Below are 114,480 nucleotides of genomic sequence, written 5' to 3'. Positions count from 1 at the left end.
TTATTTCACATTAATATTAAAATATTATATGTAGTAATGAGGAGGAAACATTCACTCACTCACCCACCCACCCACTCACTTGCTCATTCATTCATCTACTGTGGTCACACTCGACTCCCCGGCACTGACAATAATTTAGTAATCAGTCTAAGTATGTTAAATGCCACTCGCAAATGAAACAGCTGTTGCTGAAGGACTATGAAAAGGTGTTAAAATTTCAGACTCTCCAAATCTTAAGACATATAAAAGTATATGCAATGTAAGCACTTAAAAACCAAAAATACAAAGTGACTTGAAACAGGAAGTGCCAAGCACTTACTTGCCCACTCGATTTAGAAACAAAAGTAACAGACTGCTTAGGAAGTCAAAGATACAAACAATTATGATTTTATTTGTTAAATCCCATAGCCAAAAGAGTGCTTTACAGAAGGCGAAATAAACCACACATCCATTTTAGAAAAGTCCTTTTTGTTTCTTTAAATCTAAGGCCCCCTCTAGTGTTTAAAAGTAGTCACACGCAGCACACGATGCAATTGAAGGCACAGTCACCATCGTTTACCCCAGACCTTCTGAAACGAAAAGAATACTTCTGTTTCATTCATGTGGCACGAAAATCAATGCGAGAAAATGTCTAACCATAATTAATATTTCAAATTCCTGCTATGATTCACATATTCATTATTCTCTCATTCAGTAATTTGTTATTTATTGCTTGGTTGTCTTTAGAAGATTAATACTTTGTTAATAAGGAAAGAAAATCATATAATGTGTGAAGGGACTTTAATTTCCCAAACAAAGAAATAGACCTCTTTGGAAAACAACAGAAAATTAATGTTACCAATAGCCTATTCTGCTTTTATGGAAGTTATCAGTAAATAGTACACACTTCCTAAAGTAGATACCTAAATTTATTATATTTGGGAATCAGAAGTTTTAAACTACATATATTTTAAGACTCACCTAATCTGTGAATTTGCTAATAAACCTTTTCAGGGCGCAGTAAAAGGCGATGGAAGGGCAAACGTTGGCTCTGAAGAATACGATGTAAAGGAATTCTTCAAAGTTTATACAGACATGGCACTACATAAATCCAACGACTTAATCTCATATTAAAATTAGGGGAGTAAAAACTAGCTTTTCCAGCTGAAGACTTTGTGTGTCTGTTTCCATGTTATATTACAGAGAGTTTGAGTTAACAACTAGTATTACCATTACTGGAAAATGAAAAGAAATCTCTATTTTGAGCAAAAGAAAACAATGTAATTTTGAGCAAGAGGCTGACAAAGACGACCTTATTAAGTTATTACTTCATATTCTTAAAAGTTAAGGGTATACTAAAAATTCAAAACTTCAATAGCTCTTGAAAAAAGTTTAATCTTGTATTAACTTTAAATAAATGACTAGTTTGTCATTCAATGTATCATATGGCTTCTCTGCATTGATCCGCTTTCTGTTTTCAAACTTGCCACTTGCAAGTATTACAAGTTAAAGACAGGTCATCTAAGATAAGTTAAATAAAACTGGTTACATTTACAATAGGTCTCAAATTTTAAGATATGTATATTCAAATTAAGAGGGCACAGCATTTTTAAAGTGCAACATATACTCTTTTGGCTCAACATGAAAGGTTCTACAACGGGAAATTACTGTAGTCACTGCTCCTAGAACAAACTGAGGGAAAAGCTGTTTTGAAACGTAGCCCTGAAATTATGAGAACCACTGAAAAGTCATTTAAAATGAGTATATAAAATGCAATTACAAATAAAACCAGCATGGGAGAGGTAGCATAAAGTAAAATCAAATAAATACTATACAATAACATACAAAATACTGCTCATAAAAAATTGAAAATTGCATTTTAAAACATCCATTTTCCCTTCTTTTGAGGGTTTTACAACGAAATTAAAATTTAGACCTGGAGTCTCTGTAAAGATTTTCCAAATGTTATTAATTGCTGGCACTGTTCTTTGCCAAAACCTCTCTGATCTGTCGGTCGAGTTCACTTATTATTCGATCCTCGTGATTATACACACCCGTCCTCATCAAAGTGTCCCTTTCTTCTATTAGTCGAGTCAAATAGTCATCCAAACCTTCTTCCAGCGCATTGCCATGTGGGCTGTCCATTTTTCCACTTGCAATCTCTCTGGAATCCTGGTACTGTTTTTGTTCTTGTTGCCTTAACCTGAGAAATCAAGAACAAAACCACTCTAGCAGGCAACAAATACTGTTTTGGTTTTCCTAACACCACCATTTAAAAACAAAATGATTTAATAGTGAAATATGTTTTAGTAATATTTTCAGGAAGGAACAAAAACCAGTCCTCCACTTGGCTAGTCAGAGTTAGCAAACTTATAAAAGACAGTTTTAAAAATAATATTTGTTTTTCTAATTATAAAATACATGAAAACTAGAAATTTTGGAAATGTGTAAAAAAACAAAAGCATTGTAAACTTATTCAGAGACAATAAATCAGAGTAACACTTTTCTGTATTTCTTTTCAATGGAAAATATGCATATATATTTTAAGAACCTATTTTTCTAAAAAATTAATGATACCATATGCAATATACTATTTTTTTCACATTCATATCATGAAAGTTTTCCTACATCATTAAATAAATAGCTTCATGCCTCCCACTATTTGGCTGTGTCATTATTTGATCGTCCTTTATTGTTGATCTTTAGGTTGTTATTAAATTTTTGTTGTTATTGTTGTTTTGAACATAAAAATTCTTTCTAAGTTCATTCAACAAATATTTAGTTGTACCACACAGTGCTGGGCTGTGGGGATACTGCAGTGAAATCAGGGAGAAAAGTCCCTACTATTATGGAGTTTATATGACTAACTAATCACAGAAAGTGAAATTCTATACACGTGAATGCCTGGTTAGAAGGGCACGTACATTTTAAGACTGTATGGATATCTTCAAGTAATGTTGGTGCCGATCTCATCTAGGAGATGAAGAAAGGAGAGCAGGTGCTAGCCTGGGATTTGGGCGTTTCCAATAGAATATCATTAATCTCACTGCCTTGAAAATGGAGAGTATACTTTACTAAGTGATAGCAGCGCTAAGACTGAACAAGAAGGATGTTTTAATTTACAGTCATGCATCACATAATGATGGGGATATGTTCTGAGAAATGTGTCATTAGGTTATTTTGTCGTTGTGCAAACATCATAGAGTGTACTGAAGGGGAACAAAACTTGACACCCCAAAATGCTGTCTCTTTAACATGAGGATTACTTTAGGCTGATTATTTTTAAAAAATAAAAGACTCAGTTTTTCTTGTCATCTCCCCCTTAACTGCCTAAAAGAATTCAGACTAAAATACCTGTCTCAGGAAGCAAGCTACCAACTTAGCATAACATGAACTAGGTGGTAGACGGGGAGGAACCTAGAAAAGCCTTCTTGTTAGGCTCCTTTCTGTGTTCTTCTGTTTCTGTGTGGCCAAACACTTGTTTTTTAAACTTTTGCTCCTTTTCACTACCTGTGAATTGCCTAACTTTCCCTCAGAGTCCCTGATTCTCCCCACCCCAACATCTTCTTTTGTCTTTAACTGAGGATGGTATTTAAGGTAAAGGCCTGGGCCACTGTGTCAAGTTACTCAATTTTCCTGGGGTTTTCCCATGTATAGACGTTATTGAACTTTTGTTTGTTTTTCTCCTGTTAATTTGTCTCATGTCAATTTAATTCTTACCAGCCGGAAGAATCCGGAAGGTAGAGGAAAATTTCTCGCTCCCCTACAGTACTTACACCAACCTAAATGCTATAGCCTACTACACATTCAGGCTGTATGGTACTAATCTTATGTGACCATCATCATATACGTGGTCCTTCATTATGTGGCACATGCCTGTAATTTAATTTACAATTTAAACTAAGAGAGAACTTTATACTCCTCTATGTAACTGGGTACAAAAATGCTTAAATTTGCAACTACTCCTAAATTTGGTCTTTATAAATAAGATAAGGCAGTTGAGTCTAAGCCCCTGCTTCTAGATGGTCTTTAGAGTAAGGAAGCCAATGAGAATCAAATCCACTTCTGAATTTACATATGGAGTGAGGGAGAGGGAAGAAAAGCCAGTAAGGAGATAGTCCTGCTCTGACAGACAAGGAGGACCCCATAAAGGAGCAGGACTGTTCGTAGGATACAGTTTTGTTTGTACAGACAACCCTCTGAAACTCAAATTGACTCCTAAGATTCCCCACAAAAGAACAGGAAACTAAAGTATACAGTCCAAAAAGGACACCAAATATCTCCATCTGTTCTAACAAAACAAGCCTAAATAGTGAGGGCACTGTGCTTTGAGACCGGAGTGGAAATCAAGTGGTTAATGGGATACTGGTACCAATTTGATCAATTCATGTGGATGGGTAAAGAAAGACTTCCAAACAGTTGTTTCCCCAACCCTAATTCTTATAGCTCTCTTGGAGGAAGAGGTCCTCTAGGCAAATTAATGACACACAACACCAAAGTATGTACCAGAGAGTTCAACCATTTTCCTTATTCTTCTATTTATACATGAAAGACAAACAGAATTTTTACACAACTGATAGATGATTCCTACCAAATCTTTACTAAAATGCAAATCATCAACTATAATCACAAGAGGATTTTAGAATCTTGTAGCTGACGAAGCCTAAAAAGTTATCAAAGGAAACTTTACTTCCCTGACAACCACTATATCTGGACTCCACTAACACACTTCCTGTCACCAGGAACCTACTGCTTTGTAGAACTGCTTTGTTAGAAAGTTCCTTCTTATATTGAACTCAGTATGCATCCTTATACTTTCCAGTAAATTTCTGATTCTGTTCAAGAGGATAACCTACATGCTTCTGTTTAATATGGCAGCCCTCCGGATATTTGAAGATAGCTATCTAATAGTTTGCCTGCAGGTTCTCTTCGCGTTCAATATCCCTCACTCTCCAAACCACTTTTGGTCACATTCCATTGGAAACTCTCTAGGGTAGCTGATTTCCCTTCAAGTGTTTTGCACATTGGTAAGAACACCCCAGAAGTGATTTTACCAGTGCTGAGTACTGACCACTACTTCTATGACGATCCCTAACTGCACTGGCTCTTTGACAGCCAAGGCACACTGTTATTACTGGCCACTTAAATCCTCCTAGGTTTCCTCACATGAACTATTTTATTATGTCTTGCCCATCACTTCACAGATTTTTCTTATAATTTATACAGAGGACTCAGCTTTGTCTCGAATATATTTAATCTTGTTGGTTTCAGTTCCATCTGATTCCTAATTTATTAAGATATTAATGATAAGATTCAATTTTGTATGATCTACAAATTTGATAGGCAAATGGTTATCTTTATTTAAGCCACCAAAACAGTGCTTAGCAAACAGTAGAGGCTAAATATATATTTGCTACACCGAAACCAAAAAAGTGCTACATATTGACAGCAAAATTTGGGAAGGCAAGGATCATATTATAATTAATTAATTTGTAATATCTTCCAAGTCTACAACATAGTAGACATCAAATAAATATTTGCTGAATAAAAAGAGAATAGCATGAATTGAGCTCTGTAGCATAGAACTATAGACCTTGACCTTTTCTAACTGATATTTATCCATTAATATTCTAAATGCAGTGATTTAATTCAGCTCTGAACCCACCTAATATAGTAACTGAATTTTCCCAGCTCATACATGGAGATGTCATGGGATATACTGTCAAATGTATGTGCTATGGACTAAATTGTGTCCCCCCCCAAATTCATATGCTGCAGCCCTAACCCCCATTGTGATGGTATTTGGAGACAGGGCTTTTGGGAGGTGACTGGGTTTCCATGAGATCTTAAGGGTGGGGACCTCATGATGAGATTGGTGCCCTTACTAGAAGAGCTCTCTGAGAGCTCGCTCTCTGCCTGCCACGTGAAGACACAGTGGGAAACAAGCTGTCTACAAGCCAAGAGAGTCCTCACCAGAAACCAACCACGCTGGCACACTGATCTAGAATTTCCAGCCTCCATAACTGTGAGAAAATACACTTCTGTTGCTTAAGTCACCCAATCTATGGTATTTAGTTATGGCAGCCCAAGCTAAGACAGTATGCTTTGTTAAAACAAAAGTACTAGTTCCTTGATAAACTAAGTTAAAACGTCTTCCTTCAAACTCCCCGCCAAAAGGACTATACTTTGTTCTTATGCTGCTTCCTAATGATGAATTTTCTAACATGAAATACTGTTGAAATTGTAACTAAGATGAATGTGACACTACAGAGACGTCCAGTGTAGCACAGTAGTTAAAAATATGGGCTCTGGAATCAGATTTGAACTCTGGCTCCATGATTTACTAGCTGTGTGACCTTGAAACGGGTACTTAAATTTTCTTTAATTCTTGGTTTCTTCATTTCTAAAATGGGGATAATATCTTCCTTAAAAAGTTGCTTGAAGATTAAAAAAAAAATGAGATAGGCATGTGAGGCATTTAAAATAGCTCCTGACATAGTAAGGGCTCAGTAAATTAAAATAAAACTAAACTTGAAATTTCTTACATTTTATGTAATTAAATATTCAGTATAACCAATTACCTTGAAATACTAGCAATAATCCTGAAATAGTCACACAAAAATAAAATTTCAAGTATGCTATCAACGGAAGCAAAAAAGCTACATAGATTTGCTACAGCTGCATTCAAAGCAAAAAATCTGACTGTAATGGCCTTTGGCATAGACTTTCTACTTTATAAGTCAGCTACACTTTATTTATTTATTCTAGTTTAATCTAGTTTATTCTTGAAAGACCTGACATTGTCCTTTTCCCAGACCAATGACCAACTAAAAGGTTGTCCTGTTAGAACTTTTGTTTTTGTATGAATAAAGAAATGTAATTTTCTGGTTATTATACCTGTTCAATTCATTTCTTATATCCAACAATTCTTGTCGCTCTGTTTTTACTGTATCTTTTTCCTCAGCAGCCAGGTAACGTAGTCTCATCTGTTCCAATTCTTCTTGCTGTTTTTTAAGACGAGCCATTTGACTTTCTTGCTCTCGCTTGAAAGAAAGAAATAAGCCAGATCACTAATATTAGGAATAAATATATTTCATATGACTTTGGCTTGTGATTATAATCCTTTTTGACAGTACCCATGATAAAGCCATGCACTGCCAATTCTATGAGTCACATATTATCCAGAAACGCCCAGGTTCTCTTTAAAATTCTTTCCATTACTTCTCTTCTTGCTATAAGCCATAATCATTTATGGTCCAATCAGTGGCTGCAGTTAGATGAATATCATAATATAACAGAAATTGAAGGCAAGAAAGAGTCTACTGTCAACACGATGAGTTGCCACAAGGACCAGCGGAAAGAGCAGCATCTAAGAAATGGTTAACAAAGGTGTATCAAGAAAAACTCAGTAACTGGCTGCACTGGCTACTAATTCTACTCCCAGCTCAGGTAATAATATGCCTTTCCACTCTTTTCTCCAGGCTCATACAAAAACTTATGTACATATAAAATTTCTTTAAAATAAATGTGTAACATTACACAGAATGGATACTCCGTGATTTATTCAACAACACTCAATAATGTACACTTTTGGTACTACACACAATGCTGCGATAAAACACCCTACCATCTAACATATCATAGTTCACAAATCTTTTTACATATTTCTTTAGGGAGAGGTGCTTTTCTTCCTACAGGACAGAATCCAAAAATGGGAGAGCTGGATCAATAGGCTATGTATTATCTGCTTTTTAAAAAAATAAACCTTTATTGAATAATAACAGAAAACTGCCAAATCATAAGTGTACATTTTGACAAAATTTCACAAAGTGAACCATTCACACAACCACCATCCAGATCAAGAAACAGAAGATTATCAGAACTCAAGAAGTCCCTCTGTGTTTCTTCCCAGTCACTACCCACTCATCCTTTCCCAAAGATAACTACTACCCTAATTTCTAACACCACAAGTAGGTTGACTGTTTTAAATTTTATATAAATGGAATTGTACAGTATATATTACTTTACGTTGGCTTCTTTCACTCAACATTGTTTTTCAGAGTCATTCTTATTGTGTGTACTTGATGCACATTACTATTTAACATTCCATAAGATGAGTATACAACTTAGTCATTCCACTGCTAAGGAACATTTGGGTTAGTTTTCAGCTTTGTATTATAAAGCTGATGTGAACATTATTGTACATGCCTTTTGGCACATATTTGTATGCATTTCTCTTGGTTATATTCCTAGGGTTCAAACTGCTGGGTCATAAGATATAAGAGTTTCAGTATTAGTAAATATTGTCAAGCAGTCTTCAAAGTAGTACTAATTTTTACTTTTATGTGCACATTCCGGTGTTCCTGAGGAAGATTGGCCCTGAGCTAACATCTGTGCCCTATCTTCCTCTATTTTATATGTGGGATGCTTGCCTCAGTATGGCTTGATAAGTGGTGCATAGGTCTGCATCCAGAATCTGAACTGGCAAACCCCGGCCTGTGAAAGTGGAGCACACAAACTTAACTGCCACTGGGCCAGCCCCCTACTGTTCTATATTCTTGTCAACATTTGGTAATGCCATTTTTTTTTCATTTAAACTATTCTGATAGATTATGTAGTGATGTCTCATTCTGATCTTATTTTGCATTTTTTTCAAAGACTGAAGTTGAACATGTTTTAATATTTTTAATGGCATTTGGATATCTTCTTTTGTAAAGTTCTTGTACGACCGTTTGGCACTTTGTGTTACTTGGCTATCTCTCTTTCCTTATTGATATGTTTGTTCTTTATACATAGTGGATAAGTCTTTTTTCAGTTATTTAAATTGCAAATATCTTCCACTAGTCTTTGTCTTCCCTTTTCACTGCTTTAATGGTGTTTTTGACTTAATTTTAATATAACCCAAATTTATCTTTCTATTCCTTTTTGGCTAGTGCTCTCTACGTTCAGTTTAAGAAGATTTTTGCCTGCCTCAGTCTTGAAGAGTCTCTTTTACGTTACCCTCTTGGAGCGTCATTTAGATCAATAATTCGCATGCAGTTGGTTTTTTGGATGGTGTAAGATCAAGTTTCTTCTTCTCCCCATATAGAGCTCCCACTGTCCCAGCAACATTTCCTGGAAAACATCATTTTCCCCCACTGCTTGGTAACATACATCACCTCTGTTCATACATGTATGGGTTCGTTTCTGGATTCCCTACTCTGATCTAGTTCTCTATCCTTGCATTAAACTATACTGTCTTAATTACTGTAACTCTTTGATAATATTTCTTGATATCTGATAGTATAAGTCTTCTACTTTGGCTGTTCTTCAAAATTCTCTTAAGCTAGTCTTGACTCCTGCATTTTCACATAAATCTCAATTTCTAGGGCTAAAAAGAAAAAAGGCCTGCTGGGATTGGGATTTGATGATGATTATGTTGAATCTACAGATCAATCAAAACCCCTATCTTTACAATATTGGCTCTTTAATCAGTGGACATGGTTTATCTTTAGGTCTTCTTTAATTTTAGGTCTTCTTTAATTTTAATGTTTTATACTTCTCTAAATACTAACATCTTTCTTTGAATGTGCTCCTAGGTATTCAATGTTTTTAGATGCTATTGTAAACGGCAGTTTTAAATTTTTCATTTTCTAATTATTTCTAGGATAGAGAACTGAAACTGATATTTATATACTGACTTTGTTTCCAGCAAACCTGGTAAACTCACTTATTAATTCTAGTAGGTCAATGTCATCTGCAAATAATGGCAGTTTCATTTTTTCCTTTGCAGCTGATATACCCTTTCTGTCTCTTGGCCTATTACACTGGTTAGAACCTCTAGGACAATGTTGATAAGAAATGGTGATAGAAGGCATCTTTCTCTCATTCCTGATCTCAGGGAAAAACTTTCATTATTTTAAGAAAGACTTTTTTGTAGGTTTTATGTAAATATCCTTTATTAGATTAAAAAATTTCCCTTACATTCTTAGTTCGCTAAGAATTGTTATTACGAACGAGTATTGACTTTTTCCTGCATTTTTGATATAATCACGATTTTTTTCTCCTTTTTTATTTTTTTAAACTGTTATTTTTTTTTCTTATTTTAAACGCTGGCACTTGAGTTAACAAGAGTTGCTAATTTTCTTCTTTTTTTTCTTCTTTTTTCTCCCCAAAGCCCCCAACTCCACAGTTGTATATTCTAGTTGTGAGTGTCTCTGGTTGTGGGATGTGGGACATCACCTCAGCATGGCCCGATGAGCGGTGCCAGGTCCATGCCTGGGATCCGAACTTGCAAAACCCTGAGCCGCTGAAGCAGAGCACTCGAACTTAACCACTCAGCCACAGGGCCGGCCCCTCTCCTTTATTTTTTTAAGGTGGGAAATAGCCAGCTTTGCCATTGTTTAATAAACTTAATTGTGATGCTTATAAGCTTAATGTCTATGTTCATGAGATTGATTGGCCAAATTAACTTTGTTCTTATAATGTCCTTGTCAGACTTTAAGATCAAGGTTATGCTGATCTCACTGAAAAAAAAGTGAGAAGTGTTCTCTCTTCCTAGTTTCTGAAACAGTTTCTGTATTATTAGTATTATTTCTTTCTAAATGTTTACTAAAATTCAAATGTGAAGCCATCTAGGTCTGGAGCCTTCTTTGCATGAAGATTTTTCATTACAGATTCAATTTATCCAATAGCTATACAATTGCTTACATTTTCTTTTCTTCTTGTGTCAGTTTTGTAGGTTTTGTTTCTCAAATTCACATAAAATTTTTCAAAAAATATTTCTTGAAATGTCCATGGGATCTGGAGACCTTTTTTTTTTTTACCTCCCAGCATTGGGAAGTCGTGCCTATTCTTTTTGTCTTTGAACATTCTTTGCCAAGGGGGAGGTTCCTTTCAAAGAACTTTTGCCTTTGTTGATTTTGTTGTACACTTTCCCTCTATTTCATTAGTTGTTACTTATCTTGATTATTTCCTTCCTTCTAACTTCAATTTCTTGTTCTTTTACTAACTGTTTAGAAGGGATATTTAGAGAACAGATTTTACGCTTTTCTTATTTTTAAGTGCACTTGAGGTTATAAATTTGCCCTAAGCACAGCTTTCATTAAATCTCATGTCTTAATACATTATATTTTCATTATTTTTCAGTTAAAAACATTTTCTAATTTCACGTATTCTCTAGTTTAGCCATGGGTCATTAGAGGTATACTATTTAATTTTCAATCTTTGGAGACATTTATCTTTTTATTAATTTCCAGTTTAATCTCGCTGTGGTCAGAGAACATATTCTGAATTACAATCTTCTGAAATTTGTTGAGAATTATATGACCCTGGATATGAGCAATTTGGCTAAATGTTCCATGTACACTAGAAAATAATTCGTATCCTAGACTTGTTTCATGAAGTGTTCTATATATACCAATGGTTGCGTTGTTTACATCTTCTAAACCTTTACTGATTTTCTGTTGCTTGCTCTATCAGTTCTGGAGAATTATGGTAAAATCTACCATTATTATCAATTTGTCTATTTCTCCTTTCAGTTCTATTGATTTTTTGCTTTATATAAATTTGTGGCTGTTACCAGGTATACCCAAATTTAAAGTTCTTATCATCTTCCAGGTGAATTGACCTTTTTATGATTATGAAAACTCTGTTTATCTAAAGTAGTGCCTCTTACTCTAAAGTCTACATTGCCTGGTATGAGTATTGCTAGACCAGCTTTCTTTTGGTTAGAATTAATGTAGTATATTTTTTTCTGTTTTTAAATTATTATATTGAAGGTGTACCCCTTATCAGTAGCATACATTGTTTTTTTTTTTTTCTAAATTCTGGTTTAATTTAATACTTGTCTTTAATGGAAGTATTTAGTCCATTTATATTTAAAGCAATTTGTGATATATACGGGTTTAAATCTTTACATATTACTATTTTCTACTTGTTCCATATTTTCTGTTCTGTCTTCTCTCTGCTTGTGTTTTTTTTAGGTCTAATATTTTACATCATTCAATTCTCCCCCTCCCCAATTGTTATTCATTTTCACTCTCCTTTTGGAAATAATATAAAGTAGAACTTTTATAATTCCACAGATAATGGAACTACTTTAAACTTTTTAACTCTATTTACCCCTTTTTATCTTTTATAATATTTTTGTCACAAATTTTAATTCTATGTATATTTTAACCCAACAAATACTGATTGTTGTTTTTCTACAATCAATATCCATTTATACTTTAATCAGATATTTATTTCCATTGCTCTTTATTTTCCTGCTTTCATTTGGGATCATTTTCCTTCTGCCTGAAGAACATCTTTTAGTATTTCTTTTACTTCAGGTTTGCCATGACAAATTCTCCCAATTTTTGTTAGACTGAGAAGTTTTAAGTCACTTTCATTCATGAAGGACATTTTCACTGAGTAGAGTTAAGGTGGCAATTATTTTCTTTCAGTACTTTAAGGATGTTATTCCATTGTCTTATGAATTCCTTCACTTTGGTTGAAAAGTCACCTGTCAGTCTTATTGTTGCTCCTATGAAAGCAATGTCTCCCTTTACCCCCAATAGCTTTTAAGATTTTCTTTGGTTTTTGGCAATTTTACTATGATGCTTCTAAGTTATAGGCTGAATGCTCTTTGTGTCTCCCCAAAATTCATATGTTGAAATCTAATCCCCAATGTGATGGTGCTAGGGAATGGGGCCTTTCGGAGGTGATTACATCATGAGGGTGGAGCCCTCATGAATGAGATTAGTGACCTTACAAAAGAGGGCTGACAAAGTTCTCTAACCCCTTTCTGCCATGTGAAGACTGCCATGTATGAACTGGGAAGCAGGATTTCACCAGACACAGAACCTGTCTATGCATTGCACGCTTATCTTGGACTTCCAGGCTCCAGAACTGTGAGAAACAAATTTTTTGTTTATAAGCCACTGAGTCTGTGGTATTTTGTTATTGCAGCCCAAACGGACTAAGACGGGGTCTGTGGTTACACAGAAGGTAAGTCATCTCACACACTCTATCCCAGATGTCGCTTATGTTCTTTGCTGTATTTTCCATCTTTTTTCCCCTCTGTTTCAGTTTGGATATTTTTTATTGACTTATCTTCAGTTCATACATCCTTGCTTCTGCTATGTCTAATCTGCTGTTAACTCATCTACTGAATTCTTATTTTACTTGCAATACTTTGCAGTTCCAGAATTTATGATTTAAAAGGTTCCACTTCTCCAATACACTTCTCTGTCCTATCGCCTATTTTCTAGAACACAGTGATAGTAATTTCAAACTTTGTGTCTAGCAACTCGAAAACCTGGATTTACTTCCGTTGAGCAAAATATACAAAAAGGCATTCCACAGTGAAGAAATGCAAGGGGCTAATAAACATATGTAAAGATACTCAAAGTCACTAATCAGGGAAATTAAATTTTAAGCCACAAAGTGACACTATTTCAGACTCACCAAATTGGAAAAAATTAATACATCTGATAACAGCCAAGTGTTGGACATGGTATGAAGAATAACAACTATACACCATTCTTGGGAACTACAGATTTGTATAACCACTTTAGAAAGTAATTTGGCAATATTTAGTGAAGCATAAGAAATGAGTGAATGCTATTACTAAAAATTCCACTTTTAGATGTAAACACTAGAGAAACTCTCACACGTCTCTTACACATACAAAAATTTTCAGTGTTGTCTTATTGTAAGAAAACTTGGAAAAAATATGTCCACTGAAAGAAGCTTGGATAAATAAATTCTGGTATATTCATACGTTTAAGTTTTATAAAGCAATAAAAATGAACTACAGCTACTTGCATCAATATAGCTCAATCTCAAACAATTTTTAAGTACAAAGGGTGTTCACAGAAGAATGATTCAAAAGTGAGCAGTGTTATTTACCAATATTTTAAACATAATAAAATCATAAAGAAAAGTAAAGGAATAATAAATATCAAATTCAGCAGAGTAGTTACCTCTGGAGAGGGTGCAGTTAACAAAAGGCACAAGGGCTTCCAAATCATTGATAATGCTCTGTTTCTTCAACTAGAAGGCAGGGGTTGGGGTATATAAAAGTATTTTTTTTCTCTTTGGAATGTATGATGTATACATTTAAAAGGTAATTATTAAAAAAAGAAAGAAAGGAAAAGAAATTTGGACAAAAATACATCAAACTGCTATCTCTGGCTGGGGAGGGGATATGGTTACTGATGATTTTTATTTTCTATGTTATATGGTGCTGCAAAAGTTGCATTTTTTTTTACACTGAGCAAATACAATTGCAAGCAGAAAAAATAATAAAAAGTTGATTAATTTTAAGTAACTTTGCAACATTGTAACTTTATAAAACTTGAACATTTTAATTCTAAAACATCTAAGAAAAGCCTGTAAATGCCTTGAATTTTTAATCAAGTATACAGCATTAATAACAATCACATATGCATACACAAAAATTAGAGGTTAGTGAAAGAAATCCTCTCTGCTGCCAGGTGCTCTAGGTTAAAGGCTCCTCAATCAAGTGAGTATAATCTTTATTTTGCCTTGGCTGCCTATAAATCCCGAGAGGAGATGTAAACATACATACACCAGACTAAACAGCGGCTAAAAAGTGGCCACTACTTACTCTCCCACTCACACATACCATGTAAGTCTGTGGGAAAAACTTACAACTAAACTAAGGAACTCAAGTAAAGTTTTCTGAAAATAACCCAGAGCTGACAAGTCAGTAGGAGGGCCTGGATGGTTTCAAGACACAGTTTTTAACCAAGACTTGGACCTCCAACTGTTTTCTTAAACAAAGATTTACATCCCATCCTTGGCTAAATTACTTATAAATTAATCAAATTAATTACTCTGAGTGGATAAGCAGGAGGCTGGACAAGATAGTACTGATGTCAGCCAATGAAGTCTGTGTTGTTTTAACTAAATATATCAGCTTAGTTTTAAACAGATCTACTGTGCACAAATATGGTAAGGGACCCAGATCCTACCCAAAATCTTAGTTCTGTTTCCTGTTCTGGGAACAAACATACCTAGTTTTAATACATCTACATAAAATTGTTAAATTTTCTACAACAACAAATTCATCTCTCTTAACAATGATACATTATTTTTAAAAAGTAGTGGCTTTCATTCTTCCTACATAACTATATTCTACAGCGTCAAGAAATGTTTTTAAGCAAATATGTTACTTAGAACGCAAGGTATTAAGTGACAATCTTGACCCGGGTATTTGTAGAACAATTTGATTCAAGTATTTGTTTCAGTTTAAAAATATTTCTATAGTATATCTTCATGGAGATGGGAAAAAAGTAAACTAAATTATCCCTAAAATGTCTGACAACTAGAGCTTTTTAAAGTCAGTATTACACATTGTCCCACAGATAGCAAATCCAGAATGTATGGGTATCATTTCCTTGTTTTCTAACATAGGACACATTTTATACTTATTTATATTTTACAGCTGTCGCCTACCCACTTAACAAAGAACAAAAAAGTGTACAACTTGGAAACACAGACTTTTATGGTTGTGAATCAGAAGAAAAGATTTTTTTCTAAGTAATTAGAAGATTACGATTTTCTAATTCACAAATTGACTATACTAGGTCACCTTTGAGTAATGGAAATCTCTGTTTAAACATTCTTTTGGCAATAGGCACCAAGCATTAGATCTTATTTCCAAACTTTACCAGCTGGGTTTTGTCATTAACATTTATTAACAATCTAAGATACAGCTTTCCACGTCTAATCTGTACTACACAAATGTTTTGTATGGCCCTCCAGAGGATTTTGCTGTGACAAATTACTGGCAGAGATTATAGCCCCGTGGCTATTCACCAGAGGCAATGTAAAATTAACATGGTACTAATCCAATTTAAACAAAAAGTTGCACAAACAATCCTCTGAACAAAAGCAGACAGAGGATTCCAATTTCATATTCAAACACAATAAACGTGTTTTTAATAAAAAGTTTTAGAAAAAAATTGAAGTAACTTTCACACATATGAATTGTGCCTATTTGATGAAGTTGTTAATTTTAATCTTCTGAAAATAGTTAGTGGCAGAGTGCAATTCACTATGGTAATCTCAAGGTCTATTACATTTCTCCTTAAAGAGTTGAATCTCAAATGTGGTCTGCAGAACATCACTGATTCCTAGTGACCTTGAAACCTGTTTACAGTGTTGTTTCTAAAGCAGAAAGTTTGTGGAATAAGGAGTAGAATTGCTCTGCAATGAAGATCACTGCACTCAAAGAATGAGACTATTGTCTTTCAAGAAGTACAAGTTTAGAGTTGAGCCAGTAATTTAACACTGTTTTCTCTTCTTCTTAATACACTTATAGTAACTCAAGAGAAAGCAGGCATCTGAACTTTTGTGATACCCTCTCTGTTATTAGGAAAAGCTAAAATTACTTTGCCAATGGTTTTGGGGCAAAAGGGTAGAAAATACACAGGAAGAAAGAGTAAACAGAAAATAGTGGGTTAAATGGAAAGATTCAGAAGATAGCAAAAGTGTATGAGGATGCATGTATTATGATGGAGGGGGCCTTGGTGGGAGCTTTTTACACTGAATCTCCTTTTAAAGGAGACTACCTCAATATTTCAGTGTTAACACTAACAGAGAGCCATGAACTTAGAGGATTCTCTTCAGAACATCATTTGTTTACTTTCTTGTATTTTACAAGGCACTTCAGTGAAAACAATGTCCTCTGTCAATATACACATGTGAACATAATTTACTCAAAGTAAAAAGTTCTTGCAGGGATATTTCTTAATAAGAAACACAATTATAATTAAATTATATTTTAATAATTAATAATTACTTATTTCTTCAAAGGAAATACCCTAGTCAACAGCTAACACTTTCCCATCTTTTCCTTACTGATTTTGGTAGTGCCTTATAATGAATTACCATTGCACTAGTCTCTTATCCTTCACTCTGCAACTTCTTCAATGGCAGGTACTATCTTCCACGTCTTCCCCATCTACTATCTATTTTAAAATGTGAAATGATTTCAAATCTAACAGTGATATTTGAAACACTGTCTTCGAAATATTACTCCCTTAGCTTTGAGTGACAAAATAACCCCGCTGTCCTCTTGTTTTTCTAGTACTTACTTTCTATTATTTTTGTCGACTTCATTTGCATTGCTCACCACCCTGCTCTATTCCTGTTCAGCAGTCCTCCCAGCTGAACTTTAAGTTCCATGGAAGAGCACTGCTGTATCTAGAGCACCTACCACCGTGCAAGGTGCAGAGCAAGGTCTCAGTCAGCACTTGCTGACACATGAAAGAAGGAAGAAAGGAAATAGCCATAGATGTTTCCTCAGACTCAATGCTCTTCATCACTTTATACCCAAACTTTAGGAAGTTCACCTACTGATACTCTTGCGTATCTGCACATGTAGCCCTTACGTCTGTTTTTTTCCTTCCATCGTTTTCTACAGAACATCTATTAAAACTACCATCCAAAGAACTGTTGTTACTCAAACTATATCCTACCCGACTTCCCTATTGCTGTTACTATATAACAACATCCTCCTGTTCTCTAGACTTAAAAATTTTAAATTATTGTTGGTGCCTATCAGTTCTCTGAACAGCGAGCCAGTCACAGATCCCTCCAATATTTGTTCTGTTCACTGACATCCAAAGCTACCATCTAACTAGGTCTCCGTTGACTGAAACCAAGAACACTATACAATAGCTTTATGGCTCATCTCCTTTTAACAACAGTTACCATTTATCGAGCACATACTGTGTACCAAACACTGTACTAAATGCTTTACAGACAGCTCATTTAATTCTTCGAACCACCTGTGAGGAAAAATTTCGCTATACAAATGAGAAGACTAATCAGAAAAATTAAATTACCCAAGTCGCAGAGATAGTTAAGAGGCAGAGCCAGGATACAACCCAGCTCTTTTGACTCCAAGGCCATGTTCTAAACTACTACATATGCTGCCTTTGATAGAATTTGTATCCTGTTATTTTTAACAGCTACTTTTATCACATTATTTCCTCGCTTCTAATTACACAGGGACTCCTCCCTATTGTACTGTATGTAACCTAAATATCTTGGCATCATGACTTTACATTAGCCTCTTCTCTATCAAGTCACTTTAACCCTCATTATCAGAGCTAGTCTATTTAACAGTCAATGATGCTATTTTCCGTGCTAGGATATGTCAAATCATGACTTCCTCTGCCTCAATACTGTCAGAAATCCCTAAAGTCTTCCATGGCTTGCTTTCTTCTCCTTGAAATTCGTTCATTATCTGGCTTCTATGGAATGAAACCATAACATTATAAAGGGGAAAGAGCCTGGGCCTAGACTCTGGTCAAATGGTTTCAATCCTGGTTCTATCAATGAGTACCTGTGTGATCATGCGCAACTTACTTCACTTGTCTAAGTCTCAGTTTCTTTATCTATAAAATGAGAATGATATTACCTGCTATATAGCGATCTTGGTTAGGACTAAATGGAAAGATACGTCATATCTTAATCTTTTATTTATTTATTTTTTCCCCCTTTTTCTCCCCAAAGCCCCCCGGTACACAGTTGTATATTCTAGTTGTGGGTCCTTCTAGTTGTGACATGTGGGACGTCACCTCAGCATGGCCTGTCGAGCGGTGCCATGTCCACGCCCAGGATCCGAAACAGTGAAACCCTGGGCCGCCGAAGTGAGGGCGCAAACCTAACCACAATGGGGCCGCCCCCGATCTTAATCTTAAAAGAAAAGATATGAAGCACAACACCTGGTATATAGCAAGCCTTTGATTCATGCTAACTGCTCTATCACTATCATTATAATAATCTTCCTTTCTTTCTAGTAGCTGTTTCCATTATCAGTTTTCCTTTCTCCTCCTTAAACACAAAAATTCTAAATTCTATCTGTCACAGCTTCAATTATCACCTCTGAAAAGGATTCCTTCATCTGTTTTTAAGCCCAATCATTCTCCCAACATCAGATCCATACTTCTAACCGCTTGCTGAATTTCTTTCTGTAAAATTAAAATACCCAAATTTGCAAATCTTATGCCCTTCCTGCACACCAATGAGCTTCTCGTCTTAATAACCAAATTTCTGATACTGGAAAACTCGCTTTCCAGACACTAAGACTTAAGCTCTTGGCATCATCTTTGACTTTCTACTCTGTCTTCCAATCAGGTAAATTGTGCTAGAATCTACCAAATATAGAATCTACCAAAACTACGTCTTTTAAAAGAATCTTCTTGTCATGTGTTCACGGCTACCACTTAAGTTCCGGTCCTTATCACTTGAAATTACCTCTAAAATGAGCCCTCCTCTGTTCTTCAACTAAAGTCAACACTTTCTGACTTCATGCCTCTTTGCTATAATCATTCTATATTCATTATATTTACAACATCCTCTGTGCCCTACTTTCCTAAATCACAACCAATTCCTCAGAGGTCCATCTCAAATACCTCCTCTTCTATGACACCTTTCCGAAGTCCTATTAAATAAATGTCCTTTCCCCTCCTGAGTACTCTGTATGGTTCTCTTCAGCACTCCTACTATTAGGAAGTAAATGTTATGTTTATAGTTTTTCTTCCCTATTACTAAATCGCAAGCTCTCTGAGGGAAAGACCTATGTTTTATTTATATCTATAAATCTCTTGAATACAGGAGGTCCCGAGCACTATATATGATTATTCACTCATCTATACTTAGTCCTGTGAGCATATATAAAATATTTACTTTGTGTAATATTATTTTATACTTATTTTTATCATCTCAACTCATCTACAAGCTATGTTAGCACTGTTTGCCTCATCTATTCTCATGCAGTCTAGTACCAACTCCTCTATGAAGGTGGTACACATTTAGTACAATACCACGAAGATATTTAATAACATTTGATGGTTATGGAGACATATTAAGAAAAACACAAATCTGAAAGACCCTATGTATCAAATTTCATTCAGAATAAAACTGACACATTAAAGAAAGCAAAACTTAGAATAAAGTAACCATTACTGATCCTTAAAACTTTTAGGTCAAGTATATTAGAGTCAAAATAAAAATCTTGCTCATATTTTATTTGATCTTAAGATAGATTTCTCATGAAGCTAACATCATTTGTTTAGTATCACAAAGAAAAAAAAAAGTAACATAAGAAGCTGGAAAATGACTATCACTTTTAAACACCTAGAAAGTTATGCAAAAATTTCCTGTGATTTCTTTTCTTAACTGAATAAATTACTGGGTCTTCCTGGGAATAACATTTCAAATGTGTTCTTACATTCGAGGGCATGTTAAATTTTTTAAGTTATCCTTAAAGTTCTCCCCCAAAAGTCACTCCCAATGGAAAGAAATTAATACTAAAAGGAGGAAAAGAACGGTAGTTTTATAAGGAAAAGTAAAAGAAATTATTCCCAATTTCTTCTGAGGAAGAGAATTGTTGGCAATTAACAAAAAAGGACCTAAAAGTTTTAGTTTTTAATTAAGAAAAAGAAGAATCTTATATATAACATATTAAAAAAAGAGATGCTCTAATCTCAAAAATTGCACTGGAGATTCAAATGCATACATCTGAACATAACAGTTATTGCCAAATACGCAAACTTGTAAAGAATCAAGGGAAAAAAGACATAAAAAGAATAATCCATCATCAGCTATAAACTACATACCTGTTTAAGTCTGGCAAGTTCCTTCAAAGCTCGTCCCCACTGCTGCTTGTAATGCAGTTTAGACTTAGTTGCAGACTCCAACTTTCTTTCAAGTTCAACCTAACAGTGATTAAAATCATATCAAGTGAAACACTATACCACTGTGTACAATCACTGAAAGATAATATATACAAAGAGTCTGGCTTAAGAAAAGAGTTTATATAGTGTAACATACGACATCATTTAAAACTGTTATATAATTTACTATAAATATTATGGCACATGAACATTTTCTTGTTTAAAATATAGTCGTATTTTTACTGCCTAACAGCCTATGCTAAAAGAAACTGAATTAGTCTTAACCTCCAGACAGTTACTATAAATGTATTTAAAACATGTATATTACATAAAGATCATAGAATGAAAAATACATTCATTTTTTTACAAAAAGCAGTTCTAACTGTTAGCATTCCAATTTAGCTGGCACTCTAAATCTTGGAAACAAAATTATTCCTTTTGGAGGCCTATCATTATGTGGAATTTTGTCTTAAAAAGAAGAGAACTAGTAGAGATACTTTCAAAACTCTATTTTGGCAAAAATCATAGAATGTTGAAAAGAGTGAAATGTTTTATCAGAAAGCAGTTTACTAGGAAAGAGTACAAAGTAAAAAATATTTTAAGAATGTTAAAATAAACCCAAGAATAAGAAAAATAATGCTCCTAATAACACTCATCTAACTTTTATTTTCTATTTTTCCTCAAATATATGAAGAAAAACATGAAAGTGATTCAATTAAAAAAATACGGTTATTTATACTTGCAGCAGGCAATCTGTTTGCATGAACTGAGGCCAACTTGGCTATGTTTTGGAATGTACTCTTTCAACGTTTCAAACTAAGTACCAAACAAATTCATGCAGCCAACAGAAAGTTTTACTATTTAAGTGATAATGTAATAATGTGCCTGAATTATAGTAAAATACTGTTATTCTAAACTGGTCTAATTTTTTTATATCAAGTCTACTTGATACAACTCCCAATGTTTTGCAGGAAAATAAAAACAAAGACATTATCCAAAAATTCAAACTTCAGAAAACTCATATGAAAATAAATGAAAAGAAAAGCAGATTGCCAAATTCCTTTCACAGAAGACCAGAACATTCTCTGCAGTAATATATGACTTCATGGAGTCAAGGTCTTTTCTGCTTTACAAATCCCTAGTGCTTGGATTTAAATGTGTTGACATTTCACAACTAGACTCATACGTCTTAAATTGAATAATACTCTGAGATTATCAAAGATGATCTCTTCCACTTACACCCCAAGGATTTATACACATTACTTGGTAATTTAACAATAGGACATATGTCAGAGGAATAGGAAAAATCTTTTTCTAGCTGTGAGGTAAAAGAGTAGTATTCAGTTACAAAAGTGATCATGTCCATGGGTCTTGAAGAAAGTCTATTATTCTGGACGAGCCCAAGGATGAGGGTTAGGACAGGGACGAACCTAGAGAGGTTGCTTATACCCAAAGAACTCACTCCATCAGAAAAAGCTATCTGGCAGTTACATCAGTTTTGCCATGATTATCAAAATAATTCACAACTGTACAGTTATTCACACTAATTTAAAACATACGTATAGGCAATACATATAGTTTCTTTATTCTTAATAAATAAAAAACTGTAGCTATCAAATCTGAGAGACAAACCTCATTTTTCTAATTGATTCCTATTACCAAATCAATGAGTTCTAATTTTCTTATTTTTTTAAGGATATAGATGTTTCCATATCACTTCCTATAGTGAGTCCAAAGAAATATATGAACCCAATTCCCAGAAAAATGCACACAACCAAAGTTTTGATGTAATTTCAGGGCACTCAAAGACTCTGAGTTATGAGCACTTATTGTAAACAGATTTGAGACATGGGGAAGCCTTGGCACTTATATCATAAGCCAATTTATAGATGAAACAAAAACTCGGCTCAGGACCTAGAGTCGATTTAGAGGCTAGTGAAGACTGAAAGCACAGACTAGCGTTCACTGGTTCTCAATTTCCCTGTTTCTCCCCTCGATACACCTACAACTCTAATTCTCTACTAAAGGTTTGGCATTGTCTTCATCTCTAATCCCCTATTCCCCAGTGCTAATCTTCGCAAGGAACTATTGATTTCTCTGTTGAAATACTTTCTAGTTTTATTCCTTTACACATCTACTGCCATTTCCTTAGCTCAGGCTCTCCTCATCTTCTCTTGTCTCCTGGGCCTCAAACCTATTCTATCTACAAATTCTACAAACCACTATTAGATCAATTCACTCTCTACTAAAAAAATCTACAATAGCTACTTCTTGCCTATAGTACTGAGCCTAAACTCCTCTGCCTAGGTGTCAGAGCACTCCAAATAGAACTTTCATCCGACTTACTCAACCTACTTTCTCGGTATTCCTCAACAGGAAACCCTCTACTCCAACCACCAGGATGGTGTACCCAACACCCTCCTCATTGCCCAAACTACTTCCTAAGCCTGTCATGTTTCAATTTCTTCTCTTCTTACTTGAAACTTCAGGCTCAGCTCAAATTTCACCTCTACATGGAGCTGTCTTAAAACTACCATATTCTGAACAATGATTTCTCTTTTCTGAGTTACAAAAAGTTTCTATCATATTTCCTGGTATTTGATTATGCACAGTCATTTCAAGCTCTCTGAGTCATCTCTCCAATTATATTATGAACTCTTTAAAAGTGAGGTCTCAAAAGGATAATGTACTTTTGCTTTTACTCTCTTTTCTTTCTCCTCATCTTTCCCTGTATCTTAATGTTAACTTATTTCTGGACCATTTCAGTATAAATGGGAGTATCTGTGTTATACTGAAGAGAATGGGTAATTAGAAAAGAAAAAAAAAGCTCTCAATCAGACAAACCGGAAATTACAGACTAAATCAGATACTTTTTCACTTACATCTTCCTTTTGTGCTTTTATGTCTTTGTTACAACTTAAGAAATAAGCTTCTGCCCTCTTCTGGCTCCAAAAAAATTTACAAAGAATTTTCAGAAGAGCTGAGAAGCCCTTGTTTCCTAGGCACTTAAACATGCTGAATGAATTCATTCGGTCAGACACACAGGTACTTCAGTTGTGTGGTTTTTTTCTCTCTCTCTCGACAAGCTCCTGGTACTATTTATACTTTTAAAATATGTTTAGTGATTTTTATCCTTTGGTAGAAGTGTAGTTAAAAGAAGGAATTTTAAAAGTCACTTTATTTCTATGGTGGATATTATCTAGCCTCTATTCAGAAAAAGATGAATAAGATAATGCTTCTGTTCCAATTTTGAGATATTTTTTCTCTGAATTCCCTCAAGGTAAAAGGGAAATACTCTTTGACTCCTACTGAATGGAGCTGTGAGAATCAATGAGTTAGCCACTGTCTGAGTGCTTCAACTATCTCTGGTAGGTACCACAGAATTCATATTTATAAACACAGAAATACTTTAATACCTGGTTTTGTAAAAAAAAAAAAAAAAAAGCGGTGGGAAATGTCCAACTAGATTAAAGTTTGCTGGCAGAGAAATGCGGAGAAGGCCAAAAATGGCGAAATGAAGAGATTGTCCACATATGTACGAAGCAGAATCAACATGATTTTGCAAATAAATAGATGTGGTGGTAAGAAGAGGAACCAAAGATATCAAGGCAACTGACAGGCAACAGAAACATTTAAATAGCTCAGAAACACTAGAAGAAACCAGTTAATTAATATCCTTCTCAACTCAAAAGACTTTTTTTACCACGCTCTTATTCTTGCCTCCAAATGTTTTATATATTCACCCGTTTTGCCTCTTAAACAGTGTTCCTTCTTTCAAAGACTAACTCTTCTAGGCTTCAATCATCCCCTCCTCTCTTAAAGCTCTAGTTTCTCCTTGGTATTTTTTTTTTTTAAAGATTGGCACCTGAGCTAACATCTGTGGCCAATCTTTTTGTTTTTTCCCTTCATCTCCCCCTCAAAGTCTCCCAGTACATAGTTGTATATTCTAGCTGTAGGTCCCTATGGTTGTGCTATGTAGGACACCGCCTCAGCATGGCTTGATGAGCAGTGCCATATCCGAACCTAGGATCCAAACCGGTGAAACCCTGGGCCATCGAAGCGGAGCACGCGAACTTAACCACTTGGCCCCGGGGCCGGCCCCCTAGTTTCTCATTCTTGAAACTCCTCCTTTTCCCTTGGGCACCACACTAGACTGTTTCTATTACTTCTCTAAAACTTTTTAGCCTCCTTCCTTGACTCTTGCTTTTTGTCCATGAAGGTGAACTTTCCCATTAAGTTGTTATTTTCAGTTGTCCTTCCTAAATACTCCTTAAGCAATTTCATCTACTTCTAAGGCTGTTACTTTATTCAAATGACTCCTAAATTTGTAAGTATAGCCCTTTTCTCTCTTCCTACTACGTTTTCTCATTTTTCACCACATAGCGAACTTTTCCACTTAGATTATTCTGCTAGCATCTCAAAAGTAATAGATCTAATAATCTTATAAACTTGAGAGTAATCTGACTTTTCTTACTGGATGAAATACGAATTCTGTAACTTAGCATCTAAGGTCTTCCCTCATATGGCCGAAAATTACCTTTATTTCCAGCATTCTCTTATCAGGCCCATTTTTATTTTGAAACTACTATACTGATTAAACTCTAGGTTCTAGTCAAGATGTTATCCAAATATACAATAGACTTTTTAACCTCTGTACTTCTGTCCAATACTTCTTCTTGGAATAACCTCAGTCACATATTTACCTAGTTAAAATTTCATCTGTCCTTTAGGTTTCATATCCAATCTCACTTCTTCATTATACTTAATGTGTTGATTTCAGTAAAAGTGACTTTCCTTTCCTTTTGCATTCACAGTGTTTAGTAAGAGAAAGTTAGATTAGACCTGCTATCATTTGCCTTTCACTATAATTATTTAAGTTCCTTGTCTCCTTTTGTAACTTGTTATTTACTTGACTCTATCCTGAACATTTTTGAATCATTCATAATAGCATTTAGCACAGTGTTATAAATAGTACGTATCTTTGCTGGATAATGAAAAACCAACTGTATCAATCAGCATCATGACAGGAAAACAGAAATCACTCTAGGTCTTTCCAACAGAGGTATTTTAATACAAGCGACTGGTTATATAAATAATGGAAGAGCAGAAATGCCAAAGAAGATATGGTGAGGCAACCCAGTGATTAGCAGCAGCAGGAATCCCTACCTCTCCTGGGTAGGAGGGATTACAAAAGGAAATACCAGGAAGTAGCAGTTCCTGACCAGGAACCCAGAAACTGGGGTTATCCAGTAAGCTAGAACCACAGTGAGGATTGCCCAAAGGAAGATAGAGACAGGGGCTGTCTGGTGGGAGACAGAAACATAAAAAGATGGTATTTTGTACTACCAGAGAACATAAGGGAAGCAGAGAGAGAAAGAGACAGAGAGAGAGAAGAAAGAACTACCCTGGCATCTTTCCAACTCTCACCCACCTCACTTCTGTTAGTGCCCCCTAGTGGCTGAATCTACAGAAGAGAAAGGGCAAGGAAGCCTTCATACAAAGCTAAGTGGGAAAAGACAGGCAAGGGCTGACACAACAATTAAATCCTTAAACTTCTCAAGGTTATTTTCCTGTTTATTATCTATGTTATTTTGCAGTGTATGCTATATCTTTTTAATAATGCCTAAACATTAACAAACTACAAAATGCAAGAGCACATATTGTCAAACTTTGTCTGTTGGACATTACACATTTTTTAATGCCTAGAACCTGAACATTCTGTTTGTGGGAACTGCCAACATAAATGAGAAGCAGGACCTGGCTTCCAATGATAATTAAAATAGGATGGAGATCTCTTCTTCCAAGCTAAGAGTAGGGTACAGGCCTACGATTAAAATGCTCCTATCTGGGATGCTGAATCTAAAGAGTAAGTAAAATGCAAAGAGAATATGCACAATAGCTATTGCAAAACTGAGAGTTCAACAGTATGACACTAGAATCAGGGGACATTGAATCCACTGGCATAGCAGTGATGGCACCAACAGTAGCACACTGACTGTTTTGTGACAGGATAGGCAATGTCTTGCTTCCCTGGTTCCTGCCCATATTTTGAAACTGGTTCTTCAGCCTTCCTGACAGTTTTGTGAGCCCCTTTATTCCCAGTTAATCAGTTCTGTTGTTTGCAAACAAGGACCCTAATTAGTATAAGCTATTACTGATAAAAGCCAAGAAATTCAAGTACTGACAATGTCATGTGCCTTGAATTCTCTGATGTGTTCTTACTTGGTATCAGAATAGTACAGTGAAATATTATTATATTGTATATGCAAGTATCATTTATTGATTTTATAAATTGATCATTAAGACTAGCTAAGTTCATGGGGCTGGCCCCGTGGCCAAGTAGTTAAGTTCGCGTGCTTCGCTGCGGAGGCCCAAGGTTTCACTGGTTTGGATCTTGGCCGCGGACATGGCACCGCTCGTCGGGCCACGGTGAGGCGGCATCCCACATGCCACAAATTGAGGCACTCACAACTAGAATATACAACTATATACTGGGAAGATTTGGGGGAGATAAAGCAGAAAAAAAAAACACTCGTGGTAAATCCTTAAAAAAAAGACTAGTTAAGTTGCCACAAATTGACATGGGTCAACTGACAAGGGTCTTACCTTTTCCAAGGTGAGAAGATTTATTTCAGATTGTAGACGGATTTCTGGTTTGTTGCTTTGCTGATCCTTGAACTGATGGAACTCTTTTTCTAAAATTTTATACTTATTTTCAGCATCATTAAGCTGTGTTAAAAAAAAATTATAGCCATTTTAAAACAATAGTATGCAAAATTTAATATTACAGAATTCAAGAGTCAATTTTTTCTTATTCTAAAGCATGCTCATAGCAGAAAAATTAGAAAATACATAAAGTAAATGAGGAAATCCTAAAAGTTTAGCAAACGAACTGATAATATACAAAAAATTTTAATTTAAGAGTATGAAATTTCTTATAAAATCAGTATCATGAGAACATTTCTGTTAAATTTTAGATGGTAAATGAAAAAGTCACCTCGCAATATAATACTTTATACTTTTCTTAAGATGTCATATACAAGAAAGGATAGAGCATTATAGATATACCAGATTATTAGCAATAAAAACGTTTCATTTTAATGCAGTATTTATTCTTATAATTTGATACTGTATGAGTTTCATAATTCAAATACTATTACAACTTAAGACAATTTAAAGATGATTTGGCCCAATCTCTTCATATTTATAGGTAAGAAAATTGAGGGTCAAAGAGGTAAATAACTGAGGCACTGCCAAATAGCTAGTGAGTTAGTCAGCAGCAGAGGCACGAAGAGAATTTAGATCTTTTCATCCCCTAGAATAACGCTCTAATGAAAGCAGGCAACACTTGCTCAAATTAAAAACAAAAAAATAGAGACAGACTGCTATGACTACACACTCTATAATTTCCATTAAAATAGTTTCAAAGTACCAAAAAAAGGGGAAAATATAAAGATGTTCTTTTCAAATCTGGAATGTTTTTTTATCAAATACAAACAAGTACTGTTAAAAGATGCTCTCCAAAAACATACCAATATGACTATGCATCACTTACATAAACCAATTACCTCTTTACTAAGACAGAAGACTTAACTAAATTTGAAATACTGAGAAAATTTGTGGCAAAAATGGAACTTAAATTATCAATAATAATAAATTCTTGTTTTATGCCAATAAATACAAATAATTCTAATCAGGATTTATCTAACATCTTTAGGCAATGAGGTATTCCATATCTCAAACATAAAAACATTCCATACAACTAAACTTTACCTCTTTGAACATCCAAACTTTTATTTTTAAAGTTGAGTAGAAACCTGTCTAAACAATCTCTCTCTCTTTTCTGTTTTAAACAAAAGCTGATAAACTTAACATTTGGTATTTTTTCCACCATTCAGGGAAATTATTATGAACAAGTATTATAGTTACAATCAGGCTGTAAAGTTATTAGGCATACTGGGCTCTTTCTCTTTTGCTAAGTGGCCATCAGCTATGCTTATTTTTTGAGTTCTGGTAACTGCTTTAACATATTTGAATACAGATACTTTCTCTTTATCAGTTTTCCCTGATGGTATGTCTATCTGTCCCTTCTACCTGTCTACTTAGACATGTGTGTACAGTACCTGTAACCTGGTTCAGAGCAAGGACCTTAAAAGTTTTCTTACACAGAAAATGTGAAATGTTTATAGTCACAGGCTTAGCAATTTGGGTATCCCAGAAACTTCCACTGTCCCCACACCACCACAGTTTTTGTTCCAGGTCTTAGATTATGTTTTAGCAGCGCCCTGGGTAATTTTTCCAAAATATCAGTTCTTCCTACAAAGGTTCTTCCCACAAAGATGTAAGCTGAGGCTGGGGACAGAGAGAGGGGATTTTTCTAAGAGCTGCCCTGGTGATGTTGGAAGTCTTTGTTCTAGACGGCTGAATCTTTCTAAGTGGAAGAAGAAAAGCCATTACTGGTGATTTCCATCACAACTGCCACTTCTACAACTTTATTTTCCATATTTTAAGTGAGACCTCTATAATAACAATCAAATTCATACTGCCAACCACCTAAATAATGTGCCTTAACTGACCCTGAACTGCTGTGGAAACTATTATTCATGCTAGAATTTACTGAAGACTTTGGAGGCATTCACCATACATATCTAACCTACACTGAAATTTTTCAAGAAAGACAGGCTTAATTTTTAATAGCTTGATCCTTCTTTTTTTCAACAAATATTTATTAAAACCCTATTATATGTTGAAGACTGGCTAGGGTCCAGGCACACAGATATAAATGAAAACAGTTTTATGGAGCTAACAATCTGACACTGATCAAATTATCACTCAAAGAAATAAAAACAAACTGCTATGACATATCATAAAGAAAAAGAATAGGAGAATACTATCCCATGAAAACATATAAAAAAAACTTGACCTAGACTTGGGGAGGAGTCAGGGAATATTTCTTGGGGTAAGTGATGCTTCAGCCGAAAACTCAAGGATAAGTATAGTTCACTAGGCCCAGAAAAAGTAGCACACACAAAGATCCTATGGGTGAAGCAAGCACGGTATGCTTGCGGATCTGAAGGAAAACCAGCATGGGTGGAGAGTATACAGCAGAGGTGAAAGACTGGGAGATGAAGTGTGAGACGTATGCTGGGTCCAAACTATGCAGAGGCTTGTAGGGCAAGGTAATGATTCGATCTTTAGCCTATGAGCACTAAGGCGACATTGAAAGGTTTTAGAGGAGGGAGTCATGATTCCCAAATTTCAAAAACATCACTCTGGCTGCAGCAGGACAAACAGATTAGAGGGGTCCATTACTGAAATAAAAAACACTTACAGGAAGGTCAGGTATGAATAGGAGGATCATGTTAGGTTGTAAATGCCTTTAAGACATCCAAGCAGAGACGTCAAAAAGGCAATTAGATACAGGGGTCTAGAGTGCAAAGGAAAGGTCTGGGATATAAATGTGAAGTCATGGGAATGAATGAGACTGTTTAGTACAGAGTAAGTCTGGAGCTTGGAGGAAGTCTAACATTTAATGGCTAAAGGAAAATAAGCCTGCAAAAGAGCCTCAGGGACGGCCAGAAAAGCAGAGGAAAACAAGGAGAGTGGTGTTACAGAAGTTGAGAGAAGAGAATATAGAAAAACAAGTACAATAAGTTTGAGTAAGATGAGAAATGAAAAACACCCAGTGAACTCGGTGACTTAGCCATTGGCAGCTTCTCCAACAACTGGGGCAGGCGGGAGTAATGGGGACAAAAGCAGAGTGGGAATGGTTGTGAGGTGAGTGTAAGGTGAGGAAATGGAGGGAAGCATAGACAATTCTCTCATGAAATTTGGTTCTTAAAGGAATTTAGTCCAGTGATACAAGAAATATATCTATGTTTACTAAAAGATTTATCAGAAAAGGATTTTAAGTTGAGAGTTATCTGAAATACAGTACAATCTCACGTAAACAATTATAAGGGAAGGAAAATTATTCCAATATAGTGTTAGCTTTGATTAGGAAAAGATCCAACTTAAAGTATATTTGAATCTCAGTGCAATAAATATGATTAATAGTCCAAATTACTGAGAATTTTTAGAACTTTTTAGTGAACTATCACTATTATTTCCAGAATGCAAATAAACCCTAAGTGTAAAGAGATGACAGGTATTTTTTCTAACCTGCTGGTGAAGTCGGTGTTTTTCCTCTTCTAGCTGCTTGATCTTTAACCTTTCTAGTTCTACTTGGTGAACACAATCTTCTTTGGCCCTGCGAATAGAGTCCTGAAGTTCTTGTAGGTTCCGCTCACGTTCTGATTTTAGCTCCTTTCTTTCTCTTTGAAGCTTAAAACAAGTGCATTTTTAAGATGTTGGCCTATTACTATTTGTATTATACTGTTCAGTATTCTATTATTCTCATACACAGTCAAATGTTCAGAATATTTACAAGTTTATCTCTTTCAGTTACTAAACATTTAAGTACACTGAATTATAAATTTTAATCCATCATCATTTAATTCTAAATACAAAGAATATACAAAAATCCATATACAACTTCTATAAATTCATTTGAAAAGGCCCTAATCACTTAAAATTCCGGTTTGAATAAAACCAATTTTATTACATAAGCAAATTTTAGAAACTTCTTATGTTCTGCCAATCACATAGAAGATGACAGTCTTACTATTAGGAACAAATATCCATTATATTTAAGTTTAAACATCTAAATCAATTTAGAAATGCCAGAAAATGCATAAAGAAAAGGGTAGGGCGATACGCTGAGAAAATTTTTTTAGAAATGCATTTGAGTAGGGAAGGGATATATAAATTTAATGTGGCAGAAATTCTGATTATTTTGAAATGGAAGGGACATACAAATTTAATGTGGAAGAAATCCTAACTATTTTGAAATGAACTTTATAGTAATTTTAAAAAGTATTCAGGGTAAAATTTCAAAAGACTTAACAAAAAATGCTAACTAGGCATATTACTAACATAAGTTTTCATCTGTTTTTGGAATCTAATCTTTAATGGGCAAGAAAAAGAAATATGTCCTTCTTACTGAAAACAAAATCAGGATTCTAGGCCCCTGAGCCTGTGCTACTTTTTCTCTTTTCTCTAAGTAGTGCAACTATCCATTCCTTTCACATAATGGGAAAGTTAAGCAATAATCTTCACTATCACAGAAGTCAGCCAAAGCTGGTTGCATAATAGCCATTTCAAATAACAAACACTATCCTACCTCTTTCTCACATTCTAACATAGAAAATACACTTTTTTCAGCTGAACAGCAGTTTTCTCCATAATGTCTGAAAGAATTTCCATGAAATATATTTAATATAAGAATAAAGGAAAAAGAAATGAATGGTATGAACTTAAATTATGGATTCTGTGAAATGAAGATACATGATAGATGAATACAGTACCTCTGATTCTGCAATGACAAGCTGCTGCTCTCGCTTCTCTAAGTCAATTAGGGTCTTTTGAAGTTTTCCTTCTAGAATAGTATATTCAGCTACCTAAAAAATAACAAAAGAAAAGTTACCTTATCTTTTCCTCAAATTCAAAACACACAAATTCAAAAATGCATATATTATAATTTCACTGAAACAGAGGATCTGAGAATAAGAATTACACCCACCAATTCAAAGCAGAAGTTCTTTCTACTGTACTCTCAGGAAGGAAGACTGTCCAGCTTCTGCTTGGCTATCTCTAGTAATATTCAGTCTCCTGAAAGCCCATTGTCCCACTGGGTGGTTAGACCACTAGGAAAATCTTGTGTTGAGTCAAAACCTAGCTCCTTAAAATCTGCTTTGCTCAATACTCCAGTACTCCTCTCAATCCCTTTTCGTCACTTATGCTCTTTCCCTGGAACTAATCTTGTTGCTAGATCAGCTAGTCAGTTTCAAGTCAGTCCTCATATTGGCTCAGATCTGACCCTTTATTACAGTTCCAATAACTGAGTCCTTCATTGCTTCTGAAGCCAGAGTCCCTGCTTGGGCCCTTAGCCCAGTACCCCAATTTCTATCAGCAGTCCTGCTCTGATCTGTCTGTAAGGATGTCTCATTCAGGATAAGAGGTCTACCTGCTCAGCCTGTACAGGATGTAGGACTTCCATAGTTTTCTATCTTTCAGTTTAGACTGATCACTCTTACCAGGACTTTCTGAACCAATTTTTCCGTCCTCTTCACCAACTAGCCTCCAGGTCCCAGGCCCCATCCTGACTGTCTCTTCCCTACTGCTGAGAAAGCCCTGGTTTGATGCTCCTTAGAAGCCCACCCTTTAATACTATTGCTACTCCTTGGACAAAGAAAAAAAAATGTATCTTCACATATTTGAGTCTGGTGATAGCCATTATATCTTCTCCTAGTCTTTTTTCTTCTCCAAGATAAATGTAAGTTTCAACTATTATTCACACATTAAGATTTCTATATCTTATCTCAGATTTAATCTAGAGTCTAGATTCTAGACTAACTTCTTCCAAAAATATGGTACCCAGATGTGACTTCATCAGTACAGGGACCAAAGAATATGTACTGCCAAAGACTAGGGCACCACATATCTTTTAAATTAGTCTAAAATTACATTTGCTACTTCAGAATCCTAGTCACACTGTTATGTCAAAGAAAATCTCTAAGGTTTTTGTTTTTAAACCTGGGATAACCATACCCATTGCCCAAGTGACTGTTTTAACCTGACAACAGAATTTGACATTTGACCTTGTTAAACTTCACTTTCATGATTTAAGCCCAGCATAGCAACCAATCAAAATTATTTATAAATTGTTAATGCTACCATCTAGTTTTGGTTCATCTAAAGATATGTTAAGCATGCCTTCCTTCCTTTACCAAATCACTAATATAAATGTGTCAAATTCTGAGGGCCACATATAAAAAAGTCTTACAGAAAGAGACAGGCAAACAGGATGGTGAGGGATATTCAAACTGTGTGTTCTTCCTCCTCTGCCAACCCAAACACCTGTGTTCCAAGAGCTCTGTCTAAGGATGTCTTTTCTTGTCATACTATATGAGCTCCTTGGGTGATCTCATCTACCTACTATCACATATACTAAGAACTCCCAAATTTATATTGCAAGGTCAAACCTCCCTCCAGAGTTTCAGACCTATAAACCCAAATACCTGCTGAATATGCCAATATTCCCCACATATCTCGAACTCAAAAATGTATAAAAACCTGAAATCACAATCCTTCTGGTTTTCACAAATATTTATTGTATACTTAGCTGACCCTGGGCAAAACAAAGTCCTGTGGAACCTATATTCTGAGGGACGATAGACTATAAACAAAGAATTGGGTATTTAATGCAATAACAGGTAAATGCTATGAAGAAAATAAAGCAGAATGAGGGGACAGTTAGTGCCTGGGGGTGGGGGAAGAGGGCACTACTTTGGATACAGTGATCAGAGAAGGCCTCACTCAGATTATTCTGAGCAGAGATCAGAGATCAGAAACTATCTCTGAAAGAAGAGCCTTCTATATATCCTGAGGAGGGAAGTGGCCTAGTACGTTTGAGGAACTACAAGGAGGCCAGTGTGGTTTAGAACAGGCTGTGTAAACAGAAGTCTGACAGAAAATGAGGTCATAGAGGAAGGTAGGGGACAGATCATTTTAAGGCCTTGTAGGTCCAGTAAGAACTTCAAGTTTTATTCTAAATGTGATGAGCAGTATGATGGGTTTTGAGCAGAGGAGTACATAATCTGACTTATATTTTAAAAGCCTCACTCTTGGCTGATATGGATATAATAAGCTACAGGGGCCAGGAATGAAGGAAGGGATACCAAGTTAAGAAGTAACAGCAGTAATCTAGGAGAGAGATCATGATTGCTTAAACTAGTGAAGTAGCAATGGAAGTGGTTGAAAGTGGTTAGTTTCCAGGATACATTCTGAATGTGGAGCCCAGAGGATTTACTAATGAACTAGAATGTGGAATGAAACAGTAAAGGACGACTTAGCTTACAGCCTGAACAACTGAGTAAAAGGTATTGCTATTTATTAAGATGGGGAATCAATAGGAGCAAATGTATGTAGGATGGAGACAGTTTCTTTTTATACAAATTACATTTGAGAAGCACATTAGACAGCCAATTGGCAGTGTAGTATAGGCAGGTGAATAGCCAAGTGAAGAGTCCAGGGAAGAGGAAGTAGACAGACATTTTATATATGTGTGTGTGTGTGTGTTTACAATCTATATATCACTTGTATATAATGGCAAGAGAACAGATGAGATCACCCGAAGAGCAAATGTGAAAAGATATTCAAATTCTGGCCCTTGGGGAAAGCCAATAAAGCCAGTAGAAGTTGGGATAAAGAGAAGAATCTAGTATGAAAACTGGGAAGGAGAGACCAGCAAAGATAGTAGAAGACCAGGATAGTATAGTAAAGAAAGTCAAGCAGAGGAAATGTTTTAGAAAGGGAGAAAGCAAATTGAGTGAGGATGAGGGAGAATCATTTGATAAGAGAAAAGCAGTGTGAATGAATTATTCTGGAGAGTATGAGAATTAATTGATTAGGGAAAGCAGTAGGGTCATAGGGTAGCACTGAAGGTCCCTTAAGGCTTGAGATCTTAAACCTCCTTAACATCATTTCTTTAGCACCCATTCCCCTTTTCTCCATGATCTTATCACTACTGTTAGTTTTCAGCCATCGTTTTCTTTATACATATTATTGCTTTCCTGGTCTCCCTGACTTTAGTTTCACATTCCTCTACTCCACCCACTATACTTCCATCAGAATAATTATTCTAAAATGAAAATCTGATTTCCTTATTCCCTTATATAAAAATCTTCATTAAAAAAATAGTTTCTCAAGTTTCTATCGTTCTCCAAGCAGGGTTTATCATCTGAACCACAGAAAATGTAAAATAATATGAGTGATTATTTTCTCTATCTTCTCCTAAAATGGTACATAACTCTACTACTGTTGATGCATAGAAGGGAGTTCATCTACTACCAACAACGGATGCCTTTGGGCAGTAAGGCTTAATTCTCTCAGGAAACCCTAGCTGAGAAAGTCTACAGGATCAAGTCTAAACTCCTCAAAATAGAATACAAAAGCAGTCACATTCTGTTGACCCCTCCTATCTTATTTCGTGAGGCACACCCTCACCTCCCCTCTTCTCACACCAAGCTACATACAATTTTCTTCATGTCTAGCCTATTTCCAACTTTGTTTGGGTCCACCTGGCAATACCTTCTAATCTTTACCAAAGTGAAAGCATGGTCTTATCTATGAAACACTTCCTCATGCTCCCTTATATAGAACTGATGTCTTCATTCTTTGTGGGTACATGACAGCTATGTTCAGCTTTCTGAAGGGAAGTCATAAGGAAGATAGAATAAACTTTATCTCAGCTATTCAGAAGGCAGAACAGGATCAGAATGTTGTAATCATAAATCAGTTTAAGATAAATTCATTAGCTAACAATCATTGGGTTTAGCAGGATCATCCATACAACCAGGTCATTATAAAAAGCAAACCGTAAAAGGAGAAAAAAATTACCAATACACTGGTTTCTGGAAATAAAGGTTTGGTATAGTTGTAAATATTTCACTCCACCCCAGAGGCCCCAAATGAATGTTATAATAATATCCACTTCAAAGTTAACCAAGGCTTCATTTATTTGGGAAAAAATTTATGTATAACTCAAGAGGATGCATGATTTTATCAAACAGAAAAATTTACACAAAAACAATCTGCTCTTTTTCAGGACACAGAATAATCCCTCCAAAATGGTCTCAAAAGGGGACCCAAAAAGCCTGATAGATTAAAAAACCAAATCAGTCACAATGAGATACATATATAACTTTCGGTGCAGATCATATGCATGAAGTATTCATTTACTATTACGAAATTCACTTCAGTTCTAACTTGACATAATTTATCTACTCTATAGACTAGTTCACCATTTCACCTTGAAGTGATAGGCTATTAACTAGTTAATATCTTTTTTGAAGGTAGGACAAAGCTCCTCATAATAAATAGAAAGCTTTAATTTACGATTAGCTCATTATTTTGTGCAGAATAGCAGAAATAAAAATAAAATGATTGCATAATGTTCCACCAGTATTACACAGACTCCTTCAGGTAACTTTCAAAGTATTGAAGAAATCACACATTATTTTAAAAAAGCTTTAGATGAATAAAACAAGAATAAATTAGCAGAAAAGCCTCATACATTATACACATAAAAAACACTGTGAGATTCTCACAGCACTCAGCTCTAAAAGATTTCATCATATTGAGGAAAAACTGCTTTTTTTCTTCCCAATGACTCAATTTTACAGTGGCTTATAAAATTTTTAAAACCCGATCACACATTAGCACATCTTAGTTCACAATATTCTTTCAAGATAGGATACATTAAGATGAATGAGTTGTTACTCTCAAAATGTACTTAGGTTGAAAGAAAATGGCAAACTCAAATCTACCTTTTTGACATGACTAATTCAAATAAATAGTTCAGCCAAGTAGATAAGCATCATATTCCATTTTCTGACTGGAGTTATTTTCAACTACTCAGGATCTTGTCAATTTGAGCTGAAATGGTGGAAGAAGTTGTAAACATGGAAACCAACTAAAAATTTTCAACTGGAGAGATGATTACTACCAAAATGACAACCAACAAAAATTTATTTGATGAGGTTTGTTTTTCAACTCATTACACTTAAACTGATTTTTTTCTTTTTTTTGGGCAATAAAAAGTTCAATTATGGCATAAGTTATATTTGTCACAATTCTAGTAATTTTATTAACTTTTCATGATTTGAATTTTGCAAACCTCAACAAAAACTCTTCAATGGCATGAAAAAATGGTTCAAGGATAAACTAATCTTATTTTAAAAGCTAAATAAAAGATTAAAATATTTTCTAGCTCACTCAGATTCAATTAATATATGATACTTGAGAACTGTAAATATAACTTTTATATTAGTCACTTTTAAGTAAAACTAGTATAACGTTTAAATACATGTGAAGGCTTCTAGTTATTATAATTTTGGTTATTTGAACACTTAAGAATAGAGGCTTTGGAGTAGTCATGTTATATTTTTCTTCTTTTAGCTTTTTTAAAGCACACTGGTCTTTCAAGTTTTTAATGCTTGAGAATTAAGTTGGACAAAGTTGAAACAGCTATTTTAAAGTCAAAGGCCCAGGGGACTTCTGCTTCCACCTATAACAAGACTAACTGCTCTCCTCTATAAACACATAGTGAATAACATAAATGAAACAACTGTTTTCAGACACTGGACAACAACAGCACAGAACTGTGATCCCTGACAGAGAAAACAAATGAGCCAAGTCCTACAACAACTTTAGCTTACTGCCTGGGTGCAGTTTCCAGACTGTAGCTCAGGGAAGGGGAACCAAAACAGAGCCTAGCGATCTTGCTGAGTTGAAGAAACAGACTGGAGAGGCTGAGGCAAATAAAATTTGTGAGGAGAGGAGGGAGATGCATAGAGAGTGAGCAGTGGAGATCTGCATAATAGTCTCCTCAAATCTGTGGCTGAATACTGATCTATGGATGCCTGAGGTGAAACTCTATGAGGCTGGAGAAATTACGAATAGAAAGAAAAAGGCTGAACAACTCCCAGAACTCAGACAGGTCTGAGAATAGTACAGATTCCTACCAGCCAGAGTGGAGGGATCTTCTGATGAACTAGGAAGCAGGTAGAGTCGTCAGGAGAATATTGCTAAATAGCCCAACACTAAAGGATGCTCTAGACTCAGTCTAACATAGCTTAAAAGGATCAAACTCATCCCAAGTAACTTAACTATATACCAGAACAAAATCCAACACTCTTTAAAGAAATATAACAAAATCTAGCAATCAAGAAGGTAAAATTCACAATTTCTGGCATCTAATAAAAAATCAGGAATGCAAAGCAGTAGAATGATGTAACCTATAACCAGGAGAAAAAAAAACAACAAAAACTGACCTCAAAATAATATTCATGTTGGAACTAGCATAAATATATTCAAGATATTCAAGAACATAATGGAAAACACAAATATGATGAAAAGTAGAATATGTTTTTTTAAAAAAAGACCCAAATGAACCTTCCAGGGATGAAAAATACAGTGTATGAAATATTATGCTGGGTGGGATTAATGGCTAATTAGACCCTTCAGAAGAAAAGATCAGTGAAGCTGAAGTCACAGCAATAGAAAATATCCAAAATGAAGCATTGAGAGGAAAAAAAAAGACAAATAATACAGTTACCTATGGGACAATATCAAACAGTCTAACATACATATAAATTGGAATCTAAGAATGAGAAAAGAGAGGAAAAATGTTTGAGAAACAAAAGCCCAAAATGTTCCAAGCTTGATGAAGACTAAAAGAAAAACAAACAAAAAAACTACAATCAAAGAAGCTCAAAGAATTCAAGTATGACGAACACACACACACACACACACACAGAACAAGGTCCATGATACAGCTGAAAACCAGTGATAAAAAAATCTTAAAAGCAGTGAGAGGGGAAAAAAAAGACACATTATTACACATAGAGGACCAAAGACACCAATGACAGCAGATTTTCCGTCAGGAATACAAGTCAAAATACAAATGGATTTGAAAGAAAAAACAGTCAATCAAGAATTCTATACCTGGTAAAAATATCTTTTTAAATAATGAAGGCAAGATAAAGACTTTCTCAAACAAAAGCTGACAGCATTTACAGCAGGCCCATACTACAAGAAATGTATATATATAGTTAATATAAAAAACATTATTGCCTCAAAGTTTAATTTCTTTTAAAAGTAAATGTTTAAAGCAAAAATAACAATGTTATGGGGTTTGTAACATATGTAGGAAGCAAAATATATGACAATAACACCACAAGGGATGGAAGGGAAGAAATGGATGTACACTGTTGTAAAGTTCTTATACTATACATGAAATAGAATAAGGTCATTTGAAGGTATACTGTATAAGTTGAGGATGTATATTGTAAACCCTAGAGCAAACAGTTAAACAATCAAACAGAGGCATAGCTAATAAGGCAATAGTAGAAACAAAATGGAATCATAAAGTCAATGAATCCAAAAGAAAGAAGAAAAAGAGAGAAAAAAGGAACAAAGAATACATGGGATAAATAGAAAACCAAGAGCAAGATAACGGATTTAAACCCAAGCACATCAATAATTACATTAAATGTAAATGGTCTAAAGTCAGAGACCTGAAAATAACTTTAAAGAGTTTTCTAGTCCATACCCTACTTCTATCTCTTGGCCCAGTGGAGCAAACTACCCTGCCATGGGTTATCTTTTCCCTTTTACAGACACTTCATTAACCACTAATACCAGAGTATTTTAAAGACTTACATTTGGAATATTTGAAATAAGCCTAATTGTCACAGCTATTTTATTCAATAACTTGAGTGTAACTAGATAGATATTAGATTTTTGCTTTCCAGAATAAGATTAAGATCAGATGGTCTCATGCTATCATTTTTAAAGATGTGATTTATTTCATGATTCATTTCTTAAAAACAGCTTAAAAGTTTTTGATGCTTTTTATTAACTTACAGATTGTCATTTTTATATATACTTAAATGTGCTATTTTCTTTTTCTCTAGAGTATTCATTTTTCATAGTTATACAATTTTTGAACAGGTAACACATTTGCAGGGTTCCAAATCCAAAAAGCACAAAACACCTTACAATGAAAATCCCTTCTTCTACCCCTGACCCATCCCTTCACTTTATCCAGGCCAACAGACAACCACTATAATGAGTTATTCCTTCAAGAGACTTTCTTTAATGCATATAAAAGAAACTATCATTAATATTCTTCCTTTCTTCCTTCAAATTCTATGCAAGTAATTACCTTTTTCTTTACTAGTGATTCTCTCTCTCGATCCCTTTTTTTCCATTCTTCTGCAAGAGCTTGCATATGAGCCAGTTCTTTCTGCTTTAGCTGCAAAAGTCATGAAAAAATCCTAAATATTTTAAATAAACAAATCAGTTGTTTTCAGCTAAAAAAATTAATACTGATCACTGATATGTTTCTTTCAGGCATTCTATTTCATTCTTGAAAAAAAACAGAGGTTGCCTGAAGCAATAAATACCCATATAAGTATAATTCAGGAGAATATAAAGCTGATGGTAACTTCTGTTTTCTAACTCTCTGGTTTAGAGACTGATGATTCCAGATTCCAGAGGGAATGCTAAATGAGGACCTGAAATTAAAAGAAATCTTCAAGTTCTTAACCTCTGAACTCTAACCTTCATTCCTAATTTTGCCCAAGAGTCATGGACAAAGTTTAGGGGAATCCTTCTGAGTGGTTCCTGCAAATCTATCACATTGAGTATTTTTTTATTCTCAGTTTTTCTTGAAGCGTAAGGCATTCTTGATATTCAAAAGGACTAGATGGGGTACTCATGGAACATAGAAAAGCCTACTACGGAGAAGGAAAAATATACTAAGTAGACAAAAACAGAGATTTTAAGTAACATTTTAAAAGTAACCTGATTTTCAAAAATGTCTTCTTGCATCTCTTTCCACATTTCTAGCTCAAGTGCTGCTTTGTATTCTAAGGTTTCACGAGGCTCTGTCTGGATTTCTGAAGGACAAGGTGCTGGAGGAAGAGAAGATGGCTTCTGTTCTATAGCAGATACACCCTGAGATATGAATTCAAAAAAGCATATTGAAACAAACATACACATGCACACAACAGATCCATTTTAAAGAACTGTTTAATAATATTCAATGATATTTACCTGAGATGAGTCAGAGACAAAAATCTCACGCATTTTAACTAGTCCATAGTCTTCCAGAGTCACTGTGTAAGAAAGATCTATTATCCTGTTATTTGACCTATAAATGAAATCATAAATATCTTAAAATTCATGACAACACTTTTATATTATTTTTCCTTTTATTTCCCCAACGCTATAGCATTGAGTAGGCAACATTCCTTGCACCTGACACTTGCTGGTGAAACTGCAGCAGCCTCTATAGGCTTCAATACCTTCCAACACATGATTTTATTTCATCACAAACACTCTATTAAGTACACACCTACATTTAATATAAAATGCCAACAGCTGTAGATCATTTATAAAAATTGAAAAGTATAAAGGAGAAATTTTAAATCTCACAGCCCACAGGAAATTACTACTAAAGTTTAGATTATTTCCTTCATCTCTGTTTTATGTATATGTTGATAGACAGGCACTCATGCATGTTACGATTACACAGTTTTGTCCTTTTTTTCCTATGTACATCAGGAGCATTTTCTCACATCATAAACATTAATTCAAAATGTAATTTTTAATGCCTGTAAAACATACTAAAGAATTTATGTGGTAAAATAAAAAATTTAATCTCCCTATTCTTGAATGTAGATAGGTTATTCTAAATACTTTTTCTACTTTTTCTGGGATGAACACACTCTTACATAAATCTTTTACTGGATATGAGCATTGCCTAAGGGTAATTTCTAAAGTAGAATAATTGTTATTTTTATCATAATGAGTACCTCTCTGTATCATAGAACTGCATGTAGCATTTATCATTAAATAAATAATAACAAAATGTTAGAGAAAAATAAAATCTTAGCAACAAAAAAACCATGGCTTTGTCTAAATCAAATATATTCCATAAACTCTTGGTCAAACAAAACTTTAATGAATGGGTCCCACACAATTAGAACTCAATTCACCAAGTTCTACATTTTCTTCTTCTAATCTCATGGATTTTAGAAGAAATTAATATAGTAAAGTGAAACACTACTATTTCCGAAGTTTTCACTTAGGTAAATCTCCTAAAACTTCTCTGTCTACAGAGCAGGGCAATAAAAGTTAGTATTTGTAACATACAAAAAGCATTAAAATAACTTCAACTAGCAATGATTATTTTCATTATGTTCTACTTATGATGACAGAAACAAATGCTAATTTTTAAGAGAGATTTTCAATAACAGGAGCTGCAAAAAAAATTTTTTTCAGTTAACTAGAATATCTGATTCTCTAAAACACCTCGTCCCAACTCTTCTAAGTGAGTAAGTTGTTACTAAACCCTTGACTCTCTGGAAGTGGCCACGGATGGGAAAGAGTAAGGCAAGAAATTTCAAAAATACTTTTAGATCTCAGCATTTTACCAAGCCTGATTTCCTTCTACATTCTTACTACATTTTAAAAATAAAGGCATGTGATATATAGTCAAATTGAATTTAAATTTCTAAAGGCATGTGATATATAGTCAAATTGAATTTAAATTTCTATTGTTAAAGTTAAAAAGATCATTCAATATCTACATTATTTTGTCTAAAATACGCGAACTCAATTTTAGGGCAAAAAAAATCATTTTTTAAAGTGCCAAACATTTGTAACATTCTCAGAGTTTAGATCTGAGGCAAAAGTTGAGATATTTTTTAAGTAGAAAAACAGATACGGTCATTCCCAATGCAAAATAATGTAAAAATACATTATAAATTTGACATTAAGTTACTAAATAAAAAAAGAGATCCTGAATTTAAAATTGTCAGGCTAAAGAGAGGGGAGGGAAATATTTACTCAACAGTCTGTGAGTATTACAGTATTATAGTGGCATACATTCCTCACTTTACGAGTATAGTGGTTATCAAAAAGCTAAAGAACAAACTAGGATATAGCCCCTATAGGTCAAAGAAAGATCAGAAAGAGATGATACGAAAGGATAAGGTTGTAGCTAGCTAATCAGAACAAAAAGCAAAGCTCAGACCCATTATGAGAAATGCATTACCCTTGTGCTGCGATAACAGGCACACTTTCACTGTAAGTCTGACGCCAACACTGTTCACCATTAGAACCTAAAAAGCGAGTTTTTTCTGAAGACAAGATGTTAGAAAGCTGGATTCTGGCAATTCCCAGAAGTAAATCTTTACTCATTTTATCCTTGTGCCATAATTCAACCAGCAATGGAATCCTATGGAAGAGAAAAATATGCATTCATATCTATCAGTTCTGATCTAAGTCTTTTCTAGACTATAATCTTTGAATTCCCTTCTGTAGTGAACAATGTTTTTGTTACCTGGAATGTGAAGGCTCAATTCCACAGGTAACAAATAGGAAATACTATTACATTTTCTACACCTCTTTCCATGCAATAAAGAAAACACTTTAAACACTATTATTCCCACAGATGGTCAATTTGTAGTTACTCTTCATTCTTCCTTTTAAAATAATATACAAATTTGAACTGTGATACTCTGAGAAAGCAAAAAGATTTTCACAAATTTCATTTTTTCTTCACAAATTCATTTCAGATAGCTGGATTAACAATGTCCATTTTATACAGATGAAAAAATAGAAAAAGAAAATAAAACACTGCAGTCATTCAAAGAATCAATAACAAAAACTAAATATTTAGCATTTATCCTCACATATTGTATTAGGAAAAGGCAAGACTACTTTTCAAAGCTTCTTCATTACTCACAGATTGTTTTAACAAAGTTCTAATAACCAAACTCAAGCAAGTAAGATATGAAAATCTGAAAAGAGCCTTTATAACCACAAAAAACTTTGTGGTGGACGCACAAATGTCACAGACATTATTAGTATATTTGTTTCTAGACTCTCAAATGTATAAACTGCTGTGGATTTAAACCTATAGGAATTCCTTGTTTACACGACACAAATTCTCAAGAGTTGTGTATACATTACCTTAAGAAGGTATCTTGCAGCTGATGAGGCATAGTTGCAAAATCAAATGCACAGTAAGATTGGGGAAGAAAAACTTCCATGTTTTTCCGAACTTCTACAGGAGGATTAGTCATAATAGGAGCTGCACTTCCAAAGAATGGATATGAGTACCTAAAATTTAAGAAAAACAAAATCTTATAATACGATTTACAGATAAGATTTATAGTCTATTAAAAAAAGTATAATATGAATATCATGAGCAAATCGAATTTTTAAATAAATAAAGGATACAAATACACTATGGTTTTATTCTTATCATTAACTTTAAAAATTACACAAATATTTTCAATGTTGATATAAAAATTACAGAAATTATACAGAAAATGCATTCTTTGCATAGTACTTGTTCTCGAAGTTGCTTCATAGGTAAACTTTCAATGACTCTGGGGAAGGAGGAGAATTCTGGTATTTTGAAGCCATGAAACCAAATAAGGAAGAGATGGTCATTCTGATAGACTCCGAATCAGACAAGATTTAAGAACGAAAATGACTCCACTAAACAAAGACCAAGCTGCCATCTGTTTAAGAGTTCCACAAGGGCACAAGTCCTGTCTTTTTCATCTTTGCACTCCGAGGAATAAACAAGCAATTTCCTCCATATAGTAAACACTCAAGAAATGCTTGCTGAATTTAATTTCTAAACCTATTTTCCTTTATACAATAATGTCCTGATCTTTTATGAGCTAAAAAGCCCTTAGTCAACTCCAAAAGGATGCATGTATGGTATCCATGTCTTTGAACAGAGAATCAAGGACAAAGCCATCTCAAATATACTACAGATGAATCAGAGTGACATAATATTACTGTATTTCTTCCTTTCATCACAAAAACCACACCAGATTAAAAAGGAAGAATGCCTGACTACTGCTGGACTTATTTTGTACTTAAAGTTAAATATAAAGATTTTTATAATGCTCACTTAAATTTTATTTTATATCTTGTTATTCACTACAAAAATTAGAATTTAAACCCTACTAGTAAAAATTGCTTTCCCTACAAGAAGAATCCTGTGCATTCACTCAATTCCTATTTAATTACACATCCATTGAAATCAGGTCATCTCAGAGAGTTCATGCCCTAGAAATTCAACCCCCTACCGCCCCACTATAGGATGTAGTGATTAAAAAACAAACCAAATACAAACTTTTTCCAATACCAGTGTTACCTCACAAATTCCATTACATAGTCGCAAACTACAATTTCCTACCAATGCAAAGAGTGATAACATAAAGTTTATCAAATAAAAAAATAGCTTGCATTTTTAATAATGACTTAAAATGAATCAAAGACAAAATCAGTAGTCCTTATCATCAAGTGAGTTCTATGTAGAGTGTTAAGTGGATCATAACTATTTCCTCAGTTTAGAATATTGTTCCCTTTTCTTTGCCAAGTGAATTACTAGCCTCCCTCATATACTGACTTATTTCTGAATCTGTCTTCTTCACTAGTTTGAACTCTTTGTTTATAAAGCCCACATACCCCTAATAGCAGGCACACTGCTGGCATACTGTAGGCACTTAAACAAATGGCCCTTATGGCAGGAAGGGAATGCAAGAACTAGCATTAGTGCTTTCTAAGTGGGCTTGTACAAGGCTTCCCCCTCACAGCAACTAATTTTAGATCGTCCCTTGTTTCTATGCTTCTGGCCAACATCCTCTCTAGGTATCCGAAGATCAGATTCTGCAGTAGCAGCTACAGAGAGATCGCAGCTGAGAGATCTCAGCTAAAGGAGTAGGTAGAGGAAGAAAAAGACAAAAACCTAAAGCAGAGAATAGGTAATAATTCTATATCTAAAAACAATTTTAAGAGATGTTATACAAATCCTTTGAGGAAAGCTATGTCTGCCAGAGAAAACCTTTTTTTGACCTTTTATTTTCAAATTAAAAAACACTTTAGTAATAATTCTCAACCTCTAACATGAGGCAAAATGCAGAACTTAAGCTGCAATGGAGTATTCTATGAATTCACGATCACACTCAGTGTTGTGTCCCTTTGATTTTCTCCATTATTCACACCAGAGCTCAGAGGATTTTGGAGACAACTTGATAAGGAATCAAAGAATTGAAAAATTAGATGCAAGTATGAATTGATTTCTGTATATGAAAGGTAGGTATGTCTCAAATAACAGTAGGAAGCAATGTGCGGTTGCTGACGTTCCTGGAAATGGCAATCTAAGCCGACAGAAGGATTTTCTCACTTTAATCACATCAAGACCAGCAACTTTATTACAAATGATAATGCTTGCTCCAAAGAAATTTATCAGAAACTAAATATTCCAAACTAAAACACATTATTGTATTACATTTAATTTTTACCTCAAGCACAAGTCTATGAAAATGTAGTATTATTAAAAACTATTGTGTAAAGCCATTTAACAGATATACATCATTCTTTATATTGAAAAGCATTGACACATTGCAGTTACAGTTCATTAAGTGTGGTTTTAGATTCACAGCTATAAGATATAAGTGTTAGGAATATAACCTCCCATTTTAATAAAGTCTTATATAGAAAAATAAGATACTACACTTCCATTATTTTGACCTGTGGCACTTTTCCAGAAACAACACATTTTAAGTGCAAAAGTCACTGCATTTTAAATAAGAGCATTAATAAATTATTACAAATATTTATAATTATTCTACCTTAATAGGTAGGACTGTTACTTCTCATACCACCAACGCCATTCTACTTTAAGTTCAAATTCATTAGGACATAGCCTTAGCCCCTTTAAGTCCACTGATTTAAACGTTCTAACATTTTTCGTGACATTTCTCTCTCTGCAACTCCCCCAACAGAAGAAAGGCATTTCTCCTCAGAAAATAATACTCTGAAACAAAATCAAATCACACCTTAATATACAGTTGATTGGAAAACCAACTTCCAAGTCATGGACACTCCTTAAGTCTATTGAAAAGCAAAAATGATGCGATGTTGCTGGAACAGCAATCTTCTGTCCTGAAGCTGTTTCTGAAACATTTGTTGTAGTCACTGGCTGGGCCAGTGAAGCAGGTACAGAAGACCTGACGGCTAAAATAAACATAAAATTTTTTTTTTTAATTCCATTTGCTGACAGTTTCTCTTAAGTTATTGAGATAATTTAAAGATACCATCTCATTTATCTTCAAGCAAGGAATTTGACTATTTGGTTTTATAAACATATGGACTGAGGCAAACATCTTAATGTGACTAGCCCAAAATGATATAGGCTTTAATTCCCATGACAGAATTGTGTAAAAAAAGAGCTTACTCTCAACATATATTGCAAAACACAAAAGCACATGGTACCACTGCAGCTGTGCCTGACAGCAGCCTGGCGGGCACTAACTTACGTCCAAGAGGCAGCTGAATGTAACAATCAAAGGGTTCTCATTTCAAACTCAGTGCAGACATAATTACATCACTTTTTTAAAAGTAGCTTTGGTTATTTTAGGCATATATGACAGTCTAAAAAATCCTGTTATAGACCAGAGATGTTTTAGTGAGTGGCCCAAGTCATCCAGCTACTCAGTGACAGAGCTACAACTCACACCCAAACATCTAACTCCGAAAGCCACCACCACTCCAATTACTTACACTACTAAGTATAACTAGTTATAATGGAAAGATTTTATAAAGCCAGATAAACATGCATTCTCAGACTCTCTCAATTTTAGGATCAAAAATGATTATGAGTTTATTATTAGAGGCAGTTAGTAGCTCTTTCCTCTAAAATTCTAATGTAGTCAAGATATTCGAGAGTTTACTACTTGAAAATCCATTTGAAAGAACTATACCCTTTAATTTCTTTTGAAGAGGCTACTATTTGTAGTGCAAAAGCAAAAGAAAAATTTTCTTACCTTTTAGCAAATTCGATAAAGAAGTTAAGTAGATTACAATTACTTTAAATTTTTTTACATCACCACACACTGGTTCTTAAAAAACTTGCAATTTTTACTTGGAATGCATGAAAACTCTCATAGTCATTTATTAGATGGCTGCAAAATCCATACCTAAAAGATCTGTAGAAAGACCATCTTACCCTTCGGATTTGGTTTCATGTCCTTATCATACTGTAAGCTTTCCACTTCACTTTCTGTTGCATCATCTTTTGTAGGAGGTGACTGGTTGTGAGGTGGAACGGGAGACACACTTGGTGATTTTGGCCCAGCAAGTGTCTTCTCCTTTATGGGGGTTAAAACTTTCTTCTTTGAATGCTGTGGCTCATGTTCATTCTGGGTCTTTAATTCAATTAAAGACTAAAAACAATTTTTAAGTAAAGTATAATTTGCAAAGAACTTTCCTTCATAATTAAGCAAAAAACTTGACGTTTTTAAAAAATATAAGCTTCCTTTCCCAGTTTGGATATTCCTAGTCTATTTTCTTCATAATTTGCAAATTTTCTTATAGCATCTAGGACCAGAAAAAGGAAGATGAACAGAAAGAAAATAGGATATCCAGAGCTAAGTACCAAAACGCATCCTAATGGGTAAGAAGGGATATTCAATAAAAGTGATTTTGTTTCTCTCTTTTGCTCTACTACCTTCTAAAAATATATGCATACATATTTTTTAAACTCTCACTTCAGTTTTTCTATCTTTAATTCATAACCTACACAAAGATCAGTTCTTTAAAAGAACAGGACACAAGTTAATTGTGTCAAAAAACATATACTTTGAAATAAATGCCCATCTCTGTTGCCTAAAGTGAGTATGAGGACTATAAAGCACTAATGAACCAAGAACCTTATCTCAGCTAAGTTGAGTCGACCAAAAAAGATGCCATTAATGCAGATGCCCACAAACTAGGTCTAAAAATGTTCTCTTTTACCAGTGCTGCTTTTCTGCCATAGTCAATGACTATGAGTTGAGGGTGGGGTGAAGAGAATGGTTTCCACTACATTAGAAGACTACACCAAAAGGCTCTGGATACAGTCACTCATAAACTACAGAAGAGGAAGTCACAGCGCTCTTCAGAAAGGTCTTTTCGGAGAGGAGGTATCATGTAGTAAGGGCCACTAATTAAGAGTAATACATGCTGTCTAATGCTAGGTAATTTTTTTGAAGCTCAACTTTTCTGAGTAACCATGAGTGACATCAGAGAAACTGGAGGAGGGGAGGGAGGGTCGCTACTTGCCTGGGCGTCTATGCCTTCTCTCTGCAGAGCCACAGACACTCCCACAGTTGGGGCCAGCTCCACAGGAATAGGAGCAAGTTTTTGTTTGGCTCGGTTTGGAGGGTCGAGGGTAAAAGCACCCTCGACTGTGACCGGGCGCTGGTTGATTTCTGCACCACCTTTTTTCAGCAATCCCGTTAAGGGTATTTCTGTACTTCCAAGTGACTGGTCTCCACAGCAGAGATGGATCTAAGGTGAAAGGGAGAATCGTGACAGGACTTGACATTTTCTCCTTTCTCCTAAACATAGTAAACAAAAAGTTAAAAAATGATCCCTAGAAGGAAAGTTTAATGCAAGCTACCTGACTGACCTGCAGTGACTAAGTAATAGAGTCTCCCACAGGATGTTAAAACTGTTGATGAAGCACGAAGTTTACCAAGAACTCAATAAGAAAGCTATTCTGTTTCATTTTTCCTTTTGGTACTGATACTCATATGTTACCACCCTTTTCTCTATTCCATCTCTTTGGTGAGCCATGGTTACTTCAATATTTTACTATGGTACATCACATATGCAAATTGTATCGTGAATATGAATTTAAAGAGAAAACAAACACCTCAAACATTTTTTTCCATTTCCATTTCAACATTAAACACATTTCTAAAAAATAAGTTAGTGGATCCAGCCCTATTTAGAAATTAAAGAACCTCAAATATTTTTGTTTTATTCACCCATAAAACACCTTAAGTCTTTCTTTCTCTCTTTTCTTAATTTTCAGACTTTACACATAAAACAGGGTGCTTAACAATAAAAGGTTAAAGAGAATACTTCTGGGGTGGTATATACTGTTAATCACTGATACCTACTCAGAACGTCAATATTACCACCTTTTGCAACTACAAAATAAAAAAACAAAAAACAGGCTGTTCCAGCTATTTGTTATATAACTATTATTTTCCTTTACTATATTCAAGCCTTGGCAAAGTCAATATTCATATGAACAAGAAGCAATCACATTATGAAAATATTTTTAGTTCTAATATCATCAATGACCTATAACTTAGTCTTAATGTTATTAGGTGTGATATTTTTAATGCACTGGAAAGAAAGTGTTTTTATGACTTAAATGTCCATGAGAATCAAACTAATAAATAAGCCAGAACCTTTGGCAAGGACTGATATGATAAACAGAGAAGAAAATTCAAAGTGCTTTTTTCCTCACATCCCATCATTTTCTATAGTCTTCAGCTTTCCAAATATCTTGGATTCAGAACCACCTCTAAAATTTAGCTCTACTAAAATTTCTTAATGTCTCTTCTCACCTCCCACCCAAAATGCAAGCAAAGTCTAATGAGCGATCACTTTAAACAAATGACTACCTAGCCCTATACCATTTCAGTCTGATTAAAAGCAATAGTAATAAAAAACAGAATAGCAATATTTGCTAGGTAAGGTTCACTGTTAAATAGAATCCAATTTAAAATTAGTTTACAAAAAATACTCAATTCAAGGGCAGGTTTTAGATAGCTGTGTTCTCTCTTTGCTTTTAATAGCAATAAGGTGTATAAATTCTGCAAACTAGAGTACACCTACAGCTACTCACTCCACTAACCACAACAAAACCTTCCCTGCGCCCACAGCTTTAGGCTCCAGGTACAATTGTTTCTTATAAAGGACTGATAACTGATATACCTCTTTCCACACTAACAAGGTAAGGAGGTGCATCTCCTAAAATTCTGAAGTAGCTGTTACATTACTTTACACGTAAGGATAATTCCTAAAAATTAAAAGATGTAGCAGAAAGACGACTTCTACTACCGAAATAAGATAGAGTTTAGGTACTCTCTAATGCTTAAAAAAATCACCTCTAATAAAAAACAACTTTCTACAGTACTTACTTGTAGTTTAGACTGAAGAGCCAAGTAAACACGAAGAATTTCTATACTGCTACGGATTCGAACAGATGCTCTCTCCGGCTCAAAGTTCGGGTTGATCAAATCATTGAAGGGTTCATTTGTAACGTCATTTCCCAGTAAAGAATAGTAAAAGAAAAACTGAGGCTGTCTTTCTGGAAGTTTCATGGTACATGGAATTAACTAAACATTTAAGGAAAAAGAAACGAGTATTACTTTGTTTTGTTTACATAAATCTTTTTTTTTTTAAGATAGGCCCTGAGCTAACATGTTGCCAATCTTTCTTTTTCTTCTTCTCCCCAAAACCCCCCGTACATAGCTGTATAATCTACTTGCAGGTCCTTCCAGTTCTACTATGTGAGGCGCTGCCTCAGCATGGCCTGACAAGCAATGCTAGGTCTGCACCCAGGATCCGAAATGGCGAAACCCTGGGCCGCCAAAGCAGAACGCATGAACTTTAAACACTCGGCCACGGGGCCGGCCCAAGAGTTACTACTTTGTAAACTACTAAACATGCTTATAAATGTCTGACGAACTCCAGAAACATTTGCTAAAATGTTGATAATTTTTCATTTCAAGTCTTAAAATTAATCATTCGAAATTTCTAAATCTCTGCCAAATTACTAGTTTGATTAATTTTTAAAGGTTTATCTTAGAAAAGTACAGAGAGACTAAAATATTTTTACAGATTTGTTATTTTAGAGTTTACATTTCATTCAACTGGTCCATGAATGAATACGTGAAAGTTCTTTTAGAAAAAAGTGGTCAAATATTTTAAACTGAGCTTTCCTTATTTCCACATACCTTCTTTCATCTTATCCTTACTTTGCCATCCTCTTCATAAATGAGAGAAGGTTTTCAAAAAATCTTAATCCAGGCTATTTAACATAATACCTTAGTCCAGGCCTTTTTGATAAAAAAGCTTTTTAGCTTCTCTGTCAAAATTTGGAGACCTATAAATTAACAGTTGCAAAAGGATACCTTCTGTACTAGGAGTGTTACTTCTCAAAGTTGGTAGTTTCATGGCCACGTATGATGAAGACATAGGATTCTTGTCCCAAAAAATATAAAATAAAACATCTTCTAATAGATCCTTAATGTTTGCTACCATGTTGTTAAAAATAACAATAAATTATAAATAACTGACGTGTTTATCAATAGGAAATGGCTTAAGTATATTATAGTTATCATACAGTATGGAGGCTAAATAATGATATACTGACATGAAAATTATTTAAGACATATTGTTAGGTAAAAAAAAGTTTTTATAGTGTATGAAAATAAAAGGACTAACCACTTAGATCAAAATAGCCCAGTACTGAGCACATAGTAAATTTCAATAGTTATTATTTTATGTAAAGTTTAAGTAAAACAGCACAGAGTAAATAATAGTTATCTGTTATTTCATACAAAGCATAGTGTTATACATAAAGTAAGTTATTACTTTAATCCTATACTTTAAAATGTATTTGTTTAATTGAGAAGATTTTAATCATGTAAACTTATATATATTGGGAGGGAGCATGTATACACCTACAGTTGTTAAGAGCACAAATTCTGGAGTAAGCTCCAACCACTAACCCTGGTTCCATCAATGGCTTGCTGTGAAACCTTGGACAAATTACTTAATAACTCTGTACCTCCATTTCTTTTAGGGTTGTTGGAAGGATTAAAAGAGATAATACATGTCCAATTCTACAACTGCCTAGTACATAGTCGGCTGTTGTTATGTGAATGGGAAAATCAGGAAAATATATACTACCCTTAACAGTGATTATTTCTGAGTTTTATTAGAAGAGACTTTCATTTTCTTTTAACTTCTTCCATAATCAGAAAATAAAAAATTTAAGAAAAAAAGAATTAAATTATATATTTCATAATACATTTATTCTAAGTAATTCCCACTAAGAGAAAGAGATTCTTTTAAAAATTCTTTATTATCCTTGGCTTTAAAAACTATGTGTTTTTTTACCCTTAACTTCCAATATTTAAGAAAAGGAAGCAAGATTATCACCATTCAGTCTTTGTACTCCAAACTCATTCCTCCATTCTATTACAAGTTTATAGCATCATATTCTAAGTCACTGATTTGCATCTGAAAACGTATGTGTTAGTTTATTTATTGCTAGATGCTTTCTGACATTGCCTTTAACTAGCTTGAAACGAAAAAACTAAATGGCTAATTTTTAAAATCCTTGGCTTGTCTGTAAAGAATGAAAAAAGCAAACAAGAAATATTAAGTAATATCAAGAGATGAATAAACTATTGCGCTTAATTTTGTGTATTTTTTTAAATTATTACAAAATACACAACAGAAAAATTATCATTTTAATCATTAAAAAGTCTACAATTCAGTAACATTAAGTACATTCACAACGTTGTGCAACCATCACCACTATCTAGTTCCAGAACTTTTTCATCACCCCAAACACCAACACCATAACTGTGAAGCAGTCACTCTCCATTCCCTGCTTTCTCCAGCCCCTGGAAACCATAAATCTGCTTTTTGTCTCTACAAATTTGTCTACTCTGGATATTTTCTATAAATGGAATCACACAATATGTGGCCTTTTGTGTCTGGCTTCTTTCACTCAGCATATTTTCAACGTTCATCCCCGTTGTAGCCTTATCAGTACTTCATTGCTTTCACAGTTAAATAATATTCCATTGCATCTATATAAATTTTGTTTACCCATTCATCCATCAATGGACATTTGGGGGTTGTTTCTACCTTTTGGATATTGTGAACAGTGCTGCTGTGAACATTTGCATACAAGTTTTTATTTGAACACTTGTTTTCAATTCTTTTGATATATACCTAGGAGTGAAATTGTTGGGTCCTATGGTAATTCTGTTTAATGTTTTGAGGAACTTATTTGACTTTATTTTTAATGGAGATAGCAAATAGCTTGCCAGACATAAATCTGAGATAAGTCACACATAAATTAAACTGAGTGATTTGTCCCAGTAAGTCAGCTAGTATTACCAAGAACTGTATTAGTTTTAGTTGTGAATTCAATAAGTCAATATCCCACAACAAGCTTTTACCATACATACAAATATAGCTTTGCACATATAAACTACATGCTAGGCCCTTTCTTAGTATTATTTCATTCCCCATGCACATTTGCAAAACTGGTAGTATCACCACTACACAACTGAGAAAATTCCAGTCTCAGAAAGGTTTAGTAAGTTGCCTAAGCTAAAGGAGCCAGTAAGTAGTGAGAATAAGAATCCAGCTGAAATCCACCTTACTCCAAAACCCCATAAGAAGCAAGAGAGCATAATATGGAGACAACAGAATGTGGAAAGTGGCATATGGCCAGAAATACATAGGCTATTTACTAGCTGTAAAACCTTCCTAAGACTCAGTTTCCTCATCTCAAAAATGCAAATAACAATCCCCTGAAGTTGTGTAAGATTAAATGCAACATATGCAAAGTAGTTAGCATAATGCCTATTTCACAGAACGTAATACAGTAAGTGATTTATAAATATTAACAATTATGCCTCCTTACGGAGTTGAAAAATACTAAAAATAGAGTGGCAATTTAAAATGCTTTGCAGATATTTAATAACAGTAAAAATACAGTAGACTCATTATCTAATGTGTGTTCTGATGTGGTTAATGAAAAGACAGTGGACATCTGCCTTTCCCCCCAACTAGAGTGGTGTATTAAGTAAAGCAATCCACTAGCAGAGCTTTATGGACAGAAGTAAGGAAATTGATGGAAAAAGACAAAAGCACATATATAAAGTGTCAACAAGGAAATGACAGTACCAAATTAAGAGAGAAAGAGTAAACCTCAAAGAATACATACATAAAAAGTGATTTTTATAGTGGGCATGAATTTAGTGTAACAAAGTGAAACATATTTCCTGAGAAAAATCTTTACTTAAGTCTTAGCAGTCAAATAAATATGTGGGCACTAACTCATATTTCACTTGTGAATACAGACTATGTGGGAATTTTGTACCTCTAAGAAAGTGGATAGTCTGATAAAAATTTTAGAGTCATAAGTCATATTCCCTATTTTTGAAAATATTAATTAATTTTAGTTGCTATAGACCAACATAATATCGAGAAAACTGGACTTGATCCTGAAAAGGACAATGAAATAACAGCTAATTTTGTTTTGAGTCATTCTTGGGAAAAGGCAATCTGCCATGGTCCCTGAGCATCCCTCACATTCTTGCTGAGTGTGCCAAGACTGTGAGGCCCTAACCACTCTCACCCAGGCCATTTCCAGGCTTGTTAATGCACCTGGTAAGCCTAAGAGATAAGGTAACATGTCTTTCCAGACAAAGATCAAGACTTATTACAATATAAGTGGTGTATTCCCCAAGTTGTGTGTTCCTCAGCTTGACACAAACCCAACATGTGTGGGGCAACCACCGGGGCCCCTCTGTGTCACCCCATGGGACTTGGGATAAGGGAAACTGAAGGAAATATACTGATATTCATGTTTCTTGCTGTGCTGAGAGTTACACAGTCCTTTGTCTCTGACCCAAGAATCTTCCGTCTTCTGGCTGCATGCAAGAAACAGTAACAGGCTAAGCTGTCAGTTTGTAAATAAGGTAAAATCTAATCCTAGATCTGACAGCTATTAAGGTATGACTGAAACAAAGTGTTCCCAACACTGCATATTTCTCCTAAAAGTAAATTACTCAATGCTTTGAAAAAAATCCCTTCATATCAGTCCTTACAAAGCCACCTAGTACAATTAAAGATGGTCTTTCTTCTAAATCCTGAGAGATTTATTCTCTTACTACCAAGATCATTCCAATTTATTATTTTCCTAAAGCAAAACTGCTTTCTGACATGAAAGAAAACATTCTTCTAAATTATTTTTAAAAAGTAAAAAAAGTCCACTTGCAAATCTTATTTTAATACCTAAAAGGCAGACTTAAAAAATAAAATGTTTGAAGGTTCTTCATGAATCACTAACCTGAGGGAAAGTCTCACCTGCTCCAGCTGGGTGGCGAATGCTATGGTCACTGACATAATGAAGTAGTCAGTACAATACTCTGCTGGTCCGATCTGATGGTAGCCTTCCTCCTCATTCAGCACTGCCACAACGTCCTTGGGATCAAGTCCAGAGAGGCTAGCAGGTACTTTACAGAGAAAAATACAATTAAACTACATTGCAGTTTGCCATAAACCATTATAAGATTTTGAAAGCTGGTTATACTTTTTAATTTGCTTGGCAGTTTTCATGGATATAGTTAATATCTCACACACTCTCCAAAGAAACTTTATATAATCACCATTTTCTTTCTGCACATCAAAGCCATGTTTTGAAATAAGATAACATTTTTACAACTTCAATTTAATAAACCACATAGAAAAGGCATCAGGTTTCCTGAAAGAAGTGAATCTAAACTAGAAACTGAAAAACAAGCAAAATTCAGCTAAAAAGAGAAAAAGACTGAGTGAAAAAGAGTGTTCTAGGCAGAAGGAAAAATATGTACAAAGACTCAGAAGAAAGAAAAAGCATGTGGTTAGGGAACTGAAATAGGTGTGGTGTGCTGGATCACAGAGCAAGGACTGATAGAACGAGGCGAGGCAGAGGGCATATCATAAAGGGCCTTCTTGAACACCATGTTGAAAATATTCGGATAGTTTTCTAACAATAAGAGAAAATCATGAAATAATTTGGGAAGGGAACTGATATAATCAAATAGGCTTTGGAATGAAGAAACTGTAGAGAGACAAGGGTTTTTCAAATTAAGGAAAAAATCAAAACTACACACAACTAAAATAATAGACCACATTCAGTATTAGGGAGAACGCAGGAAAGTGGGCACTCTCCATGTTGGTAGGTATAGACTTTCTGGAGGGTAATAAATCAGGGCTTATCAAAATTTCATATATGCATATTCTATAAACAAGCAATCCTTCCTGCAGTTAATCCTGAAGAAATATGTTTACTGCAGCACTGACTAAAATATTATAATAGTTATAAGTACAGACACTAGAGTCACACTGACCAAGGTTCCAATCCCCGTTCTGCCTTTTACTAGTTGTATGACCAAACTATATGGTCTCCTTTAGTCTCCATTTTTTCTTCTGCAAAGCTTTTATAGTGTTAATGAGAAGATCAAATTAAATAATGAAAGTAAAGCACTTAGCACAGTATCTGACAAATACTTTAATATGGCAGCCATTAAATAGTAAGGTCAATAGAGCTTAGAAGTCAAAATAATAACTATGACAGCTGTCTCACTGTCAGGTAGCCACAAGTATGGAAAGGAGGAACACTAGGATAAATCTTGTGGTGTAGGATTGGAAGGATTGAAGGTGTCAATGTGAAGGCATGCTGTTCAATGTATGTAGTGACAAACAGAAATATAAAGGTGTATAGGTATATATACCTGTGTGTGTGTGTATATATCCATGTAAATGTACACATATCTGTGTGTATGTATACATACATGCACAAATTCCCTAACTTTTTCCACTGAAAGGGCCTGGAAGCAGGAACAGCAATGGACATACCTAGCACTTGGATCTTGACTTCTAAACATCATTTTTCACTAAAAGGAAGCAGGGCTCCTTAAAGAAATGGCTGAATCCAGGGCCGAGACAGGGAAAGTATAAGATGAGCCTGAACCATCTTTTTGTACAAGGAAACAAGAAAAAGCTCAAAGAATTATAGAGACAGTCAAAAGGAAACAAAAGAAGCTTGAAGAGGCTCCCAATGCGCAACTCTGAGACAAATAATGATAGCTCAAGGTTGTAACCCACTAAATAAAAAGAGAAAACTATAGGTCCATACCTATATAATATAAATAAATTGAAGGTTTAACGAGGAATCAATGTTTTCACATTTTTCTAATTCTGCCTCACAATATATTTATTAATTATAAAGGAAAACAAGAGTAAGTTTATAGCTGAGAACACACACACACACCACCTTAATCAAGTAATCAAAGTGAACATCATCAGTAATGAGAAAAATCAAAATTGTACACCACCTGGTAAGATGCAATGAGAAGAACAGAGCATCACTTGTGTGACATTCCTGCCAAAGACGTATAACCTAATCAAATATAATATAATCAATCTAATATCAGACCAATCCAAACAGTTCAGGGGCACAAGCTCACTGAAAGACTGAGACCTAATCATAGGACTAAAAAACGCTTCCCCTCCCCCCACACCTTACCACTATATTACTAAAGGCCTATTTTCCTTTTATCCAGTATATCATGTCTACCTTTCAACAAAAAATTACAAGGCACACTAAAAGGCAAAAAAGAAATCAATAATCTAAGCTTCCATTTCAGGAAAATAGAAAAATAGGGGCAAATTAAATTCAAAGCAAGCAGAAAAGAGAAATAAAAACTACAGCAGAGATCAGTGAAACTGAAAACAGAAAATCAATGGAGAAAATCAAAGAAATCAAGAGCTGGCTCTCTGGAAAGATGAATAAAATCAACAAGCATCCAGTCAGCCTAACTAAGAGAAAAAGAGAGAAGACACAAATTACTACTATCAGAAATGAAAGAGGGAACATTGCTCCAGATCCCGTGGACATTAAAAGGAAAATAAAGGAATACTATGAACAATTGTATGCCCACAAATTTGATAACCTAGATGAAATGGACCAATTCCTTTGAAAGACGCATAAAACTCACACAAGAAGAAACAATCTGAATAGGCCTGTATCATTTAATGAAATTGAATCAATAATAACTTTACAAAACAGAAAATACTCGACCCAATTGGGTTCACTGGTAAATTCTACCAAACACTCAAGGAAGAAATAATACCAATTCTCTACAATCTTCTTCAGAATATAGAAGCAGAGGTAATAACATCCTAACTCATTCTATGAGGCCAGCATTACCCTAATATGAAAACCAGACAAAAACATTACAAGAGAGGAAAACAACAGATCAGTATCTCTCATGAACATAGACACAAAAATCCTCAACAAAACACTAGCCAATCAAATCCAATAATGTATAAAAAGAACCATACACCATGATGAAATGAGATTTATCCCAGGTGAGCAAGGCTGGTTCAACGTTCGAAAATCCATTAATGTAATCCACCACATCAACAGGCTAAAGAAGAAAAATCACATGATCATATCAATAGATGCTGAAAAAACATTGACAAAATCCAACCCCCATTCACGATCGAAAACTCAGCAAACCAGAAATAGAGCAACTCCCTCAACTTGATAAAAAACATCTACAAAAAACTTACAGCTAACATCACACTTAATGGTGAGCAGCTTTCTCACTAAGATCAGGAACAAGGCAAGGATGTCTCCTTTCACCAGTGCTTTTCAATATCATACTAGAAGTCCTAGCTACACAGTAACACAAAGTAAAGGAAAGAAAGGCATGCAGTTTGGGAAGGAAGATGTAAAATTGTCTGTTTGCAGATGATATAACTATGGTAGACTATCCATCTATGGAAAAATTCAACCAAAAAACTCCTGAAACTAATAATGTGATTATTGCAAGGTAGCAGAATACAAGGTTAATATACAATAGCCAATCACTTTCCTAAATACCAGTAATGAACAAGCGGAATTTGAAATTAAAAAAAAATACCATTTACATCAGCACCCAAAACAGCTAAATTCTTAGGAATAAATCTAACAAAATATGTATAAGATCTATTTGAGGAAAACCACAAAACTCTGATGAACAAAATCAAAGAAGAACTAAATAAATGGAGAGATATTCCCTGCTCATGGCTTAGACAACTCAGTATGTCAAGACGTCAGTTCTTCCTAACTTGATCTATAGATTCAATGCAATCAAAAGCCCAGCAAGCTAGTCTGTGGATACCAACAGAATGATTCTAAAGATTACACAGAGAAGCAAAAGACCCAGGATAGCCAACTCTACATTGAAGAAGAAGAACAAGGTTGGAAGACTGTTACTATTCAACTTCAAGATTTACTATAAAGATACAGTAATCAAGACAGTGTAGTACTGGTGAAAAAAGAGACACATAGATCAATGGAACAGAATAGAGAGCCCAGAAATAGACCCACATATATACAGTCAACCATTCTTTGACAAAGGAGAAAAGACAATACAATGGAGCAAAGGTAGTCTTCTCAACAAATGGTGGTGGAACAACTGGACATCCACATGTTAAAAAAAAAAATGAATCTAGAGGCTGGCCCAGTGGCATAGTGGTTAAGTTCGCATGCTCTGCTTCAGTGGCCTGAGGTCTGCGGGTTTGGTTCCTGGGCGCAGACCTACACACTGCTCATCAAGCCGTGCTGTGGAGGCCTCCCACATACAAAATAGAGGAAGACTGGCACAGATGTTAGCTCAGTGACAATCTCTCTCAAGCAAAAAGAGGAAGATTGGCGACAGATCTTAGCCCAGGGCCAATCTTCCTCACCAAAAAAAAAAAAAAAAACCAAGAATATAGACACAGACCTTACAGCCTTCACAAAAAGTAACTCAAAATGGATCATAGACCTAAGTGGAAAACACAAACCTATAAAACTGCTAGAAGATAACACAGGAGAAACCCAGATGACCCTGGGTACGGTGACAACTTGTTAGGTACAATACCAAAGGCATGATCCATAAAAGAATTGATGAGCTGGACTTCATTAAAATTTTAAAAAGTTCCTCTCTACTAAAGACAACATCAAGAGAATGAGAAGACAAGTCACAAACTGAGAAAAAATATTTGTAAAAGGCACATCTGATAAAGGACTGTTATCCAAAATATATGAACAAGTCTTTTAAAATGGAACAATAACAAGACAATTGACCAATTAAAAAATGGGCAAAAGATCTGAACAGACAGCTCACCAGAGAAGATATACAGGTAGTAAGTAAGCATACATGAAAAGATGTTAACATCATATATCATTAGGGAATTGCAAATTAAAACAACGAGATACCACTACACATCTCTCAGAATGGCCAAAATCCCAAACACTGACAACATCAAATGCCAGCAAGGAAGTAAAGCCACAGGAACTCTCATTTATTGCTGGTGGGAATGCAAAATGGTACACCCACTTTGGAAGTCAGTTTGGCAGTTTCTAATAAAACTAAACACATTCTTACTATATGATCCAGTAATCATGCTCCTTGGTATTTACCCAAACACACTGAAAATATGTCCACACAAAAAAATGCACAGGGATGTTTATAACAGCTTTATTCCTAATTGCCAAAACTTGGCATGTCCTTGGTGAATAGATAAATAAACTGTGGTACATCCAGACAATGGAATATTATTCACTGCTAAAAAGAAATGAGCTATGTAGCCATGAAAAGACATGGAAGAACCTTAAGTGGATATTACTAAGTGAAAGAAGCCAATCTGAAAAAGCTATATACTGTGTGATTCCAACAACGCGACATCCTGGAAAAGACAAAACCATGGAGACAGTAAAAAGATCACTGGTTGCCAATGGTTAGGGGGAGGGAGGGATAAACAAACAGAGCGCAGAGGACTTTCATAGCAGTGAAATTATTCTGTAGATATACAATCATGGATATATGTCATTACAAATTAGTTAAAACCTACAGAATGTACAACACCAAGAATGAACCCTAATATAAACTACGGACTTTGGGTGCTAATGATGTGTCAATGTAGGTTCATCAATTTTAACAAACGTTCCACTCTGGTGAGGGATGTTGACAGTGGGAGAGGTTGCGTGTGTGGTGGACAAGCGTATGTGGGAACACTGCACTTTCCACTCAATTTTGCTGTGAACCTAAAACTGTTCTAAAAAATAAAGTTTATTAATTAAAAAAAAAAAGAAAAATATGAAGGTTTTGTTAAACTACAGTTAAGAGAGAACATCATAATCATTTTTGGTTTTCCTGCACTCACCCTAGAAGAAAATTTTCCTAAGCAGCAAATTTGAAAAACAATACAAATTTCTACTTTGTTCTGTTATATATCAAATAAAGAAAATAAAATCTTTCCCTATTTCTTAGTTTTGTAAACAAGAGCTAAGAGCAACAAATGTTGCATGTGCAACAATGTCATATTTGCCAGATGCACTGAAGTAAGATCAGTTTATACTCCGGCATATACCTCCTTATAAACCCACCAGCTTCCTAAAGCTCTAGTCCAGATATGGCTTCTCAGAGAATATTCTCAGAGATGACACACAAACCTTTTCCATCTCGAGGAGGGGCTCCCTTTGCTTTAAAACTATCCACTGGTGCTTTTGTATCTGTTTCCAAAGCAATGCTTATCTGTATCTCAGACTTGAACTTGGAGTATTTATTACTCAGCAACTGGTACCATTTTGGTGCCTAGAGAATAACAGCAAAACAAAAAAAACAAAACACCTTAACAGTTAATAAGAAATACACAGTGGGGAATGTTCTATAAGGTTCTAAATATATTTCCTGTAGTTTCTGAGTACTTTCTTCTCTTTTAAAATATTTTTTTTCACGTTTCCCTCAAAAGAAATTAATCCTGCTTAAGAAGCTAAGTGAATTTCCTCTTGAAAAAATTCAGCAGAAGTTCAGACTGTCTTCCTTGCTTCTATTCCTATGTTTCAACAGGTACTATATTAAAGAGAAGAAAACACAATATATTTCTTTCCATCTTTATTCTTATGTCCCTAATCTCACTTCATCCCTTAAACAATAAAAGACTAACAATTTTCCACTGCCTTAACCCCTAATTTTTCACTTTTTCTGTTATACCTTTTCTGCCTGCCACATTTGTTTTGTTCTGTTTATGTGAAATAAGGAAAAGAAAAGTTTAGTGTTAATAAAAATATTAAAGTAAAGGCCTAATGGTAGAGTTTTGGGTTATGAACCAAGATTTGACTGATATCGAAATATAAAGGCTTTCTCACAGAATGAAGTATCCTAAATTACCTGAATATCCCCCCCAAAGTAACCTCAGAAATTCTAGTACCCAAAGCAGTTTGCAAAATCTCCTGGCCCAGGACCACATGTATCATTACTGCAGAGGCACCATTTCAACACCTGGAAACAGCCTTCTTACTCTGACCACTGTTATACAAAGGCAGGGAACTGGTACCTATACTGACCCAAACCAAAAACCTGCTGTTTTATATTCAAGTTATGTTTGATAAGTAAAATAGGATTAACTAGGCCATAGGTTTAAAAGAAAAATCCAAACCAAGTTTTTTTAAAAGGCAAAAATTCATAATATAGTTTGTTGCTGCATTTCTTATGAGAAATATCTTCTAATTTTAAGTATAAGCCTGAAAAAAAGATTTTTAGCTACCTGCACAATTTATGATATATTTTTCATATGTAACAGATGATATATTTTTCTGAATATATATTTTTCTGTTATGTAACTCAGAAAAATAAAGCTAGGTTTTTCTCTGTTAATGTTTATTTACAGAAAATCAATTTATTGCCAACTTGAAATATTCTACTAGCCAACTTCAAATATTTCTGATGGCAAACAGAAGGGAATAAGCAAGCCAACATTTAGTTTTCTTAAAACTAATGTAATTTGGAAAGATTTCTCCTTAACTTTGCTCACAAATATGATGACGAACTGTCCTGAAGGACGAGACAAGGGAAAAGGAAGGCCGAGAGCCTTTAGAGGTGTGATCTCCTCTCAGTTATCCCCCTCCTAAGAGGATCTGCCTTCTCTGTGACTCCAGAAGTGTCTTACAGACTCATGCAAGTTGCAGCAGAGAGGCCGCTAAGAGAAACGTCAGGGGCAGTCATGGCTCTTGGTTGAAGGTCTAAGACCAAAGAAGAAAAAGGTTTTTCAGGACGTAGGGGCAGAGAGGTGATGAGTACCCAAGGACAGAGGAGAAACGAGTCCTCTTGCAAAGCAACTAAAATTTCAGTTTCTTTTGAATGACTCCAAATTTGGGCCAGGCTGACTGGCTCATTTGCAAATATCACTGCTATCAGCAGCAAAAACATTAGTAACAGATACATTCTCTTCATAGAATTCTAATTTAAGATTCAAATCAAGAATAGAGAACTTTAATACAAGAATGTTTTTACTTTATTTTCTTAAGAAAGTTGAGACAAAGCAAAGTCATTAAGAAAAACTGAAAGTAAACATTTCTAAAGTCAATAATATACAAAAAATCAGAAGATACTTAAAAAGACATAAGAAGAAACATTTTCAATAACAAAAGGCACTAACACAGGAATCAAAACCTTGAATTCTTTTTTTTTTCCCTTTGTTTGTATGGGGTACTGTTCACATAAGTGTGTTTCAATAAGTTCACTTACTCTGACTAGTACACAAGGAACGCAAAGAGCGGGAAGTAGGGAAATCAATTCGAATGTCTTCTGATAGCCACGGTAAAAAATGATGGCAGCTTAGGCTGGGATGGCAGCAGCAAAAGTGCAGAACAGTAGATGGTTCAGGAGGGGAAATTCAACTGGAAAGAGTGGTTATTACAGAGGCTGGAAAAGAGAGGTGTCGAGGAAGACTTTTGTATTTCTAGTTTACATAACTAGAAGAAGAGTGGTGACCATTCACTGAAGCAAGGAATGCCTGAAGAGGATTACCTATGAAAGCAGTTGCACATGTTAAGCTTGCGGTAACAGCAACCTGAACATGGATTTGAGCTCAGAGAGAAGTTTCCTTGAGAAAGATAGTTCTAGGTCAAAGGAATGACCAAAAAGGCAGGACTTTCTAAATCAAATTCATAAACTAAAACATAAGAACTGTCATATTGGCTCAAACCCATGATCTGTCAGGTCCAGTATCCACTGTCCTTTCCATCAATCTGATACCTTTTGAAAACAATCAACTGTCTAACATAATCAGTAACAAAACATCAAAAGGGCAGTACCTGCTTTGTTTCTTGAGCAGTTCTTAAGTCTAGAACAATGTAACCTATAGTTTCCTTAGCTGAAGATAAAGGATCCAAGGCAAAACACTGGAGTTTGATAGGAGTACGCTGTAGCCTGTAACATAACAATTTATGTGATAAATAAAATAGCTTTTGCTTACTATTGAACTGACTTTCTATTAGCCTTGAAAAAGCTGCCTACTACTACCAACACAATGATAATTTTGTAGGATAACCTGTACTAGTCTATTTTTCCTGAAAAACTCTTCAACTGGCATCAACTATTAATTACATCTACTTATCTACATACCAACTAAGTAAAACAAGTCAAAAATCTTAGTCTCTCTCATCTAAGAAGCTATAATCTAGGTGAATGTTTCTCAAGCTTCTGTAATGTACAGAACTCTTTTAAAGTCAAAAATTACCACGAATATTCAAGGTTGACTTTAAATTGTTTTTCTAATACTGTGTCACACTCATAAAACTACAAATACACATATATGCTCACACCTTTGTTACTAAAAAAATGAAATAAACTTAGGAATTAAATACCATAAACTATTAAAATTAAATTAACAATAATTTAATGTAATACATGACAATATTCTGTAAGCATGACCTTGACTGCATTATCACGGGTTCTCTTGAGTCTGGAACCGCTAGACTGGCTCATACAGTAAGTTGATTCAATTTTGCCACCATTTCTATCTAATGAAATGACTATGAAACCTGCCCTGGCACAGAATCATCATTTATACATTCGATTTATCTGCATTATTTTCTTAGCCTACAACATTCAGAGTGGTACCACTTGGCACTAACACAACTGTAAACACAACCACCAATGCAGGCACTAATATCTCATATCAGCACCTATCTAAGCAGATATTCCAGAAGCCATTGAGAGGAAACAAAAATTTTGATGTTCTCTAAGAATTTAATACCCTCTCAAATAAATCCATGGACTGATCTAGCAATAGAAGAAAATAAATTTCTCTTTGCTCTGTTTAACTTTTTATTTTTATTTGATTTAGTACTAAAAAAGAGCAAGTATTGAAGTGACTATGTGTTTCCCAGAAGGAAATAGATTTTCAATCCTTTTTTAAAATAAAAGTATCAGTTTTCTTGCCTGCTTCTGATCATCAGAGTTCATGAAATAAATAAGAGGCTATAATTTTGTCTGTTTTATATACTAATAAAATGTTTAAATATCTAAAATCAAGTGTAAAATTAATTAGAAAGAGTCTCTCATATAATTACTATGTATATCTCTACATATCCTTGGCAAGCCAGGTAAAATATACAATAAATGAATTAAAAGAAATTACAATGAATTGCAACACATGTTTAATATTAAGTAGGCATCATTATGGCATTTCTAGAATATCTATTCTCTCAGACATCAGCAAAAAACAAAGCTAGATGCAGTGGTTAAAAGCTTAGGCTCTGGAGCTGGACTGGCTGGGCCCTACCACTATCCAGCTGACTGACTTAGGACACGTTACTTAACCTCATAGGCCTCAGTTTTCTCATTTGTAATGTGGGGAAATAATAATACCTCCTTCGTAGTGTTGTTCTGATGTTTAAATGAATTATTGTTGCAAAGTACTTTGAAAATTTCCTGGCACATTAAAAAACCACTCAACAAATATTATTATTATAATCTAATGAGAGATACAAATGTATTTACTTATAATAGCCCAAAAAGAGCAGAACATATTGAAAATAACAATCACCTATGCTGATGAAGTGCCTTCCTGTCAATTTCCCAGGCTAACTCAGTAGCAAATTCTGGCTGGTCAGTATGGTCCACAGGATCTGTAGCCAACTGTTCTCCATCAAACTTTGCTTCTACTACAAGCATATGCTTTGGACGTTTGGGGAAATGGCGACCTGGAAAAGGAAAAAAACAACTATACAGGTTAATCAGAAGTGTACAAATATCAAATATGATCATTTAGCATGTGATTTAAAAATTGATATTATGTTATGAGTGGTTGACTTATCATATATTCCATAAAGTACTTCACTAACACATACTCATATACACACTCATAAGAAACATGAATCAAATTTAAAGCTATAATTTATAATTAGTGCTTCTCAAACATGAATGTCTACATCAATCACCTGAGGACTCTTAAAATGTAGATTCTGCTTCAGCAGGTCTAAGGTGGGCCTGAGAGTCTGCATTTCTATCAAGATCAGGGGTAATGTCAATGCTGTTGTCCTTGGTTCACACTTCGAGCAGCAATGATCTCGATAACATTTAGAATTAAACAGTTAAAATGTGATTACACTAATTTTAGATATTATTATACCAGTACTTAATATAGAACAGTTAAGTCATCTGGAGAGTTGGGAAATAATCAAGTTAGCAAGAACAAATTTACCTGCATCTTCCTTTTCCTGTTAACACAGTTAAGAATACTTTGCAAATTACAGAAGAGAAATAGACTCATGTACTCATTCATCCTATTCGTAAGGACATTGTTGCATATTATCAAGAAATATTAAAATATTCTATCTACACATCACTTTTCATTTGTACTGCCTGACTGTTCACTGTTTACTGAAGGCATATTCAGAGTCAAGTATTATGTCAGATTACAGGACACAAAAAGAATAAAACAGAGTACTTGCCCTTGAGGCACTGAGGGTCTAGTGGAAAGAAACAAACTTAAAACACTGAAAACAGGAAGCTAAAGAACTAAGGAAGAAGCACTAAGAATCTGACAGTCAACCTGTTTACAGGTCTGGTGAGGGGGATCTCGCTCAGGGGAGTTTTAACCACTGTTAAGTAAACATCCCTGCTGCTACTCACTCTGGTACAAGCTACTGGGTTAGGAAGGAAGCTGGTCAGAAAGGCCTTGATTGCAAACCTGTGAGTTTCAGCCTGAGGCTCTACTTGAAAGCCCCTATTTAGGAGTCTTACCAGGTATGGCACGGCTCTCCCAATTAGCACTCACAGACGCCTCTCTCTGGACCTCATTTTCAGCTGCTCTAAAAGATCACTAGGTTCCCCAAATGAATTTCATATATTTCAAAAAAACCTATATTTTCAGTCAGATGATCATAACTATAACCTCCAATAAGCCTGAGAACAGAGGATGTGTAGTGGAACAAACAGGTGCCCGGCTCGTCCCTAAGACAACGAGTATCCTGAGAACAGAACCCTGTCTTCTTCATCCTTGGAATCCAATACATAGCCGGAATTTTGCTCATGGTAAAAACCTAATCATTTTCTTTTGAATAAAGAGCATTTCCAGAAATGTAGTCAAGAAACTGCAAGCAGCTCAATACAGCTGAAGGATTGGGACCACATGAACATATGGCAGGAGGGGAGACGAGGCTGGTAGGCAAGAGGTCTACCATAAAGGGCCATATATGCTATTCAAAGCACAGAGACATTATCCTTTAGGGCACCAAAGGATTTTAAGAAAATTAGGTTCGCATTTCAGAAAGATTATCCCCAAACAATAATGTGAACAGTAGATGTTTTCTGGAAAAGAAGAAAACATTTATAAAACAGACTCCTGAAATGATTATTACAATAGATTAGGTGGATAATGAGGGCCCCAAAGCAGGGCACTCATAATGGAAACTCATTCATTTAAAAGTTTACATGAAGCACCTACTATTGTTTTAAACATAAAATCGACAACACTGGGTAACCATTTGGAAGCTGGGGATGGAGAGGGAACCCAGGAAGCAGATGAGGCCCAGGTTCTTGGCTTGAGGCACCAGCCTGGTTACAGCGGATGGAAATGCAAACACAAGAGGAGGGACAGTCTGGAGGGAGGACACACGCTTGTTTTAGATATGTTTGTGGCAACACCTAACCGACATCCCTGACTCCAGCTTCTCCTCCCTGCATGCTGCTCCTAAACTGAACTTGCAAAAGACACTCTCCTACTTCAGAACACTATACGCTGCCTCCCTACTTTTTAGAACATTAAATCTAAACTCTTTGGCTTTCAAGAACCTCCGAGGCCTACGCATTCTAGCTATACAAGCTTATTTCCTACTACAGTATTCCAAAATATTCACCTTCCTCGACCCTGGTCATCTTGCTGACCTCTTCCCTGTTCCACCTACCATGCTCACTCCCACACTGGCCTGTGTTGTCTAACTGCCTTGGATGACTTTCTTCTATCCTCACCTATCTAACGCTTACTTACCACTCAAGGCACTTCAGCCATCTCCCCACCCACCACCCCAATACCTATGTTTACAGCCCGTATCACATCATTTTTTAATATCACATTACATCCCAACATATTGTGTCCTGCACATTAATTTGATCTTTCCAAGGAGACAGAACGCTACAAAGAGAAAGTGCCTGCCTCACAATTCTGTTTCGTCATAGCATGGGGTACAGCTCCAAGTCCAAAAGCTATTATTAACCAAACTATAAGAGGATTTCAGTCCTAAGCCTTTAAACAATCAGTAACCTAACAGTTAAAACTGCCCCAACACTTTATGGCTTCTGGTCAGTCTTTTGTTCCAAAACTCAAAAACCAGGTTTACGTCTTCTTCCCTCCCACCCCCCAAACAGTGCCAAGCTCCGCAAAATACCTCCCATGGGGGCTGGGGGGAAAGCCACTCATCCCTCTGGCCCACTCAGATGCCTCCTGCTTCATGTGAATCCCAATCTACCCTCACTTCACCTCTCCCCTCCTGTGCCCTCCACTTTCCTGCAGTCTGCTCTCCCACCGCACTGAACTGAAGCAATCGCAGAACACACCTTGCTTTTCCACACCTTAAGTGCTTTTTGTGCCTCCCTTTGCCTAGAATGCCTTCCTTCCTTTTTTGACCTGACAAATTCCTAATCATCTTTTAGGACCCAAATAAATGTCACCTCCTCTGGGAAACCTTCCCCAGCTCCTCCAGACAGAGGTGGACATTCCCTCTTCCACACCCTGATGAATTATGTGTTCACACACTCTCCATGCTAGGCCCTTAGCTTTTAGAACCAGAACTGTTTTACTCTTACATTCCCATCTCAGTGTCTGACGCTAGATGAGTGTCCAACAAAGAGATGTCACTCATTCAACCAACCAAACTTCAAGGCATGTATAATAGACCCTCTTGACACCCAGTCTTCTAAATTCCCCCTCAGGACTTGCAAAGGGAAAGGCCTCCGCGCTACTTCTGAAATTGCAGGAAACACTTACTGGAGTGAAAGCAAAGTTCTTACAAATGGTATTACCCGGATGCCACTGAACAGAACGTGCTTTCCAGGCACACTTCCAGCTCGTATATAAAAGTCATCGACGTGCTGCTTCTGATGGAAATCGTTTTTTCCTATATTCTCTGGGGCTACGGCTATCACGCTAAATACCACCTATCCCTAATAGCTCTCACACTCCCCCGAGAGATTTTTAAATCAATTGCCTAACAGATCTCACTACATTCAACTCTGAACAAGCCTTTGGGGACTGCAAAAGCAGGATGACAGGGTTCTTAAGGTTAACAAAGCCCCGGTCCGACACTCCTCTGTTAAAACTCCGGAAGCAGCAGCTGCAAAAGCAAGTCCCGGGCCGCTCACCTTCTAGGATGGACACGACAATGAGGAGCTGGTCGGACTTGGAGACCATGGTCGCGGCCGGCGGCCCGCAGGCGGGGTCTGCTGGGGGGAAGAGCGAACCGGGTGAGTTGCGGTAGCCCGCGGCTCCCGGGGGCTCCCACTGCCCGGCCCCGGCTCTGAGGCCCGGGCCCGCCGCCGCAGCCTGCAAGTCCCCGGCCCCGGGCCGCCAGCCCCCCCCTTAACCAGCCCCGACTCAAGGCAAAAGCCGCTCGGCCACTTGGCCCGGCCGGAGGTAGAGGCGAGCCCGCCGCCTCAGGACCTTTTGCCGCCTGTAGAGCCGCTTTTCAAACGCCCAGGCAGCCGCCGCGGCCGCCGCCGCGCCCCGCTTCTGCCTAGCAACCAGGCCCGCAGGCCCAGTGCCCCGGGGAGGCTGGAGGACAAAGGATGATAGAGATCAGAGCAGTCGAGGATAGAACGCCGCTCAGCCCGCTTCGCCTGCTGCCCTTTTACGCTACGTTCCAGAGCCGTAGGGAGAAGACTAGTCCATTACCTCACAGCGCCCCCTGCTAGCCGGACTGGGGAAGGCGGGCGATTTGTTCGGGAGCAACTGCGCAAGCGCACTACTGCAGTAAACGCTTCCTGAAGTTCCCTTTTAAGGAGTGTGGGTGCTGTCTCTGCTTTGTGCCCCAGAGGCAACCTGGAAGTAGCCTGTCGCTAGAGATTTAAAAAAGAGAAAAACTAGCTCCGTTCTGGTCCCCGGTGTCCACACTGCTTAAAAATTAAATCACATAAAAATAATGACTTAAGTCTGAACTCCCTAAATTGCCCTCACGCGGCACCTCAAGTTTCCACGCTTTGAAAACAAGTAGGGTCAATACGGTAATTACTGTAACTGTTGGCGGTGACGTAAGGTCTCCGAGAATTTCCTGCACTTTAGAAATTTCACTAAAGTAGAAACACTGTCAAGCGGACAGGGTAATTAAAGGTATAGGTTCTTCTACACCCTGATAACAAAGTAATTAGCACAATCAAGACCAAAAGTTTAACAGGGCATTTCAATGCCGTCAACTGACATTTTTCCCTTTACACTCCTACCCCCCAAACTTCAGGCTTTATTTTAGGAAAGATAAAGAATCTTTTGGAGGCTATCTAGTTCGAAACTGGACCTTGAGCAGGGTAGGTGGGGGGGGCGGGGGGGGTGGGGAGGAAAGAACAATCCCCACCCCTCACCCCTAGCCCCACCCCTGCTTTGTACCCAAAAGAAAAGGAGTAGTATGCGGAGACTGGACTAGGTTCTTTCTAAGACCGTTTCAGGTCCCTTCAGAGACCTCCCTGAAATAAGACATTATGCAATACAAATCGAAGTAATTATCTACTTTGGGTTCATCGTCGAACAATGCAATCTTTTGTAGAACATGGTAAACAGATTCAAAAATAGATAGAATAATATGATGAACCCGCAGGTAACCAGATAATCAACAATTACCAACTAAAAACCAATCTTCTTTGATGAGGATTTTAGGCTCGTTAATTTTAAAAACTGCAGATGAGAAGCAGGCTCCGAGGACTGGAATTTGCTTGCCCTTTGAGAGACATTTGCATTTGTGAAAGAAGGGAGATGACCTTGTCCCTAGAAACTCTTAATGGGGTAGACAAGAATTTAAGTTGGTTACTGTCTGGCAATCTCATGTAACTGGTTTAGGGTGGTGGCTTCTGACCTTTACTTAATCCAATTTGATTCTTATCTAAAAGTCATGGGATCACCCAATAGCCAGACCCTACCTGCACTGATACCATTTTAACTTTTTTTCATATTCTTTCCTTTGTCTTGTAAAGAGATGGCTCACATACCTAAGCCTTAAATTTAGCCTTGCTCTCCACCCGTGTTTGCAGCAGAAGCAGCTCTGATTGCCCGTGGGTCCTGTCCCCAAGCACCACCTCTGCCTGCCCATGGGTCCTGTCCCCAAGCACCACCTCTGCCTGCCCATGGGTCCTGTCCCCATGCCTGTGGCAGCAACAGCTCCCCATGCCAGCAGCAGCTCTGACTGCCCATGGGTCCTGCCCCCATGGCAGCAGAAGTGGCAGCAGCAGCACCTCCTCCTACCCGTGGGCCCTGTCCCCACGCAGCAGCCTGACTGCCCATGGGTCCTGTGCCCATCCTAGTCCACACTATTCTCTAAATAAAAGAGCACTACTGCCAGATCTTGAGAGTCCAAGAAATCTTTCTTTCGACTCCTCGGCTCACCGACCCTACATCATTCTTCATCTATTGCATTAATTTGAAGGAAATCCCTAGCATCATGTCAATTCATCTCTTTTAATATATACCTCTAAAAGACAAAGATTTTTTTAAAATATCTTAAAATATTAGATACTTCACCATAATTACATTATTTTACCTAAAAAACAATAACAATTCCTTAATACCATTAAACATACATTGTTCAAATTTCCCTGATTGTCTAATAATTTTTTCAGTTGGTTTGTTCAAATCAGGATCCAAACAAGTTCCGAAACACAATGTGTTTGGTTGGACTGTCTCCTGTCTCTTTTAACCTATAAGGACTCACTCTCTATTTTTTTTTTTCTTGAAATTCTTCTTTGAAGAAACTGGTCGTGTATCCTGTAGAGTTTACCACAGTCTACATTTTGTTGATGGAATACTAATGTTGTATTTAATGTACATACATCCACATTGACAGTACTCAAAGAACATTAGCAAACAAATCAACAACAAGCAAAATACAGGGTTATCAGTGGTGTAAAACGCTATTTAACCTTAAAGTCTGGACAAAGGGAGGTCAGAGTAATGAGACCGAGTGTCTCCAATGGAAAGAAGACCCCAGGAGATCAGAGTCTGAGACCTACCTCTGCCATTTACATGCTGGGTAACCTTACCCAAGTCATTTTATCTCCTTGAGCTTCAGTTTCTCCTATACAATGTTAGTATACATGATTCCTTAGTTCAGGACTTAAATGTAGTAAATGCTATTTAGTTATTATCTTTTTACAAGAACAATCTCAGACCTTAAGTAGTAACTGTAAAAGACCCAGGAATTGCCATCAATACACCTTGCTGTTTTGCTTTAGGATATCCAAGCAGGGCTGAAAATCTAGATTGTAAACCACCACTGAATGCCAGAGAATAATCTCAAGTCAGAAAAAAATCTGACAAATCATTAAAATTAACTAAGAAACTTTTTCACGTAGTAAAATTTTCACGTAGTTCCCTTTTCTTGGAATTTCCCCTGCCCCAACAACGCTATTACTTCTAAAACCACCTCATCACAGCTACTGAAAAGTCATCAGCTTAGTGGGCATGGTTATTTTTCAGACTGTACAAAATTAATGACATGAAATTTCCCATCTCTCCCATCTAGAAATGGAATTATAATTCCATCAGCATTTATAGCCTTCTTATCTGTTATTCTATAATCTAATTTCCTTTCATATGCGATACTAAACAGTAGTAACTTCAGTTCTGGCATAAATCATCATATTTTAGCTTAAATTCATTAGAGAAAATTTTGTTATAACTTTATAAAGTACCAATTACTGTTTCAAAATACGTAAGTAAATGCTAATAAAATATAAAATTTTTGTCTATTAGGCAATGTAAGATTCATTACACTATAAACATGCAAATTCAAACTGACGAGTTTGATTATATACTTGATTCTGAATTCATTAGTTTGTCAGCCTAAGAGCTTATTGTATTAGGTAGCTTTCTATTTCTATGAATTTACACACACACACACACACAAAAGAACAAAACACAGTGCTTTGACTCATTTTAAGCCTTTCTTTTTCTGTAGCTATTTTATATTTGGGAAAAACGCTTTACTTGTGGTACGCCTCTGTACTTTTGATCTTTTCAACAACATCTGTGGCCCACCACAGGAGGGATCATGAGTTGCATCCCACTTCCTCAGCCCCTTCCCTTTTTCTGTCCCCTCCCCACCACACACGCATACTCACACACGCATACTCACACACGCACACTTAGTAAAATTTAAGGCAAGCTCCCAGGGCTAATAAATTACGGGTATTGAATAACTGCTATTTGTAAAAAGCATGATCTTCAAGAGGTGCTTAGAAAATAGTCTCCTTCTGGAAGGAGGGGTGGGAGTGGAGGTAGTAACTATTACCTACTTAGTGCCAAGATCAGGTGACTTCCAATCCAGGATCTGATTTCATTAAACTTGACAATTAATTTGGGTGTCTTTAATGCTTTGAATAAAGGCCACTAATGTCTACGGTAGGAGAGACAATGTCGCCCAGTAGTGAGAATATACCTGCATTCCAAGTTCCACAGTGTTTTTAGCTTAGTCACTTAGCTAAGTCCCTTTTCTCTGAACCTCAGTTTTCCTCTTGGTAAAACACGGTAAATAGTCCTTACCTCATGTGGTTTTTGTGAGGATTAAATGGCGTTGCATCTTTTAAGGGCCTAGGCTGGGATGAAATCTCTGAATGTGGTAGCTATTTTTATTTTTATTGTGGAAAGATTCTGGTATTATTTTGTGATTTGTTCCTTTTCTGCTTCTGCGAAAATAACCAGCTGCTCTATACCCCATTGCCTTGGCCTAAATTTGTGTTTTAGGGGTGATATCCCCGCAAACAGCCCCTCTCCCTGGCTTTTGTGGAAGTCTACAGCAGAGCCTCCCAAAGTCAAACACTCCTCCAGGTCAGCCAGGAGCCACTGTGAAGTGGGCCGGGCTGGGCCTGAGCGGAAGCCGAGCTCCATGGCTGTGGAAAGGGACAGCCCTTCTCTGCCCCAGTTGGTTATTGCCATGCAGTAAAAGCCAGATTTTCCAAATTTCCATAAAAAGCTAGAATTATAGATTTTTACATGAACTCATACAATTTTTAAATGCTGTAACTAGTTTCAGTTTAAAAAACAAAAAAGAAAAGAAACACTGCAGGAGCCAAACCCAAACTTCTGCCAGCTGTGGGTTAGTTACCTTTGGCCTAAATTCATTAAGGTGATTATAATGAGTATCCCAGAAGGGCAGGGAAAGTGAGCAGGAAGGAAGGCAGAAGAGATTGCCTAAAAGGGGAAAGGAGAGGGATGAAGGAGAGTGTGGTGGGGACCCACATTCCACTCCCTGGCAGAACCTTCAGGAGGGGACAGAAAGGGACTCGCCCTGTGGAGTCCCTAGGGAAGTGAGACTTTAGGCTCCAATTTGTCATCCTTGACACAGGTTCTTATGCCCCTAATTTGACACAAAATCAGCAAACTTACTAGACTTCAAGAGACCGTGGAGGCTTGGATGTAGGACAGCATCTCAGTGACCAGCAGGGGCAAAAATTTTCAAGGCCTCCCCAAATATTTACTCGGTGTAAGAACCCCAGCACCCTCTGCACAACACTTTGTGTGTGGAGGAGGGAGCCCCAGTGATGACTGAGATTGAACTTCCGCCCAGCAGAAGGAGTTTGGGGCTGAATTTAAGAGTCTAAAGAAGAGCAACATTTCTTGCACTCCTTCCTTTGTGGCGTAAGCTTCACTGGGTTACTCTAGGCTGGATGAGCTTTGAGCCACCCTGTCATGGTGTGTGTCATGGTGGGTGGCTCTCTCTGAGGCAATGTATAGAGTAGAGGGTGGGAGAGTGCCCCCTGCTCCATAGAGAACAGACAGAGCTGAAGACACTTCTGGAACTGTGGGAAAGGGCTGCAGAAAATGCTGCTCAGTGTTGCTTTGGAAAGACTATGCCATCAATAGAGTGCCTGGGTACTAGAGGCAGCAGACTTTCGAGAGGGCTTCATTTTAGGGGTAGAGGATAGAACAGACGGTAGATGCTGAAAGACCTACCACCGTACCACTGTGACGTTAAGAAACACTACATGACGTTGCGGGACCTTGATTCACCTATTATGCAATGTCTGACGTGTGTTGATTTTTCTTCCTCTAAAAAGATTCCTTTTGAAACATTGAAGACAATAGTGGGGGAAGAGCTGATGCCAGCCTACTCAGCTGTCTAGTGGAGAAATTCCCCGGGCTCCTGGTTGAGGGTTTTGGCCTAGGGAAGTTTTGAGGGTTTTGGCCCATGACCCCACTAAATGGTAACATAGAGTCTTCTGCACTACAAGAGATCTCTGGCAGGGGCCGGCCCCATGGGTGAGTGGTTAGGTTCACACGCTCTGCTTTGGCGGCCCAGGGTTTCACCGGTTCAGACCCCGGGCGTGGACATTGCACTACTCATCAAGGCGAGTCACTGAGGTGGCATCCCACATAGCACAACTAGAAGGAGTCACAACTTAAAATACACAACTGTGTACCAGGGGGCTTTGGACAGAAAAAGGAAAAATAAAATCTTTAAAAAAAAAAAAAAAGACATCTGTGGCACAAGGGTTCTAGTGAATGCTGCTATTACAAGTACACCTGAAGGGTATAAAACTATTCCCTCCCTCTCTGTGTCGTAATGAACAACGGCAACAAAAAATTACACCAACAGGCAATAATTACTGCCATCCCCTCTTCCCGCCCCGGAATGAAGAGAAAAACTCTAAACAAATGGCCCGGATTCAGAGAAGATAGAAGCCTGCCTCAACTTCTCACCCACCTTCCTAAGCAACAGCACAAGCAGCTCCCCCAGCCAGGAGCTAGCAAGCTTAGCTGCACAATTTCACGAGCGGTATCACAAAGCCATTATCCCTTGACAGCTGCATAAATCACAAAACTGTCCTTCCTGAATTATTGCACGTGTTTGTGTTGCCAACATAATACTTTTTATTTGCGTAAATGTGTACATTTCCAAGCAGGTTCTATCACGTGTAACAGGCAACAGGAGGTTGAATAGGGACTTTATCTGTTGCCTTGGAGTTGTCACTCATGATCCAAAGGATGACAGAGAGGGGTCATGTCTCTCGTTCTGAAGAGCACGCAAAACAACTAAGGTCCAAACACCTCTCGAGGGCTTTGTAAGAGGTGACCATAGTGTCTTTGCTACCCACAATCTTAATCCAGCACCCACCCAATGCTATATTCAAAGATGATGGGCCAAGGAGTGGTGAGTGATAAACCTAAGGTCCTTCCCATTATGGAGCGTGGAAGTGCTTCCCATCCTCACTCCAAGCCCAGTAAAAGGGAGTGGATCCAAAGGAAACTCTCTCAGAGATGAATGGACTTGCTGATCAGCAGCTCACTGTGGATACCTGAGGAGGAAGAAGAGAGAAAAAGAGACTTGTATGTGTGTGTGTGTGTGTGTGTGTGTGAGAGAGAGAGAGAGAGATTGATTAGCAGCCTGCATCCACATTTTGTTGTGGCAAAAATGCGTAAGATTCCCGTGGATGAAAAGAATTTGGTGGCAGGTCACTTCAGTTGGGCCATTTGGTTTCCAAGAGGACAGGCCACCAGGTCAGGAGAGTGCAGCAATGAGATGCTTTGGGGTGAAGTATCTGAGATGGGAACTGATCCGGTTTCAGAAGCAATTGAGCAGGAGGAGTCAAAAGTGGCTGAGTTAGGCCTGTCTCCAGAAAAGACTATATTGCATTGGGAAGCACCCCCATGCTGCTCGCACCAACATTGCCCCTAGAAATAATTCACACATGTGTCCCAGGAGAGACTCAGCATTTAGGTTGGAGCCACTCAGAGGGCATCAGAGACTGATGGATATCAAACAGAGAAAGAGCAACAGACAAGAGAGGACCACACCTGCATCTGCTAAGTCAGGGATATTTTCAGTCTTTCTCCATCTTTGATCCCAATTCTTTGAGGAGAAAAGGTCCCAAAAGAAAGAGAGGAGAGGGAGTGAAAAAGCTGACCCCATTCCTTTCCCACTCTAAATTCCTTAGGTGAAAATTCTGCTGGAACAGGGAGCATGGAAGGAGATAAGATTTCAAAAAGATATGAGGTGGAATTTTAAATTGGATTAAATTGGGCTGAATTGATATTTTAGTAGCTGAAAGTGATCAGGAAGCTATGGGATCTGACCAAGCTGTCATTAAGGGATGGGAGCAGGAGACTCAACGGAGCACAGCTAAAATCAGTAACTGGAGAAAAATGGAACCATTTCATATTTATACTCTGACTCGAGATCAGAATGTTGAACAAACCAGTTATTTAATAATAATAACAGCAATGTCCTATCAACTCTCCTGATCTTTCCATTAACACTCTGGAGAGTAAAGCGGGGTTTTACTACGTTTTAACAGGTGAGAAAATCTGAAGTTGGACAATTTGATAACACTGAGAGCTCAGGTCTTCTGAGTGCTTGTGTTAAGCTACCCCAGCGCCTCTCAAGCGTATGACCTGAAACCAGGAAACTGTGCCAGGAAACTGGAGTAGAAACTCCTGTATCATATTCTGGAGCAACGATGTTAGTCAACGGTAAGAACTTAAAACAATCAGGAAACCAAATGAATAAAATAGACATTTTGCCTGATTTTTAAGGATAAAACACACCACTTCAAAGAAATTTGTTTTGGACTACATCTTCAGCCTTTACCCTACCCAAACCCCATCCATGTCAACCCTCCTCTCCAATTAAGGAGTCACCTGATGGACTCTGATAAGCTCCTCACTTACATTCTTGAGCCAGCTTCCTTTTAAAAGCTGTTTGTAATAGTGAAAGGGGGAAATATAATGTCTAAGGGGAAGTAAAGTGTATTTCTGCATAACGTTCCACGGGGTTGGAGAAAATTAAAGTTATTATCCTAATTACATATTGAAATCATTGCTATTTTGATATAGTGTATGAAGGTCTTAGCAATGTTGACTTGGATATTCTGGTTACTCCAGATTTAAATGGTTGTATGGGGGCCAGCTCTGTGGCCTAGTGGTGAGGTTTGCAGGCTCCACTTCAGTAACCCAGGGTTCAGATCCTGGGCATGGACCTACACACTACTCATCAAGCCATGCTTTGGTGGCATCCCACATAGAAGAACTACAGTGACCCACAACTAGGCTATCCAACTATGTACTGGGACTTTGGGGAGGGGAAATAAAAAAAGGAAGATTGGCAACAGATGTTAGTTCAGGGCCAATCTTCCTCACACAAATAAAAGAACAAATGATTGGATGTTTAACTGAAAAGTATTCTTAGGATTGTTTGAGTGTAATAACAGGATATTAGTGTACCCTATAAATTGTTACAAAGTGATTTTTATCACAAAAATGATTAATGTCCCAGATAAGAGTTGGATACAAAATAAAAAGTTTTTGGCTAAGAATCTGCAATGTCAGCATTGACTGGCTTATCCTAACATTAACCAGTAATATATAATCTTCCAAAAATCAGTAAACCTAAATTTCAGTAAGTTAGAGAGCATATTATTTTGTTCATCACCATATTCCTAGTTCCTAGAAGTGTGTCTTGAGTAAATTCGTAGTAGCGGCTCAATAAGTTCTTGTTAAAAAAAAAAAAAAAGCTAAATTTACAACAATTTTAGAAATATGTCTGTACCAGTGATATTGAGTGATAGAGATATAGTGCTCACATGTGTAGAGGACAAAGGTGAATACATAATTTGGTGCACATCAAGAAATGTAGCTGTGAGATTGTCTTGTTCAGACTGTACCAGCCATTCTTTGATACATTAAGAAAGACTTTGTAATCTATTTGATTTCAGAAACTTTTTAACAATATGAGAAGAAATGATTTATTGGACTAGAGGAAAAAGGAAAGATTTACAGTGATGCTTTGGAGGAAAGGCTTGAAGGTTAAGATGACTGTAAACAAATGATTTTGCTGGGATGTCAGGGAGGAGAGTGAGTGGGTTAACCTTGAAAAATGGGATTATTCTACAAGTGTTAAGAGGAGAAAGAGGAAAATTGAAGGTAAAAAAGGAAAAGAAGACAAATATAATAATAAGCTTCTATTTTTCATTAGTGCCACAAGAAGCCTGACAAGCAAAGAGCGTTACTCCATTAAGGAGGGAGAAGGGTATTTAAAATAAGAAAGAAAAAAAATTTAAAAATCTAGACTTCTGCAGAATTTAAAGCAATACTCATAAATACAATGAGAGGTATTTTCTAAATAGGTTTTTAAAAGTATGTATTTGTCAGCCAGTTCTAATAATTCTTATTAAAATTAAATTTGCGTTGTACCAAGATATGGGATATTGTAGTTTTGTCCACCATCCAGGCATTTTTTATTAACAAACTGGTTTCTGTTATCTCTATCAAGGAATATGAACACACTCAAGTGATGTCTATTCATCAGGATGAAGTTAAAAAGATGTTTTATTACTCGTTTATTATTATTTTCTTGCTGGGAATTTTAACACTGTTTTGATACAGTGCATCCCAAATCTTTGTTTAAATTAAGTCATTATGTCAACAGCATAACTGCCAGTGGAGTACAATCTCTTAATTACGTTCCGTGAGACAGGGACCTTGTTTGTTCAACTCTCTATCCCTGGGGTCTAGAGTAGTGTTTGGCACACAATATTCTATAAATATTTGTTGAATGAATGGATAAAACTACAATGAATTTTAGCAAGTAGATGGACTCTAAACTTATCCTAATGTGATGTATTTGACCAATATCGTCTATTATAAAGTAAATTTATGAAAATACTAAAAATTTTCTTGGCATATCCATTTCTTCAAAATAAAATGCTAGAATATTATTTTGTTAAATTCGTCTAGCAGCTTTCTTTGACAAAGCTTGACTTTTGTCAAACATTTATGCTTCAATTTTTTAGATGTAGAAACCACAAGTTTTTAAGGACTTTCTCCTATTTCTTAACAGGACTAAAATAAAACCATAAGATACTGTAAGATTCCCAAGAGTTTCTTCAAATTTCAAATATCCAAATTCGCAACACTGTCTATCTTGAAAAATTTACAACTAAACTTAATCAGAGGAATTGAATAGATTTATCATATATCTGTCTTCCGTCAAGTTCACTGGTGATTTTTTTTAATTAAAGTAAGCTTTTAAGTTTTAGGAAAACCGATCAGACATTCCAGGACTTGAGTTTGCTTCCATTTAAAAAGTATTAAATGGTATAACAAATACATTGCAAAGGACATAATTATCTTCTCATCCGACCAGTTAATTTACCGCTTCTAAGAGTAGAGCTTAGGGAGAGTCATGTTACCCACGTGGTCAGGTTTCTTTTCTTCTTGTCCTTTCTCCTAACATGTTTCTGCTTAAATCAATTAGCTTTCTCCCTACCCAGCCTGGTTCTCATGAGTATGGGTGCCTAATGTTATCATTTTGCTATGAAAAGGTGGAACTTCATAGCAGTTCCTTGAATTCATTAACTTCAAATCCATTTAAATCAAATAACATACTTTAATCTGATACCTGGTAACGAGACAAAATTATTCCATACTTTTTTTTCTCTCACTCCCCTCGAATCAGCAGCGGCTATTGTCAAAGATAACAGCATATCCAGATATACTATTTACTTTGGTCAAAATTTCACTCATTGATAGATTTTATTTATGAGTCCTGCCCCCAAAGCAAAGTCTTGCTGGATTAAAATGTTTTAGATTTTTGGAAATAGAATCTACAAATTGGCTCATATTAGTTGTTTGGACCTTATCAAATATTGCTTTCCATTCTAAAATCTCAAACATGAACCTCCACACACACAAAAAGGATAGAGTTAATTTAATACATTTTCCTTCAGTTTAAGAGCTTTCTCTTTTGTGGAGCTATTCTTTTTCCTACTTTTGTGTGTCAGCAAAATAGAAATCAATTTAAATCTAAGTGATCAATATTCAGCTGGCCTGAATATTTTATTTCCTCTGTGGCCACATGCTATTATAATGTATAAGAATGTATGAATCTAGAAAATTAAATATAAGTAAATAATGGAGGATGGATGGGACAGTGCCTATGGATTGTAGTCTGCAAAATAAATACTACTGAGTTTAATGGAGAGAAAGTGGAAACCTCAAAATAAACATGTATGAAGGGCAGAAGATTTTCTACCAAAATGTAACACAGGTTTTCCACAATTATTTTGGCACCTAAATAATCTTCAAAAACATATACTTTCAATGCAGTTACATTTCTCCTAAAAAATAATCATGTAGATTACCTTGCATCTGTTTTTTTATCCCCTCCTCCTTCTGATTTGCATCTGTATGAGGCTCACTTCCTTGTCCTATTGAAAATTAGGTACTCTTGGGGGCCATGTTGGATCTCATGGATGACAGGGTTAAAAAGATTGAGAACCCTTGCCATAGAAAAAGCTTTATAATGTGAGGAGCCAAAATAAATGGTTGTAAAGGAATAAAATAATGTATCAGGTTCTTGATATTTCATCCTGGAGTCAGCTTCTTTTCACTTGCTGTTTTGGTTTCACAAATCCTGTGATAAACGCTATTATTGTTTTTAATCTCTTCAGGGAAAAAAAATATTTCACTAACCTAGTGGTAAGGAAACCAACCAAACTTGTTTTGTTTTGTTGACCCTGTATCTCACCTAAGACCATGTCTTTCGGTACAGAATGGTTCAGGACTATTGGTAGCATTATTCTCTCTTTCTCAGTAGAAGACAAAAGAAATTTCTCAAAGAGCCCTGGCCAGCAATGGTCATCATTTTTGATGGTAGAGACTTTATCTGGGAAGCACTTGAATAGGATAACTTTTCTTTTTTAACATGAGCTCTATTTTAAATTTAATAATTTATTTTAAAATTTTAAACAAAATAAAAATTAAACATAGAAAATTAAGAACACGTAGAAAAGTATAAAAATAAAATTAAAAATCTCATAATCCTTCCAGCTAAAGAACCATTGATAATATTATGGCATGGTCTTCCAATTATATATGAATCAATTATACCATGTATATATAATGCTTTTAAAAAGTAGTACTTTACAAGAAACGCAGTTTTGTAATCTGCTTTCTTTGTTTAACGTACCATGAGCATTTCCCCCATGTATTAATAATTCTTCTAAAACCATGATATAGTTATAGAATAGATTATTTAACCAATCTTGACTGGAGAGATATTTTGCTCTTGCAGATAAAACATTTTACAAAGCTAGAATGTCCAACACAAACTGAAGCCTAGCCTCATATTTGAGCTATCTGAGTCCTAAAGTTAGCGTTAAATCGGAAATCCAGTAGGGAAGTAAAAAATGAAACTCCAAGCGTGAAACAAAAAGCTGTGAAACAAAAGCGTGACAAAGAGCAAGAGCAAGCAAGGGGAAAGAGTTAGGAATCAGATATGTGCTGGGATTTCCTGGGAGTTTTCAGGTTCAAGTTAGAAATGTTACTTTGTCTACATATGTCTGTACTAAACTTCTGTTTAAGATGAGGGCCTCACTAATGTCAAGGCTGGAACTGAAGTAAAAAGGAAAGGATCCAGAGAGTGACCCCCTGACCTGTGGGTAGAGATTTGTTTAGATACTTGATGTGGCAATTTCAGGAGAACAAAAGGGAAGACAGCTCTGCCCCACCCTGTCTTCTCATAGGCTCCGGTGGAGAAGGCACGTCACTCTGGGGAGTGGACCAGGCCCCCAGAAGCAAGCATTGACCACAATACTGAGTGGGGTGGCTCAGGGTAGAGCTAAGAGGACGATTGTTCTAAGAAGTGTCCTTTAGTGGACAACGCGAGTCAGTAAGACCAATATTTCTGCTTATCTTACATGTTAGAGTAGCATTTCTAAGACTTCAGATCCCTGGTAGATCACCTTCATGATTTTTCCACATCTGCCCACCACCTGTGCTGTCATTAATATTTTTCTTTCAAATGACTTACATTTTTTTTACTTAAATATTTTATGTTAAGTAAAAAACATATCATGATTTTAATTGGAAAACAGAATCACTTACCACAAATGGAAATGGTAAGTGACCTCATGAATTCAATGAAAACAATCACACAACAAAAATAGTATTTAGTTAGGGCTAGATGCTGTTGCCTGCCAAAGACGCTTGAGCCTGAGGTCTGATTTCTGTCTGTTTAGGAAAAAAAGGGGGGGAGTGGGTAGGGAGGAATTAGCAAGTGTTAAAAATATTACCGGCAGACCCAGACGGCCCAAGGACTTCCTCAGAAGAACTGCAAGGGAACTGAATCACTTTCACTATGTGATTCAATGTTATTTATACTGTCTAGCTTCCTGTCTGGTAGTGTACACGCCTCTCTAGCAAACGCTGTGCTAAAGGGAGCTGCCCTCTGTAAAGGGGTAAGGAGAAGATCCCAATGTTGCCCTCAGGCCAACCTTAGGAGCTATTAGGAGTTGAGGAGTTACCATAAACCCTTATACTCTATAACTCAGTGATAGCCTGGACAGGGAATGCTCACATATCTTGTAAACTCTCCTATTATGGGCTGTATTATGCCCCCTCCAAAATTTGTATGTTGAAGTCCCACATCCCAGTGCCTTGAAATGTGACTATATTTGGAGATAGGGTGTTTAAAGAGGTAATTAAGTTAAAATGAGGTTATTAGGGTGGACCCTAATCCAATATGACTGGTATGCTTATAAGAAGAGAAGATTAGGACATACACACACACACACACACATACACACACACACGTAGAGGGAAGACCATGTGAAGACACAGGGAGATGACAGCCATCTACAAGCAAAGGAAAGAGGCCTCGGAAGAAACCAACCCTGCTCACACCTTGATCTTGGACTTCTAGCCTCCAGGACTGTGAGAAAATAAACCGTTGTTGAAGACATCCAGTCTGTGATACTTGGTACGGCAGCCCTAGCAAACTAACACATCTTCCGAGTGGGGCAAAATTGAGAGAAGAAAAATTATGTACAACTGTTTTGGCTTGTTTTCGGAAATGTTGCAAAGGCACTAATGTCTAGAGCACATGTGGAGACCTTTAGAATTTGGTTTCTTGGCTGGTAATGGGTATTTTTAAGGCTACTAAAGGACGTTATGTACAGAACAATATCCAGTAATATGTATAAGGCGTCTGCTCAAGTCAAATGATTAAAAGCAATCCTGTGTGTCATTGACATCGTGAGGTGTGTACTTCAAGGGAGGAAAGAGTCAAGTTAAAATGGAGCCATGAGTCTGATTGACAATGTTCTTAGAGGTGAGACTCTTGCCACAAGATACAATTGGAACTTATTCCAAAATGAGGCCCACATTAAATGATAAAACAAGCCATAAATCAGATAGTAATCAAGTTGTCTCCATCAACTGACAGCCACCTGTCCTAGTGTACAAACTAAAAACGTCTGACCCTGTCCACCCAGTGGGTCTAAGACCCAGTCTGGCCACTTTGAGGGGTAGCTTGACCCCTGAGGCTGCAGCAAGCTTCTGATATGGCACCTGGATCACCCCTCCAGGCAAATCTCCCTCTAGTTTCCTTGATGGCTGGTAGATTTGTCAGTAAGACAAATCGAAGACTTTTCTGTGTTCTCTTACTTCAACTTCCTTGAGAACTGAGACAGTGCACGATAGCAGAACATCAAAGAGATGCTACTGCATAAACTAGATGACCCCGTGATGTCAGGGAGAATCCTCTGACTCAGCAATGCCCTGTTCCCAGGGGGTATACACTTGTGCTGTAGCGCTTCGCTCAAATCTGTAATTATTTTAGTGGTTTGTCTTCAATTTTTTGTTGCTTGTCTCTCCTGATAAGCTCCATTGAGATCAGGAATTTTCTAGTTGACTACTTTATTCTTAGCATCTAGCAGGGTGCCTGACACACAGAATATGCTCAATAAGTATTTTCTGGAGTAACGAGTAAGAGCTAAGGGCATAGGCTATGAAGCTAGAGCAGCTAGATTCGAATTTCAGCTGTGCCATTCACTAGCTCCGTGACATTGGGCAAGTTATTTAACCTTCCTGAGTCTCAGTTTCTTCATCCGTAAAATGGCTATATCAATACCTACTGCATAGTGTGTTTTTAAGGATTCAATGAACTAGCATAGCACCTGGCACATAAGTGGCTAGTAAATATTAACATCATTATAATTATTAGTTCTAAGATAACAGAAAAAATGAATCTGTTTAATTGACAAAGAATGGACTGTTCAGGCAAAACTAGATTATGCAAATCACTGGCTTTATTACTACTTTTTTTTTTCTGTGTGCTGCATAAATTCCCATTTTCAAAAAAAATTCTGGGGGCTGGCCTGGTGGCACAGCGGTTAAGTTCACACGCTCTGCTTTGGTGGCCTGGGGTTTGCCAGTTCAGATCCTGGGTGCGGACCTACGCACCGCTTGTCAGGCTGTGCTGTGGCAGGCATCCCACATATAAAGTAGAAGAAGATGGGCAAGGATGTTAGCTCAGGGCCAATCTTCCTCAGCAAAAAAAAAAAAGGGGGGGGAGGATTTTCAGCAGATGTTACAGGGCTCAATCTTTGTCAAAAAACAAAAAAAGAGAGAGAAAGAGAAAAATTCTGACCACAAAACCATATGTTTGGAAATACTCATGATATTAAACTGTAGTAATTTTAAGAATCACAATCTATTTTTTTATTTTAGAATTTTGATGTTAAAATCTAGTCAACCTATTTTATGCATAATTAACTCATAACTCATTATGAAGACTAATGTAGACACATTGAAAATAGCACAAAAAATGTATTAAAATGTTTTTTTAAATTATTGTGTATTTAACAGAGCATTCTACACCTTCATCCATTATTAAATGTCCATAAAAGATAATGACATTAAGGCAAATCATTATGAAAACTTTAGATAATGATTAATTTATATAAGCATCTAAAGGAAACACTTCTTAAGGAAAAACCCTACATATTAAAACATCTTTTAATCACTGGTTATCTAGAAGCAAGTGTGGGTGTGTGGGTATGTATTTCAGAAACATAGATGCTCTTGGGTTCTCTGAATATAAAGGGTTGTAGTTGGAAAGAGAAGGCTAACAAAACTTGAAGTTCCTGTTTAGTTTTAGAGATATGGCTAAAGACAGGCTTTTATGGAAGAACAGATAACTGATAGTCAATTTTCCATTTTAGTTATTTTTGCAGAAAAAATAAAAAGTTTTTTTTAAAGATTTTACTTTTTCCTTTTTCTCCCCAAAGCCCCCCAGTACATAGTTGCATATTTTTAGTTGTGTGTCCTTCTAGTTGTGGCATGCGGGATGCCTCCTCAGCATGGTCTGATGAGTGGTGCCATGTCCATGCCCAGGATCCGAACTGGCGAAACCCTGGGCCACCGAAGCAGAGCGCACAAACTTAACCACTCGGCCACAGGGCCGGCCCCATAAAAAGTTTTAATAATATATTCTTACCTAGGAATCAAACTATTATAAAATGCTGTGTTTCTATTCTTGATTATTTGTCATGTCTGATACTAAAATTGATTTTCCACCATGGTGGGGAATGCACACATACATATATATAGATACACGATATGTGCAGAATGTATAATGGCCTATTTTCAGGTGAGACTCACTACACTCTATGAAAACTTTTAAACATGCCTTTATTTAATTATTTTTGAAATAAACCCTGTCTTGCAGAATTATTTAATGGGGTTTATAATGTCTCCTTCAAGGTACTGTTTTATTATGAATAAATTGTGTCACACAATTTTAGATACTTTTAGCTCATCTTTCCAAAGCCTTGCAAAGCAGCCTATAAACAAATACTCATTGTGTAGGCTGTGAGAGAATACATGAAAATTATGAGATAAAGTCCCTGCCCAAAAGGAGTTCGCAATCTAATTAGGAAATAAGATATCCCCATAAAACCAGTAAAGAACATACGAACAAGACAGGATTTCAAACAGACATAAAAATCACATTTTATTCTGGTTTTATATAAAAGTTTGGCATCAACCACCCTTTCTCTAAAGACAATTAAGAGTTAGAGGCAAAAGAAATTCGTGCTTTTATTTTCTGTCTTGCTTGACTTGCCACTTGACCAGAGTGAATGATCTTATGTCTTTCAAGAGCAGAGTATTGTGTCAGGACATACACAATGAGTAACGAGCTCATTCTTTCCACTGGAGGGGAACGAAAGAAGAGTCAGTTCAAATAAGATACTTTCTCTTTCCTTAAGAGGTGCTCTTTTTACACAATAAAAGCTTAACAAAGGCTAAGAAATTCTGTTGTTGATCTGTTTCTTCGTGACCTACAATTTAAGCCTAAGTCTCTACTCATTGTTTCTATACAGGAAATCTGCATATTTTGTATTGCAACCTTGATGGGTTAAAATATTAATTTTAAAAATCTACACAATTGCAGTAAACCTGCATTTGTTGTACTTCTGCTATTTTTTGACTCTTCTCTACAAACCTGGAAGGGTGGCACCTACTTAATTTCTAGGCTTAGAGAAAATAGGAGAAGCTTTCATCTGCCTGCACCTCACATTCTTTTGAGCCCCTCAAATAAAACAAAACCTGGAGATGTCCATATTCCTCTGGAAACAATGGAAAAGCATTAATTTAGAGAGGCTTGCTCTCCTCAGTGTGATGTGGAATACCTAATTAAAGCGTAACTGGGGACACAGATGGCTACCCAATTTTTACAAAGGGAGCATGCTGTTGTGTTAATTTGCTTTTTGAGTTCCAGTTCTTTTCTGTAAATGATACACAGTGACATTGTATACTATCATTTTAGAGCCAAAAAGAAGAATTCACAGGGACTGTAAACTGAAAGCAGTGTGTACACAGACATAAACTAGCTTTGTATTCTTTGGTTTGCGTTGATTTTCACTACTAGTGAATTTGTTCACTGCTAGTGAATAGACTTTGTCAGATAATGGCTATCAGAAATTATTTGTTTATTTATTTATTATTATTATTATTTTGCTGAGGAAGATTAGTCTTGAGCTAATATCTGTTGCCAATCTTCCTCTTTTTTGCTTGAGGAAGATTAGCCATGAGCTAACATCTGTGTCAATCTTCCTCCGCTTTATATGTGAGTCACCACCAAAGCATGGTGGTGTAGGTCTGTGCCTGGGATCCAAACCCACAAACCTGGGCTGCTGAAGTGGAGCACATTGAACTAAACCACTATGCCATGAGGTCAGCCCGAGAAATTATTTTTTACAACTATGATTTGAACTGTCTTTTGAGAGTAGAAAATAAAGCTTTTTGAATCATTTTGTCCTAATAATATGCATTTTTTTCTCAGCAGAACTCTAGTAATTTGTACATTTAGGGATAAGATTTAAAATTTGAAGCTTCCAAACAGAAATATGAAAAAAGCAGCTCCATGTCACAAAAGAGCTTGAAACTATAAAGAAGTACCAATCAGAAATGTTGGAGATGAAAAACACAATTGATGAGACAAAGAAAAATCTGGACTCCCAGAATAGTAGGGCTAATAATATGGAGGACAGAATTAGCAGTCTGGAGGACAGGAATATAGAAATGCATTAGATAGAGGAAGAGAGAGAACCAAGAATGAAAAGAAATGAAGAAACTCTCTGAGAAATACTCGACTCAATTAGGAAATGCAACACAAGGATTGTAGGTATCCCAGAGGGAGACGAGAAGGAGAATGGAGCAGAAAGCTTGTTCAAAGAAATAATAGCTGAGAACTTCCCAAATCTGGAGATGGAGCTGGAAATCCACATGACAGAAGGCAATAGATCTCCAACTTTATCAATGTAAAAAGACCAACTGCAAGGCATATAGTAATAAAGCTGGCAAAAGTCTATGACAAAGAAAAAATATTAAGGGCATCAAGGCAGAAGAAAATAATTTACAAAGGAACTCCTATCAGGCTGTCAGCAGATTTCTCAGCAGAAACATTACAGGCTAGGAGAGAGTGGAATGATATACTCAAAATTCTAAGAGACAAAAACTTTCAGCCAAGAATACTCTATTCAGTGAAAATATCCTTCAAATATGGTGGGAAATAAAAACTTTCCCAGATAAACAAAACTTAGGGGAGTTCATTGCCACAAGAAGCCCCCTACAAGAAATCATCAGGAAGGCCCTCATACCTGAAAAGAAAAGAAAAAGGAAACTGGTTACAAAACGCTGACTAAGGAGATAAGTAGATAGACAAAATCAGAAAATTGCAGCTGTCCATCAGAACAGGTTATCAAATGCTTAATTATAATATTAAAGATAAAGGGAAGGAAAACACCAAAAATAAATGTAATCTTGTCATTTTAAACACAAACTCACAACACAAGAAGAAAAAAGATGTGACAATAACAACTTAGAAGGGGAAAAAGAAGGGGATGGAAATGGCTTAATCAAAGGAAATAAGAAGCTATCAGAAAACGGACTATCTCATCTATGAAATTTTTTATACAAGTCACATGGTAATCACTAAACAAATAAGTAGAACAGAGACACAAATTATAAATAATGAGAAAACCAGAATATAAAACTACTTAACTGAATTGGTAGTCTGAAATATATGGGACAGGATACAAAGGAAATGCAGGAGAACTGGAAAAAAGCAATAAAATGGCAGCATTGGCCCAGAAATATCAAAAATTACTCTAACTGTAAATAGATTGAATTCTCCAATCAAAAGACACAGAGTGGCAGGATGGATTAAAAAACAAGACCCGACAATATGCTGCCTCCAGGAAACATATCTCAGTCCCAAAGACGAACACAAACTCAGAGTGAAGGGATGGAAGACGATACTCCAAGCTGATGGTGAGCAAAAGAAAGCAGATGTCACCATGCTTATATCAGACAAAGTAGACTTCAAGACAAAATAGATAAAGAGAGACAAAGAGGGGCAGTAAATAATGATAAAAGGGACACTGCACCAAGAAGACATACACTTATAAATATATATGCACCCAACACAGGAGGACCAAAGTACATAAAGCAACTATTAACAAACCTAAAAGGAGATATTAACAACAATACAATAATAGTAGGGGACCTCAACCCCCATTTACACGAGTAGATAGATCATCCAAACAGAAAGTCAACAAGGAAATTCTAGAATTAAATGAAAAACTAGAACAGATGAACTTAATAGATATATATAGAACACTCCATCAGAAAACAGCAGGTTACACATTCTTCTGAAGTGCACACAGAACATTCTCAAGCATAGACTATATGTTGGGAAACAAAGCAAGCCTCAATAAATTTAAGAGGATTGAAATAATAGCAAGCATCTTTTCCAATAATAATGTTGTGAAACTAGAACTCAATTACAAGAAAAAAGCTTGGAAAGGGGTAAAGAAGTGGAGATTAAACAACATGCTACTGAACGACCAACAGATCATTGAAGAAATCAAAGGAGAAATCAAATATTATCTTGAGACAAATGAAATGAAAACACACCATACCAACTCATTTGGGTTGTAGCAAAAGTGGTCCTAAGAGGGAAATTCATTGCAATACAGGGACACCTCAACAAATAAGAAAAATCCTCAAACAAGAAATCTCAAACTGGACCTACCAGAATTAGAAAAAGAAGAACAAATAAAGCCCAAAGTCAGTAGAAGGAAGAAAATAATAAAAATTAGAGCAGAAATAAATGAAATTGAAACCAAAAAAAGACAGTAGAAAGGATCAATGAAAAAAGAGCTGGTTCTTCAAGAAAATAAAATTGACAAACCCTTTGCCAGCGTCACTAAGAAAAAAAGAGAGAAGACTTGAATAAATAAAGTTAGAAATAAAATAAGGGAAATTACAACAGATACCACAGAAATACAAAAGATTATAAGAAATACTATGAAAAACTATACCCAACAAATTGGACTACCTAGAAGAGATAGCTAAATTCTTAGACTCTTATAACCTCTCAAAACTGAATCAAGAAAAAATAGAGAATCTGAATAGACCAATCACAAGTAGAGCTTGAAACAGTAATCAAAAACTTCCCCAAAAATGAAAGTCCAGGAACAGAGGGCTTCTCTGAAGAATTCTACCAAACATCCAAAGAAGATTTAATACCTATCCTTCGCAAACTATTCCAGAAAATTGAGGAAGATGGAACACTTCCTAACACATTCTACGAGGCCAACATCATCCTGATACCAAAGCCAGACAAGGACAACACAAAGAAGGAAAATTATAGGCCAATATTGCTGATGAATATAGACGCAAAAATCCTCAACAAAATATTGGCAAACCAAATACAGCAGTATATTAAAAAAATCATACACCATGATCAAGTGGGATTTATACCAGGGACACAGGGATGGTTCAACATCTGCAAGTCAATCAATGTCATACACTACATTAACAAAATGAGGAACAAAAACCACATAATCATCTCAATAGGTGCAGAGAAAGCATTTGACAAGATCCAACATCCATTTATGATAAAAACGCTCAATAAAATCAGTATAGAAGGAAAATACCTCAACATAACAAAGGCCATATATGACAAACCCACAGCCAACATCATACTCAATGGGGAAAAACTGAAAGCCATCCCTCTGAGAACAGGAACAAGAAAAGGGTGCCCACAATCACCACTCTTATTCAATACAGTACTGGAGGTTTTAGGTAGACCAATTAAGCAAGAAAAAGAAATAAAAGGAATCCAAATAGGCAATGAAGAAGTGAAACTCTCGCTGTTTGCAGACGACATGATTTTATATATAGAAAACCCTAAAATATCCATCAGAAAGTTACTAGAAATAATCAACAATTACAGCAAAGTTGTAGGTTACAAAATCAACCTACATAAATCAGTTGCATTTCTATACACTGATAACAAACTAACAGGAAGATAACTCAAGAACACAATCCTGTTCACAATTGCAACAAAAAGAATGAAATATCTAGGAATAAATTTAACCAAGAAAGTCAAAGACCTATGCAATGAAAACTACAAGACTTTTCTGAAAGAAATTGATGACGACATAAAGAAATGGAAAGACATTCCGTGCACATGGATTGGAAGAATAAACATAGTTAAGATGTCCATACTACCTAAAGCAATCTACAGATTCAGTGAAATCCCAATCAGAATCCCAATGACATTCTTCACGGAAATAGACCAAATAATCCTAAAAATCATGCTGGGAGACAAAAGACCCCAAATTGTAAGCAATCCTGAGAAAAAAGAACAAAGCTGGAGGCATCATAATTCCTGACTTCAAAATATACTGCAAAGCTATAGTAATCAAAAACAGCATGGTACTGATACAAAAACAGGCACACAGATCAATGGAACAAGATTGAAAGCCCAGAAATCAAACCACACATTTATGGACAGCTAATCCTCAACAAAGGAGCTGAGAACATACCGTGGAGAAAGGAAAGTCTCTTCAATACGTGGTGTTGGGAAAACTGGACAGCCATATGTAGAAGAATGAAAGTAGATCATTCTATTATTCCATTCACAAAAATAAACTCAAAATGGATCAAAGACTTGAATGCAAGGCCTTAAAACTATAAAACTCCTAGAAGAAAATATAGGCGGTACACTCTGTGACATCCGTCTTAAAATGATGTTTTCGGACACCATGTCTTCTCAGACAAGGGAAACAAAAACAAAAATAAGCAAGTGGGGCTTCATTACACTAAGGAGTTTCTACAAGGCAAGGGAAACCAGGATTGAAACAAAAAGACAGCCCATGAATTGGGAAAAAATATTTACAAATAATATATCTGAGAAAGGGTTAATCTCCATAACATATAAAGAACTCACACAACTCAACAATAAAAAATCAAACAACTTGATCAAAAAATGGGCAGAGGATATGAACAGACATTTCTCCAAAGAAGATATACAGACAGTAATAGGCACGTGAAAAGATGCTCAACGTCACTGATCATCAGGGAAATGCAAATCAAAACTACACTAAGATAGCACTTTACACCCATTGGAATGGCTATAATAACCAAGACAAAAAATAACAAATGTTGGAGAGGTTGTGGAGAAAAGGGAACTGTCATACACTGCTGGTGGGAATGCAAACTCATTCTGCCACTATGGAAAACAGTATGAAGATTTCTCAAAAAACTAAAAATAGAAATACCACATAACCCAGCCATCCCACTACTGGTATCTATCCAAAGAACTTGAAATCAGCAATTCAAAGAGACTTATGCACCCCTGTGTTCATGGAAGCATTATTCACAATAGCCAAGATGTGGAAGCAACCTAAGTGCCCACTGACTGATGACTGGATAAAGAAGATATTGTGTATATATACAGTGGAATACCACTCAGCCATAAAAAATGACAAAATCATCCCATTTGCAACAATATGGATGAACCTTGAGGGTATTATGTTACGCAAAATAAGGCAGATAGAGAAAGACAACACTGTATGATTTCATTAATATGTGGAAGATAAACACATGGTCAAAGAGAACTATTTAGTGGTTACCAGGGGAAAGGAGGTGAGGGGTGGGCACAAAGGTTGAAGCGGCACACCCATAGGATAACTGACAAATAATAATGTACAACTGAAATTTCACAAGGTTGTAAACTATAATAACCTTAATAAAAAATTTTTTTAAAGTAATGAAATTCAATAGACTCATTTTGCTTAGTCCAGTATACAGTGAGATCTTCAGTCAAAGAAAAACCTTATCTAATAGATATACAGGCAAAGGACAAAATTAACAGAAATGGCTGATAGGCAAATGAAAATATGCTTAACTTCAGATTTTCAAAAATATAAGCAGATAAACATTGAGATATAATTTTTCACTTGTAAGTACTTTTTTTACCTATCAAATACCCATGGTTGATGAGTTGGTGAAAAAATTCTGACTCTTTTGTATTGTTGGTAGGAGTTAGATTGATACAAACCTTTGGGGACAATTTGGCAAAATATAGCAACCTCAAAAAACTATATAAGCTTTAACTTGATAATTATACTACTAGTAATTTATCTCAAGAAGATAAAATAAATCCTCAAGAATATTTTTAAGTATATGACCTTTATGCTTCAAACCAAGAGATTAGAATAACCTAATCTTTAATCAACAAGAGATTTATAAAATAAATTATGATATAATGGGATATTATGCAGCCATCAAAAATGATAGTAATTAACTAGGTCTGTATTTAACATGGAAAGATGTACAGAACATAATGCAGATTTTAAAAAGCAGATTACAGTATGACATATACAGTATTATCCTAATTTTATAAACCTATATGTTGAGAGATAGCCAGCCCTGGTGGTCTAGAGGTTAAGGTTCAGCACTCTCACCTCCATAGCCCAGGTTCATTTCCTCGTCAAGAAATCACACCATCCATCTGTTGGTTGTCATGCTGTGGTGGCTGCGGTTGCTGTATTGCTGAAAGGTATACCACCGATATTTCAAAATACCAGTAGAGTCACCCAAGGTGGGCAGGTTTCAGCAGAGTTTTCAGACTAAGACAGAGGAAGAAACTGGCCACCCACTTCTGAAAAAATTGGCCATGAAAACCCTATGAATAGCAGAAGTGTATGTCTGTTATGGCGCCGGAAGGTGAGAGGATGGTGAAAAAAGACTAGGCAGGGTCCTGCTCTGCTGTGCGTAGCATTGCTAGGAGTCAGAATCGACTCGAAGGCACTACCAATGTTGAGAGACACATGGAAGAATGTTAGCCAAAATATTAATAGTGATTATCTCTAGATGCTGAAATCTAGAGGGTTTTTTTTTTTATCATATTCCTAAGATTTTTCTAAAGTTCTTAAAAATTATGACACTGAACATACTTTATTTTTATCATTTGAACAAAAAGCAGTTGATCACTCTTCGGTTTTGAAGTAAAATCTCCATTTACTAATGACAACGGTACCTTTTTTAAAAACTAGAAAGCACCTCAGTTCCTTCACGTTCTGTAGAGGAACATGAGTATCACAATCATGCAGTATTTTTAGTAAATCAGTGTGAGTCTTTTGTGTCTGCAGCTTTGTCTGACTAAGAGTAAGCAGTAAAACAGGTGTGCTAGGCAGGGCAGACCATCTGTTTCTCTTTGTAGAGGTTTTTTTTAAGAGGATGGGAAAGGATTTAAAATCTATCCTCATTGACTAAAAAGCTGGGAGAAGAAAATTAATACCTCTCCTACAATCCAGCATTACCTTCTGTTGTTATTTTCAATGAAAATGCATTTAGAAACTACCAACAATACTGTTCACGAAGTTTTGGAAATACAAGCTTTGTCTCAGGCCACAGTCTCAAAGTTTTCATGACAAAAGGGTGTTAATTAATAGCTGAGGTTCAAGTGGAAAAAGCCATAAACACGAAGTTCTTTTTAGAAATCCCCACTTAGGATTAAAGCTTTGTTTTATGCTAGAAAAGTTTGTGAGTCTTTTGAGTTAAGTGGGGAAAATCTCTACCTGTTTGCCTGTCCTCTCTGTTTTATTATTTCCTTCTACTGCCTGAAGAGAGAATCACACTCGAGTCCCTAAGAGGGAAGTTCGTAGGATTTCATAAAGGTGTTATTTTTGCTTTTCAAAGTTGTCACACAGTTGCTCTCCTATATAAAAGCCATCAACGTGGTACAGTCACTTTGGAAGACTGTTTGGCAGTTTCTTACAAAATGAAACACACTCTTATCATATGACCAGGTAATCACACTCCTTGGTATTTGTCTAAATGAGTAAAAAACAATCTTACTGGTATTTACTCAAATGAGTTAAAAGAAAAAAAAACTTAAAAGCCACCACATAAATGCATAAAGCAGCTTTATTTATAATTGCCAAAACTTGGAAGCATCCAAGATGTCCTTCAATAAAGTGAATGGATGCGCTAACCATGGTACATCCACATCCATAAAAAATAAAAAGAAATGAGCTTTCAAGTCATGAAAAGATCTGAAGGAGACTTAAATGCATATTGCTAAATGAATGAAGGCAATCTGACGAAGCTACCATTCCAACTAGACGATACTCTGGAAAAAGCAAAACTATCAAGACAGTAAAAAGATTAGTGGTTGCCGCAGATTGGAGGGGAGAAGGGAGGGATAAATAGGGGGAGCACAGGGGATTTTTAGAGCAGTGACACTATTCTACACGATACTGTAATGGTGAACACATGTCGTTGTACGTTTGTCAAAACCCAGAGAATATACAACACAAAGAGGTGAACTTGAATGTAAACTATGGACTTTAGTTAATAATAATGTGTCAATATTGGCCCATCAAATGTACCATACTAATGACAGATGTTAATAACAGGGGAAACTGTTCCAGGGTGGATGGGAGGGGATATATGCTGACTCTCTATACTTTCCACTCAATTTTTCTATAAACCTAAGCTGCTTTAAAACATAAAATCTTGTGGGCTGGCCCAGCAGCATAGTGGTTAAGTTTATGCACTTCAGTTCAGCGGCCCGGGGTTCACGGGTTCGGATCCCAGGTGCAGACCTACATACCCCTCATCAAGTTCCGTGTCCCACACACAAAATAGAGGAAGATTGGTATAGACATTAGCTCAGCTACAATCTTCCTCAAGCAAAAAGAGGAAGACTGGCAACAGATGTTAGCTCAGGGCCAATCTTCCTCACCAAAAAAAACCCCCCACAGAGTGTTAATTAAAAACAAACAAACAAAAAGGTCATTAATGACTGCTATGTGAACAAGTGGATCCATCGATCAATCATAGAACCCTGAAAGGTATCTGTGGTCTTGCTTTTACAGGCACTGCTAGACCTGGGTTGTAGTTTTTTGTCCTGCAATGTATAGCACACCATAAGAATGGTAGAATCATGAAAGAATTTACATTGGGTGCAAGCTATTGTCTTAATTTTTACTATGTGATCCACTGGGATATTCTAGTTTCAAACCATATTTTCAAAAATTTTATCACTGAATTCCTTTAAAAGTATCTTAGTCACCATTTGCTGTATTCATTTCAGAGATTTCCAAGTATGAGAAAAATGATTTGGAAGTATAACACCACTATATCTTGATAACTATGTAGTTTGAATAGGCAGAGCATATACTGTTTTCGTAATTATGCATTTTATGATTTTGAAATCACTTGGTTTAAAACTCTGTGACCATCAAACTGCACCGCTCAGATGTCCTGCTGCAGGGTGCATAGTTGACGGATCCTCTCAGTGTCTGAGCTGAGGCCACACTTTCCCCAGCCTGCTCCAAGCCAGTGACTAAGCACAGAGGGTTTATTAGTGCAGGCCTATTGCTGCTGGGTCCAGGACTCATCTACGAGGCAACTTTCTTTCAAGGACTCCTCCTTGGAATGGCCAAAGCTTATTTAGACCTCTACATTCTGAGAGTGCTTTCCAGTTCTCTTTGATGCCCCTTCACCTTACACAGGTGTTGGACCTACACTGTGGTCCGATGTCTCTCCCTGTCTACTCCGACGTCCTCCTCTTTATCCTTCACACGCATTTCCCCTAATAAATTTGTTGTATGTCTAATTCTATTTTGCCATCTGCTTCTCAGAGGACTTGAACTAATACAGAGACCAATCTCTAATACATGGTCATTTTTATCCTTTGAAGCACAATCATGTCAAAGTCCATAAAATTTATACCTCTACTTTTATGAATTAAACTCTGATATCTATGAATTGCAAAACTCTTTTTATTAATATAATCAAATATTCTGTGTAATATTTTAACTTGAGGAATATCAGCTTAATTGTTTATGGTTTATCATGCAGTTTCCAAATAGACATTGTATCTTTGGAACTCACGTTTTTCTCGCTTTCTTTCTCATTGGTATGAAGAACAAACGTAAAAGGGAGATTTCCATAAACTCAGATTGCTTAGTAGGCATCTTTATTTTCTCATTTATGTGCCAGGAGAACATCCTATCTTTTCCACATAAAAGTAAAATTCCCTTCACTATAAAAATCATACATTTTCAAGGTTTTTTTAAAAAAATTTTTTATTTTGAAATAATTATAGACACATCAAGTTGTAAAAATAGTATGGAGAAGTCCCATGCATCTTTCATCCAGCTTCCCCCAATAACAAAGATTAACATCAATTTTTTTACGCAACAAAATATTTCAAGCTCTAGTCAATGGCGAACTCAGATTTAATTACGCAAAATGGATATTTTCAATAATTTTAACAACCCTCGGGAATTCACTGTAATCATCCAATGGGATCTAACTAATGTGGTGGCTTTTTTGTGGCATCAGAACCACCTAGAGAGCATGTTAAAACAGAAATTACTGGGCTTCTCTAGAATTTTGGATTCAGTAGGTTTGTGTCAGAGCCCTAGAAGTTGCGATTCTCATAAGTTCCCAGGTGATGCCAGTGATGCTGGCCCAGGGATCTCTCTTTGAGAACCAAAAGATGAACACCACATAAACTACATCTATTTTCATGTGTTTAGAATATAAGGTGAAGCAACTCAGAACTATTTGAGAGTGGAAACACAACTTATGGAACTAGTCATTTTATTGTCTGTAAACGTACGACAGAGAAGACTTGGGAAAACCAAAGTCCAGCCAAGGCGCAAAGGTTGTATCTTCAATGAAATTAAGTTACTAGAAAGTGATTATGACACAGGAAGTTGAAAGCTAATTGGTTGAATTGCAATCTGTCTGAAGAAAAAGGGTATTCAGAGAGAGGGAGTGGTCTGTACAGATCTGGAAAAGGAAATCCTTCAAAGCAAAATTTGTAGTTACTCAGCATTACCCAGAAGAGAGAGCACCTTGACTAAGGTTGATGTGAATATTAATACGGTTATTCATCCTGGAATATAACCTGAAGTGGTCATGCCTCTATCAGACTTGATGACACTAGCCATTGAGAACATGTAATTATCTTTTTAATTATTACACATGATTTGCATATAGCAGAGAGATGGCGCTTACCTGTCTTTTCTGGCAAACTTCTGGTGCTTGGAAATATTTTTTTATATAAATGAACAAATCAGCTTTAAAAACTGTATCTCAGCCTCATATGAGTTTTGTTAGTCCTCTGAGCTGTGTCAACTCTGAGTCCCACAACAATATAGAATTTCTTGATCAGCTACCTGTAAGGACTTATTGGGTTTGTCAGTCAGACTCTGTACACATTTCTGTATCTCTTCTCTACATGATGGTAAAACTGCTGTTTACACATCCTGAAAAATCATCAGTTTTTAAACTCATGAAGTTTTTCGTTTTTTACCAAAACTCCAGAGAAGAGACTACTATGTTTCCAAGGTAATTATCAATGTAAGTGTTGTCAAGAACTATGAAGGTTCTGAGATCCCTGGATCAGAGATGAAGGACAGCAATAGCAGTAGCCAGAGTGTCAACATTTTTGTGCAGGTGCCCTGAGCCCCATCTCCTGCAGGACATGAAGAGGGCCAGGTGACAACTGTAACACACAGTTGGTTGTGTTACAGGAAAAGAACCTTGAGCCTAGAGAGCCAGAATCTTTTATAACGGGCCAAAAGCATTCCTGTCCTTTGCCCTGAGGGGAGGTGTTATCTTTGTTATACTGAATATTAAGCACGCCTGCCCATTGCTTCAGAGGCTGATACTATCCCCATGTTCCAAGGTTGTAAGTAAACCCCACCTTTTGTCCAAAGGGCAACACTTTGTCTATTTTCCAAGTGTGTTCACTGTACAAACATCCTTGAGATTGTCCAGAACAAAGGGCAGTCAGTGTCTCACTTACAATATGTACAGAAATGTGAAAGACCCACAGAGAATTGTCTCCCAACAAGTATATATTGCAAAAGTTCTCAGTCCTGAAAACATTAACTAATAGATGAATGGTTTGCTTCTAGAAATCTTGTCTTCTCATGATCCTATTCATATAAATTAGAAGGAGATAAAATTTATTACCCTGCCTACTCTACTTTAAGATAAAGCAGATTTGTTATAATATGTAATATAAAATGGCACATATATATATTTGGTTTTCGGTTCATGCCCTTTCAAATACTGACTCTTTTTCCTCTTGATATTTCTAATTATTTCCATCATTGCAAGTTTTCATAATGATTATTTGGTTCCTTTTTTTCTTGCCTTTAGAATTGTTAAAAATGTTCTGATTTTGATTTTACCCTGCAAAACAAGTCACCAGTTTAGAGTCACTCCTGAATCTTGGACATTTTGAAATGTTCGTAAAGTGTTACATTATTTCATTATTACTCTGGTGGTTAGGGTTTTCTTCTCCTTTCTGCTTTCGGTGTTTTTTATGTCACGGTACAAAGTACTTTTGATCCTTCCTTGATAACTTGTACCAGACCTAATATCTCCTATCAGATCTGAGACTGCAGGAGAAAACAAAATCTCTCTTATCTGCTTATGCTAATTAGAACATACTGTCTTGTTCTCTTTTTCTCAATGAAATGCAGAAAATGATCATTTTTATCTCATTTAATATTTTAAAAAAGCATTTAGCATTTTACACAAGAAAAAGAAAGTGGTTGTCTTTAAAATACATTAGGTGACCTTGAAGAATTTCCCTGTTACATATGATTAAACTCTAAGGGAAAAATTATGACAATCATTTCTAATTTTTGCAACTATAATTGTCTACAGCAGATTCATTTGATGTGGATATTAGATTAGTAGTCAATGGAACACTCTTAACTTGGAGTCTGCTGTCTTTGTATTAGAAGCAGGCTGCTCACTGTAAGAATCAAAACAGTTTCAGCCTCCTCAAAAGCTCATTATTTTGAGGGGCAGGCTTTGGCTTGATAACGAGAACCAATTCTGGCTCGTGGCCAGCTTTGTCTCCTTCCACACAAACATTCAGCAATTAACCAAAATCACAGAGCTGCAGTCTGGAAGATGCATTAGAGATCATCTAGTTCCATTGGTTCTCAACATTTTCTGTGATATAAATCCACCAGCTCTGGGGTCCCACCATAACAGCAAAAAACAAAAACAAATCGTCCAAACACAAAATTTTCTCTGAGAAGTTTTGTGCTTTCTGCCTTAAGATAGTGTCTTCGAATTTGTTCAGAAGATTCAGGCGCGCCATCGATGCTCCATCTATGTTTTTGTTAGTTGAGAGGCACTGCTAGTTTCAAGATTAGGAAACAGGCTTGATTGGCCGAGGTCACACAGTTGTCTGGTGGCAGAGTCAGGATTAGGGCCACTTCTCTTCCCTCTCAGACATGTTTTTCAATATTTTGCTTCCTGGGGTGCTGGGCAGATGCTCAATTGCCCCTGCAGTCATCTAACCCTGCTTCTCTTTATGCCTTTACTCTGGGCAGGACTTCATCTGATGAGTGAGTTAGCCTCTGGCACAAATTAGGCAATTTTCGTTAGTGCTTAAAGGTCATTAGGGTACCATTAGCAAATTAGAGTTTTAGTTTAACTAAAAGGCGCCCTGGTAGCCTGAAAGAATTTACACACCTCTAAGTACATTAAACCAGAATTAAAGACATTTAATTCAGTAATTTAATAAATAATCCAAAACCTTTGTTCTCTCAAAAGTTATTTAAGAATCTACACTTTTCACTTGATGAAAATTCTGTTTGATTTTCTTCCCATATTCACCTTGGTGGCTATTAATGTATTGCTGATTGGTTGCATATTCCTTCATCTGTGTCACATACTTTTATTGAGTGACAAGAACTCAAGAATAAAGATAAATCCAATACCCCCTGAACTCAAGTCACTCCAAATCTAGGGAAGAATAAAAAATATATAAACAGAAATTCATTGGCTTGACTAGAAGTACAGAGTGTTATAAGTGTTGTAAGACCTTTACTTTCTAAAATATATTGTAAAATCTCTACATTTGCTGCTATTATAGAATTTTATTATATTATGATAATCAAGACTACTAATGGAAAATGATAGCAAATAACTATAAAAATCATATTTCAATAACTGCTTATTAGTTAAAAACAAAAGATTTTTGTAGTTTTCTAAGAACTTACGTGTGTATCATCTTATTTAGTCTTCAAAACAACTCTGGGAAGTAAGTAGGATAAACAATGCTATCATCATTTAAAGGTGAGACACTGAGACTCAGAAATTTGGCACTTAGCAGATGGTAACCAATTAATATACCATGAAGTCATTGGGATTTACCCCTCTTCTGATCTCTGCACTTACTTAACGTCCTGTGAGCTGGGCTCAAACTTAATGCAGCTTTTAGTCCTAGACAAGGTTTTGGGGACCTGAATGCCTTCCTCCTTTGCTTATCATGGGAAGCCAGAAAGAAATGCAAATTCACTTTTGCCTCTCTGTCTCTTAAGCCTGGAGTAAAACTTAAATAGAATGTAGCCCACTGTGCATTCTTGGCACCCTTGTCAAAGATCAGTTGACCATATAGGTGTGGGTTTATTTCTGTGCTCTCTACTCTGTTCCCTTGGTCTATATGTCTGTCTTTATGCCAATACCATACTGATTTTGACACATGAATGGATAAAGAAAATGTGGTATATACATACAAGGGAATATTATTCAGCCTTAAGAAAGAGGAGGAAATCCTACAATTTGGGACTATGTGGACAAACCTGGAGAACGTTATGCTAAGTGAAATAAGGCAGTCACAGGAGGACAAATACTGCCTGACACTTATATAAGGTATCTAAAATAGCCAAACTCATAGAAGTGGAAACTACAAAATTGGTTGCTAGAAGCTGGAGGGTAGGGGAAATGAGGTGTTGTTATTCAATGGGTATAAAGTTTCAATTATGCTAGATGAATAAATTCTGGAGATCTGCTGTACAACAGAAAGCTATCGCTAACAATACGATATTGTGCACTTCAAAATTTGTTAAGGGAGTAGATCTCATGTTAAGTGTTCTTACCACAAAAAAAAAGTAGCCCAGATGAGAAGCTGAAGAAAAAGGTCTTAAACCCCGATGGGCTAAATTCTCAGAGATTAGAACTAAAAAAGAACCCAAAACTATATTTGAAAACATCTCTAGCATTCTTAATGGTCAAGCAGAACTTTCTCTCATTAGGTGCAACTACCATCCTCAAGTTGTAATGCTTCCACTTTCTTTTCTTTTTTTCTTTGAGGAAGATTAGCCCTGAGCTAACATCTGCTGCCAATCCTCCTCTTTTTGCTGAGGAAGACTGGTCCTGAGCTAACATTCATGCTCATCTTCCTCTACTTTATATGTGGGACGCCTACCACAACATGGCTTGCCAAAAGGTACCATGTCCACACCCGGGATCCGACGAACCCCGGGCCAACAAAGCAGAACGTGCGAACTTAACTGCTGCGCCACCGGCCGGCCCCTGCTTCCACTTTCCGGAGGTAGAATGATTAACAGAGGAGGGCTGCCCCTCCCATTCCCCAGAGTTTGGTATTACTCTACTTTCTCTCCGTCATTTCCTAACTAGCTTACTACTATGAACACCAATTGAATGTTTTTGGTGGTTTTTTGGAGCTCTTTCCTTTCTTGTCATCTACTAGGACCTCTCATAGAGGAAATTTGAGTGAATATGGTGAAAGTCTTGCCAGAAGAGTCAATACAGAACTTGTTTTTTCTCACTTCAAGTCCTTTCCATACATCAAGCTCCCTCAACTAACCTCTTTATATTTTTAATTTTGCTTATTTTGATAGTTATTCATGGATATTTCGATACAGTACCCAAATTAAGAAATAAGTAATTCCAGTGTTTTTATTGTAATTAGTGACTCAAGTTAAACAGCCATTTATCTTTTAAGTCAAACTATACTAAGAAATCTTTGAATACTAATTAATTTATAGTAATATAAGCAGTCTCTAATTTTTACTTCGGTTTATAAGGGCTAGATGATGTTCCTAAAATCAAATAGAAAGTCACATATGTAACCTGATTATTCTCAGACCTGTGGGGTTAATATGGCAAGACAGCATAATAAAGGGGTAAAGAGTGGGGTTGGATTCAAACCACCTAGGTAGGTCTTCACTGTGTGATCTTAGGCAAGGCATTTAACTTCTCTGTGCCTCAGTTTTCTCACGTAAAAAGAAGGGAGATAATAATAGTGTCTATCTCATAAGGTCGATGATTTAGGATACATAAGATGCTCAGAAGAAATGTTGTCTATGGCCATTATTGCACAGGAGCTAATATTCATGGGAGAACACTGCTTCATTCCCCTGCCTGTTATTCCAGGAATTCTGGCTCTACTTAAAGTCTCACCAGCTTATTTCTGGGATTTTCCAATTTTGGTTCTCTTGAGGTCACAACAAACTCATATGCTTCTATTTTGGCCTAAGCCATCCAAAAGCATCTTTTGACTTGCATGCTTCTGGCCCTGTGACAAGGCTGATGTCTAGCCATCCCAAAGGTACCATCTCTAGATGCTTCTAACATCGGATTCCCATTGCACCAAAGCTAAGGTCTGTTCCACCTTGAAGGGAACGGAATACTTCTTACCTGCCTCCTGATGTCATATTCTATCACTTGAATGCCTCAGGAAATTTGCTTTTATGCCTCATGGCTTCTGTCTCTTTCTCTACAAGCTCCACACTTGGGGCCCTGGCTCAGGGAACAGTGATATCTGAGACCCAAAACTTTTGTCCTCACTACTCTCTGCCTGCTCTCAATGAGAAACTCTCCTGCAAATGGATTCATGAAAGTCCTACCTGGCAGTTCCTCAGATGTGCTTGGGGGGGCTCAAATCTTACCCCAGGCTCAGTCCAGGACCCTGATTCCCCTACATGGTTACACAAAGATGCTGATGAAATTCTCACACTTCCTTTGAGCAAAGAGTCAGTGGAGAGAGTCTCCTTTTAGTGCTCCCTTTGGGGTAATTGTACATTCCTGTACTATTTTTAGTAAATCTATTTTCTAAACAAAGTAAATCTTTCCATATGCTTATGTGATTTTTAGTATGTCACAAAGTGAGTACTGTACAAGCCTGAAATGTGTGCATTGCTGGTAAGATAGTCCCATGTGTGTCTACTTCCCTAAACAACTTTCCATCAAAAGTACAAAATTTCTCCATAATCTCAACTATTAACAATGTTCTCAGTTCAATGTTTTACCAGTTGAGGCAATCAACTGATTTAATGTTACCCAGAAGGCTTTTTCTTTGAGATTCAGAAGGGCAGACAGAAAGGGAAATTAATATGCATAAAGCTCTGGGTAAACATATGAAGGTTTTCATGGTAGTGGGGAGTGGCAAAGTATTTTTTTCTGCAGGGCATTCCTGACAGATAATGTATATATGTAGAAGTGTGTGTACCCCGTTTCTGCAACCCTAGCAGAGGTACAGTTGGTGGCAGGTTGTGCAAAATAATCTGAAGTCTAGCTGTAAACCCCTCTCTTCATCTCCCACTCATCTGCCACACACTGGTGATTCAGAATCCCTGGTCCCATCGTTGATCCTTCCAACTATCAGCATACTGCCATATAATTTGTGATTGCAGTTGCTAATCTATTCGGAAGTGTATTTAACCTTCAGTTGCTGTCCCAGCTGGTGGTGGTTCCAGTTTTGTGAGTTTTATCTCTGAATCAACTTCAATAGGAAGTGGCCATGCCCTAAAGCATCACTAATAACTTGGTTCTGGAACACTATTTACCCCTGTATTTCAATAATGTACATTTTTATTTAACTCCAGTGAACTAGGAATGTTGAAAGAATGCTTTACAGAGAGCTTCCCTAGTACTCCCCAGCTTTGTGCCATTCAAGCGTATTGTAAGAATAGAGGATAGATTAGCCTGGCATGAAGCAATTGGAAACAAGGCAGCTTGCCTGAAACAAAGGCTAAAGATAGATATTAAGAACAGAGACACCTGCTTACCCTCAAGGTCAGACTCCACAAGTAGCAGTGGAAGCCTGAAACAAAAAATTGCCATGTACAAGTGGAAAGGACTATTGTTCATGCACAGACTTCAAAACCACTATGACCACCCCATCATTACTACCGCTAATAACACCTCGCAAACATTTATGTTTAAAAAATAATCTGCATTGAAAAATCAGGATGCTTGTTTTAACATAAAACCAGATTTTCTGGTATAGTAAAGCATATATTATTTACAAGTTTTAAAAGGAAAAAGAAAACCCATAAAGAAACTACCCAAGTCATTCAGAGAATGCCAATGTCCCTGTTTTGGTCATCCATCCATTCTAATACAGCTCACAGGGACTATTGGAACCGTCAAGCAGCCTTTCTATTGCTGGGAACTAGAGCGCATAAACCAACATTCACTTAGCCTCCTGCAAACGACAGAGCTAACAAACAGCTTGAAGTTTCACAATTTTAAAATAAAACAGTCATCACCCTAGAATACCATACTGCATCTAAATGTGTGACAAGGATGCAAATTATAATCATTTTTCAATATTGTGCAGCTAGAAACAGAACCGCTGCACCAGATACACAAACTTCATTATGGGGCCACTAGGCTGTCCATCACGGTCAAATTCCTATTGGCATTTCCATTAAAGAAGAGGGAGGGAAGGGAAAGGAAAGTGAAAGGAGGACAAAATTCTTTAGCCCTTGAAAGTAGCCTCACATATTTGCACTTAATATTTTCTACACTTTGATGATTTGGATGGTGGAATGGAGAGACTAATGTCCAACTTTGTTTGGATTTATCTCAGCTTTTCCTTTGTCCCCAGATAAAGCACTCCGTGATGTAAGCACTTACATCAATGGGCTATTTTTTTATATGCAGATGTCCTACCAAATGAATAATTTATTTTTTATTGAGATTTTTCCCTCCTAAAGGAGTAATAGATTTTCACCTAAACATCTATATACACTCATTCAGCTCCTGCTGGTGACAAAGTCCAATTTTTTATTAGGTGATTACCTAGAGCATGGAGTACAATGTATGATCACATGGATGGGAGATTATTTTCCATGGAGCAGGAGGAGACCCATTGTGAACCCTTGACCCAAGACTCATAAATACAATGTACTTGCCAACTGAACTTATTGGCTAAAGAAAAAGAAAGCAATTCCAATCAGAAAATAAATCTGGTTGCCCAATACTTACTATTGAATATTGTTATCCTCAGCAATTTTGTCCAAGGTTAAATAATCTTATCATTCTTATTCTTTACTCAAAAAGCTCTCATTTCCAGAGACCTACCAACCAGGTGCATCCATGAACCTTGATTGAAACCTGTTTTGAAAAAAAATATGTAAAAGACATTTATGGGGTAATTGGAGAAATTTGAAATGATTACATCGGGGAATTACTGTTAATTTTCTTAGGGGGCAATAATATCATTATAGTTTTACATGAAAATATCTTTATCCTTAGAAGTTGCAGATGAAATATTTAGGGGTTAGGTCTGTAAATTTCCAATGATGCACTCCCACCACACACAAACACAGGAAATATTGCAAATTATTAACAAGGTGGTGGGTATTTGGTTATTCATTGTACTATTCTTTCAACTTTCCTATATTTTTGAAAATATAATAAAAATTTTGGAAAAATAATTCCTCTTTCACAAGTTAGGGCAGCTTGATGAAAACAAACATTGCAATTGCTCCATACTTGGGCATGTTGCTCACCTGCTTCAACTCTACTCCCTGTCCATTGCCCTCAGACCTCTATGATTAATCAGGTCTCTGTTTTTATCTCCAAGCTTATCTATCACCACTTCATACATCAAAATCTACACTCAATATAGATTAAATTGGTTTCTGTTTTCCAGATTGCCATGCTCCCTCTCACTCTTAGGGTTTGCACGTGACATTCCTTCCACTTGAATCATATTCTCCACCTCACTTTTCCTCTATCTTTGCCAGTATACCTCTTACGATTCCAATAAGTCTCATATTATACATCAATTCCTGCAGGAAGCTTTCCTTCACCTCCAAAGTCATTACCTTGAGAATACCACCGTCTACTTTCCCTATCATTCCACTTAACATGCCATATTGTAATTGCCAGTTTAATAGCCTAGTCAGTGCTTAAAAATTAGAATGGTGCACTTCTCACTATGAACTCTGGCATCATTAATAAGATAAGGATAATAACGTGGACTGGAAACATCAAATGGATATTAGAAGAGTTTTCAGTTCTTTGTACATAGATAAACTGAAAATAATTGTTATTATCATGTATTGCCACAGGGAAATTCTCTAGCTAAGAATTTCCAACAGAAACTAGATGGCAATATATTAGTTGCTTTTTGTTTGGAATTTCAATATCCTTAGGAACAAGTAGGAAGTCAAAACTTAACCCTACTATTCCTGACTAGTATGATACCATGTGCTTTTAAAAGGCAAACACACACACACACTTAAAATGAAATGGAATAAGTGAAAAACCATAATCTGACAATGTGCTTATAACCCCTATAGTTATTTATTGAACTATTCACTAGAAAGCCTTTCCTGAGCTCTCTAGTAACATAAATAATTCTAATTATAGGACACTTTATTCTTTATTGTGTATCTTGTTGCTGAGCACTCTATCCTACATTTCCTTCTCTTTCCTTTCTTCTTCTTTCACCTTCTGTCATGGATTATTAATGATGGCTGGATGTGATTTATTAGCCTTCTTGCACATTGTTTCTTAAGTGGATCATTGACATTAGCTAATTGCCAATGCCGTAACCCTGCCACAATCCCTGTCGCAGTGTTTCCCATTTAAACACTTGCTGTTTTGCCCAACCTTCAGTCATCACTGATATCCTTCTAAACACCAAACAAATGCAATGCTGTCTACTGCGCTCTATTTATAGTAGTGCTTTGACTCAGTATATTTAAAGTTTGAAATTTGGCTTAAAGGAAGCTCATATAACGTTATGTATTGTCATGCATGTATATTTAAATATTCCCTTTATATCTTTAAAAACCAATTAGTTCACATAATACTCTAGTTACTAGGTTGAAGTGATAATTTACTCTCATTTGAAAAATGAGAAGTCACCCTGATTTACAGTTTGTACCATATATTTGTAGTGTATGTATCACAAAAGTATGTCTGTCTAGCACTCTATCCCCTGGCACTTCCAAATTTCTACAGTAAATTACGTTCATAATAATGAACTTGAAGAACCTACAAGATCCCAAATTTTAAATTATGGCCAGTGTACTTTTCATGCTGAGTACATTTAATTGTTAATTCCTTTTGAAATGTAATGTATGTGTTGTCTAGGTGTTCTAGGAGTATATATTTTAAACTCTTAATTGTTATTAGTCTCTTTTTCTTAACAGAGTGCCTCACATGCACAAAGCTGTTGTTAGGGCCTCTAGGTATTTGCCCAGTCCTCATTTAGATGTTCTATCTGTATGAGAATGTTAAGTGAGTATTTCAGAAAAAGAATATATAATGTATAGTTATGAAAGTTATTTCTCTCCAATTATCACCAGGAAGAGTCTGATATTGAATTTTCTACCAACCATTACTTTAGTTGTGTCACTTTAGGGCACTAAATGTGAGCATTGCTTGTAGTAGCTTTAAACAAGACCCCACAACCTACTTATATACTCTGACGGTCAATCCCAGTCTCTGCCTTCTTCTTTTGGAGAAACTGAGCCACAAAATATTCATAATTCTATATAAGCAGAGCATGAGACTTGCCCTTAAATATTTGAGTTTCTTAATTAGTGCTTATTTTGCTAGGCCATACGTGAATCTATTCTTTAATCCAAATGCTGTTAGAATGTCCAGGACTGGGTAAAAATCAGTAACTCTCACTTACTAATCCAGGAAAAGAACATACAGTGTGTCTTAGACTAGATTTTAGTGTGTTTTAAAATAACCTTAAATTTCTGAAGTTGTTGATTAGAATTGCAAGAGATCAAGCAGAGTCAAAGTGCTTTGTTTGACTTTTTTTACTCAATGAACATTATGCCTTTTCTAATAATGAAAGTCTTGTTCTAAACAGAAAGTTTAAAAAATAAAAAAGGAATAAGGGGAAAAATATAAAATCACTTGTAAACTTTCTTGATTTCAAGAAATACCCTCTATTAACATTTTGTATTGTGTTTTTCCAATCCCCTGTTACACATCCCTATATCACCAGATATTTCCCTCTAGGTAATAATCATCATGCTTACAATATTAGTTTAATGTTTGCTTTTCCCTAAAGACTGCAATCTTCTGGAAGCAGGACTGACTCTACCTTAGGCACAGTCATATCCGGAGTGCTTAGTACAGTGTCCAGCTCATAGCAGGCACTCACCAAATATTGGCCGTGGAAACATGGTTGATTCCATGCATTTTTATACATGTATTTTTTGCTTCCATAAAATAGCACTATACAGTGCACATAGAAGTATTTTTAAATAAAAATTTTTTCTATACACAATTTAAAATATCTCAGGTGACACAATGATGGACACCTTACTCCATTTCTAGATTGAAATATTTTTATACCTAACAAATCTTCAAGTAAATACTTCACAACATAGTACATGTTCCAAGCCAGATCACACTCACACAGCAAAAAATCAATAGAGCCAAGCATAGATATCCAGCAGAAGACATTTATCTAAATATTAATAATGCTGTAGTGGCTTTTCCAAATTTATAGTACCACATCTTTTTAACTTGTGACAATTTCTCAACAGGAAAGCACTTGAATTGCAGTACTCTCATGAGAATAACCTAAGCTTAAACAAAAAGGAGGGAGGGATATGATAGAACAAATCTCTAACTCATCCAGAGGAAATGGCGTCTTCTAAGAAATTTTAAAACCAATGCATAATTATAATGGTGACAGGTACTTTGATGTGAAAAAAAAAAAAAGGTAGGCCCTCTCATCCAATGTCTGACAATTGTGTACTTAGAAGATCTGAAACAAAATCTAAAATTAAAATATTGGATTTGATGCCTTATATTCACTCTACAACTTTCCATGAGCACCAAGAACTCATTAATCACCAAATATAATCATCATCTCTTTTCAACGCTCTTCTTCATTGGCCTCTTTTTTTTTTTTTTTTATTAATGTTACGATAGATTACAACCTTGTGAGATTTCAGTTGTACATTTTTGTAAGTCATGTTGTGGGTACACCACTTCCCCCTCTGTGCCCTCCCCCCACCCCCCCTTTTCCCTGGTAACCACCGATCAGATCTCCTTATCAATATACTAACTTCCACCTATGAGTGGAGTCATATAGAGTTCGTCTTTCTCTGACTGGCTTATTTCGCTTAACATAATACCCTCGAGGTCCATCCACGTTGTTGTGAATGGGCCAATTTTGTCTTTTTTTATGGCTGAGTAGTATTCCATTGTGTATATATACCACATCTTCTTTATCCAATCATCAGTTTCTGGGCATGTAGGCTGGTTACATGTCTTGGCTATTGTAAATAATGCTGCGATGAACATAGGGGTGCAACGGACTTTTGAGATTTCTGATATCAGGTTCTTAGGATAGATACCCAGTAATGGGATGGCTGGGTCATAGGGTATTTCTATTTTTAACTTTTTGAGAAATCTCCATACTGTTTTCCATAGTGGCTGTACCAGTTTGCATTCCCACCAACACTGTATGAGGGTTCCTTTTTCTCCACAACCTCTCCAACATTTGTCGCTCTTGGTTTTGGATGTTTTTGCCAATCTAACGGGTGTAAGGTGATATCTTAGTGTAGTTTTGATTTGCATTTCCCTGATGATTAGCGATGATGAACATCTTTTTATGTGTCTATTGGCCATATTCATATCTTCTTTTGAGAAATGTCTGTTCATGTCCTCTGCCCATTTTTTGATCGGGTTGTTTGTTTTTTTGTTGTTAATCAGTGTGAGTTCTTTGTATATTATGGAGATTAACCCTTTGTCAGATAAGTGGCTTGTAAATATTTTTTCCCAATTAGTGAGCTGTTTTTTTGTTTCAATCCTGTTTTCCCTTGCCTTGAAGAAGCCTGACCTCTTTTTTTTTTTCCGACTTTACTATATGCAAGGCATTGTTCTAGGCACATCCCAATTGCTGTCACTTTCCTTAATTTCAATACTTTGTATTGGTTTTCCTTTTCCCTACCCGGCCATAATTTCCTGTCCCTTTAATGCACTGGATTTCCTTTTCCTGCTGTGTAAATATTGGTTATCTTTCATTTTCTCATGTTATGAGCTCTTCTCAGGCAATTTCATATATTTTCATAGTTTCAGCTATAGCAACCTCAAAACCATATTTCCAACCTCCTGGTCACATCCCCTTTCATTCTCTGAAATTTTTGGCACCTAGCTCACTCTTTCTCTCCACCCCACGCTAGGCTTTCATCCTAGGTGATTCAACATCTTGGGTGGTCCGACACCTGTCTCACACATCGTCCGTGACCTACATCATCCACCCACTCCCATGATCATTCCTTGCAACTTATAGTCAACTGAAAATATTCCACCATAAGAAAGCTTACTCTTTTTCCAGTTTCTGCTTGAACTATATTCTCGCTACAATTTTCCTAAAGCCTCAATAGATTTCCAGTCCACTGACCCTTTCTCTTTCTCCTGACAATCAACTTTTGACTTTATTTACTTTCTTATACGGTTTCATTACTATCAGCCAATGCTTCAATATTCTCTTCCCAATATCCTAAACTCCTTTGCTCAATCGTTCTTCTTTCCTACCTCCTCACAAAGCCCATTCGGGCTCTGACATTCTACTGGAGAAAATCCTACACTAAGCAGGTAAACGTTACCATAGAGTCATGACTATTAAACTTAATTTCATGTGGCCTAACAAGATATTTTTGTTACTTAGCCAACTCTCCAATTCTTCGCCATGATTATTCCAAAATGTTTCCCTTTATCCTCAAAACTCTGAGACTCTCTCTTCCACCTCTAAGTTCTTAGTCATTCCCAATTGTTCTCATCTCCACTTTACTGAGAAGAGCATAACCACAAAAGTAATTTCCTTAAATTGTCATTTGAAGACCTGCAAACTTACTTACATCTGCACCCACTCTTTCCTTCTCCCATCTTACTATAATCCATTTAACAAACATTTATTGAATGTCTACTATGTGCCAGGCACCCTGCTAGGTGCTGGGAATACAAAGAAGATTAAGATAGATACAGTCTCTTACCTCATGGAGCTTATAGTTTGATGGAGAAGAGATCTATTAAATAACTATCCTAATAATTACTTAATTACACTTGTGATAGGTGTTATGATTAAAATGGGGTGCTGTAAGATCATATATCAGGGGACCTGACCTATATGTAAAGTAAGACTTAAAGATAAGTAGGAGTTGTTCAGGCAAATGTACACGTATGTAGAAGGAGTTTCAACCACGAGTGTGGATAACAGCATGTCATGTCCAAGGAAAAGAGGAATGATTGATGTGTCAGG

The 114,480-nt window shown here is 36.3% G+C and overlaps 1 protein-coding gene across 7 annotated transcripts; it reads right to left on the bottom strand.

Annotated features, from left to right (window-relative positions):
- Positions 1-371: 371 nt before the first annotated feature.
- On the bottom strand, positions 372-71,191 carry CEP120 (centrosomal protein 120). 7 transcript variants are annotated; one of them, XM_070233144.1, is made up of 22 exons: positions 70,971-71,191; positions 70,673-70,753; positions 66,858-67,014; positions 65,122-65,236; positions 62,479-62,620; positions 56,316-56,464; positions 51,335-51,532; positions 49,458-49,685; positions 48,364-48,580; positions 47,195-47,372; positions 44,304-44,453; positions 43,384-43,566; positions 41,379-41,475; positions 41,127-41,279; positions 40,486-40,575; positions 32,063-32,155; positions 30,819-30,980; positions 27,264-27,386; positions 20,601-20,699; positions 6,877-7,022; positions 2,034-2,182; positions 372-569 (listed from the first exon to the last, which is right to left on the bottom strand). In XM_070233144.1, the coding sequence occupies exons 2-22, from the start codon at positions 70,719-70,721 to the stop codon at positions 556-558; spliced, it is 2,892 nt and encodes a 963-aa protein (XP_070089245.1). In that variant the 5' UTR covers positions 70,722-70,753; positions 70,971-71,191; the 3' UTR covers positions 372-555. The 7 variants fall into 7 exon arrangements, with proteins under 7 accessions (XP_070089245.1, XP_005599533.2, XP_070089244.1 ...); XM_005599476.4 differs by having other exon boundaries at positions 70,673-70,750; positions 70,971-71,164; XM_070233143.1 differs by having other exon boundaries at positions 372-2,182.
- Between the last annotated feature and the right edge of the window lie 43,289 nt (positions 71,192-114,480).

Source organism: Equus caballus, chromosome 14 (assembly GCF_041296265.1).
Source record: "Equus caballus isolate H_3958 breed thoroughbred chromosome 14, TB-T2T, whole genome shotgun sequence".
Classification (NCBI taxonomy): Eukaryota; Metazoa; Chordata; class Mammalia; order Perissodactyla; family Equidae; genus Equus; species Equus caballus.
This window is presented reverse-complemented; position numbering and strand designations above follow the sequence as displayed.

What these genes read in the sequence shown, in the direction of transcription:
- CEP120 (XM_070233143.1), bottom strand. Translation starts at nt 70,721, where the DNA reads ATGGTCTCCAAGTCCGACCAGCTCCTCATTGTCGTGTCCATCCTAGAA. An exon ending in TTGTCATTGCAGAATCAGAG is followed by an intron (nt 30,981 to 32,062) that starts GTACTGTATTCA and finishes ACTTGTTTTAAG; the next exon opens with CTTCAAAGAGAAAGAAAGGA. An exon ending in AACACCGACTTCACCAGCAG is followed by an intron (nt 27,387 to 30,818) that starts GTTAGAAAAAAT and finishes TTTTTAACACAG; the next exon opens with CTTAATGATGCTGAAAATAA.